Source organism: Squalius cephalus, assembly GCF_949319135.1.
Source record: "Squalius cephalus genome assembly, chromosome: 25".
In the NCBI taxonomy this organism is placed as follows: Eukaryota; Metazoa; Chordata; class Actinopteri; order Cypriniformes; family Leuciscidae; genus Squalius; species Squalius cephalus.
This window is the reverse complement of record NC_137146.1, coordinates 3,249,789-3,393,967: the sequence shown is the minus strand read 5'-3', so window position 1 is coordinate 3,393,967 and position 144,179 is coordinate 3,249,789. Positions and strand designations below refer to the sequence as shown.

Here is a 144,179-nt window from a genome sequence, read left to right as displayed (position 1 = left end):
TAAAAGGTCTGCAAAGTTTCAAAGATAAATGGAGTTATTGTCTCCCGAAAGAAAGAACTGAATCTGAACCGCCTGAAACGAGTCGTCAGTAATTCCAGTCTCACTTCCTGCTCGAACCTACGAAGGGTTGTAACACATTTGCATAATGCCAGCCTGTGGTCTTCATTAACTGCCCGCGAACAACATCTACTTTTTGTAGCTGAGACTGGAAGAGTTTGGTTCGTGTTATCGTCATATGGAGAAGATGCTGTTTTCTGCGCTATGAAAGCAAATCAACTTTGATGCACTTCCTAAGAATGAGGACTCAGGCTCAAATTGATATGTTAAAACCGACGCCATCGTTACAGTTCGTATTACTGTGTATCAAGCTCTGAGGTAGAGTAGAAATTCAGATATGGTAATGGGTGTTTGGTTTCCGATGTTTTGGTAGACCAATCACAACAGACTAAGCCGTCTGACCAATCAGAGCAGAGTTGACCAATCACAACAGACTGGGCCATCTGACCAATCAGAGCAGAGGAGACCAATCACAACAGACTGAGTCATGTGACCAATCAAAGCAGAGTTGACCAATCACAACAGACTGAGCCATCTGACCAATCAAAGCAGAGTTGACCAATCACAACAGACTGAGCCATCTGACCAATCAGAGCAGAGTTGACCAATCACAACAGACTGGGCCATCTGACCAATCAGAGCAGAGTTGAGCAATCACAACAGACTGAGCCATCTGACCAATCAGAGCAGAGGAGACCAATCACAACAGACTGGGCCATCTGACCAATCAGAGCAGAGGAGACCAATCACAACAGACTGGGTCATCTGACCAATCAGAGCAGAGCAGCTCTCAGAAAGGAGGGGTTTAGAGAGACCGAAACCTTTATCGAACCCATTCAATGTATATTCTGAGTGTTTTTCTCTTTTTTTCCCTTTTTTTTCCCCTTTGATGCATATAAACTTATTATAGTAGACCTCAAAAACAACATTAGGAACCTTTAAAATAGCATAATATGGACACTTTAATGTCAATTTTCAATGCAAATTGTTAATGCTGATAATGCATTGGTCTCAGACTTTAAGACCGCACTGCATATGTGTGTCTGTTTGACACGCTTTCTCACAGTAAGAGATGCAAACAAGAACAACACACGTCATTATTCTCGTCTTTGTCTTGTCTTTAAAATGGTCAGACGGCAGATAAAAACCGAGACGTTCAGTAGTAGAAGAGAAAGAGTGACAGACATCAGGACAAAGCATTAGCCCTGAAACATGCTCTACAAATGTATGCAAACACTCTCAGCAAGCTCAATTTCAATCAGAAACGTACCAGAATGCAATTCATCATGAAGCTGTGCAGGTACACACTGCATTCTCGTCACAGCCATAAGAGGCATTAGGATAAAAGTCTTCTACAATGAATTTTCTATTACAGATGGACTACTGTACAAGGCTGGAAGACACTACACAATTTTTGCCCCGATTTACAGTCTGGAGGAGTCGACGCTATAGTTGCCTAAAATCTGTAGATTCTGGAAATTTCACAGAAAATCATGTAGTGTAAGACGGGCACAGATTTATTTAGTTTCAAATTATGAATCCGTCCAGTTGGAGGAGATCAAACATGATTAGTTGCGTCCCAATTCAGAGGCTGCATCCTTCAAAGGCTGATTGCGTCACAGTTTATGTTCAGAACGACTTGGAAGTCTTTTAAAAGTCGTGTAGTGTATTCCAACCTTGAGTTTAGTTAAACTGTTGACATCTTGCTACCTGAACATAACACAACTGGTTTAACAGAACAATTCACCCAAAATAAGAAAATCCGATCATTATTTACTTGCCTCATATCATTCAGAACTTATATGCTAGTATTTCCCATGAAAACAAACAGATTTTTGAATAAATCAGTAGTGACCACGGCTAAACCACTACAAAAGAAGTCCAAACAACTATAATCATGAATATCTGACACCATTTGATGACTTTAATTAGTCAATATTCACTGATAATCTCCTCTCAGTTGTGCTCTGATTTAATTCAGAGTTCATATGGATTACTTTTATAGTGATTTTTGTCATTTTAGTGGAGCTTAATCCGTATTTATATGGAAAAGAAGGCAATTATCCTCTTGCATTCCACAGAACAAAACACTATGGGCTTTTGAAATGACATTAGTGTGAGTAAATGAAGAAAAAAATATTCATTTTTGGGTGAATTTTGAGTGAACCATCACTGGAATGACAGACATTTGTTCCCACCACAGTAACTCAGTAAGCATGTTAAATATGCCCAGTGAAACCATGTTTGCCACGCATTCGTGCATTTGCATACTTGTACAGAGTGTTTCTTTCGATAGGACTGTTAATGGACATTTCTGCACTATAAAAAATCCTTCAGTATCAAAGTAGACATCCACACGTACGGCACACAACCCACAGCTATGAGAAGGCTTAATAATGTCTTCAAACGTGAAATTATCCAGGCTGACGATGATGACGATGAAGATTTTGAGGTTTTCAGAACTGAAGCGAGCAGCATGTGGTGAACACCAGTGTGACCAACGGATGAAGGCCACAAAGACGAGAAGAACCGAACCAGATGCGGACAGAGTCGTTCTGCTGATTTGTAATTTGAGGACGTATTTCATATTTGATTGATTAAATTGTGGCTTTGAGAGGAAATGGAATCAGTCCGTGTGCTGTGTGTGTGTGTGAGAGAGAGATTCAGTGGTGTGTGATTAGAAACAGTCTTTTTAACGGTCCCTTTAGAAGGCTGACCAACAGGACGACATATCAAATAACGCACTGGAAACGCACAGACGACAACACGCAGAGTTCGGTCTCGCAGTCTCCCGCGTACGCAGGACAGTGGTCAATAATAAAGAGTTCCCTGCAATCCCATCACGCTTTGCTGCACTTGCCTTTCTTCTCTTTGCGCTGGAACTTGCGCAGTCGTCGAGTCCAAATGTCCCTCCACTGAATGACCAGGCTGTTTTTGTCGGCCTGCAGTCCCGGGCGCTCGGGGTTCATGCCACCCTCAGTAGTGCCCAGGATGAGGAAGCGTTTGCCCATGTGTATTCGTGGACATTTGCAGGCCAGATCCTTCATATGGACCCACAGCACGTGATCGCCTCTCTTCAGCGGCTCTCCACGACTCTTGTACACGGACATCAAATTCACGGCAAATTTAGCCCAGTCGCCGACGGTCTCCATGTCCAACACACTGACCTGGACAGCTAAACATACACACATATATGAGAACGCTACACCAGATACGGTTAACAATATGGTTGTTTTCTGCATTGAATCAAATACTTCTTAAATAAAAAGCATTGTGATTTGTACATTACAAATGAAATTAAGAGATTTTCCCAGTGACTGAAAGGTAAGAACGGAATCTTTAAAAAATAACATGATAAAGGAACTGTACCGTAGTCCTTTTTGCAGTATTTCTTCATGTTTATCTTGAGATTTCCCTTCAGTGGTTTACAGTACGAGTCACAATCTGACAACACAGAAATTTGTAATTAGAATTAAAACATACTGTGAAAAATAACAATCTACATCGTCTAAAACACTACAATCCATCCATCTATCCATCTATCTATCTATTTATCTATCCATCTATCTATCTATTTATCCATCCATCCATCCATCCATCCATCCATCCATCCATCCATCTATCTATCTATATATCTATCTTTCCATCCATCTATCCATCTATCTATCTATCTATCTATCCATCCATCTATCTATCCATCTATCTATCTATCTATCTATCTATCTATCCATCCATCCATCCATCCATCCATCCATCCATCCATCCATCCATTCATCCATCCATTCATCCATCCATCTATCTATCTATCTTTCCATCCATCTATCTATTTATCTATTTATCTATCTTTCCATCCATCTATCCATCTATCTATCTATCTATCTATTTATCCATCTATCTATCTAATTGGTGAAGTTGGTTGACCAAGGACCTCTTGCTGGTTAAGCTAGATAGGAAGCCTGGCCTGGTGTTTTCAACATGGTATTGTGAGTGTTTAAAGTTCCCCTGTGGTGAAAATCAAGTTTATAATGTTGATTATACTATGTTTATGTGGTGTTTTTAATATGCTTAAAGACAAACCATGTACAAATTCATAAGTCAACACCATTGCTGAGTATTTTCTCCTTAAAGGGATAGTTCACCCAAAAGTGAAAATTCTGTCAGTAATTACTCTCCCTCATGTTGTTCCAACCCCGTAAGACTTTCGTTCATCTTCGGAACACAAATTAAGATATTTTTGATGAAATCTGAGAGCTGTCTCACTCCTCCATAGGCTTCTATGTAATTTCATCTGCCGGCCCAGAAAAGTTCAAATAGTCCAAGTGACTACAGTGGCTCAACCTGAAGTTTATCAGGCGACGAGAATAATTTTTGTGCGAAAACCCCCCAAAAATAACGACTTTATTCAACTCTTCATTTTCTTCTGTGTGGGCCTCTGACGTGAGTTCACGAGACACGACGCATGCGCGAGAACTGAGAAGATGACGCAGATGGGTCTCGATGTTTAAAATGGTTCTAATGTGTGCATTTCCTGGATGTCCGAATCACGAGAAACCAATGAGAAAACGTAAAAGTGCCTTACCAGTGCCGCAAAATGAATGGCTTACCTTTCACACTTTCCCATCAAATGATCATGAGCGTCATCTCAGTTCTCGCGCATGCCCACACACAAGAAAATGAAGAGCTGAACAAAGTTGTTATTTTAGTTTTTTTTGCGCACAAAAATTATTCTCGTCGCTTGATAAACTTCAGGTTGAGCCACTGTAGTCACTTGGACTATTTTAACGATGTCTTTACTAACTTTTCTGGGCCGGCAGATGAAATTACATAGAGGCCTATGAAGGAGTGAGACAGCTCTCAGATTCCATCAAAAATATCTTAATTTGTGTTCCGAAGATGAACGAAAGTCTTACGGGGTTGGAACAACATGAGGGAGAGTAATTACTGACAGAATTTTCATTTTTGGGTGAACTAACCCTTAAAAACTGCAGTGAACCAAAGACAGTCTCAAAAACACGCTTTGAAACCGCTGGTGTGGATCTCTGAGCTGTGTGAGTGAGTGGAGGCGGGGCTCATTTGCATATTCACAGAACCGCGTATACTAAATGAGGCAAGGGTGTCGAGTTACATTCGAGCGATTTTAAGGCACGAATATTTTTTTTTCAAGGAAATAACATTTAAATGTTTTTTTGGTGATCAAAGATGAGTTTTAAAGGATAAAATGATTGACTACAGGGGGACTTTAAGAGTGTGTGCAAGAGTTGTCATGACATTAGTGTGTGAGTGTGTGTCGCTTTCAGGCATCGCTCACACTGTGTGAAGTGTTCAATGACCCAGAAGAGCTGTTGAAAATGCACACAATTCCTTCACTTCTCTGCTTTCACACACACCTCTGTTTCACTTTCACTCGTGACAAGGACAGATTGCGAGTTCTCCGCCCCTTTCCACCAGTGTTACAAAGCGGAACAGCAGAGAAAACTAAGCGTTACTTCCTCTGTCTGTCTCTAAACTCTGTCCTGAACGTGTATGTGTGTGTGTGCACTAACTTGCAGGCTCCTCTGTAGTGCTGATCACAGCTGTCGGCTTTATAACAGGGATTTCTGAAAGACACAGTACAGTATGACATCAGTGTTTACTCCAGTAGCTCAAACAGTAGATTTGGTGATTCTCGGGAAATGCAAATAAAAACTATATAGACATATTTAAAATAAAATTTAAAAAAGACAAAAATGCACAACAAAATGACTAAAACTAACTTAAATAAAAAATTAAAACTGAAAATATAAAAATAAAAACTAATTAAAAATATAAATAAAAACTCTCAATGACAAAAATAACACTGGTGTGAGTGTATATACTTAGTTATACTTTGGGTGTCCTGATTAAAACAATAATATATAAATAAAGTGTTTTTTTATGCAAAAATTTTCTGGGGTGTATGTCTCCATTTAGACAGAAAAATAAACGTGTGTGTGTGTGTGTGTGTGTGTGTCACTCACTAATGCATGGGGCGACGGGTGATCGGCTCTGCTGATACCCTTTTGCACAGCGGTTGCAGGTGATGCCGGTCACCCCGTCTTTACATGGGCACTGACCCGTCGTCTGGTTACACGTTTTACCTGCAGCTCCCACCGGATGGCAGTCACATGCTGGAGAGAGAGAGAGAGAGAGAGAGAGAGAGAGAGAGAGAGAGAGAGAATTTTAATTTTAACAAAACATTTATTTTACAATTCTTATACAATACTCAACACAATTCCAATATAATAATAACCACAATAATACACATTACATTAGTAATACTCATTGTAACACACAAGAAAAAAATAAAAGTTCATCTACAACAGAGCAAACTGCATCATTATAACACCACTGGTTTGAAAAAAACATCAAGTCCTTTATCATCTTATAAAATTTAAAATCAATCCACACTCTTGATTTTATCCTGTTTTTTAAAAATAGATATAACTTCACATCCTTCTGACCCTTCAATTTTGTTCCTCCTACTTAAATATATTGCCATTTTTGCTTCACCAATAATGAAATTATAAGAGAGAGAGAGAGAGGGCGAGAGAGAGAGCGAGAGAGAGAGAGAGAGAGAGGGGAAGAGAGAGAGAGGGGGGGGGGGGAGAGAGGGATGATCAGCTCTGGCACAGGCGCAGAAGGGAAGTCCAAATAATGGCCTTAGTCCCCGTCTGGACCTGTAAACATTGCCATGACACTCAATCTGTTACACACACTTCCCGTAACCACACACACACACACTACTCTATCTCATTTAAAGTCACATGGCTCAATGATATTATATTAAATATGGGCTGTATTTCAGAATTACACATAGTAACCAGCGTTTCAGGCAACAACAAACAAAGAGTCACAGCATGGAAAACAGGTTTCATGAACTGCGTGACACACTTGAATCCTCACACTCGACTGAAAATAAAGTGCAAAAAAAACAAAAAAAACAGCTTGTTCAGAAATCATGTAATAATTCCACAACGAAAATCTACTCATACTACCAGTCAAAAGTTTGTGCATATCTGCTTATTACTTATTATGACTATTTTTCACATATTATAATACTAGTAAAGTTATTCAAACTATGACATGACAAAAAAGTATGGGAATTATATAGCAACAATAAAATAAAAATGTATTATAATGTCCAGTAAAACGTCTTAGTGGTTATTAATATTGAGCTTTCACCAGTAACTGTGGCTGATGGGCAAAAAAGAAACTTTTATAATTATAATAATGGCTTTGTGTGTATTAGTGTTGTCTATAGTAGTGTTTGAGCATGTATGTGCGTTTCCACTCTGTGTTGAGACTCTCAAAGCACACACACACACACACACACACACACACACACACACACACACACACACACACACACACACACACACACACACACACACACACGCAGAGATAAGGTTTGAACAGCTGTGGCATCTGCAGGTGAGAGCTGGAAGTCCACAGTTCCAGAAGAGATTGAGCCGTGACTTCATCTGTGTGTGTGTGTGTATGTGTGTGTGTGTGTGTGTGTGTGTGTGTGTGTGTGTGTGTGTGTGTGTGTGTGTGTGTGTGTGTGTGTGTGTGTATGTGTGTGTGGAATTTAAGGAATTCTCAGGTGCTGTATCACAGTAACGCTGATAAGAGGTCTCAGCGCTCAACATGGGCGTTATCAAATTAACACTGACAGCACTACAAAAGAGCTCCTGATTGACACACACACACACACACACACACACACACACACACACACACACACACACACACACACACACACACACACACACACACACACACACACACACACACATCCATTCAGTACAAATGTCATACAGAAGATGTTCAGGAAGCCACAAACATTTGCAAGAACAGTACTGGTTGTAGTTACCAACACACTAAACCAAATGCTATTTAGTTCATTCAAACCAGCAGAGAGCAGCAGAAACAACTAGATTTTACATTTGGAAACTCTTTATTTTGATGGTCCTCTTTAGACATTCTGTTGACGATAAGTAAAGTTGAACCTACATGTCAACTATCTCTCATTAGAGGATTAGTAGAGTATTAGTAGACTGTCTGTGTAATATCTGCTAACACTTCATTGTATCCCAACAGACATTCTACAGACTATAAGTAACTTTGCAAGCATATGTCAACTTATTCTACTAACCCTCGCAGTCTACTAATACTAATAAATCATTTATGTCTGTAGCACAAACACTGCAGGACCACTCACACACACACACACACACACACACACACACACTAATAATAATGATCTTTCATAGATATTTCTCCTGTTATACTTGAATACTTTCCGGTTCTTATTTGCACTGTACACAATCTTTAGCACTGTGACTATCATCTACCATGTCTACCTCCTTCACAACCAGAGCAGCTTCTGAAACAGTAGTAGAAGAGATTTTAATGACATGTCAGAAGTTGAGGATATTTTCATGGCAAGAGCTGAGTTACAAGACACACAAGAGTGTATACATTAAATTTCGGTTTGTATTCCACCAAACCCTATCGTATACCCCCAGAACACTTGGAATATATTACACGTCACAAGGGATCATTATGTTATACTTTTGCATCTTTTTTAAAGGAACACACTGACTTTTTGGGACTTTAGCTTATTCACCATATACCCAGAGTTAGATAAGTCCATACACACCCTTCTCATCTCCGTGCCGTAACTCTGTCTGACGCACCCACCGTTAGCCTAGCTTAGCACAAAGACTGGAGGTAAATGGCTCCAGCTAGCATTCTGCTCCCAATAAGTGACAAAATAACGCAGGTGAGGAGCAGAGAGTTCGCTCAGAGTTGGGGTAAATCACGCCGCAGAAGTAGCATATAGTAGAATATAGTTCCCAGTATGTATACGGTTAGAAGATGGCTGTGTCTCATGTGACCTTGTTATTCGTACACGCTGTGACTATACAAATCACAACATGTAAATAGGAAAATGTTGGCGTTATTTAGTCACTTATTGGGAGCAGTATGCTAGCTGGAGCCATTTACCTCCAGTCTTTGTGCTAAGCTAGGCTAGCGGTGGATGCGTCAGACAGAGTTACAGCACGGAGATGAGAAGGGTGTGTATGGACTTATCTAACTCTGGGGGATACGGTGAATAAGCTAAAGTCCCAAAAAGTCGGCGTGTTCCTTTAAAGCTTGATGCTGGTCGCTATTCACTGCCATTATATGAACGAGTGCGAGTGGGACATTTTTTTTTTAAATTCTCCATTTGGGGTCCGAAAAAAAAAAGAAGGGCATCCGGCATTAGAACAACAGCAGGGTGAGTAAATAATAAGTTCATTTTCATTTTAGGGTGAATTCATTAAGTTCATTAAGTGAGCTTACTAAATAAACATGTTGTCTACTAGCATTAAAAGCAAGACAGTCCGAGCATCTTCTGTATGTATATCATTCTTTACACTGACTGGTCTACCATCTGCATCTTAAATGCACTTTAACATAAATTATATAATACTTACACAAACACTTTATCACTGTTAAATACTGCACATATAAACCTTGTCACATATCCAAATAAATAAATTTCAGCTCTTGGCACAGAAAATGCCGTTTTTGACACAGCCACAAAAGCAGAATTATTGAGCGTTTAGTAGGAAGCAGACATTTTATGCAGCTTGTAATTTAACTTATAGAAAACCCTCTACATATGGATTGCCTTTTCCTTCCAGAAATGCTCAACTTACAAGACATCTTTTATCCAAACACTAGAATATTTCTCAAACTCTGATGTGTGTTTTCTTACAGTGCTGTGTTTGCTTTGGCTGGAGTGACGGCAGTAGATATATGAGCTTCATGTACAGGCTGCTCCCAATGCACTGTGGTTTTATTGAACTCTATACTATTTTTAGATTTTAATTTATATATATGTGTGTGCTACTGATTTTATGTGGAAGCTTTCAAACTGGAAAATACAGTGCATAAAACATTTTACACACATAAATACATTTTAACTCATGAAAAAACTACTGAGTCACAGTCAGAAAATAAACATGAGTGTCTCTTATGTAACGGAGCAAGTTATAAAATCATATCTAAACACATCATTCCTGCAGTTTTCAAGGTCCAAAATTAAATTAGTCTGTAAATGGTGGTAAAAGACTAGACCAGGGATTCACAAACCTTTTTTGTCAGCTGAACCCCCTTGAACTGAGATATTGCCCTTAATATTTAAATAATTTAGCGACATATTCACTGATGTCAGTTAATGGTCAAATTACATGCAGACAAACAAGTAAAATATTTTATATTTTTAGCAAGTGTTTTATTTTCTAATATATATTTTTTATAATATATTATAATTCATTATTTTATTTTAGCTTTTCATACACTCACGATCCCCCTGCACGAACAATAATACATAAATATAATTATCATCCAAAAATCGTCATGCTGTTCCTCAATACCATCATTTATAAATACTTGTGTAAATACTTTAAACAGCTGTAAGATATATTTTTTAGAAGACAACACATAACAGATGTCCTCAGAAATCACACTTGAATTTAAAAGTTTTTATTTGTATACTTGTCTCTTTGTGACAGCTCTTGTAAAACATTATCTGACAGAAACATTGCCCTGCTTATTTGAGCGGTTGCAAATGGATTGAGTTTCTGTTTGTATGAGCAATAGAGGACAGGGGAAAATCTGTTTGGAAACAGTCATTATTTTTGTGATTCCGTGTGTTGCCACTAGGGGCGCAGAAATGACACGGCTAATGTAAATGAGGTGATGCCAACACTTGCACTATTTTAACTCATTGGGGATTAGAGATTAAAAATAAAAATCTCTCATTGAAGATAAAGATCTAAACATCTGATGTCAACCTGCCAGTAAATGAAATGTAGTGTGGTACCTTTGCAGGCTCGGCGGTGTGTGATGGGTTTGGCCATGTCCCGGTAGAATCCCTCTTTACAGTAATGGCAGTGTCGTCCAGCGGTGTTGTGTCTGCAGTTCATACACACTCCTCCGCTCTTACGGCCCGAGAGCTTATATAACTCCATGTTAAAGCGGCAGCGTCGCGCGTGCAGGTTACAGTTACACGCTATAAAGAAAGAGAGGGTGAACATGTTATTGACGAAAGCTAGAATCCTGTTTTTTATGGATATGCATATGGTGTTTTTTCTCAAAAATACAATATCACTAAAAGGGTTTATAGGAGAAGCTTTACAGCTCCACAAAGGACATCATATTCTCCTGTACTTTAGTTCTCTAGCTCAGGTGCTTTAAAGAAAATAAAAAGCAAACCACTGGATCTGCAGAACATGTAATGAAACAAAATGTATTAGTCTCCAAAGAACCATAGCAACTCTGTACACCTGAAAAAGTCATCTTTACTGAACCTTTATTTTTCAAGTCAACGTGAAATAAGATTTGCAACGCATTTTAAAGTGTTTTTAGATTGTTAGACTAAATAATATGATTTGAATATTTGTTAAAATTAACCAAGCCTAGATGTTAATTTTAGCTAGCTATTTTATTTTTTTCATAAGTTATTACATTTTGATGAAAGATTGTGAAGAAAATTGTGTAAAAAAAAAAAAATAGAGATGCACTGGTCAACCGGTCATCAATAGGAACCGGACATTTTGTTGCTCCAAACACATGATCGGCAAACTTTTTTTATTATGGCCGATCTCTGTTGCACTTGCACACAAACTGCATTGGAATAATTTCCCAAAAATTATTGGCATATATAAATATAAATATTGACACGCTGAAGACGGACGCAAAAATAAAGAGAGCACAGACGTGCCAGCAGAGAAAATACTGTAAACAGCAAAGCTCACTGTTCCTGATGTTCGAAATATTGGAAGGAAAATATAAATATTGAATTGAGGGTGAGGGTTCATATGAATGTAAGGGAACTGACTCTCTTCAGAAAAGTTTTGATGGCATTTTCTTTTCCTCTTACCTCTGTACCATCGGTTAAACGCCACAGACTACTTGAGTATTGTAGTTGACCATGTCCATCTGTAAACCTCACTCCCCTGATCTCAAGACGTGTGCTAGCGACTGACACTAGAGGCTGTGGTCTTTAGTGTCCTAGTCAGTGCACCAACCTCCCATGCCGGAGACGCCTGTTCGAATCCCGCTCAGAGCGGGTTGAGTAGGACCAGTTACAATTGGTGCCATGACCCGGATGGGAGTGAGTGTAACGGAGGCCAGCCAGTAAGAGCTGTGCAGGTAAACCTCACTCCCCTGATCTCAAGAGGTGCACTAGCGACTGATGCGTCAGGCTGTGGTCTTTAGCGTCCCTGTTAGTGCATCCGCCTCCCATGCCGGAGACGCTGGACCGAATCCCACTCAGAGCCCTGTCGAATATGACCACAGTGTACCATTTCCTGACAGCTACTTCCAGCAGGATAACGCACCATGTCACAAAGCTCAAATCATCTCAAACTGGTTTCCTGAACAATGATGAGTTCACTAAACTCAAACGGCCTCCCCAACCACCAGATCTCAATCCAATAGAGCAGCTTTGGGATGTGGAGAAACGGGAGATCATGGATATGCAGCCGACAAATCTGCAGCAACTGTGGGATCTGCTTTAAAAAGTCAATTTTGTATTTTAAATGCATGCCTGTTTCATCGTGAGGTGTTTGATTTTGTCCGTGTACATGTGTGTGTGTGTCTGTTATTACAGGGCCAATTTGTATGGAATTCTGTGGTTAATGAAACCTGCTCGGGCCATTCCCTAACACACACACCATCTGCTGCTCTGTGTGAGTGTGTGTGTGTGTGTGATGGGGGTCATGAAAAGGGGGTGTAATTTCGGGGGGATTCTGGGCTAAAGTCAACAGGGTGAGATTACAGCAAATTCAGCTCAATAAACGTCTGCAGGCGATGTGTGTGTGTGAGCGCGGTAAGGGTGTGTGCATTTCTCTAAATGAAATTCCAAACGTGTGACAAAAAGCACACACAGACTCACACCCAAATAGAAAGCTACAGTCTCACAAACGCACAAGACGGAGATTGAATTATTAAAGCACGCAGTCCAGTCTAAATGTGAACCATTTCTAGGGCGTTTCCAGATGAGGGTCTGATTTGAGCAAGAAGGAAAAGAGTGCAGGTTTTCTGATATCTCTCAGCGCTGCGTTTGTGCCTTGAGCATGGTACTTAATCTAAAGTTGTTCCAAGGGTCTTTCTCAATGGCACCGTTCCTCTATTACGAGAGCTTTCCAAACACAGCTGAAAGCACTCAAACCTATTAACCTGAGGTTAGAGCAAACCCAGAGCTCCAAATTCATTTCTGTAGAGCAGGAACGTTAGTTTGATGGAGCGAGCTCTACAGGTATGCACTGAACTACACCCAAAAACACATTTCTGGAAATGCCATACATCTTGTACTTCGTGTATGATAGGCAAAAATTAGAACTCCACTTATGTTTTGGATTATGATGTCTAAATCTTAATATTACAATTACAATGAAAACACTGACAGTGTACATCTCGCCACAATGATGTGATGGCCAGAGCGTTGCAATTAGGTCGATAGTCTGTTAACAACAAGCTGCACAATTTAAGACATGATTCATGTCCATATAGAACAAATGGTCAAGGATATAATTGTGCTGGTTAATACTTAAAGTTACTAGTTTGTTCAAATCACTAACAAAGTATGGGCAACAGTGATAGTGATGCTCGTCTTAGTGAACGCCACTAATAAAAGAAAGAGCAAAACCACAGAATAACACCTTTCACAGAACATCACCTGTGCGCTTTAACACACATATGTTTTATCAACTAAGAATAACAGCTCATTAAAAATTCCATCTCTGGTTTTATGTGAGCATAAATATCAGAACATTTGGCTCACAGGTGTTTCTAATTGATTAGGCGTTTCCTGTTGCGTAGATTGTTCACACATGAAAGAGTCGCGAAGTTTCACGGCTCTGTTCAAATCTTTTGTTTTTGCCTGCGAGAGAAAAGCGAGTGATTTGGGATTCTGAGAGAATTAGGAAAATTGGCATAACACAAGAGTTGGGTGTAGTCAAAACAGCAATTTGGCAGTGAAGCAACTTTGAAACTGAAGCTGGTAAAGCTACAAGCTACTCATAATTTCAATTACAAACAAGCTTACTTACAAGAAAAAATGGTTTACTACTCTGAAATGATTTTAAACAGACAATATTGTTTTAATTGTATAACTGCAAACAGAATCAGTGAATCTGATTCATTTTAGTGAATTCAGATGATCGTCTGAACAAGTCGAGTGTTTTACAAAATTGATTTAAATACAATGTGTGAATGAAGAGATTCACTAAAAGAGAAAGAGGACAGTTTAAGATCCCAGGTTTCAATATTCAAATAAACATTTGTCAATGAAATGAGCAACAGTCTCCAGAACACTGTACGAAACCTGCCAGGATTTGTTGGCTAGTCCTTCAAAAACAAACCAGGATGGTGATTCAAAACAACCAGAAAACAGGAAAATGTAAGATTAGTCCGTTAGCGGACATGTTTTTAATCTTTTAACTTCTATTCAACTGAACAGGCATTTCACTGGCTGAAGAGTGACTAACCCCGAAACTCCCAGAAACAGGCAACAGCTGGAAGTTTCTTCTCTGAAGGTTTGGCACAAGACGAGAGCGCAAGACCAGCGACGTTGATGAGTTACAGACACTCAAGCTGGAGATCTCGGACTATTTTATAAGCTTTATATTTGTTTTGAAATGTCACGATACTTACGCTCACATAAAATGGAGTAATAGGGTGCTGAGAATGCTTTTATTTATTAATTTACTTAATTGGTTACATGTGTTTAGACGAGCCAAACATAAAAGGTGGCATTTAGTGTTTTTGGTTTACAGGCATCTTTCAGACTGTTTAGATACTGCTGGAGTGAACAGGAAATCTAGAAATCCAGTCCAAATTTCTAGATGGCTTTGGTTTTACAAGAGCACAAACCAAGTACTTCGACAAATGTGTCCTTTGAATCGTAGCACGCAAAGAAACAAAACGGCAAGCTAGTTCGATTGTTGGCAGACTAACAAATAAACAGGAAGATAAACACATCTCTACAAGGTTTCTCTGCAGCATCACAGCTTTATATCATTAACGCTCTGTGTGGCGTTTTTTCCCTCGGAAGCAGCATGTTTTGGTTTGTGACGTATAGGAAATCTAAGGCAGTAAAAGTGGGCTTGTGTGTGTGTTTAATGAGGATATGGTTAGTACTCATACTTCCAGTGTCCTGTGCAGGTGGCCGTGACTGGCAATAATACACACATACTGTACGGCTGGGTCCGAAATCACATACTCTCTTGAGTAGGTACTTATTTTGAATAAGTAATTACTTTGCAAATGCTTAAAAAGTGTGTTCTATGTAGTATGAATGTAATTTGGATGTACTACATTTCCCATGTTGTCATTAGGCTTGTGTTGCTTCACTGTCATTCACAGATCCTCTCCTGTGGCCTCATGGGATAGTAAAGTGTCCATCGAATGCACACTTCAGAATCTGGCCAGAAGTATTAGGTCATCCGGGGACTTTTCGCCTACTCTATAATGAGTACTGTGAATTCGGACATACTTATTTTGTTACGTACTGTTTTTCCGAATAGGGAACTAGGGCTGATAAACTATATTATATTGAGATCTTGATCAAATTTACGTCGATGACAGTGATAAGCTCTGGACATTTTTACTCGATATGGATTAATCTAACAGCCTATCACACAGCAGAAAGTCAGTGCATGTCGCTAATAAGGGATTTCTGCGTGTCTGTGTGTGAATTAGTGATGGGTCCATCATTAGTTAATTTTGAACAAATCTTTAATATGACTGTGGAACAACGAGTTGCCTCAGAGAGTCATCAGAGAATCATGTGATTCATTCATTTTGTGTTGATCACACATCCGAAACATCCTATAGGCTCTGTACCGGAAACAGAAATGATTAGTTCACCTCCCGAGTCTTCGGGTCTGAGGCCCTGTCCCAAATGAAACCCTAAGCCCTTGCGATCTTCCTCCGAATCCACACTTTCATGACATAACGCCGCTTTGACTGTCGGATAGAGGTCTCTGCGGAGCCACCCTTCTGAAGTACCCTTCTGTAACCTAAAAAGACAAATGGGACACCCTATGGTCTTGTGGACTTAACGCACAAACGTCCTCGGCGGCCATTTTAAGTCCACAAGATCGCAAGTGTATATGAAGTGTGTTTTTTGGGACAGGGCCTGAGTCGTTCGTTCATTTGTTACGTGACTTGACAGCCGAATTGGATACAATAATTCCCAACTTCCTTAAGCGCGTAGGTTTTATTTATTTATTTTTTACTCTTACAGTAATGTGATGCGTTTCTGGTCTCAAATTGTAGCTTATTCCTTACAATTTATAAATTTGTAAATTTCTATCATGATGGTTCTTTTCCATAACATTGAATGTCGTAATAAAAGAGATGGTCAATGCTTTAAACTTTCTCCGTAAAATAAATATAATACAACATACAGTCAATAATACTATCGTAATGTTGTAAGATAATGAGAAAGCGGTCACGTGACAAAAGACAGAACAACACAGACGCGAAGATTCGAGAGGTCAACTAATCATTTCTGTTTTCCTGAGTTATATTAACAGACTACATGGCCCGAAGACCAAGATAAGCAATTATTAAATCATTTCTGTTTGTCATAATTTGGCCTTGGCTCCATTATAGTTTTCTTTTTCGAAATGTGATTATTAATTAACGTTGCGTAAGTAGAATAAAATTTTAATTATTCTGCTGAAATGAACCAAATGACTTGAAAAAAGATTAATTAATTTTGATTAACGAGATTCAAAGAGCCGAATCTGTAATATGATCCATCACTGAATGAATGAACGGAACGGAGCAATTTCGTCTGATACACAAACTCACACACATGTGAAGCTCACGGTGTTTTCAGCATCTGTCGTCGCAATATGAGGCCATGAAACACATTAACTTCATCAGCAGAGCTTCTTCTGAAAGTCACTTCACGAGCTTCAATGTCTCATTTAAGGAAAAACTACCGTTAAATACACACCGAAACATAGATCTTCACGACAAACCGTCAAAATAAAAGTTCGGTTTAACCTCAAGAAAATAAATCACTACTGTAAATGTATACTAAAATGTTCTCCTCAAAGTAATAATAATACTATTATTCTAAGGAATATCATACAACCAAGATATTTTTTCATCATGTTTTAATACAGTTCTGTTGTGCAGCATAATGTAAAAAAAATGTAAATGTAAATTAAGATATGTTTTCATTTGATTACATTTTAAAAGCTTTATTAAATTTGTTTATAAATTTGTATTAAATCACAAAACACAGAATTACTGTGTGATAATTAATAGATAAAAAAAAAAAGTGTGATAATTAATATTTTTGGCCTTATCACCCAGCCCTATAGGGAACTGCTATATAGTTGAACTTAATTTAACTGTCAGACCCTCCATTTGTGGTCCGCCACTCATTAGTCTGTTATACCTCTACTAATCTCTTTGTCCTTGTTCTCTCAGCTGAATGGGGGATGATTTTAACGAGATCACACTGAACCACTGCCAGGTCGGGCACAAAATCTGCGGGAGTCCTTGGCGTGTGTTGAGGCGAGAAAACGAGGGAGTCGAGCGTGTACTGGGGGTCATTTGGAGACGGGGCCACCAAACCAGAGCAGATGGCATGAGAAGAGGCAGAGCGAGAGGTGAGAGGAAAACGCAGAGAGCTCCGAATTAAATTCTGGGTTTCATTACACGAAAGAAAACGAAACTATCGGCAAACTCTCATCTGACACAGTGGACAGGAAGAATTAGACGAGGCAGAGAGATTTATGGGAGACATTAGCGATACTAATGGAGTGTCAGGACTGCCCGACTGGAGCATTTGGACACGATATATCTTTCCTGACACAAAGATTAATGCATTTACACTGATCAGCTCATTTTTCGTTCAGCAATAATACTGCTGTCTGATAAGATAAGATAAATATCTGCAGCTGCTACTGATCTTCAACATATGGATATATGTATGTACATCTATAAATATTAGTTAGAAATTAGAATCCCTAAAAAAACTACAGCGTTATGGTACAATAATGGTATATTACCATGGTATTTTGTTTTCTGTAATTTAATTGCAGATCATTCTGATGTAATTACATTAAATACTGAAATATATATATATAAATATATAGACTATAGAACAATTCTATATAAAACAATAGTATCAAAAGTTAACATCTAATGTTAAATGTACATTTTTATTGTACCTTTCTCGCTTTATAAGCTTTGCTCAGTTCAATCAAGAATAATTTATGAAATTTTGCATTATTTATTTGAAAGAATTAGTTTCATGCCTTTCCTAGTATTGTTCAACTGGTCGAGATTGATATGGGATTTAGAAAGTAATTAGTAATAAGTAATCCAATACTTTTAAGAGAGAATCAGTACAGTAATTTAACTACACTGATGAAGATGTAATTACTTTTTTAGAGTTACTTAACTTACCCAACACTGTACTTAACTATATTTAACATAAATTCATGACATTTTTACATAAAATGTAGCTATAAACTGCTTAAATCAACTGGATTAAGTCAAATTCACTGAACAGAAAGTGTTTGTGTTGCTTTATAAGACCCTATATTGCAAAAGTCTGTTGATAAATCGATGCATTTTCTGCAGGGTCTAGCATATTATGTCCATCAAAAATGCGTTCGCACCTATGCGTCTGCTACACGGCGCAGCCAGTGTGAATTCAGTGTTAATATGGTCGCCAAAAGAAATAAACGTTGTTTTCGTGTGCGGTGTGAAACGCCTAGTACTCTCATTCTGCTGTCAGCAGCGTTCTGCTCTGAGCGTCGACTGTTCAGACATGTCCTGAGAGAAGAGGTTTATGTAAAGATTAACATACTGCAAGACAGACATACGCAAACACAAATCTCTGTCCTGCACTCGTGTGTCAGTCTGTATGTATTCTATGGAATGCATCCAGAATTAATACAGATACACCCGAAGTAATCCAAACCCAATAAATCAAGTTCAGACGTGAGATGCGATGAGAATTAACCTTCACGTTTTTGCCAAGTGATCGTTTCATAACACCACACTGTAGCTCTGTTTCAAATCCAGGGAGATGCTTTAGATACTGTTCCTTATTTTGGCCAAAATTAATGCAAATCTAAAGTGCTAACCTTACCCAGTGACAAACTCCAGTGGGAAAAGTCCATTCAGCATGGCAGACATTGAAGAAATGCTGATTCACAGCTCCAGTCCTCTAATTTAGTTGGCCAAGTGATAGTTGCTGATATTTAGCATAACATTTCATTCAGTACTGAAATGTAGCAAAAGATTTTAAGCTAGATTTGTGTACTTAAGAGAATCACGTCATTAGTTTAGCAAAATACTACAGCCAAACTATTGTGTCACGATTTCAATAGAGTCACAATTGATTTCAGACGGCAGTATTTTGCTAAAGTGCATATGAAGAGCGTACAAATCATTCACACCAAGAACGATAGCTATAAAGATACTGATAACTACATTAGTGTCCACACCAACGCACGATAACGTTTATTATAAGCGCGTCTGCTGCTTTAAATGCTCTAGCTCTTTAAAGCCGAGTGGATTCTGATTGGCTGTCAATGTTTTTAATCATTCATCAGCTGGAAAAAAAATCGTTCTGAATCGTTCCTCTGTCTCGTTATCGTTATAGCTGTGGTGTGGACATATGAGAATATGTTTATCGTTATCGCTATTAGTTAAAAGACACTTAATATTCAGAACTATTATTGACTAAATTGAGCTTAATAATGACACAATCTGTATCATTGACTTGACTAATCTTACTAGGTGTGAACATGCGTTTAAGGGTGCCTGTAGTCAACAAGGCAGCTCACTAGGTTTTGAAATAGCTAATGAGGATTGAACAACATTTTAACTCACGTAAACACTCGTTAGCTTCTTTCGCAGTGGCGCGCTGCCAGGGCCGGTCGTAGTGAAACGGTTTGCAGCGGTCACACTCCGGACCCTCTGTGTTGTGTTTGCATTCGCACACCAGCTTTCCGTCCTTCTCTCGCACACACCTGGAGGCGTGGCCGTTGCATTTACACCTCCCGCCCACTTGGAAGTCGCCAACCGCGTAATAATACGTAGCGGGCGGCCCGAGCGGGTCTTCGCTCTCGCGTCCCGACATGGGCAGCGCTCTGAGGTGCTGCGGGCGACTGAAGACCACACGAATATCAGTGACCGTAACCCAGTCCTGTAGAACAGGACTCGAGTCGAAGTCCTTCCCTGATGGGCGTCCGTCTAGCGTGCTGAAAGCGATAAGCCCGCCGGAAAGCGGGTAGAGATCGGTGTGTCCGTCCGTGCACAAAGCCTCCTGCTCGTTCTGCTTGGTGATCGCCGCTTTGTTGGGTCGGTTGTACATGCGACGGCATTGCGACGAGTAGAATTGGTAGGGCGTCCAAGTGCGGCCGTAGTCCATGCTCTTATAGATGGCCAGGGATTCGGGACGAGGGGAACAGAACTGCAGGCTGACATACGTGATTTCAAACTTCTTCCCGAGCGACAGTGTGAGCGTCACGTTGAGCGGCGAGCCCTGCAGGTTCTCCGACTGCCAGCACGTGAGGTTGTGGGCAGAGTTCAGGTCGGTGAGGTAGCTGGGAGGGTGTGCGTTGCGAGGGTCCGATGCGTCGCAGACTTGGCACGAGCGCACGGCGGGACGGTCGTCGCGTTCAACTAAACTGCACGAGCGAGACGCCGGCCGCCCGCAGACACTCGACACGCCGACCTCCTGACCGAACGCTGCATTGATGAACTCTGGGATGCATCGGCGGGCGGCGCCCGTCTCGTCATAGCAGGGGTCCGTCGGTGTCGCCTGAGGCCCGGCGAATGGGTTGGGACTGTGGCTTGAGGCTTGAAACACAGTTAGCAGAGAAAGCAAGTTCCGAAAACTCCACATGATGACACGGGAGAGAATGATGAATGTGGGATGGGGAGAAACGTATCCAGATGGATGGGTAGAGAGGGGGAAGTCAAATAAACAAATATGGTTGTAGCGTCTCCTCAGACTGGCGGGGTCTGGCGTACGTGTGATATCTCAGAACGACAACTCCAGCCAGAAAACGTCCAGTAGATAGACGACTTTCCTGGAATCAACCCTCGGCAGTGTGCGTCTGGAAATGGAACGGCAACACAATGTTAATAAATCAACTATATTCACTCACCGTAAGATTTATATAGTAAAGACCATGTCCAAAAATGAATGGAATTACAATGATACCACAGCATAATTGATGTGCATAAAAGAAAATGCCCATTAAAAAAATAAAACAGCCAAAAAAAAAAGGTCTATTAATACCAAACAGAGCCTAAAAAGAAACTTATTTTTCCAATAAATGGTCAGTAAAAAAATGGAGCTTAACCTTTATATAATGCAACTTATATATAATAATTATATATATGAGCAGTTAGAAGACTCAATTTAAAAATAAATAAATAAACAAGCAAAATATCCCAGAATGGGGTGAGTACAGTATTCATCTAAATTAAGCCGTCACTTAATAATAGGGCCTAGGTGGTTTGGACCAAATGTTGGTTTGTAGTTACTCACAGCAGTAAATCAAATACTGTAAGTTGCTAAATATATGCAGCTGCTTGATATTTAAGTTGTTTAGTATTTGCAATCATTTGTGAAATGTGCTGCCATGATGCTAGTGGGTCGGCAGAGCGTTGCTATGCAGTTGCAGAGATGTTCTAATGAGATTTTAGTGTTCTGCTATGCGGTTCCTAGGGTGGTTGCTAAGTGCTTGCTTACAGACCCAAATCAAAAGTGTCTAGATATGCTCGGGTTCCTCCCTCAACGCGCACCCGTTTCATGGTTCAGCAGGTGAAAGCGGTGATCACTTAGTTAAGTAACAGCACACTCTCCTCAACAACACATGAGATCTGAGGACTCACAAACGCTGCGGGACGTTGCACACACTGAACTAGAAGAGTTAAAGGAATGAGCAACTTGTGCAAGTGTGTTTTCGAAATACTCATTAATAGGCATTTCAACCGAAAGAGCCATTTTAGGAAAGCCACGCATGCAGAAATACACCGCAGATGGGTTAATTTGGTCTTGGTAAACACATGCTGAGATTCCTAATGTTTTCGTGGGGCCGTTGGGGATTTTGAATGAGAGCGTTTAATGTAATGTTGCTTTGCTCAGATGCTTTTCTATGAAATGGTGATATTTATGGTGTTTTAAAACAAAGAAAGCGCACTACCTCGACTGCTGGAGGAATCTGCGGTCACAGTCCGTTCCACGTCCTACGAGCCATGATCCGGACGGACACCGAACATATAAAACTGGATACTCTCAAACTCTCCTGATGCTCGGATCCGCAGGTCGACGCACATATGATCCGCCGGGGGGGAATCTGATGAGATCCGCACGCTGTTTAGAGTTAATGAGAAACAGTTTGACATGAGCGTGTATCTGAGCCCAATCACACTTCTACAGCACTACAAAGAGCAATGAACCATGAAACCAGAGTAAAACTCCTCTCTTAGGACCTGTCACTGTGTGTGTGTGATGTGAATATCAATGCGGCTCTTTCTGCTCGGGCCCCTTTGCAACGGTACAGCCGGACCCTCAAATAATGACTGTAAAAGCACGTTATACACATCTGCTGAATTCTGTTCAAAACCATACTTCATTTAAACTCAAGCCAGATAAATCCATCATTATCATTGTGCTGTAAACTAGATGAGACGCTCAGATTCGTACAGGTTTCACGTCACAGCTGTTACTACATCATGCTCTTCCCATGCAACTACAATGAAGCTGTCAGGCATCAAAAAGCGCACAAAAGCACTCCTGAAATTCTCCTGAAACCATTCCATAGCTATGTGTGAGAAACAAACGAAATGTGGTGTCATTTACCGGCAATATTGACAAGCTCATAGAGAATCAGACATGAATCATCTTTCCAATGATTCACTTGATTCAGTTCACAAATTCATCCATCCGATAAAGCTACAGTGCACTACTTTAATTACATTTTTTATGGTGCTTTTGTGTCCTTTTTCAAGTTTTTGGGCAAGCAAATGATAGCATTAGTATTATGAAGCTACAAAGCCTGACAGTTGTGTGTTTGTGAAGAGAATTGTAGAGCATTTGTTAGATATTTGAAGACACTAGCCCTAAAATGCTCCTTTTTTTCTCTGTTTCTGCCACCTTAAACTCACACATCTCTCTCTCTATCTCTCTCCACACACACACACATCTCTTCAGTCACACATCATCAAACACCAAACAGAGAATTAAGCTCATTATTTGACCCTCACGCTGTCAGTCGAACTCTCTCACCCCACCTCTCTCTTTCTCTCCCTCGCTCGATCACTCTAGCATAAACACACAGACGTACACGTATAAGGGTCTAAGACCACTACTGAAAATGCTTCTATTTTGCAGTCTTTTCTATTTCAGTTCAAAAATGTAAGTTATCGACATAACAATTTGACAAAAAACAATGAGATTGTGATAAAAAAAAACTGATGATCAATGTCTCCAGCATTATTTGAGAATGTTCCATCATTTTGTGCTTAAATGGGAGCAAAAATGTAACTTTTCCCACAAATTAGCAGCTGATCGATGCCGATATCAAGGATATTCCCAATATAGGGCCTACATATAATACAAATAAGGACAATACATTTTTTTTTCAGTTTGATACATTTATATGAACAGCTATTTTACACAATATTGACTTATTGTGAAAAAATAAATAAAATTACTTTTATATTTAGATCTAATATATATACATATATATACACTGTATATATATATATATATATATATATATATATATATATATGCTCGACTGTTTGAGCTACAGAAAAGCCACAATTTCACAATTTCAATACCTAAAACTTTACTTATTTTCCAGAATTAAATGAAAAAAATAATGTCAGTGCGGTCTCAGACGTTTTCCCCATTGTATGTATACACACATATTCTCATTGTGTGGTCTTTTTGTGTTTACACAGTGTGTGTGTCCACACCACAACATCATTTACTGACGGATCTGTCTGATTCGGAGGAAAAAATACACATGCCTCTGATTCACACACACACATCAAGAGCATGAGACCGAAATAGGTGAAAGGTTTGAGACAAAAAGAGGGACAAATATGGACAGAACTGAGGACAGGGACGATATGTGGGAGGATAGAAAAGATAGATAGTGGCTGAAGATAAAGGACGTCAAAGTAGAGATTAAATATATAAGAGAGAGAGAGAGAGAGAGATGGATCATAATGACGAATGGACATCTCTTACAGAATGACTAAATATGGAGAGTTGAGTTTCTCCACTATGTGTGTGTGTGTGTGTGTGTGCATTTATCAGAACTGAGACATACACACATAACACAAGTGCACAAGCTCAGATGACAACTAAATACACTTCAGATTTAAAGGTGAATTGTAATTTTTTTTCATACTAAAATACTTTCTTGTATTCCAGTGTAAAGATAACATCTGTCTTTATAATCTTTCGTCAAATTATAATAACTTGGCTGCATGTACAGGCTGATGGATAATGTTAACTAAAAACCGAGTAAATATTTAAACATTTCTTGAGCAAACTCACATTCAGGTCCAGGGATATTGTTGTTAACTAAATTTAAAACTATTTAAAAAAAAATTGTTAAGTGAAATAAAATATAAATATTAGATGAAAAACTGTTTTTTTCCTACAAAAAAAATAGATGCATATTTTCCGTTTCTATTTTTAGTTTAAGTAGAAGTACTAAAACAGGAAATAAAACTAAAACTCAACTAAATCTAGTAAAAATAAATTAAATGTACTATAATATTTAAATAAAAAAACGAATAAAAATGACAAAAGCGCAAAAAATATTTAATTGAAAAAAAAAAACTATAATAGTAAATAAATAATACTAAAATAAAGGTTCAGGTTTGACTCCAGTCTGAATGAAACACCCACTTCTCAGTCAATTCCCGGTGGATACAATTTTCTTCCTGAATATCCTCTTTCATTTGGAAACACATCACATTATGGGAGTAAAATGAGTTGCGAATGTTCATGTTGATTGTAATGGGGGAGAGTCTGGACAAACTAATCCAGAGCGTCTCAACCGTGTGCTTCGCTCTCGCTCTTCATCTCACTCCCTTCTTCAATACCAATTTTCCTTTAAGAACTTAAAGATTGCAATAACAAGATATAACAGAGAGGCGTGTTTGCTGTCAACATGAATTACTCAACAGAAAATGGAGGATCGGTGTTGATTTTACGTACATTAGTGTTGAGAACTATGGACCTGCTCTGTTGTGTTTATGGAGTCTCGGGTCCGTCCTAGGATTTGTTTTTCACCTGTTGTTTGGTTCAACAGGTGAAAATGGAGCATCTGATCACTTAATAAAGTAACAACAGGACATTATTTGAGGAATCTGGGAAGCAAAACTGATGCAAGTCATAATACAGCAAAATGCATGACTACTAATGTGCGAGTGGAAAGAAATCCGCCTGGTAAAAGAATGCAGCCACTGCGACCAGACCCTTCCTTCACACACACGGACCAAACCCAGCCCTTACTAAAACAGCAGAACCTGATCCTTAACCACACACACACACACACACACTCACAGAAACAGAAACACACATGACCACCGGCTCATGCATTGATTGCTGATTTGAAAATAATTTGAAGATTTTTTGAGAATCTGTGCAGTAATACATCATGTGTTGCTTCACAGTTCTGCAATTTTACTTTGGGGACAGAAATTCTGCCAGAGGTTCATTAAAACTAATCTAGCAAAACCTTTCTTTAGAGACGTCCAAATACAATAAAAATATATATATAAAAACAATAGAAGTCTATGGCATGTCCTCATTTAGATATACATGCAAACATGTGTGTGGTTTAGGGTGGTGTTGGGGGTTTAATGCATGGGTGTTGTGTAAAATAACATGCAGACTCACACACACACACACACACACACATCTTTTTCCAGTTGACAACAAAAATTGCACCGCTAGGCATCACCAGCTTTGAACTCAGGAGGGAAACCACAAATAATTTTATGAAGTGTTCAAATACTGACAAACACATTTTGTGCACCACTCTTACACACACACACACACACACACACACACACACACACACACAAAGTCTTAAGGTGCCAAGGCTACAACAGATTGAATCATTTAACGCCGCTCTCCGACTGGACACACTCCGTGTGTGTGTGTGTGTGTGTGTGTGTGTAGGCACACCCCAAAAGTTACAGCGCAGGAGTTGCACGGCATAGAATAACTACAAGCGCACACACTCCCACAATTACACTTTTACGGCTGTCACCTGCTATTTTATGACCCCTGACCTCTTGACATGCTTAAAATCACATGCATAAACAGACAGACAAAAGCAGGAGCAATGCACAACTCTTAAAGAGGTCATATCACACATTCTTCACACATACAAAAATATTTCATATAATAATGTTTTTATCCTAAGATCCACTCTAGTGTAAGTAAACCAAAAACAGTCATTTAGTGGTTAAATGTGTCTGTTCCCCACATTTTACTCTTTACATTATGCAATATGGATGGTCATATGCTCAAATTTATTTATCTGTCTGACATTAGAGTGTTTTGGAAGTTTATAAATAATAAATGTTCCTAAAAGTTCTAAAAGTTGTTTTCAAAGTACATCAAACTCTTTTATCTTGAAAGATCATCATTTGATTCATGATACGACACTTTTAAGAGGTAAGTCCAGTAAAGCAGTTAAAGTTAGTGGAGGGGCTTTTTTTTGTTGGCGACAAAAGAGAAAAGGGTGTCATGCACACACACACACACACACACACACACACACACAGATGAAGCTTCCTGTGCTGGAAGAGGAGGAGAGTGAAATATAGGCCATGTTGACTTTAGCTGCTAAGGTGGACCGAGCCAAGGCTGTGTCAGATCCAAACCTTTCACTGAAGTTGAAAAACGCTCTAATGTTGCCCAGCGCTGAAAATACGGCCCAATTATGTCTTAAAATGCAGGAGAACAGGAACATAACGCGAAAACGGGAGAGGGACCCAAAATCACACATGGCACACATGGCACACATCATATGCATTCAGTGCATCGTCACAGAAGAGTATGATGTGTGCGAATTAAAGAAATAGTTCACCCAAAAATAGAAATTTTGAATTTACTCACCCTCATATCGTGGGAATTTCGTCCTTCTGTGGGATACAAAAGGAGACGTTTAGGAGAATGCACAAGCTGCTCTTTTCATACAATGAACGCATATGGTGACCAGGGGAAGAGGAACTCCGAAACGGACAAAAAACAATATAATAAAGTAGTCTACTCGACCAAGTCTTCTGAAATATAATGACAGGTTTTTTTTGTGAGAAAGCAGTCACTTAAGGAAATATTCAAAACATTTTAATATCCGTCACATGACCTGTGAGAACTGATGGTATTCAGCATCACTTTCATAAACATTTAAATATGCGCAAATACAAATAAGATTTAAGAGCTATGACAGTAGGGAAGCTTTTCAGTGAAAAAATGACTTCAATTTTAGTCTGTTCCTCTCGTAAAGCTTCAGAAGACTTGCATGGAGCTTTTTTTTAAGGTGCTTTTCGTAGATTTGATTCATTGTATGGAAAGAGGAGCATAAACATTGTGCTAAATATCTCCTTTTGTGTTCCACAGGAGAAGAAACTCATACAACATGAGGACGAGTACACGATGACAGAGTTTTGATGGCTTTTGGTAGTAAGTAGGTCAAGAATCAAACCAACACACGGTTTGCTACACCTTTGACTTTACTGGTAAACACAGAGCTTTTCGTTTTGACAGCTCTTGAAACGTCTGATTTTTTTCCCCTTTTCTTGAGGGCCAGCAGTGGGCAGGATCAGTAAACTGAGCTGGCGTAAATGTTTTTCCCAAAGTTTAACTCTACAGTTCATCTGTGACCTCAGGGAAACCAGAGAGGGGCTTTACTGCAATAAAATCACAGGAATCCACACAAACACACACACAAACGTGTGTGTGCCACGTCCATCAGGGGAAGCAGAAATCTTGACGGTGTCACGCATACCTAAGAAGACTCGTGTAGAGTTGCTTTGCTTGGCATCGCTCGTGGACCGGGAAGGAAACCCAGTTTGGAGCGCTCTGTTAAATCACCATTAAAAAAAGAGAGAAGTTCTCGCTCACCTGTCAGAGAATATGAGCAGTGCACAGTGCCGCCCTCATTACTGTTTAATCAGTATTATTCATAACTATATAGATACCACAGAACACACTTAATGAACACTGGCTGATTAAATATCATTCACTGCATTTGAAATTCATTTTAGTAGTCACTTATTTACAACAGTAAAATTGTTAAAAGCTTTTATATTAATATCACACCAACAAAGATTTACTGTAGTAACAATCACTAGTATATAGAGTATATAGTATGTATGGGGAACAATGGTAACCAAGCTGAATTTTCATAATGTAATGCATTCAATGTAATTATGAGCTGGTTGTGATCTGAAAAGCTCTCACTCACCTGACTTAACAAATCACATGCTTAACTATACTATATGATGCTACATATATCTCCAATTATGATTGCAAAATGCAAGATGCACTTGAAGTGTTTTGATAACTCACCTGAATCTGTGAATCCCGTCTGAACCCCTAAACCTCATTCAAGAGCGGGTGTGTGGGGAAATAAATCCAGATCGATTGGTTTAGTCCCGTTGTCTGTTGGTGAATGAATGTTACTCACAGATCCAGCAGCGGTCAGTTCCGTTCATGAGACAGACACACACTGACACACGCTCGCGCACTGAGAGAGAGAGAGAGAGAGAGAGAGAGAGAGAGAGAGAGAGAGAGAGAGAGGAGGGGTGACGGAGAGAGAGCCAAGGTGAGAAACTCGACTGAGCCCCCCTAAAACACACACAATTCCAGACACAAACTGTATTAGAGAGGGAGGGTCTGTTTCAAACCCTAGTAAGCCGCCTACCTAGACGGCATTTTTGGGCATCATACGCGGCGGCGCGTGGTGTTTTGGGTAATAGTGCAATATCTTTGCCCGTCAAATGAGCACACAGGATTCTGTGGATTCACGCGCGCCAATTATGCCACAAAAATGCTGTCTTAGCAGCAACTCGCTTTGTTTTCAGACGCGTCCAGTGGGTGGTCGTGGGTCTTACATCTGGCAGAGTCGCGTACTGCATTTTTTTGAGCATCATAGTGGCAGACAGCATTTTTGTTTCGCATGTATTTTTAGCAAACGCTTGATAAGCGACTTACAAATGATAAACAAGCAATTTATCTTACAAGAGCTGCAATATTAGCATCTCCAGATGCGCCTGTCGACTCCGTTACGCGCCTGTAACACACATGAATGACACTATGATGCTGTCTAGGTAGGTAACTTGGTTTGGAGACGCCGTGTGTGGTCGGGGGTCTAGCGCGATGCGAATTATACTTAGACTTTTAGGGGGTGGGTTTTCGGCTTTATAGAGAATCTGTGAAATATTACACGTGAATACAAATGTAATTTTCGAGGCGCAGTCTGTGAGGTTCGTCTCGCGCTTTAATATAAACTACTTTGGCTGTACATTCACAGTCAGCTAACCGTTAATTATCTTTTAAACAAAACGTTTTTTATATATTAGTGATATGAAAACCTATATATATAGTAGCTACTCACCTCCTCAGACTTACGATAGCGTCTGTTTTTCAACTAGTGAAAATAAATTGAAATCTAACATGGGATAGTTCACCCAAAATGTTTAATTCTGTCATAATTTACTGATCCACAAAGTTGTTTCAAACCTGTATGAACACAAAAGAAGATATTTTGAAGAATGTCGGTGACTAAAAACCCCATTGACTAATTCCACAGTATTTTTTTTTTAATACTATGGAAGTCAATGGGTCCCATCAACCGTTTGGTTACCCAAAATATCTTCTTTTGTGTTCAGCAGAACAAAGAAATGAATACAGGTTTGGAACAACTTGTGGATCAGTAAATGATGACAGAATTTTCATTTCTGGGTGAACGGTCCCTTTAATACTGAGACGTTTTAAATCCTTGAGAAACAACTAAGCCCTATAACTAGTAACTTTTGCTAAGACCGCTCGACCTCTTGCTGTGGGTTGTGAAGGGGGTGTAGCGGGTGAGGAGGTCAGACTCCAATCATTCGCACCCTCTGGCTGCTGTGCGCATGCGTGTTAGTGCTCTGCTGATGTTCCGGCGCTCAATTGCCACACTAATGTTTATTTATTCCACGATACTATCTCATGGAGTCATTCCAGAGTCTTTGATTCCGGTAAATCATCGGAAACAATCGGCGTGTGTGTGTGATGAAGAATCCAGATGGAGCGCGTAATGAGAACACGGAACAAACTCAAGGCAGATGCAGTGTGTGTGTGTGTGTGTGTTTGTCCCAAACAGATCAATTATTATAATCATCCCGCACCGTCCGAGTAGGAAACCGTGATGCATCACAAAATTCCAGAACTGAACCTAAAACACATGAGGATGAATTGCACATCACGTGATCAAGATCCTTTAACGAGAGCTTCTCTATAATAGTGTTGGAAACCCAAATAGGTGATAATATCTATAAATAAATAAAAGAGACACAGTGCTTTAAAACAACTTTTATTGTGTTTCATCAAAGTTCTCTAAGAAAGATCTTGTTTTCATACTCTCGCATTCCCTATGAAGCAACACACTCTTCTCGTCAGGTTACTAAACGACTCGCTTGGACTGCACATTTAAGACATTTAACATTATACTGCGCATCTTCCAAGGAAACATTCATCACGAGAACATTCTAAACTGATCAAGACAGTCTTCTGAAAAATCCTAGCCCGGGAATTTTCCAGACCGTGATCCCACCACCTCAAAGCACTGAAAAGAACATCATTAAAAAGATGTGGAACAGCTACAGTCCTGCCCAGAGCTGGCCATCCTCCAGATCCGAGTGTGTGCGCAGGACGACGTGTTGGGAACGACAACTGTTTAAATACTATCAAATATTTCACCAACTGATGAAAATCCTGGCATCACTTGCTCTCCCTCATGACGTTCCAAACCTGTATGATGTTCTTTCTTCTGAGGAAGACTATCCAGATGATCAATGATTTTGTGGGTCTACTAATAATAATTGTGAGGCACAAATCAGACTAGAAAGCTGTGGAGGGGAATATTCTCAGATGATAATGACATGATTTAACTTTATGGAAAATAGCAGCTTAGAGATTTTCTGTCTAACATTTTCTTGTGTTTGACGGAAGAATGAAAATCAGATGTATGGAATGACTTTTATTTGGGGGTTGAATTATTCCTTTAATAAATCTGGCTTGCAAAAAAAGGCAGCAGAAAGTTCTCCGCTGGATGCGAGACAATCATCTGATCAGCCTAAAGCTGAACTATTCTTCATTTTCTGCAACACAAACCTCAGACAACACCATTCCTCCAGTGAAGCATCACGCTCGTGTTGATATTGCTCTGCGGCACAGACTGGAAAACTTGAAGAAAAAATGATTGGAACTGGTGAAGAGAAAAAAAAAAGGCTCCTGGAGGAGAACGTGTCGAGCTCTGGGAGCTGGAGGAGAACGTGTCGAGCTCTGGGAGCGGGAGGAGGATTCTCCTTTCAACGCAACAGTAAACTAAAACACACCGCCAAAACCACACTGAAGTGGAGAGCCCAGTCCAGCCAAACATCTGGGGAATTGACTTAATCAAATACTTTGTTTTCTATTTCATTTTGTGTTGATGAGTGGGGAAACTCTCACATGCTTATGCTGAAACCATTGCTGAATGCTTTTTAACGCCACTGCATGGCAAACTGGTTTGTGCGGCTGGTTTTAGGGGGACTGGTACCACTGGTGCGGATCACAGACTCAAAAGATTTAGGATCACGCATGTGGCAACAGCAAAAATCCAAATATTTTTCCTAATGTGCCGAAAAATAAAGTAATTTCTCAATGAATAGCGTCCATGTGTGTGTGTGTTGACGTGTGTGGGAGTTTCTCAGGCCTGTGTAAGCTTCTCAACATTCCTGTGGTATTTATGGCACCGTTCAGTGGCGTTTTACTCTGATGAGTGTGTCACATGTGTGAGAGGTCAAGAAATAAAAGAGCCGTCTCCTCCTGCCCCACACAAGCACTTCACACACTCACACAAACCTTTCAGGACGATCTGTCTGTGCCATCTACAGAAACCCCACTCACAGGAGTGTGTGTGTGTGTGTGTGTGTGTGTGTGAGAGAGAGGACAGTGTGGAACCTGTGTAGAAGAAATATGTGAGTCAATGGCGCCCCCTGCTGTCTGTCTTGCATTCTTACACTTCAAGATCGAGTCATTCATGAGTGTGTTAACCTTTCATTATCACGTGGGAGGGGAAATAGTGATTCTGCAGCAGTAAAACCGTTAACTCCAGAGCAGTGAGATATTTATCTAAATTACAGAGGGCTTTATTGACACAAGAGGAAGATTCAAGGTTCTGGCTCAGTATTGTTTTCTCTATAGCAGTGGCTCATTTGCTGGATTCAAACACCTACAGTCATAAATCATTATGTTCCTCAAACTAAATGTACATATTTATAACTTTATAAAATGTGTTGCATAACCAGCTAAAAGCACTCTGACATGCATGAGGACAAAAGGCAGATTTGAACTGAAACCTTGAAATATGTTCACAGAAAGTGTCACGTGTTAGGTTTATAATTATATCCAATTCATTAATTACAATTTATTGTACAACTGATTGATAGATTGTTTACTTTTTTCTTTTTAGAACTTTATATACTGTTTATCAACTGCTGAAAATCCATTACAATATGACATAAACTTACAGTTCATATAAAAAAATCCATCCAAATCTCTCTCTCTCTCATACACACACGGTTTATTTTAAAGTGTCTGTGTTGCAGTGTAATTATACATTTAAGTACTGAGTAATAATAATTAACTACATGTACTTAGGAATAGGGGTTGATTTAGGGTTAGTTTAAATTTTGTAGTTGCATGTAATTATGCATAATTTATAGTTATTACTACAGTACATACAACGTGTAACAAGGACAATGTTAAATAAAGTGTTACCATATATATATATATATATATATATATATATATATATATATATATATATATATATATATATATATATATATATATGTTTTATGTATGTGGGGTATGTTTCGTGACATAGACCCAACATGCATTAAACATATCTTTCTTTTTCCAGAGCAAAATGTTTAATGTTTGTTAATATATGTGTCTAAAAACATGTGTATACTTCCAAAAAATGACACCTATAATATAGAAATATATGCAATATACAAATGGAAACTGAGTATGAAAGTTCTAAAAATAGTGACATAAGTAAATATATATATATTTGTAATGCACAGTGCATGAAATTGTGAGCTGTCAAACCTGCTTCACATCCAGGCAAACACATGAGCTTCTCACACTGATCATGATTCACTCCAACAGTGTCAGGAATGGAGGAGACGAGACACCTGTGCATCTATAAGCCATATGTCTGCGAGATATGGAGAAAAAAATGAGGAAAGATTACAGTCTCATGCTCTACCGGTGTGTGTCAATGAGATGGACAGAGAGTGTCGAAATGATTAAGCTTTCATTTTAAACTTCAATAAAATAAATTCCTTAAAAACAGCAACTTATATTTTTGGGGATGATGTACTGTAGGTGTGTGGCCTTTAATATAGGCCTGAATATTCTGTTTAATAACGTGATTCTGTCACATCTCATGAATCGTTTCATTTAACATAAATACAGTGATAACTTCTAGTGTTTATTATTTATTTATCTAGGTTAGCCAGTAGGGGGCAGTGCAGCATGTTAAATATTCTCTTCATGAAGCAGAATATGATCTATGCATGCATACAAACTAATTACCAGTGACCCATAAAGGAAACAGACGGCCACTATGACAACCAATAAACTTGATGAATCAAGAGCAAATTAAACATTTTAACCGTTCAAGGTACGTTTGAGTCACTCAAGCAGAATTATGAATTATGCATGATGCTTCTGCTTGTCATGGAGAGCACATGAAACTGCCAAAGACAGAGAAATAAAGAACCATCAAAGTGCTGAGAGAAGATAGCACTTCATAGGGAACACTTGACTTTGAAGCATTAGATGCACAAATCCCATTTTTAAAACGATTAGGCCACATTTTGGACCCTATTTATGGAAAGTGACAGATACATGATCCATACAAACAACACAGCTTTAGAATATACAGTAATCCTTTATAGGAGGAAAAATATCAATTTTTCACTGATTTACATTTGCAGATATTAAAGGTATAGTGGAGGATTTTTTACTTCCGGGTGGATCACCTATACTATTGGTCCTCCTAATTGTCAATCATTCTGGTGAATCAATCAAACTTATTAAAAAAGTGGAGAGGGCGGGTCTTATCTAAAATTCGGAAAGATCCTCCACTATACCTTTAAGTTTAAAAAAAAAAAAAGTTTTTGAAATAAGGCTGCGTTTATTTTAACAGCAATATAGTAAAAGCAGTAATATTGTGAAGTATTATTATGTGATTATTTGATTAAATTGTTGAGTAGAAAGTCCAAAAGAACAGCAAGAGTAGCATTAGCATTATAAATGTCTTTAATGTCACTTTTGATGCATCTTTTCTGTATAATAGTAGTTTACTGACCCCAAACTTCAGAATGGTAAGCTTTGTTTAATTGTTGGAGTTCTTCAGGTATCTGTCAGTTCTACTCCTGACTCCCACAGTAGGTTCCCTGGATCGTCTGAATTCTCTCCTTGGACATCAGATCTTGTGTTTCCGCACCACAGCATTAAGACATGCCCGTCCGTTCCTCAGTAAACACTGCAGGAGTGTGTCGTGCTTCTGAACTCCTCTGCAGAAATCACTCATTCCTGGAGTCTCGCATCGTCTTGACTCTCAGTCCTCATTACATCTCGAGTGGATCATCCGTTTATCTGTCACTTCCAACACATGGGCTGATTAAGTACTTAAATGCTTTGTCAATATTGTAATGGTCTGCTTTGATTGACACCTGTCTCAGAAACACCTGATGTCCAGAAACCTTAAGTGTTTATTTAAGATCAAATATCATCTGCTTGTCTGAACTGCTGATGTCTCTTTTCTTCATCATTCATCATAAGGTAATAGGAAACTTTCATTTTAATGGTCCACTTCAGACATTCAGTAAGTACATGTCGACTTATTCTACTAACCTGAAATACCCTAACATGAGAGTTAGTTGACATGTAGTTGCAAAGTTACTTAGTAGAACGTCTCTAAAGTGACTACTACCAAATGCTGGTCAAGTCACCTTTATTTCAACACAGACTGTTTCAAAGCAGCTTTACAGTGATAAACAGGAAAATAATGATTCAATTGTGCTGTAAAGCAACTCTAAAAAGCCAGTCATCATTAAACTGAAATCAGCTCAGTGTTGATTCAGTTCAGTTCAATAACTGTAAAGTTAGCAAAGTCTTTATATTTAATTCAATGTTACTTGTGTTTCGTCATACTTATTCATTGGAATTTACTAGCAATGTCTGAGTAAAAAGTATTTCAATTAGTTTGAGATATTTGTTGAGTGCTGTTGAAGTCTCAGCTGGTGTTTCTGTGGTTTTAGTGGCTGAATGAAGTCATTCCTCCTGAAGTTCAGAGAATCACATGACATATTCCACTAACACCACTATAACACCACGACCGCGTCCCAAATCACACACTCTCTTGATAAATAATGATTACTTCACGACTGCTAAAAGAGTGTAGTATGATTGTGTATAAATGTCAGTTTGTCGCTTCACTGTCATACACAGATCCCGTGGCCTCATGGGATAGTAAAGTGTCCGTCATATCACACTTCAGAATCTCACCGGAAGTTAGTAGATCATCCGGGGACTTTTTCCCTACTTTTATGAGCTCTGTAAATTCAGACACTGCTCTCGTCACGTACTGTGTTTCGCTTAGGGAAGTGTGGATGCACTATTTCGCATCTGTCATTTTGCTTGCAAATTGATTGTGCACTTTTATCTAATTTTTATTATTTTGTATGACTAGAGGTAAAACAGCTAGACAACTTTATTCCTGATCAAGTCCTAAAGGTGCATGTCAGTACGAGTATAACATGTACCCCTGTTGTACTACTATAAACCTAACAAGGTTCACATTTCTCTGAGAGTGAACTTAAGTGTGATTTTAATTACTTTTTTGAGGCCACTGCATACAATGAGTCAACACTCACTGTGATGCTGAGGTCATGGAAAACTAAATATTGTAAATACTCATATGCATGTTTGCATTTGTTTGCTCCGACCAGTAAAATATGAATTCACTTTGGTGGGTTCAGATTCAAATCTTATTGAGATTCAGATGTTATTTACCATGTTCCAAATCACGCTGATAACTGAAGTTCCCAAGTCTCGGATGTGGAAATAAAGATGCAGACATGTGCAACACTCTCAGCTCTGCATCGAGAAGCTGTTTTACTAGAGCAGATTATGAGGAATAATATCACTTGAACTCACTATTAAAAAGAAGCAGATTTTGGGATTCGGAACTCAAACACATGCATATACTTTGACTCACACAGACTGTAGTAACCACACACACACACACACACACACACACACACACACACACACACACACACACGAGTTAAGGCAACTGTTGGTGGTCCCCAAAGCACAGTATGAATGTCACCCACAAGACTAATGGAAGCCTTTCGTCACACACACACACACACACACACACACACACACACACTACACCAAAACATCTAACAAATCCAAATCACAAGCTTTCCCCATCGCAGCACTATTTAGAGTCACGCAGATGATCGATTATTAAATTTCTACATCGGTTCTTAGCTGTAATTCATCCAGATAAGTGAGTTGTTTTGCTTTTGTTTCCCGAGCGCAGTCTCCATGCACACACTGCACATTAGAGCATTTACTTCATTTGGTATCTCATTGGCCTCTGCCAAGGACAGAAAACATTGTGTTTAACTTTGGTCTCAAAGAACTCCCTGATTCACTCCAGCTTGGGTCATATTTTTAATGATGAATACACCCCCCCTTACAGAAGGCTGAAGTGCTCCGCCAGTCTGACGGCTGTGTGTTTTGAGGGCTAGTTTGTCGGGGATTGGCTTTCACACACACAGGCTGAAAGGGTTACTGTTCAATCTATTCTGCGCTCGCCAGAGTGCGCGGCCGAGTGGCGCCGGCGCGTCACACACACACACACACACACACTCTCTCAGCCTCCTCCAAAAAGCTCTAGACATCATCAAGAAACAGAGCTGACAACTGCCCCCACCCTGCGCCAAAACACAGCAGCAGCAGTGTATCTGTCACAATAACCTCAGCAATAACGCGCACTTTCCCTCGCAGTGACAGGCGCGCGTCTCGGGAACACGGAGAGCCGCTGTGCGCGTGAAGTCGCGTTTTTACGAGTCTCGCATCTCTTGAACTCGCAGACAGTGTGTTTGCTGACTAATTAACAGTCTGGTACCGTCAGCATCAGTTCACAGTCATTGTAGAGGGGTTGCAGTGTTTCTCACGCCGAGACTTTTGGACAAGAATCGGGCTCAGATTTCTGTCTCTCAGACTCCCCCTCCCACCACCACCACCACCACCCCCTCCTCTCTTCCCCCTCTTCCCCTTTCCAGAAGCTGTACGCCAGGAGCTGCTGGCTCTCCCTGCTCTATTTCACCAATGACAGTGTTTGAAAATGGCTGCATCATATTTTAGCGCTGTGTTAACATCAGCGCGCTTTTACGCACAGCGTTTCCATGCGGAGTATTTCCACAGCGTTCTAGGAGCAGGAACGGCACAGAATTTCACAGGAGAGAACGATCTGCATTCATTCTGCAACATATGCATCATTCAATATTTTTCATTTCTCAGATCCTTCACACTCAGTCCAAGTTTAACAGATTTTATTGCTAAAACCATGGCATTTACATTGACATGTTTATTATTATTATTATTATTAATATTCTCTTAAATTCATTTTTAGAAGTTTTCAAGTAGAATTTCTGGTATATTCTATTCTCTTCTCTTTATCTATACATACTCACAACAGTTAAAACAATAAATAAAACGTACACATTTGTTTTTGTTTTTTTACTAAAATACTATATGATTTTCAAAAGAAAGAAAAGGCTGAGTTCACGTGTATAATTTTCAGCCCAGACTCTTTTTGTTTTTTTTAAATCTTCATTATTGATATTAATATTTGTACAAAACTTCTAGGCATCAACGTAGTGTTCTTCTTCAGTCTCTATAAATAGAGTTCAGTGAGGAAAGTGAAGTTCTCTCTTGCGTCTTCGCAATAATTTCATAAAAATAACCACGAGCTGAAGTGCTCCTCGTGAGAATATATGGTCCTGATCCTTTAATAAAAATAGCTGCATTCTTCTTCGTCTTCTTCCCTTGACTTAAATATGTACATATATGTCATATACTTTGAATTAAAAAGCTATATATATATATATATATATATATATATATATATATATATATATATATATACATATATATATATACATATATATACATACATATATATACATACATATATATATATATTTAAAAAAATAGATTCGCTATGTGGCGCCACACATCCCTGTCCGTGGGTAAACAGTGCAATCATTGAGAATCGATCCACCCTCTCGCTGCTCAGCACGAGCACTTGCACTCGGAGATGATCGGGTACTGCACCGGTATCCACGTGCAGAACTTCTGCCTCAGGAACCCCTGGCAGTACCAGCGCAGGAAGGTCTTGGTCACCGACTTGACCGGCTTGCAGGACATGCCCTCGGGGAATGAGCACGAGCGCTCGCTGAAGCAGTTCCCCTCCTTGATGTAGCGCGGCCAGAAGCGCGCGCCCAGGTCCTTCCAAGTGTACAAAACCGGGCAGTGCGTGTACATCCACAGCCACTGCAGGAACTTCCTCCGCGCCTTCTTGCCCAGCTTGACGCGCCTGCCGTACGGCGTCTCCGCGAGGTCCAGCTTCTTGAGCTCGGGCGGTATGGGCATGCGCGGGAGCTCCGGGGGCGCGCTGGTGTTCAGCTGCGCGGGCAGGTGGATGGACATGAAGTTGGGGTCGAAGTGGCTCCCCAGCTTCTTGCGCAGCGTCTTCTCAGAGAGGTCCTGCTCACGCGGGTCGTACTCCGGGTCGGGCTCCTCGATGAGGTCCGGGACGGGCAGGTGTTCGCTGGGCGAGGGCCTCAGGCGCAGGTAGTGCTGGGCCGCGGTGCCGTGCGCGCACAGGAGCAGCAGTAGTAGCGGGAGCGCGCGGGTGATGCTGCCCATGACTTGTCTTCTGTGTGTCTATGGAGTGGAGTTGGCCCTCACTGCGCCCTCGTGCATAAATAGTCCGAGCGACAGCACGAGCGAGATCTTTTAATAGACGGCCGCGTGGCCCGGAATGACATGGGCTGTTTTTTGTTTTTTTCTTTCTTTCTTTCTTTCTTTCACAGGGATACTCGCTCAGGTGAGGCGTGCCAAGTGCGAAAGGTTCAAAAGCGTATCCTCATCGGACTTTCCTCTAGCGAAGCTGTTGGCGTGTCACCATGGCAACGGGATAGGATGGGATGGCACCGTTTCTACAGCCTGCTCGGGTTTTGTTGCCGGGTGCCACCCAAACTGGCGTTTGAAATGTCAGCGCGCCCGCGGAATGGAGCGCGTCTTAGCCAATGTTATTTTTACGCTCTCGCTCTCTCTCTCTCTCTGAGCGCACAGGCTCCAGTCCGTCCCGCCGAACCGGCGCTGCTGACCCGGGACGAGAGCCGCTCAGTCTCTCCTCAGAGCGGGCAGATCCTGCAGAACTCCGCGCGCAATCAGAACCTCAACCCGCGTCTAGAACATGTTCGGCGTTAGTCCCGTATAAAACCAGACTCTTGACAGTTCCGAGCAGTCCTTTACACGTCACGCGTTCCCGCGAATATCTGCTGCATGTTCTTCATATCCCCGCGGTGTCAGAAATCCGTCCGAAAACTCGCCTGGTCCTGATCTGGGACAGAGGAGAATGAGCGCGTCTGGAGGAGAACGCCTCTCTTTCCCAAGTTAAATATCCCCTCCCATTCCCTCCCCCCTCAACTCCAAGAGCGCGCGCGTGTGTGTGTGTGTGTGTGTGCGCGGGGCCAGCTCACCAAGAACCCTCACTCTGACTGACAGCAGAACACACACACACACACACACACACACACACACACACACACACACACACACACACACACACACACACACACACACACACACACACACACACACACACACACACACACACACACACACACACACACACACACACACACACACACACACACACACACACACACACACACACACACACCACAACAGCTCTAGATTTATCACAGGCTGTTACAGAACAGCAACCAGAAAACACACATTTGGGATTTTCCATATCTTGCACATTCCGTGACACTTAACCCACCTATTATGATGGTCTTGCACAAATAATGTTCAAGTGGAAACCTTATAATTCATTCATACCACATTCAAATTACACTCTGTGCTGGATGCATTGGTCATCTGGGGCTTTGGCACATATTAGCATGATGCATATTGTGTATTTATTTAAAGGATAATTATTTTAATGCTTTTCTTTCCCCTAATAAAGCCATTTTTTTTAGTAGTCTGACATGGCTAGTTGTGCCACACACACACAGGCAACATCACTTTTCCCAAGGAAAAAGAAAAACAAAGTGAAGTGCTTAGGAATCCAATAATTGGTCCATTAAAGCGCCTCTGGTTTGTGTGGAGGTTTGTGGATTCGGCTTCGACCTTTGCTCTTGCCACCGGCAGAAACCAACGCGCATGAACTCTCGGGGTCACCAAATAAACGGCCACAATTAAGTGTTTCAACAGGCCACATAGCGAGACGTGTCACCTCTCACGGTGCCTGGCGTCCAAACGACAAGAAAAAAATTCAGCACCACCATCACTATCATCCAGAAGCCGAGCAGCTCTCAGGTGAACAGGAGTAAACGTTCAAATCTCCACAATTAAATTGTGCACGAAAAATGCACGTGTAAAACTTTACAATAACTAGTCATTAACGATATAAAAAAAGTCAAAATATTTATTAATTCATCATTAAACTTGAGCATTATTTAATAACTATTTAATAATGCTCAATAGATGTGATATTATTGCTGGATGTTCTTAAAGGGGGGGTGAATTGCTGTTTCATGCATACTGAGTTTTTTACACTGTTAAAGAGTTGGATTCCCATGCTAAACATGGACAAAGTTTCAAAAGTTAAGTTGTACGTTTGAAGGAGTATTTTTGTTCCAAAAATACTCCTTCCGGTTTGTCACAAGTTTCGGAAAGTTTTTTTCGAGTATGGCTCTGTCTTACGTAAGATAGGGTGGAATTTCCTTATATGGGTCCTAAGGGCACTTCTCCGCGGCCGCGCGCGCACTCGTAGACCAGAGAGAGAAGAGAGCGAAAGCAGTACGTTACCTCAAAGCGCTATGCTCGGCTTTTAGGGAAGTCAGTGTCACCAAAGAAGTGGGTTTTTGGTTGCCAGGGCAAGACAACCCTGCACAGATTCCCAAAGAACCCAGCGTTAAGGGAACAGTGGATGGAGTTTGTTTTTTCGAAGCATCAACAGAGGTTGTGCAAGACTCTTTGTTCCCTGCATTTCGACGATGATTGTTTTATAAACAAAGCCCAGATCGACGGATTTGCAGATCGTCTAATGCTTAAGGATCGAGCAGTCACAATGATAAAGGTTCGCTGTCGCATGCGGTGAGTAAACTGATTCAAATGTGTCTCTGTGTTGTTGTTGTCCCGCCCACAGCCCGAGAGCGCTTAGGTGCCGGAAGTAAATTTCCCATTCATTTCTCCCATTGACGTTTTGGAAAATCCGTATCTAAAGAGTTTTAGAGCATGTGTGAGGATAACCAGCTACGGCTGAACTCATAGGCATACAACATATCATTACGAGAAAATTCAAAAAAAGTCAAAGGTACAAGACTGTGTACATATTTTCATTTCCGAGCGAAGGAACTACTCATCCCATAAACCACCGCGCCTCACTGAAGTCGACTGAAGCCACAACCGCGAAAGAGCCTTTAGAGCGACTTTCAAATTTGACGACAGCCACGCGAACTTTTTCTTGTGCAGTTTATAGCAGTTCTTTCAGTAGTAATCGTGTAAATAATAGTGTTTTTTATAGGTATCGTGTATTTTATATCGTGTGCGTGTGTGAAAAGCGGTTAACGATAACGTTAGCAACATGGTGCAGTGCTTTGTACCTGACTGCAATCACCGCTCAGTGGTCAACACATAACGCCACGATCTGGCGGTCCGCGGCGTTCTGCTCATCAGTTTCAGCGGCCCACGGGCAGGTTGCTGACAAATGCCTCAACAATTTCCCACTTGTGGTCCATGCTCGTTTTATTCATGAAGTTATAGTTAATCCTTAATTTTAATAACATTTAATGTATTTTTTTTTTAATAACAACAAGTGAAAATTAAAAAGTGATGGTCAGCAAACCAGAAAGTGCATCATATTCAGTTTATTAACTTGCCATGAATTATTACACAAATGTTCAGTAAATGCATGAAGAGGTATGCCTAAGCTAAATATTGTTTTGACAGTGGCATCATAAAATGCTTGATATGACTCATACCATATGAAGGCTACAGTAGCCTAGCTAAAGTGAACGATAATGCTAACTAACGTTGCCATCTCCCTGCAAAACTCACCACAACTTTGTAAGTCTTGTCCCTCATGCTGGCCCTTACAAAACCCACAAGCTGACCCTCGGACACGCTACACTCAACTACATGACCCGATTTGAAGTTGTTTTCACCCCTTTTAACACTTTTGTTTTCCTCCTTGAAAAAAGCCATCATGGCAGCCAAGGAGATCATGATTGCACTGATAAATCTACCGTGCAAAAAACGCAACACACGTTTTTTTTTTTTTTTTTTAATGATCTTCAGTCTTCACGGACTTTCGCGGGGTTTAACCAGACAGTTACACGAGCTCCACCAATCAGATGCATCACTGTGGGATTGTGGGATTGTTCAGGATTGTGGGTAATGAAGTACTTCTCCAAGACATCGCGAATAAAAGGCATTTATCTCAAAACAAGGTTAGTGCCCCATGAACTTTTGGCGGTTATATGAGCATATACAATCGCTTAGTACAGCCGTAGCTGGTTTTAAGTCTACCATGTATGGTTATGTTTTTATGGCTTATACCCCAACTGTCAATGGAGAAATTGTATTGAATTTTTACTTCCGGCACCGGCTGTGGGCGGGACTGTGATGCTCTATAGCACACCGCCCACACGGCCCGCCCCCAGCCGCTCGGTTTTTTTCCGGAAAGACTCGGTACAGCCTATCTTTCTTTTATAAATATAATAAAAGAAGGATGCAATACTACTCTATAGGTACTCAAGATTAACAGGAGATTGAGTGAAAATGAGCATTTCACCCCCCCCCCTTTAATGAGCGTGTTATTTGAAATGTCTGTGGTGATTGCAGAGGCTGGAGGGATCTCCCTCTGTGAGCTGTGGGCTTCATGACATGAGGAGTGTGAGGAGTGTAAGGCATGTAAAGCAGGGCCCCAGCAGTCTGTGGATGTGTGGATGTGTGTGTCGGTGGCAGACTGTCTGGCTGCGGTTCTGTGGTTCAGCTGCCGGGGTCACGGCGCATATTGACCGCTAGAGGGCGCTAACGAGAGAGGCGCACTAACGCTGCACTAACACACCATCAGGAACATTCAAACAGCTAAACATGTCCTGGAATTTTAGTTAAAGGAGCTGTATGTAAGAAATGTATTTCAATTAATCATAAAATGGCCCTGATATGTCACTAGACATTAAGAAATCATGTTCATTTCAAATACTTATATCACTGACAACAGTAGTCCGGCCAGGATATTGTCATTGAAAAGTGAAGTTGCAGCCCTCAACTGATGTTGATGTTGTCATGTTGTGTTTTGGCCTGATGCCCCACCCTCAACCTATCTACCAATCACGAAGTCAGTTGTGTTTCGGCATCCGGGTTGCCAGCTCAGCTCTAGTTACCACAGCTGCAGCTACAAACGTTTGTGCTGGATCCAGCAGCCTATCTGGCAACCTCGAGTCAGGGGGGAAGGGGAGGGGATACACCGCTCTACAGTAATTTGAAAGTGATTGCAGTACCAGTTTTGGCCACAATCTTACATACAGCTCCTTTAAAGTATTTTCATATTGAACGAATGAGCTTCTGATGTTATGCAATAAATAATGATCTGATAATGAATGTTACTGTAAAGTGTTAAATAAAAAAATGATGTAGCTAAACCCAATCAGGTCCATCAGTTTCATTCTCGCAAACTAATTCCCATAGTTTTGAATATATCTCAACTGCATCAAAACACTTTTAATCTGGCAGCATCTCAACAGACATATGGTAGAATTCACTTAAAAAATGATTCAAGATCTAAAATAATAAAGATAGACCCATATCGACCCTCAAATACTGCAAATATATGAGCATCTAGAGACAGAACTAGAAACTAGAACGATGGATGGATGGACAGATAGATATACACATAGACAGATAGATAGATGGATGGACACATAGACATACAGATGATAGGCTATATAGTGTAGCTGGCCTATAATATTGTTGACTCGTGATAAATTGCTTAATGTCCAATAAACGTACATATCTAACGTGAATATCACATTTGATGCTCAAAGTAACTGTGTCGTTCAGTCAGAGTAAACAAGCGAGTTGTCACTCATCTCTCGGTCTCTGCTCTCGTTTCTCTCAGTGTTTCTCTGGCTCAGTGTCTCTAACTGGAAGCAGATGCTGGGAATCTGGGCTCGTTTAGCGCTGCCTGTTTGAAGATTTACTCTTTATTCTTTCTGAAGCTTTCACTGTAAGCCTTGTAAACAGCATTAAATTGACGAATCTCTGTGGCGACAGCGATGGAGGCCGGTGCCGCGTGTTTATCGCGATGTAGAGATGAAGTGCTCGATGTAAACGAGTGTTTGGGCCGGTCCGATAAGAAATATCTTTGTGAGTTGGTACCGCGGGATGATGTCATACCTTACGTCCAGCATATGGGAGCAACGGCGTTTGATTGACAGCTCAGACTGTGAGGGTTTTCAGGGACACAGCATGGGGACGCTTCCCTCTAAATGTGTGTGTGTGTGAGAGACTGAGCGCACAACTCCAGCACAACACAACTCTACTCTTCTATTCAGGCCTAACGTGTTGCACAGAAAGGGGAGGAGAAGACACAGGAAGAAAAGAAAAGTGGAAGAGGGGGTGGGCAGGAGGTCAATAATGATCTCTCGGCCTCATTTAATTGGGATGCGGTCAGTGTGTGTGTGACTTCACTGCATTCCAGCTTGATTAACCTCATTCATGTTGCCTAAAATTAAAATGAATGCGAGAAAATATCCTGCTGGGACGGAGAGCTGGGAAAAGGAAGAGACCCAGGGAGAGGGCATTCCCAATGCGAGGGGGGCGGGATGACATCACATTCCTGGAGCCAGATTCATAATAACCACAAGATATTGCTGTAAACGTAATTCAGCCCGTCTCAGAGGCCAAATGCGTACGGTTGATGTGCGAGTGGCTGCGTGTGCCCAAATAATCAGTTTGACGGCTCAATCGGATTGGAAAGACTTCATGTAAACGCTTCAATCGATCGGGTTGAAAGGGCTGGACCGGAATTCATCCAATTAACATGAAAAAGAAATACGACTATCTTGCATTTATTTGAACTTTCCGCCAGCTAACCACTCCGTAACCCAAAATGCACTTGCAAAACAAAACGTACTTCTAATCTAATCACATTTTCTTATATATTTGGCATGTTGGCTCACTTTGCACACAATACAATACTGAAGTTTGTCACCCAGCACACATTTAAATACTCATATTTTGTTGTTTTGTGCTAGTGCACACGCTACACAACACATGAAACACTATCTAATCATTGGATCAATACGTCAAATGAACAACCGCCATGACATTTCAGAGCTGATAAAATCATTTCTGTAAGAAGAAACTTCTCACAGTACATTAAAGATTCTTACCAACTCCACAAACTTTGTAGTGTATATACACCGCCGGGCCAACAAAAAGTCACTGTTTGGATTTAAATAGGCAAAAAGAGTCTATGATTGGATCATTATTGCAGTGATTATTATGTTTCTAGCATGTTATATGTTTGGCAACAGTTCTTCTAACTCTAACTGATGGAGTGTGTAGCTTTTCATTTCTGAAACAACCATGTATGAAGAACATCATGTTCATATTCCAGGATGATAATATCCAGATTCATCAGCCTCAGATTGTGAAAGAAAGGTTGTGAAAATCATTTTCTCTCATGAATCCAGAGCTTAAATTCATTGAAAGTGTTTGGGATGTGCTGGAGGAGACTTTACAGAGTGCTGGACTCTTGCATTGACAACACAAGATCTTGATGAAAATAACATCACAACATTTATTTCCATCAATGAAACTGGTTTATTTCCTGATGAATCCTGACATTGTCATCCTGGAATATGAACATGATGTTCTTCATACATGATTGTTTCAGAAATGAAAAGCTACACACTCCATCAGTTAGAGTTAGCAGAACTGTTGCCAAACATATAACATGCTATAAACATAATAATCACTGCAAAAATGATCCAATCATAGACTCTTAAGCTTTTTTTTTGTCCGGCAGTGTATATTGTTTTTATACTTACAATCAACGACTATCTTTAGTTTTACATGTTCATGGGATCAGTTCAAGTGCCTTCCCAACTGCTTATTTCCATTCGGCTTCATACTCTATTAAAGACTTTTTATGAAGCCTATTTCTATGGCGCAATTGAACAGGAAAACACTTCCAGAACCAACACCGCTGAAAAACTATTCTCACTTTCACCATGGACAGACAAATGACTAGTTACTAAAAACTTTGTGGTGTTGTGTCTGGTTAGGACACGCTGTCAGGAGAACCGAAACACACTTAGGAACGTAATCCTACCGAGTCCTTTAGATTTATCTGCTATCTGTCCCGCTGTCACACTCACGGCTGTAGATGTTAAACACTGTGTGTGTGAGAGAGAGAAAGGCTCTGCGAGGTGAAAGGATAACTCTGAGGAGTGTGTGTGAGTGTAGTGAAGATGCCGATGGCTCTGAACACACACTGTGAAATGCCTCAGTGCAGCGACAGCATGCAGAACAGCACAGGACAGAGACGCTGTAGACACAGAAGATGTCCTGAATATTGACTCACACTGGTGATCTAATCAAAAGACACATAAACGAGCAGCTGCGGACAAACACGGAGAAAACAAACATCCCTCATTCAGCACAGAGAGAGAGAGAGAGAGAGAGAGACAGCTGGACCGTCTCTGATAGACCTGCACATATACACGCTTGCTAAGTGATTCTGTCACTCAATGATATAGTCAATCTATTGAAAATCTATTGCATCTTTAGGAAACTTGGTGACATAAAAAAAAAAGAAAACTTAAAAATGATGATGTTTCTCAATTTTATATCATAAAAATACTGCAAAAAAGGAACGGGCATCAAAAATATATTGTAAAAGTGTTGCTAAAAAGTATACAGAAATGACAAAAATTGGGTTGAGTATCAAAATCAAAGCTACCGAAAACGTAAAGAAACTGCACACTTAGAAAGCCTCCATGGATTTAATAAGAGTTTATGCTTTAAGTCATTTTACTTTTCCTCAGATAAGTCTAAGGAAGTCTTTCTAATCAAATCTGAGGAAAAGTCGAAGGGCTCAAAACGTCGCTATTTATTAAAATCCGGTACTATGGGAGCTTTCAAAGCAAGCAAAACCTTTATTTATGTTTTTCGATTTATGATTTTTTTTAATGGACATTGCAATATTTCTATGATATCATTTAGAAACATCATGATTATTGAAATTTGAAGCTTTTTATTTGACAACTACAGCATCTTCCTGACAAACTCTATCGCCCCCTAGAGCACTGAGGTTTATCAGCGCCACAGAACGATCCATCAGAGCATTACCGCTGAATCACTTCCAGCTCATCCCTGAGATTTACTAAAAAGAAACAATCCCGGTTACATTAAGGCACTTAATGTAAATCAAGCCCTGTGTAGAGTTAGAGTTCAATATGAACTTCAATATCATGACCGCATAACGCCGGTAACTTTCAGCTCAGAGCTCCAGCCTCCACTCACTGGAACGACATCAGAAACACATCAGACGAACGTCCTCCTTCCATCTAAAAAGGACAATATGGATATATTTATAATACAGATATTAAACACACTTAGAATAATTTACACGAGACCTTTAACAAAAAATACAAGCCTTACATTTAACATTTTAACCCCCACAGATAGACAGATAGACAGACAGACAGACAGACAGATAGATAGATAGACAGATAGATAGATAAAGATAGATAGATAGAAAGATAGATAGACAGTCAGACAGAGACAGACATATAGATAGATAGATAGATAGATAGATAGATAGATAGATAGACAGAAAGATAGACAGACAGACAGAAAGACAGACAGACAGAAAGACAGACAGAAAGATAGACAGACAGAAAGACAGACAGACAGACACAGATAGATAGATAGATAGACACACAGACAGACAGATATAGACAGACAGACAGATAGATAGATATAGACAGACAGATAGATAGACAGACAGATAGATAGATATAGACAGACAGACAGATAGATAGATAGATATAGACAGACAAACAGATAGATAGACAGACAGATAGATAGATAGATATAGACAGACAGACAGACAGATAGATAGATAGATAGATAGATAGATAGATAGATAGATAGAAAGATAGATAGATAGATAGATAGACACAGGCAGATAGACACACAGACAGACAGATAGATAGATAGATATAGACAGACAGATAGATAGATATAGACAGACAGACAGATAGATAGATAGATAGATAGATAGATAGATAGATAGATAGATAGATAAATAGACACATAGACAGACAGATAGATAGATAGATATAGACAGACAGACAGACAGATAGATAGATAGACATAGACAGACAGATAGATAGATAGATAGATAGATAAATAGACAGGCAGATAGACACACAGACAGACAGATAGATAGATAGATATAGACAGACAGATAGATAGATAGATAGATAGATAGATAGATAGATAGATAGATAGATAGATAGATAGATAGATAGATAGATAGATAGACAGATAGACAGACAGATAGACACAGACAGATAGAACTTTAAGTATTATTACTGTTTTAATGTATCTTATATTAAAAATGTAGCCTTGGTAAATCCAGCATAAGAGACTTCTTTAAAAAAAACATAATAAAAAAAATCTAACAGACATTCTGAGAGCTGGGTAAGTGTGTGTGTGTGTGTGTGTGTGTGTAAATGAAAGCCTTTCTAGATATGTGTTACTATAGATATGTACACAAGCACAGTCTCCTTTTATCTCACTCTCGTTCATCACTCCATCCATCAATCCAATCATATTTCTAAACAATGGCACAGCGTGTGTGTGTGTGTGTGTTTCTTTGAAGTCAGGGTTGAAGCGTGCTTAATTTAACAGTATGTGGTGGTCGTCCTCGCTGCAGATTCACTGCTACTGCTCAACGTAATGCCACACACACACACACACACACACACACACACACACACACACACACACACACGCATCAAACGGTCAGACGGCCCCTCTGACATCACTCTGTACGCACGTCCACTCCAGCTGTTGTGTTTCATCCAGGACACACCCACCGGCTTATGAATGATTATTAGTGTTATATTAACAGACATAATGAACACACACACACACTCACACACACACACACAGTCTGGCTCCAGTGGATTAGATGCTGCTGGCATTTGTTTTTAGCTTCTGCAGCGCGAGTGTGAATGCAAACACTCAACAGCGACCAGACTATACACACACACACACACACACACACACACACACACACACACACACACACACACACACACACACACACAGAATACATTGGAGTAAAACCTTCTTTGATAGGCTCTTTCACACCCTTCATAGAACAGAATCTCCACAATAAAACGACTGATCTGATTGGATTCTTTTTATACCAGTCGATACAAACACATCAGGCTGTGACTACACAAATATTCAATTCAGAATCAATGTGCAGAGTTGCTAAAAGCCTTGGTGATCTACAGTTGACCTCGTGAAATCTATTACTTGGCAGAAAAAATATTTTATTATTAACTTTTTATTATTAATAAATGAACCTACTACAGCAGCTGTTCTGATATTTCCCTGACAATCAGGTCCCTAACTTTGATCCAACCTTAAATATTAAACTTCTGCAAGCTTTATGGACAGAAACACTTTTTTCAAACTTTTTGAAAGAACAGTGTTAGATGGGTGTCTACTTTCTTTTTAAACTTTATACTTAAAGTACTTAAAAACCATCTAGCAACCATGCAGAACACCCTAGCAACTTATGAATGAGCAATAGTGTAACACACACACACACACACTCCTGCAGCGTAACGACTGCCAATGACAAGAGACAATCTAAAACTGATGTTACAAACCCTGCATTCACACCGCAGCTGTTTGTGGCCATATCTGATTTATCCCCTCACATGTGAATCTGAGAACATGTAAAAATACATGTATAAATATTTATATGAATGAATGAATGAATGAACAAACGAACGGCACACTTGATTTACCCTTGACATGAAGAGATCGGAAGTTGTTAGACCAAGTATATGGAGTGAGACCTCCACATATTACACTAGGTAAATAAAGAGTATAATGTAAGATGAATTATTATATATTTTATATACCAGCTTTAAGTTAATCTTAAAATAGTATGGGATGACATATTCATTTGGATAATATATTTTAAAAAATTGACAACGCATCAGAAAATGTTCACTTCACCTGTATTGACTTGATAATCTAAGATAACAGTGATTTCATGGCATGAGTATAAACACTGCTCTGTTTGTCTGAGCATCCGGACACTGACTCAACCAATGGGGAGAGTTTGGGGGCGGGACTATATGTTTGCCAACCAATGGCAGATGGGAAGAGTGTTCAGGAAACCTGTTTGAAAACAGTAAATTCCAGTTGTTGACACTTCGGTTTTCAACATCAACCCCGCTCCGCCACATCACATGACATTTTCAGCTTCAGCACACACGAACACATTACTTCTCACCAGAATCTCATCCTGGGACGCCTGGTTAGGATATGCTGAATCGGGCCACATTTAAAGGTCATGTGAACAACCTCACCAACACACGGTTATTATACTTAGGCTAAACTAAAACCCTAACATTTCTCTTACTTGATATAAAATAAACGTTAACTGAATAATAATATATATAAAATTGTAATACATTCAATATAATATAATATGATAAAGTAGGACTCTTAATGAAGTGGGAGCTTAATCATGTATAATTATGTATAGTGTAATGTAATATAATATAGTATAATAAAATATATTAAACCATGACATTTAATAAAGTAGTAGCTTAATCATCTATAATTATGTATAATATAATATAATATAATATAATGTAATATAGTATAATATAAAATAATATAATATGTTAAACTACAACACTTAAAGTAGTAACTTAATCATCTATAATATAATATAATATAATATAATATAATATAATATAATATAATATGGTAAAGTAGGACACTTAATTGAGTAGGAGCTTAATTATCTACAATTATATATGTTTTTTTCTATTATTATAATCTATTATTATCTGAAATAAAATGAAATATAAAAAACATGATAATCGCCAAGGCAACATTTCTCATTTTCATTTAATTTAACCTGATGTACTAAAATAACTAAAACTCTATTGCTGTATTTAAAAAAATCCCCAAAACACAACTAAATTTCTAAAACTTTAACTGAAATTAAAATGAATATGTTGAATATAAAAATAAAAACAATCAAAATATAATCTAATCTTAATGATAGTAAAATAACACTGCGCCAACAATCCGATTTGAGAAGATCAACATCAGGCAGAGAGTGTGTGAACGCAGGCGAACTCTCCCCAACTTTACTACGCAGAACTCACACTAAGACTGTGGCAACAAATAAACACACACACACACAATTTCATTCCATCTATGACACACAGAGTAAGAAAGAACAAACAGAACTATGCACACACACACACACACACACACTCTGGCAGTGTACGAGGGCAGTAAGGCGCCAGTGGAGTGCGCCGTCTCTCTGGGGAACAATACTGCAGCGCTTCATAAAAACTTCAAACGCTCCTGCCAAATGTTTTATAGGTGCTTTAAAGGGTTACGGCCCCCGGGGGTCCGGGTGGAGGAGGCGGGGTCTGTCTCACTCACACAAACGCACACAATATGCATATAACAGGTGAACCAGACGCATTTATGCACATCATTTCACTGCTATAAATGCACAGAGGACGGTGTGTTCGTATCACATATAGCCTTGCAGAACATCAGATCTTCAGAAGTACGTCCCTGCGATGGGAATAACAGTTTAAAGATAGAGGGGGAACCTAGTGATGAGCTCCTCAATTAGGATAGATATAATTAAATTCACACCAACATGTGTTAAACTACTGTATACTGGTGCAAAAAAAGTATTGTCTGATTGCCATATAGCCTTGAGGAAAAGTGCACTGAACTGTACTGAATGCACTTGTAGTGTACTTCAAATCTTTACAAATATAATGAATGAATGAAATATGAAATACTTAAAGACAGTGCACTTCCAAGACTGTTTCCTAACACACTTAAGTACACTTTAAAATAACGACATATTGAAAGTATTGCTTTAAAGTACATTTTAAATCATCATGTAGGCTATTCATAATCGTTCTGTGTAATAATACGCTTTAAAGTAGTACACTTATTTTGATGTGTTGTCTAACATACTAAAGCACATGTAAAGCTATGTAATATTATTCAAAATTACATTTAAAGTTAATCTATATGTACTAAATTGTAACTTCATTACAAATGTGTGATTGCAAATATATTTAAATACATTACAGACAAGTTTCAATAGAAATGACATTAAAGTATATTATAGTTTACCACAAATTAAACATTTAATTTAATATAAAGATGTACTTAAGTTTAACTAATTCCATCTAATATACATTTTAACTACACACTTTCATTTAATTGCAAATAACATGCAATTAGTTTCTGAAAAAATTACACTCAGTTCACTTATATATATTAAAGTATATTATTTTCAAATTAAGTATACTCTTTGTGTGCTTCTATACCACGGTATTTAAATGGGACGGTAAGGTACTTTAAACAAGTGGTGTCCAAAAGCATGGTATTTTCAGTGGGATATTTTATATTTTATAATACCATATACTTGTTTGTAAGAGGTGAGTGTGCGTATTGCAAAATGTTTATTTGAATATTTAATTTAAAATAAAACAAAATAAGAGTGAAAAAAACTCTAGCTGCTTTGGTCACTATATATTATATAAAAAGTATATGAATATTTAATTTAAAATAAAACAAAATAAGAGTGAAAAAAACTCTAGCTGCTTTGGTCACTATATATTATATAAAAAGTATATAAAAAATATCAAATATGTAAATGTTATATTTTTATATATTCTAAAAAATTTTTTTTTTAATATATATATATATATATATATATATATACATTCTAGATAAATAATATATACAAATATATGTGTATATATATATTATTTATCTATTATGTATTTATATTATATATATACACATATATATATATATATATATATACATATATATTATATATATATATATATATATACACATACACATACACACACACACACATACATACATAATAAAATTATATTAAATAATATATATATCTTTATATATATATATATATAAATATAAATATAAATAAATAAATAAGAGATGACAAGTTGTTAGATATATGGAGTAACAACTCTATTCATAAAAATAGAATAAGATGAATTAATCAATATAATAATAAAAAAGTACTAATTTTATAATCAACATTTTGGCCAGATTTTGTTTAACAGATTTTGTTTTCACAATTGTTTCTCTGTAAAGACGACATGTAGTCCTGCCTTAGATTCCGGCTGGATTATGCCAGCTAACCTTTTAGGAACAACCCTCTCATGGTTAGCGTGCCTTCAGCACCTAAAACACCTTAAAACACAGTGTGCGCAGGCAGCTCGCAGCGTTCGCAGCAGAGCCCCAGTGGGACGCAGGCGAGCTGTGAATCAGATCCATTCAGGGTCTTTTGGGAATGTTTTGCTAACAGTATTTGCAGATCCGCCGAGGGCTAAATTTAGCGCAGGTCTTCCCGGAGTCCACACGGTATAATTAGGAGGTGTGAGAACCCTGCTACAATTCTAAGGTTACTGTCGATAACCGTCACAGCGACGGCCTTAAAGGTGCAGCGTGTGTGTGGTCTTCCACACGCTCCGCTGCACTTTAATGTGTGTGTGAGGGAGCGCTTGTATAGCAGTGTGTGTGTGGTCTGCCAGTTTGTGTTGTCCGTGTTTGTTTGTGTGAGGGGAGCTGTTCTTGTGAGAGTGTGTGCGTATGTTTGTTGAGTGTTTCCCACACTTTGCTTAGCAGAAGTGAGACACTCAGTCAATCAGAGAGCGTCTATTATTTCACTGAAGACGACGGGGGGAGAGAATACAGTGGCCTTAAAACATATTTATACACTTAAACGTCTGAATTGCAATAGACACCAAATATCAAATCAAAAGTCAATTATTGTAATAAATGACAAAAACTGCACTAAAAGACGTTTGGCTTGAAGTGTTGACCATGAAGACTGTCAGTATTGTGTGTGTTTGTGGTCAGTGGATCAAGATGATGGTTGAATGAAGCTGAATTTTTTAGCATCAAGTTTTTTTGAATTATTAAAAAGTTTAAAAACGTTAAATTGTTAAACATCTAATTCTTTACAAAGAATGTTGATGTGATTTTTCCGTTACCCGACTGCTGAACTCTCTTATGAGGCGCGTGGAGCATTTCAGTGCAGAGAAGAGACTCGGAATCAGACAATAGCGGCTGGAGCTGTAAATTAAATGCTCATATTAATACACGTAGTAAACTACAAACACACACACACACACACACACACACTGCAGCTGCTCAAAACTATGCTTTCATCAAATGGACAGCCATAAGACTATGAGCTCATGCTAGGAGCACGCCACACACACACACACACACACACACTCTTAAGTCTCATGCCAAAACACACATCATCTGAAACAGCGCTTGTGTATCAGCTTGAGTTTGTATTTGTACATGATCCCCATAAATCAACGTTCATCTGGAAGAGAAATCCGCTTCCGAGCTACAGTGTAAAATATTATTGCACCAAAACTTTTACATCGCACTTGTGTGTGTCCGTCAGTCGTGAAACAGAGACAGTAAACACAATATCGATAATAAACTCACCGCACAACAACACGGCCGATCAATAGAAGTAAACGCTCCTTTTGCTACTCAAAGCAACACAAATAAACATTAGAAACAGGAAGAGTCTGTAAAACTACGGCTACGGTCCATCTCGCTTTAAAACGTTGTATTGTTCATTCAGTCCGATGTGTCTGTTCACAAACGATCAAAACGAGGTTTAACATCACTCTTCATTTGGGTAAAGCTTCTGTTCTGGCGGTCGATTCAGTGTAGACTCATTCTCAAGTGCATTTGTTCTAGAAATGTTCAGTAATTCAGTGTATTTTGCTCATTGGAGAATCCCAATGGAGTATTCACAGTTTGGATAAGTCCTGTGTGTGTACAATTTGGTGGAAGGGTATAACGGTATCCTGAGGAAGAATGCATTGACGGAAAAAATCGTGACGTAATGTTTGTTTGCTGGTTTTCAAACCACCATGAGCAAGCTGTAAACATTTCACTTCTGAATACTTATGGAAGAGCTTCTGTCAAGCCTGAACTTCTGAAACACCTTCTGGAACAATAAATCAGTTAAAGTGGCACAACACTGAGAACATGAGCAAATAATGCAACTGTACTGTTACATGTGATGATGCTGATGTTACCCATGTTACCAGTTAAAGTCAATATGAATTATGAAATGGTATTTTACCTCAGTAATGTGATGCATCTCCTAGTGATATTTAAATAACATTATATATATGTAAAAATATATATATATATTGTTCAAAAGTTTGGAATTATTAAGATTTTTAAATGTTTTTGAAATAAGTCCCTTCTGCTCACAAAGGCTGCATTTATTTGATCAGAAATACATAAAAAATGTGAAATATTATTACAGTTTAAACTGTAATTTATTCCTGTGATCAAAGCTGAATTTTCAGCATCATTACTCCAGTCTTCAGTGTCACATGATCCTTCAGAAATCTGTCTAATATGATGATTTGCTGAAAACAGCATTTATTTGAAATAAATTATAATTATAAATGTATTTATTAGACCAATTTAATGTGCCCTTGCTGAATAAAAGTATGAACTTTGTGAATAAATAAATCAATATACTTTTGAACAGTAATATATTTATATATGCATGTATGGATTATGAAAACCTTTAGAAAATAACGTGCACTGATGAATTATTCAAAATCAGGAACATACATTAAGAAAGACTTCATATTGACTTTAACTCCTACTTGTGATTGATAAGCACTTGACATAGATTTTCCCATAAGGTTAGCATGCTCTTATTGTAGTGCAGGTGATATGGAGCTCCTTATGTCACCCGATGAGGAAAGGTGAGCAGATCAGTCCTGGTGAACCCACTCAGGTAAACATGAACCCTAAGACCTCATGAAGCAAGCATTCAGTAGTCTATGCACTTAAGTCAGTGTGTGAGTGTGTGTATTTACATGTTCGAGGGATCAAACAGTCGTGGCTCTGCTGTACTGCAGTGCGAGTGGCGAATACTCTTTGAAACGGACGCAGAGTTTCCCGCGTGTCCATGGGTTTTGTAGCGTGAGCGGGCAAAAGTCGTCCTGAAGCCATTTCTCTCTCCCCTCCACCAGCAGAACCAGCCCAAAGTGCTCCAGCTGCTCGCTCCCGTACACACACACCTCAGACTCACAGGACGGGTAGCTGCACTGATCCACCGCACACGTGCACTGCTGCGCTGCTTTCTGCAGGTGATGGCACACAGCGTTGATCTCCTGGACTACCAGACCAACCATCTCTTTCGCCGACGTCTCTGGAGTCACACGTAACTACAGAAGCAGACAAACACGTACATGTGAAGTCGGCAGATGAAGTCTATTTAGTAAGCCTATGGTTAGATGTCTAGCTCAAATGCACTATGATAATAACTCAACTCCTGAACTATATTAAATAGAATTATATATAATAATACAATATGAATTTAAGAATTAAAGGGATAGTTCACCCAAAAATGAAAATTCTGTCAGTAATCGGGTCTTTTCACGTAGTGTTTAAGCGTAGCACGTCTGTGTTGTACGTCACACGTAGGCTCACTATTGGCTGACGCTGGTCATGTGTGATACGTGGTGACGTGCAACACAGACGCGCTACGCTTAAACACTATGTGAAAAGACCCGAGGCCCAGAGAGAAGGAAATGAAAAGTGGAATAAAGTAAAAGTGGAAAAATATTTTTGTTTGTTTTTGCGCACAAAAAGTATTCTCGTCGCTTTATAAACTTAAGATTGAGCCACTGGAGTCACTTGGACTATATTAACGATGTCTTTAATACATTTTCTGGGCCAGCAAGTCAGATAGGCTTCTTCAGTCCCTTAGAAGCCTATGGAGGAGTTAGACAACTCTCAGATTTAATCAAAAATATCTTAATTTGTGTTCCGAAGATGAATGAATGTCTTACGGGGTTGGAACAACATGAGGGTGAGTAATTACTGACAGAATTTTCATTTTTGGGTGAACTATCCCTTTAAAATGGAATAACAGTCCCAAAAATTCACATGACTTCTAGGATAAAAGATACAAAAAGATTTGAAATATTTGAAATGCCACCTGTGAACATTTTAATTAATAAAATATGTATTGAACTTTTTTGTATAAGTATTAAGTAAATTGTATATATTTATATTCATATTTATATACAATAATTTATATTTATATATAATAATTATAGATAATTAATTAACTATCATGGAAGAAACACTTCATTTCCCAGAATGCTCAAATATAGTCAATATAACTAGTACAATTTTATTCAATTATTTAAATTCAAATAACTTAAAGTAAATGATAACTTAAATGACAATATTAATAAAAAAACAACAAAATGAAAATCATTTTGTGGAGATAAATGGCATATTCCAAATCTGTTTTGATGTTTTGCAATAATTATTTTGACAGTACTGAGATTAGTTTAGAGAAATATGTCTAAACGGTAAACTAGGAAATAAATTGCCACATCCTGTGAAATTGCTGCAAAATATCTGCAATAAACATGGAAGTTTCTGCAATTGGTGGAGCCACTGTGGCTCTTTTTTCCTCCATCATAAATGACTTGCGTGTCAAAATGCACTAAACTCTTGCGTTCGGATGCTGGTGTTTGTAAATGCAATCATGTGAGACGATTTTGAGAGGGAATTAAACCAAATCATTCTGATGATAGACTTTGGCTCAGACGTTTCAGAACGACCAAACCAACATTTGAGATGCTGTGCGATGTGATTGGTCCGCTGGTTAGTCCTGTTTTCCAATCAAATCCACTGTTGAGGCACGTGAAGTGTCACGTGAGTTTTTTTGTTGTGCATAGAGGGATTTATTCGGTAAATGCATTTCCATTGTAGTTTACATGCATGTCTTCGTATTGCATAAAAAAAAATCAGCCTCAATTGAGTCCATAAGTTTTGTATTCTAATTTTTTTTAATTTATGTGCATTTTGTGCAATATCCCAAAATTAACATAAAAATATGTGAAAGGAAACATAGCTAATAATGATGTGTGTTTCAACTCACAAACACTCACTTTGACACTGGTTTCCTTGGGTAATCCGGTCCGGTATTGTGGGTAAACTCTCAATGTGGTGTGACACGGCCTGTGAGGGGAACCGCTGGAGGGGGCGGAGAGTCGCTGGACGCCACTGTCCTCTGATAGGGTGCGCACAGGTGCAGGGCGGGGTTCAGGGGCGGAGAAGCAGAGATCGAAGGAGGAAGGCCGTGTCCAGCCCTTGTGATTGGAGGAGCTGGTGGGTGTGGTTGGCATGGAGACAGGAGGCGGGTATTCCAGACTGCTGGTGCGGACACACAGCGCCGTCCTCTTCTCCGTGACCCTTAGCAGCTCGATCTGGCGGCTCGGGAGGATGAAGTCGCTATCGAACACATTCACGAGTTCCCGTCGGCTCATTCCTCCTCCGGTCTGCAGCACGTCCGGCTGAGAGGAGCGAGGCGATGACTGCGAGGAGGAAGAAGGGTGAGACGCTACAGATCTGAAGCTGGTAGGAGACGGTGGAAGCAGGTCCAGTTCTCTGGTGCTCTGGGTCACACTGGAGCTGTACTCGCTATCAGTAGTGAGGAACACCTCGGATGAGTTGTCCTCATCAGACAGACCATGGGAATCTTGGAAAAAACAAACAGAAAGAAGGTTTAGTAAAGGGCGGGACATTTCCCAAACATGCAAGGTGTCGCTTGACCAATCACAACACACGGTTCCAGCCGACCTATCAGAGCACATTGTGCTTTTTTTAGAAGGAGGGGCTTCATAGAGACAGGAACTAAACAGAGCGTTACTGACAGACTGGGAAGAGAGGAGCAGCAACGGTGTAAAATATGGGGGAATGTGTTTTTTGTCACACTTTAGATTAGGGTCCAATTCTCACTATTAACTAACTATTAACTATGACTTCTGCCTCAATAAACTCCTAATTACGGCTTATTAATTGTTAGTAAGGTTGTTAAGTTTAAGTATTGGGTAGGGTTAAGAGATGTAGAATATGGTCATGCAGAATAAAGGCATTAATATGTGCTTTATAAGTACTTATAAACAGCCAATATCCTAGTGATATGCATGCTAATAAGCAACTAGCTAATAGTGAGAATTGGACCCTAAACTAGTGTCACCTGTTTTTTTTTGAACATTCAAGCATGAAAGCTTATTCTAGTAGAGCCCAAAAACAAAATCAAGACATTGCAAAAGGGTATATGGCCTCTTTAAATTCACTACTATTTACTCACCTTTAGGTTGTTCCAAACCTGTATGCAGGGATATTTTCTGTTTTTACATAGTCTTACCATAACAACAGTTCATTGTGATCATGGGATGTCAAACGCCAAAAAGTATTACAAAGGAATATATTTCAAGGAAAACTTGAAATATATAGTGAATTGGTCGTATGGACAACTTCTATGCCCTTTTTTGGTGTTTTTATCTATTCATTATTTCTTGAGCTTGATATACCATGGTCACTATAAACTATTATTATGCATAAAAAATTATGTGATCGGAAAAATAATAGCATACAGATTTGGAACAGCATGAGGGTGAGTAAATAAGTATTACTACTTTAAGATTTTATTTCAGGCAAATTATGTAATTTTTTGCTTTAAAAACAAAGTCTAAAATTACAACAACAAAAATGACATCAAAGAGGTTTGGCTGACAAACTAAGTTTGGGATGTATGTAATCCCAGATTGATATATAAACAGTGAAAACATTCCAAACTGTGTAAAACTCAACAAATACTTCATTTAAATCAAATTGATATGGCAGCTACACCAAAGAGCGTCTCTTCTGTATTTAATGGCCTGGTGACATGAAGCCTGCAACAGTCCAGTTATACTGTGATATGTATGTACTGTACTCTACTTGATTATATAATGAAGAGGCCGGTCAGAACAGACAGGTGAACGCTCTCACCGTTGTGTTTGCGTGTGGTCTCTGGTGAAGGTGTCGGTGAGGGCAGGTAGTCCACCTGAGAGGAAGTGGAAGCTGGTTTCTCTGGGATAGTCTCTTTGGAGAAGTCAATAATCCAGCTCAGACTCACTCCGGAGCTCTGATGCTTATATCGTGCGGACTGGAGGATCACCATCCACCGGGCATCACGCCACAGGTCCTCCATATGCTGAAAGTGAACACAGAAACATGGGTGAATCATCACAACATGCGTGATATTCTGATCTGAACATAGTGTATTAGGAATAGCAGAAGATTAGGTGGATTTAGGTTTTAATATTTTGGTTTGTGTAAATAAAATGCCACATGAGAGCTGTTTTTGGTGTTGTCACGATCCTCATCATGTGTCTTGATTTCTGTCGACTACACACAGGAAACAATACAACGGCTGCATTTGAAATCACATACTTTCTGGGTAACTTGGTGGTATTTAAACCAATACATTTTAATTTGTAAATTAACCCATGAGGGTTATCGACTGTACATTATATTATACTGTATATTATTTTATATTTAATTATATTTATATATTAATTTATTATGGTTTATAAAGTGTGTTTTTACACTGCATTCCATTTTTGAAAATCCTTTTCTAATCACATTCTTAATCATATTTTATATATGTATAATATATATATTATATATATTTGTATATTTGTCTTTTTCCAATAAATCCTCATCACAAGATACATTTTTGGGATTTTTTTCCCCCCACTTGTTTAATCAAGTAAAAAACAAGTGAATAAAATATTACAAGTAAAAAAAACAACAACAAAAAAACAAATGGATAAAATATGAAATAAACTATATAATAATAATAATAATAATATACAACGTTAATATCTCATGTTATTGAGATTAATAACAATCTCATTGTTAATAACAAGTGTTATTTCTAAGTAAATTTATCTTGTTTCATATATTTACATATTTTAACTGAACAATTTTTTGCAGTAAATCAGTGTAATTTACTGGAAGACTGTCAAATTTTTATCTTAAATGTCAAAAGAATAAAGTAGACAGCTCAGGCTGTAGACTCAGATTACACCGGCTGATTTTTAAATTGCATCTATTAAAGATGATACTGTAAATTCCCGCAGTTGAACAGTTTGTTCTGATTTTTACTGCGGGTTTACTGTCATCAGTTACACCTATGAAAGCTGAACTGAAGCGGCAGGCTGCCAGTGTTGAATTGCACAGAGGACAGAAATACCTGCAAATACTCCTCAACCTGCTGATGTTTCTGCTTGGCAGCGAACAGCTCGGACTCAGAGAACGCCTCCCGCAAAGTCTGCTGGGACATCAGGGACTCCAGACCCAGCAGAGCCGACACGCGGCAATACAAGCCGATGAAACTAGGGCAGTAGGCCTCGAAGTGAACTACACAGAGAGAGAATGAGTGCACATGAGGTGACAGGGATAGAAGATACATGTGGGTGAATGAGTTTACACTGTGTCCTCTCACCTAACTCAAAGATCTGCAGCGGGAGGGTGAAGAACCCAGAGCGCAGCGAGCAGAGATGGTTCTGTCCGGGCGGTGAACACACCTCCTCACACGGTGGGAGGAGCAACAGGAAGGACACGCCCTCCCCCAACTCCACCACCTCCTTCACATACACACGGAAATCCTGTGCCTGATGTATGAAGCGGAAGAAAAATAGTAGTATTTCTATTATCAACCTTTTTTTTGCTGTATAGGTTTGCTACATGGTTTTCATAGTTTCTTTTTTTTTATATTTTTATTAATACTTTTATTCGGCAAGGGTGCATTAAATTGATCATAAGTGACAGTGAAACACTACTTGTGGTACATTATGACACACCATTATGTACATTATGTACTTTATCCTGCTTACTGCTTATTATGGCTACTTATCAAATCAATAAATGTGCATGCACAAATATTTTATTATTTGAGAATTAAGAGACTGGATTGGGATTCTAAAAGAACACAAATTCACACAAAAAAGAACACAAATTCAGATTGATTCACTAAATCGGATTCATAAAAAAAAATTGCTCCCAAATCAGACATCATTAGATTTTTCCATGACTATTCCATGACTAATTATTTTCAAAATTGTAAATAAAACAAAGATTATTCAAGTCTTTCTAATTAGAAATTTCACGTTTAAATCAATGTTACTTGTCATTTCTTTGTAACTATTTGTGAAATATACTAGCAATTTCTGTATGAAAATTGTTTCAAAGTAAATCCTACACCAATTTCCATAGCTTTTCCACACAATACATGCAAAACAGGCTTGCGGCATGTGTTTTATCAGTTTCATGTATGTAAATGTGTGTATTTAATACTGCATGGTCCTGATTTACTAATGTCCCAAATAAGGGGCACTAATTTGCTTGTGCAATCAAACAAATTACACGTGTCAATGTGTGGGTATGTTGTGAATGCACAAACCTGGTGATTGGGAATGTTGATGTAGCCGAGTAAATCTTTAGCAGCGGTTCGTAAGTCCAGTAGGAGGCGATGCGGCGCGCTCTGAGTGTCGGCACACACTTGCGCACTGTCCTCGAGCGAACTCAGTGATTGAAGCCACTGCCATTCTTCCCTACAAAACAAATATAATTATTACATATATAGAGAGAGAGAGAGAGACAAACTGAAGCATAACACAGCCATAAAGACGTGGAATACCTGGAGACGTGGTCGTTGTCCCGTACTTTGACGTGGCACAGCACGTTTGGGTGTTTGTGTGAAACGAGCACCCTGATCTGGTCCACTGAGGTGTACAGCTTCAGGTAACCCAGATACAGGCCCGGAGACAGACACTTCTTGCTGCGCAGGTGATAGGCCAGTTTCTCCTGCACACAAAGGACTCACTATAAAAAGTGAAACTTTTTAAGAAAATGTCCAGGTCAAAATTCATCCCAAAATCTATGATGAAAATCTAAACCCGAAATCTAATCATCGGATGATGAGTTTTGCGGCTGCGGATGAAATAATAGCCCATCCGCTCATCTCTATTGGGGATTAAAAAATGTTCCCACAAGGTCAAAAATGACTGGTATTACCACCTTTGTGAGGACAGCGACAACGTAGTGTTTACCAGGACACACACGAACACACACACACACACACACACACACACACACACACACACACACACACACACACACACAGAGATATGAAGAACTTCCTGCAATAGCCTGAAATTGACCCACGTTTATCATTTCTAAACTATTTGACTGAGAGACTGACTCTGGAGCCATGTGGTTGTTGAGCTGTGGAACCACTTTCACCACACACACACACACACACGCACACACACACACACACAGCTTTACCACAGGGAAAATCTGAGCCGCTCAGACAAAACATCACGGCCAGAGCCGTTTCAAACACACGATCAGCGGTGGGTGACGTGTTTACAGCGTTCAGACTAAATCATCAAATGAACAATGCTACTGTTATACTCCCACAATTCACAGCACTCAAGTAATAAGAGAGACATAAAAAAAGAGGAATACAGTAGCTAGCGGCATGTTTTTTTCCCACTGATTTTATACTTTGGGCTCATTTATATCAGAGATTGAAACCTGTTGAGTTAAAGCATTCGTTCACCCAAAGATAAAAAAAAAGAGTGTAATTTTCTCTCCAATGTTGTTCCAAAATCATAGTGCTTTCTGAAATTGAATACGGCGCATCAAAATGAGCCGTGCCAGGCTTGACGTCAATGTCGAGACACGAGAAACACGTTTGACATCAAACCTGGCATGATGTGTCTTGCCTTGCAGTAAAATGTTTAGACTGAATTTATGTTTCTCATTATTCTAAAAATATAACAGAGCTTTGATCACTACATTTTTTCCATACTTCCATTTGTCATGGTGCTAGAAGTATGTGACAGCACAACACATTAGCGATGGACGCCGGTGTTTCAGTGTGTGAAGCACTCACGTGCAGCGTTGTGAGGAGTGTTTCCAGTGCGCTGGGCTCGTCTGATGAAGAAGAGGACGACCTGCGCTGCAGCTGGAATTTACTGACGGGAATCCAGCGCAAGCCTTCCAGCGACGCACATGCGCTCACGTCCTTCATCAGCACCAAAACCACGTTACCGTGCTTGTCCTTGATGGGCTCAAAATACACCTGTCCCAGATCCACTGTGCCAAGGAGAGCCTGCACAAAAAAACAAACCAAAAAAGGAAAACGTCACCTCAAGATGTGTTACGAGTGTAAATATTTCTCAACCCTAACAAAGATTTGAATGCAATTCTTTCCTAAATGATGCAAAACTATATTAAATCTGGTCACATTTTGGTTCAACTTGATTTTTTTGGATGCATTTTTACATTCCTAGTGCACCGACATTTTTGGCAACCCAAAATATTTGGCAGAAAATGCAATAAAGAAAATTGGTTTTGGGAAAAAAAGCCAGAATCACTGACTAAGCTGTTTTTAGTTGATGCAAGAAAAAACTTCACTAAACATTCAATCCAATCCAATAAGCTTTGTGCTTTTGATATGTATCAGCTTTCAAATTCTGTCCATTTAATCACAAATTTAATCAATAAATGTCGTTTTGATGCTCTTTAAATGATCGCTGCACCCACATCAGTTCCAGCGGCACCACGGAGAGCATGTGAACTGATCATTTCTTCTTCCTTACTTCTAGTTATAGCACAAAATAAACATGAACGATCATCCGAGGATATGTTGAAAGAACAAGTACAACTTACTGAAATGTAACATGTCTCATGTAATCACTTAATCAGCGTTTCAACTGCGGAAAGCTTGTAAACAATATGTCAAGTAAGGTTACATTTACCACAGGCAAGTCAATCAATGATAATAGTTAGCTAGAAAATAATTGCTTTAACTATTAGATAAATTTGATTAATTAAATCATTATTAAATAAGTTTATTTTCGGTTTCAGTGTCAGTTATTGGCTAAATGAAAACTTAAATTTCAGTTTCGATGTTCATTTCAGTCTGAATCATTTCAGTGCATCACTACTAGTGACTATAAACTTGAAAACGTTGTTCAAGGTGCGTTTAGTTTGTTCACCTGTAGTTGTGCGGCAGCCTGAATCATTTTGAGGCGCGTCTGGAGCGTACAGGAACTGGAGGCGTGAGCAGGACTGATGCACTGCTGCATCCAGGTGAGTTCCTCCCAGAGATGTGACACCTGTCAACATGCATCACCATGAAAACAATGTTTAATACTCAAATGCTGATACAGTATATTGCTGTGCATGTGTATATGAGTGTTTCAGGTTGAATTTGTTTCAGTGAATCAGTTTTGGTTAAATGAACTGATTTAAATTAAATTGGATTTTAACGTTAACCTCCTTATCTTTAACAATGTGAAAAAGCTTAATATATTTTTTAAATAAAAGTTTACATTGCCATATATCATTTTGGGTTGCTTTTTGTTTTTTATATACAGTATGTAAGATCATGATACACTTTGAATTGTAATCTCATGTGTACCATTAAAAAACAAAAGCTAAACTAAACTACAAGCAAAGTCACCTCACCAAACCAGTACCTTTACAAATACTTTGATTATTTCAAGAAAGTTGAATACACTTTGATACTCTGATACACTTTGTTACCTTTGTGAACCAAAGTAAATCCTGTGCGTGACAGCTGTACGAGTCGTCCACCTCAACGACAGGCAGCTGATCCTCTGAAGTCACCAGAACATTTTCATCTTTATAAAATATACAGGCCAGATAAAGACCTCTACAGAGAGGAAGAGAGAGGCGTCATGGATGATGCAAGACATGGTGTGTTGAGAGAGCTTGATTACACAACATCGCAACCTGATGTTGTTTTCTCTCACCTTTTCAGATTTTTGACAAATTTGCTGGTGGGCTGGAAGAGATGCCTCAGACTTTTAGACACAGAGTGTTTCCTGGTGTTCAACGGGGGTTTGCATTGTTCTAAACACACAAGGAGAAAGTTATTGCCTTTCAACTTTAACTTAAAGATTCAGAAGGTTGCAGATTAGACTCACTAAATGAATATGAAGTGTACATAAAACACTGAGGTGAAAAACAATTAGTGATTGAAACAGAAAAAAAAAAATACATCTAGGTTATGTATATTTTTTTGTTAGTGTAGCATCTAAAAGGAGTTTATGGAGATAATAATCTTCCAGTCTTTTTAACTGACCCCAATTCAAGAGATTTAAAATTGGTGCATATCTTTATGCTGTGTTAAGTATCTGCTTTGCTCAGACCAACAAAATAGCCGCATATATCACCGATGGGGAGGACTGTGTCTCTAAAGGCCCTTTTATAGCTTAATTAGAGTTTAATGATCAGTGTTCAGCGAGCAGGCAGTGATTTCCTTATGGAGCATGTGATCACACGCGTGAGTGTGTTTTAGCCCTACAGTCAAGTCAAATTTATCCCCCTTAACTCACAGTAAAATAAACCCTCAGCTCTGATGCACTAAAAACAACAAACAAGACCCCCGGAGTCGCACCCAGGAGACATGAGCACGCGAGCTCAGCCCACTCGACCCCTCTGAAATATTAACTCAGCATTTGTTTTAAAGCGCTTAAATGTTTGTGGTCGCGGTCACTGTGGCTCGGTGTGAATGAGGAGGTTTTTCATTCAGGTCCGAAGTGAGTATTTACCGTGGCATGCGCAGTGACGGTGTGCCCCTTTAATTTGCCCCAGGAGCTGCTCTAACGCCTCTTTCAGACCCTGCTGGCGGGGGGGAAGCCCGTCCACCTCCCTCCAACCTGCAAAGTAAAACATAAAAAACAGTGCATTGTGGGTGAAAACAACAAATGCATATGAAAAAGTGTTTCAAATCACAATTTTACATGTCTCTGATCTTTTCAGGTATTTCAAAGCCAAAGAAGGTTATACCAAACAAAACTTATGAGATTATGTAATGTGTGCGTGCTAATCTCACAGTAAATAATTCAGCATTCGCCGTATATCCCTGCATCGAGCACACACAAACACACACGGCACGGTAAACAGGATGATGTTCTGATGGTGTGTTGGTTGCAGGCCGGCTCCCGGGTAAGCAGGGAAAACATGGACGCTCTATTCCCGGAATGTCTAACACAGACCCTCTCTTCAGCCCGGCTAACCTCGCAGAGAGTGTGCATGTGTGTGTGTGTTATGAAAGAGATAGAGCGAGGTGCATAAAAGACGCAAACAAGATGTAAATAAGAGAAATTGTGTGAAAATAATTTCTGAGTGTGTCCGAAAAGCGGCGTGTGTATGTGAGCGTGAATTGTAGAGGGAGACAACAAGTGTGTGTGTGTGCGTTTGAGTTGGTGTATAAGAGCCGTTCTGTCTGCAACTTTACAGCCTCTCACAGACATGCAAATATTTCCAGAGGGAGTCGAAATGGAAAACACAAACACACACATTAAATTAGCATGCTCAAAACACACACACACTCAATGTAAAAGAGCCCTAAAATCTGTGAGAGAAAAGGACGGCTTGTCCTCGCAAACATAAAAATGAGGACACAAATATTACACAAATGAAGCCAAACGTAAAAACACACACGCACAAACATAGATACTAAATCACTCACACACACACACACACACACACACACGCAGACGCACGATACGTCATGCAACTTCTTAGAAAGCAAAACATGACTAACATCTGTCCCGTTTGTTGTTGTTGTTGTTGAATATGTGTGTGTTTGTATACTCACTTGAGGGTGTAGCACAAGCAGGTTCAGATATCTGAGGTGAACTCCATCCCTTCATGTTATATGCTGATACCTGGACATAACAGCATGTGCCCTGTAAAAATAGGTAGATCTGTGTTATATTTAAATATAACATTTTTGACAGTTAAGAGGTCATTGTACTATAACTGTAACTCAAAACATCCTTGTTAGTCCAAAAACAGTTTTTATTGAAGACGACTCGTTTCAGATTTTGTCACATTATGACTGACATAATAGTGCAATTAAAGACCGCCGCTGAAGAATTAGATCAACGCCTACTTCTACATCATCGCGTCTTTGGCGCGTTAGTGAGATGAGAAGGAGATAAGAGAGATACAGGATCACTGGACTAAAAACAACATTACCATCCTAATGCTAGGAAAGTGGTTATTTATTTTTAATTATATGTATGTCTCAGTAGAGCATAGTTTGTTTGGTACATTTCACTGTGGATTTATTGGAAAATCGCAATTTCTCTCTCGCCAAAACTGCCGTTATAATCAATGACGCTGTCTTCACTGCGTAATGAATCTCGTTTACATCGTGTTTGCACTGTTAGTTCAGAAATCGAGTTGCAATGACGAGATCACTGCATTCACGCGCTCAACAGATATATCTGTCATCTATATCAATAAAAATAAATTAAAGCTTAAAAAAACTCTAAAAAAAAAAGCACATAGCAAAATTACCAAAACTTAAACTATAAAATCATATAAATAATACTTAAATAACACTGTTGTGCTCAATCTATTCTATAAAATATAATACAAATTTTTTTTATCTTTTTTTCTTCTCAATGCTCTTCACCTCTGAAACAACTTTGCTTTCCTCCTGACACAACCAAAGGTAAATGAATAACCAATAATATAGCACAAGTTTAAAAGGATCACCCAAAATGAAAATTCAGAAATCATTTACTGTACGTCACACTAACTGTACGTCACTAAATTTTTTTTTTACATTTTCAGAGCTTAAAGTCCTCCAAAATACACAATAAAGCACCAAAATTGGCAACTCAAGAGCCTCAAACCAACCAATCATGAATAAAGTTTGAATATGCAGATGTGCAAATGAGATTTGAGAGCTGTAATCTGCTCCATTATCACTGTTTAATGCACGAAAGTAAACATTTTAAATGATCATATCTTGGCAACAGTTAAGTAATATCAAAATAGTAATATAATTTAAAAAAATGACTTGAGTTCAATGGTTCTCAACCGTTTTTGACTCCAATGCATTGTAGTATTGTTTGTAGTATGTTTTACTCCGTATACTAACCGCTGTAAGTCCAGTGATGTCATACTGGAGTTGAGTCACATCTTCGATTACCGTCTCACCGAGCAATGGAGTAAATGAAGGAACGCTGCTCCAGCTCACTGAGAAACACACAAGCAAGCAGTCATTTAGAAGATGCACAGGAGTTGCACTGAGTACTGTACTAGTACTACCACCATGCCATGCTGTGGACATGCACCTACTAGTCACGGATCATTTGACTTCAACAGTGCTTGTTCTATATGGCGAAACAAACTGTGACCCGGTGTATTTATGTATCATTTGTTTTGTATGGTAACCCTGTGTCTGTTCTTTTGACAGTTTATGACAGCACCAGGGTTATTATCATTAACTAATGCTAAAACTAAAATTATTAAAAACATTTCTGTTAATTGAAATAAAACTGAAATAAAAAAAATTAACTGAATTGGAATATAAAAAAAAAAGACAAAAGCACAACAAAATTCTTTGACAAAATGCTTTTGCTCCTCTTTGAATAAAAGTGTCTGCTAAATGCATAAATGTAAAATGTACAAATTAAACAAATTAAAATGAAAATATACTAAATAAAAGCCAATTGTAACGTGTATAGTCAGTTGTAGTTTCGTTTTCACTGTGTTTCCTGTGCTCGTTTTGCCTTAGTTCCTAGTCCTTTCCTTGGTTGTTCACTGATTTCAACCTGTTCTGTTTTCCATTGATTACTCAGTCTGTATTTAAGCCCTCAATTCATTGTTGTGCATTGTATGTTCATCATTGCATTGTGTTGTCTGTGTTGATTTGGTTGTTAAGCTATGCTTATTATTACTCCTGTTATCTCCTGCATGTTCCTAGTGTGTTTGTTAATAAAGTGTGTTTTGTTTTGGATACTCCACTACAGCTAAGCGTGACAGAAATTCTAAATATTTATAAGAACTAGTAGTATATAAATTAACACTGAAAAACACTGGATAGCACTAGAAGTGTGAATCTGGCAATATAATTTGTGAGATATTTTCATTTCTCACCCGCATCTCACTCGGCTGTGTGGAACATATTCTTTAACTGGCCGTCAAACTGCTGATGCTCACCAGCGAGTTGATGAGTCAGTCGTGTGTGTTCATGGGTTTTGGTGGTATAATCTAAATCATCCCTATAACAGGATGAGTCAGGGGTCACTCACCGCGGTATTTGGTAATAACAGCAGAGTTGTGACAAAGAGGCTCTTGGAAGTAAACTCTGAGACTGGTGATACTGCTGACAGACAGATGAACGTCGCTGGGAGGTTCGGGAGGACCTGAAAACAACACAAAGTCATTCAGAATCATGACCAGCAACTATAACCGCAGTTGTGTGTGTGTTACTCACTGGCGTGTGTGTATCCGGTCTGCATGCGCTTGTAGAGGCGGAGCTTCCATTCCCACGTTTTCAGCTGTCTCTCTCTGTTTGACTCCACCCTCTCCTCAGGCTCCTCCCCTGTTACCTGGGCAACCAGCTCTGCTATGCGATGCTCCGCCTCTTGCACCAGAGAGGCCAGGTGAGCAGCTCTGCCTTCAAGACTTAGAACTAGAGAATACATAAAAGAGATTTCATAAATATTTGCAAAACATTTTTTAAATATTGAAAAGTAAACCTTTTTGTTAATCCCAAGAGCTAAGTTTCTAATTGTGGAATTCTACATCCACCATGTATGTTTTAACCATTTCATTTCCAATTTGGAAAATAATAATGAGAAAGGAAAAGACGGGTTGTTTTTTATTTTTTCGTTTTGTTTAACAAACCAAAAACTTTTTTCTTTATTGTGTACAAATTGGTTTATGGCTTCAATATTTTCTTTTCTTTCTTTCTTTTTTTTTTTTTTCTTTTCTTTCTTTCTTTTCTTTATTTATTAAGCACTTTTACACAACTTGTCATTGAACAAAGCGCTGTACAAACACATAAACAATCATAACAACATACATCATTAACACCACATAAAATAACAATGAAATTAAATAAACCAGTGATTTATGAACAAAAATTTAAATTTTAAAATTTATTCTGTAGTCAATTGGTAACCAATTTAAAGAGCTCAATACTGGGGTAATGTGGTCTCGCTTACGAGTACCCGTCAAAAGTCTCGCAGCGGCGTTTTGAACTAATTGTAAGCGATTAATCAGTGTTTTATTTATGCCGACATATAACGCATTGCAATAATCTAGTCTTGTAAATATGAATGCATGAATGAGCTTTTCAAGATCACAAGGGGACAGAAATGGTTTCACTTTCGCTATTAATTTCAAATGATAGAAACAAGACTTAACGACAGAATAAATCTGTCTCTCAAACCTGAGATCACAGTCGAAAAGAACACCTAAATTTCGGACTAATGGCTTACAAAAGGGAGCTAAATCACCCAGATTATCAAGATTATTTGGAACTCCAAACCACACAACTTCACTTTTCTCTTCATTTAATTTTAAAAAATTTAAAGATAACCATGACTTAATGTCATGTATACAATTTCGCAACAACTCTATTTGGTTTTTGCTGTTTTTTTTCAGAGGGAGATAAATTTGCATATCATCTGCATAAAAGTGAAAGGGTATTCCATGCTTGCTAAAAATTGACCCAAGGGGTAGCAAATACAAGGAAAACAAGATTGGGCCAAGATTGGACCCCTGTGGAACCCCACTAAGCAGAGAGGCAGGTTGTGAAATATCTCGACCAATATTTACTGAAAAGGTTCTATATTTTATTCGCACATGTGGGCGGCACCGAAACTCCCCTTTTATTTGATTAGTCAGAACACTGAAAATTCAATGTATAGTCTCCTAAGTTTCCTCCTAAGGCTTTGAAGCTACATCCATTCATATAACTGATCTATAATACACTTGTGTAAAAACTCAGTAAAAATAAATGAGTGAATTTTAAAAGTATACTATAAAGTTATGAATGGGCCATGTTCGTAACCACTGTAAAAAAAAAAGTTTTAAAAAAAAGTTGATATAAGCAAATGAATTCCAATTATCTTTGATAGTTATATTACTTTATATCGTTAAATTGTAAGCAATGTCCCAATCATATTTCACCCCAAAAATTTGCTTGAAAATTTTCACCAAAAATGACATTGCTGTAATAAAACAAGAATAAGCATGAATTAAGTTCAGTACAGCAAAAACTACCATGATACAAAAAATTATTAATTTAATTAATTTATTAAAAAAAAGTCATTTCAAATGACAGTAATAAGAATGGGAGGCTGCTTAATTAAATGCAACAATGCAAAAATATTGTAATGCTCCTAAAATTACACTTCATATTCATTATGCAAAATATAACAAAATAATATAAAATATAATATGAAAATTAAATATGACCCGGGCATTCCCAAACATTCGATTTAAAAACATTAATTAGAGATAATGATAACTACAGTATAAAAAGTGTGGTGGAAACTGACATTATGTTTTGATCTTTGGTGTTGCATACCATATCACATTGCTGTTGTCGCCGTTTGATTGAAGCAATAAGCCACTACTGCTTTATTGTAATGTATAGCATGTGGCAAACATCTGTAGATGCATGGTTTATGATTCATAAAGTAGGGCTCGTGCTGCATGCGTTTGATCGCAGTAAGTGTGTACTCACAGTGGGGACTCTCTTTGGCCCCGGCTCTCAGCAGAAGTTTGGCCATGGGGACGTTGTTGGTCATGATGGCGATGTCGAGTGGCAGCAGTCCTTCACTGTTGGGTGTGTTTAAGTCCAGCTCCTCCAGACTGAAAGTGCTCAACAGAGACTCCACAACATCCAGCTCCTGATGCTCCACGGCTTCAAACAGAGCCTCGTTGCCCTGGAACTACACATGCATGCTCAGATATATCTCACACACATAGAAAATGCATGCAGACACATCCATGCATGCTGTCAAACTGCAGCCACGTATGCACAAAATATCAATGCCATTTTTGACTAAGCTTTTTGAGTTGCAATATGGTTCTTTGAAGATTAAAAAAGGTCTTGGTGTTTTATTATAGGTTCTTCAGGATTGGTTTCTAGGCTCTTAAGTTTTTTTGGGGGGATTTTCTCAAATGGCATCATCAAATGCTATTGGATGCTTTATATGTCAGTCAAACAAGCTGAAATGTCAAAATTCAATAGTTATGTGAGACTAATTTGGTTTCTACTATTGGATAGGTCTTGTTTAAGTGTTTGCATCTCACCATGGTGGTTTTATGCGAATGGTCCTTGTCCGACTGGCCTGGGAGTGCCGTATCTTCCAGAAGCAGGTTCGTCGTGCGAAACTTTCCAGACAGGTTTCTGTAGAGGCGTCGTGCAGCACTCGGAGGAGACGAACATGATGTGCTGGAGTATTTGCGTGGAATCAGAGGATGGGGGTCTGGAATCTGTTGAGTCATTTTGGATTCGGCCCTGAAAAAGAAATTGCACAAGAAAAACTGAAATTACGAGGAATGAAGTCAAGACAAAAAATCGTTAGAGGATAAATACTTTTATTTTAATTTTTAACAAGAAATACACCACAAAAACATTTTTAATAGGTAATTTTTAATTTCTATTAACCATATCAGTAACACTTTACAATAAGGTTCTATATGTTAACATTAGTTGACTACATTAGTTAACACAAACTAACAATGATAATTCTAAAACAAATTAATTTCAACATTTACTAATACATCATTAAAATCAAAAGTTGTATCTGTTAATATTATTTAATGTACCTGAGCTAACTTTAACAATAAACAGCTGTATTTTTATCAACTAATGTTAATAGAGATAAAAAAAATACTGTAACAAATGAACTGCTCATTGTTAGGTAATTTTAGTTAATGCATTAACTAATATAAACTAATGGGTCATTATTGTAAAGACAAATTTACGTTAGAAGCCAAATTAATGTAAGATAATAAGATAAGTTTATTTTTCTAAATTTGGTCTCTTAAAATCTTTCTTGCAACTAAGATTTCTTGTTTTAAAACTAAAGCAAAAAAATAGTGAGGTTTGTGTAAAAAACAAAACTAAATCACCAATAAACTAAGACTGGAAGGGAATAAAAGTAATATTTTAAGAATCAATATCTGAAAAATCCATATTGATTGACCGCTGATATAATTTGGGGAACAACATGTTCACCCTGATATCAAGATTCATTCAGAGGGGCTTCAGATTTGGAAACAGAACAAAGGGCTCCAAGAACTACAACTGTCACAAATGTTCTCGTATTAGGACGGACCATTGTCCGCGTCGGATGTAGGCGAACACCTCCGAGTGCTCTGATAATAACGTGCTTATTTTAACGGGCAGGTATGTGCTGTGTGCAGATAAAAGTGGGTATATTTGTGGCAGTCCGGATCAGTTTCAAAGGCGGCTGATCTCTGGGCTTAAAGTTTCTCCTCTTGTGCTGAACACACGGGCTGTCGAGCGAACGGCGCGCGCACTCACATGAAAGACTAGCAGATGAAAGAACGAGGGATAAAGAGAGAAAGACAAAAGAAACAGGGACACCACATGTTAACACAGCCGTCTCAGCACCCCATCAGACGAATAGTGATAGAATAGAACAGACACACACACACACACACACACACACAAAACAGTTTCCCACCACACAATTACTGTGAGGTCCAAACGTCTGAGACCACACTGGGAATCTGGGATTCCAAAGCATATTTAGAATATTGAAACATTTACAACCAAGAAACATTGTGATATTTCGGATATTTCTATGTATTAATCATATGTAAGTAAATTAGCGACATTGATCATGTGACAGTCCGATTTTCTTCTTGCATTGAAGCTCAAGTTTTATGTAGCTTCAGTGCCAAAAGAGTCTCTTTTGTGGCATTTTTTAATTCATGTTGATTTTTCAATTCAACATCATTTGTAATTAAAAAAAATGGTATTCATTTAAAAAATGTAGGACATTTGGACAGGACTGTACACAGCAACAAACAATTATTTACATGTGCACACAAACACACACACGCACAGAGTCAAGTTGGGGGCAAAAGTGCTCAGATATCTGGGGATTGTGTCTGGCATCACATCAAAAGGCAAAGCAAAATTTAGCACACAAATACGAGCACATTTAACACGTCCAGTAAGTCAAGGCTAAATGAGAATAGGCCATAGTATGGAAAATTTAGTGAGTAATGCCTCCGTCTAAGAATAATAGCCATTGAGAACAGTAGGCGCATATAAACACATGCAATCCCGCACACATGTGCATGTGTTGAGCTCACTGATGGTAAGAGATTACTCTTTACCGTTTCCCCGAACACATGTTCACATTTACCTCCGAGATCAAACTCTACCCGATACGACTGCTAATGTGGCCGGTAAATTATCTGCCGTGTTTCACGTGAAACAATGATACAAGCTGGAGAGGTCGTTCGAAGTGTTTCTGTCACTCGTTTTAGATCTGATGTTGCTATACAGAAAATAAATGACAACTTCAACATTCTGTTCCTGGCTGTATTCTGAACAATTCATCAGCGCACTTGTCCTTCATCTGAACTGATTTTTCATTGACATCATATAGGCTAGGCGAGCTATTCAATAATGTTAACTAATAGTCAAATAGATATTTATGAAAAATGTAAGTAAATGTCATGAGATTTTGGGTTGCATACGGCAATTCACACTGGCTTTGAATGTCACTTTTGTGATTAAACAGAATGAACAGAACTGACAGCAACAGTTGGGAATGGTTAAAAGGTGGGACATGGGAAAAGGTTTAATAATGTTAGTTTCAACTTTCAAAGGATAAAAAGTTTTTGCATATATATTGTCTCTTTTGAAAACAGCAAAATGTATGACTATAGATTATGTCTCTTTAAACAAGAAAAAAACCCTATATAATACACGATTATCAGCAGATTATATAACATTTAATTTAGAATTCTGAATTTAAAATCTGGAAAAAATTTGAATCTAAATTTAGCTCTTTTATATAATGAGGCATTAATGAAATATCAATTACAAACTGACAACTTGCAGTTTCTACTCATTGTGTTAAATCAATTTTGTTTTACAGAATATTAAAGGTAATATTAAAATATCAGGTAACAGTGGTTATAATAAAATGGCATATCAAACAAAATTATTTTCTAGTTCTATTTTCTACACAATTTTCGTAAAATGTTTAGTTTCCTTACTGTATAGCTGTAATCACGAATTCAACAAAGACATACGTTTTTACTCGTTTCTCTAATTCTGAGATGGATATAAAGTATAATATTTAATATAAATCAATAAAGTATAAATTTAGAGATACATTTTTGATCCTAATCAACTGGAAAATGATGCTGAGATGGATTTGAAGTTAATACATAAGATGCAACAGACACAACGATCACAATGCACGGATGTGTGCGAGAGACACCAATCCGGCTGATTCTTTCACGTCGTCATGAATCAAACAAAACTAAATGTTTACGACATGTACGCAAAGAGCGGGCGACGTCTCTCTTTCTTTCAGAATAGTTGGTTATAACAGACGTAAAGGGGGCAGAGGGACTCCTCTACGAGGGTTATATGTGGCTGCGAGAAGGAGAGTCGGAAATTTGATTCTTGGCACCAGACAGACTGCAGTCCGACCAGCCAAAATTTGGAGGGGGAGTGTGTGTGACAGTAAGCAACAGGAGGGGGGCAGCGAGGACAGTATTCCCGATTAGTGTGTGTGTGTTACTAGGGTCAACAGAACCCCTCTCTCTCTCTCTCTCTCTCTCTTGTGTACTTCAGGCCTAGTGGAGCCAGTCTAACCCTTCGACCTCTCACACACACAATGGAGAATCAAAGCTAATCAGTTGATTCCCTCCCCGTTTGAAAGACACGCAGACAGGTTTGCATGTCACCACAGAGATCTTCAGCAATCAGAATCTCACAAGAACATGTCTAGCTCACATTTGACAAGAAATTTGGATGTTATATTCTGCATAAACAAAGTATACTTTTAATAAGTGCCTTTATTTTAATGACAATTAAGCGCTTTTCCAAAGAATATTCTAATTATTATAATGCATCTGGATGTTTTACCTTTTTCAGCTTTTTCTCATAATAAATGTACTAAAGGCAAGACACTACATAGGGTGAAAATAATGTAACTAATAGTTATCACCAAACTTTCCCTAGTTGATTAATCACAGTACATCAAGACAACTGTTAAGTTTTCTGAAATGTTATGTTTAAATATGCAAATGATACATTAATCTAACTAAGCATTGACTAATTTGCATTCATTTCCAGAGCAGAAATGTACTGAAAAAAATAATTTTAAGAAAACAGCCTTTAAAAGACATGCATTGCATTTTGAATTCAACACATGCAAACAGATCAAGTGCAATAAAATAAAAGTGTATTTTGTATGTCTGAAAGTCGACAAGTTGCGGAAGTAAAATAGCGCAAAATCTCAAAATTGACCAGTGCATGAAAAAAAAAAACCCCACTGGTTTCGCCTTAAAAAATGTTTAAAACCTTGTAAATTTGAAAGTTTTTTTTTCACAATTAGCCTTTTTTGCATGGAAACAAATAAAAATCTCAGATTGCAAAACATCTTAATGATCCAAAAATAGGTTTTTCATTATGTGAAACATAATTTCTTTCTTTTGATTTTAGGGTGAAATGTGTTTTCGGCAGCTTTCGAACAGGAGCGAGTTTGTTTAACGCAGTAAAGCCGCGTAGTCTTTTCCCATCACGCGTACGTCTGCATGATTGCGTGTTTCGGCCGTTCGCGTTCTAATCCAGTCAGATTAAGAGATTAAACGCGGGAGTATTTGAGTGCATGTGCCGGTATGCGGGTGTGTTGTCACAGTAGTAGTCGCTCCCCTGTGAGAGTGTTTGCTGTGTCGAGTTCAACTGCCCGCCACCTGTTCGCCCCCCCCCACCCCAGGGGGCAAATCTCTCTAATTCTGATGAGCAGAGACAGAAGACCGTCGCCATGGGGATGTTCTGCAGGGGGACGAGAAGCGCATGTGAGCACGGGATCAATCAATGTATGAATGCGTGTGCGCGGATGTGTCTTTGTGCAACGGCCCCGTACGTGTGTGTGTGACGTTAGGCCAGTCTAAGAGGCACTGGCGACAGACAGCTCGGCGTGCAGGAGGTGACAGGGAGTCTGCGTGAGGCTCTGCGCGGTCCCGAAAACAGGGGGGCCCAGCCCTCATCGTGCCCAGCCAGGGTGACTACATCCTGGGGACACGCCGCCCCGAGACTCCCCGGAGTTATATGCGTCTCTGGAGCCCGGCTTCCAATTTGCCATATGCCACGACCCAGATGCGGCCACCGATAGGCACCTCTTCTCGCGCACAAAGAAAAGCACATAAACTTAAAATGGAAATAAAAAGTGCATACAAGCAGGATTACAAAAAGAGTCCATTTAATGACCTTTTAAGGTCATCTGAACATATTATTTTACATGTATATAAAATATTATATACAAAAGTCTGCTTGACTTTTTTATTTTTATCGTAAAATGTTACTATATTATCGCCCAGCTCTTTATATAAAGTTGGATATATATAAGAATGTCTAAATTTATTTGCATAAGTACATTATACGCACATAGGGTAATATATAATAAAGCGAATTTCAAATTATTGTTTATATCACTACAAAATTGAAACTATATAAGGCATGAAGATATTAGGATATTATAAAAATGAACTGTGATTTTCTAAGAAGCTGCTTTAAAAAAGTAAGTACCAATAAGTACCATGAAAAATTGTGTAGCCAAATGAGTAATTCTGCTCAAAGTAAAATAAATGCCAGACAGATTCTTGTGCCTTATGTGCATGTTTATCATCTCAGAAAAAAAAAACTCCCAAGAAAAGCTCGTCTTTTCTGTATGCATCTTGGAAGTGACTCCATTTGTGAGTTTTGGACATGCAAAAGCCGTGACAGATGGGGAGGGTGGAGAAGAGAGAGGCAGTCATAACTGGAGTCATGATGTCTGTGGAGATGAGCAGAGGAAAAACCTTGGGAAAACAGCAGCGTTCAGAGCCAACATGGCTTCCTTGCAATCTTTTGAGTCCAAATGGCTGGTCAACCTCTCTTAAACAGGTTTATAGCTGTTTAATGGCCAATTCACAATGCATTGACAGATGCAGACTAACGCTGACAGTCACCAGATTACAGTACGTCACTTCTCAGATATTCCAAGAACGATAAGGCTGATTTCAACATGTTCGCTGATCCGACAAACAGCCAAAGAAGTCTGTTGACGTCTATCGGTGCAGTGTGAATGGCATTATTTCTAACATAGAGTGCTGTGATGTAAATGTTGGAGTAAAAGTACCAGTCCACGCTGAGAGAGCGCCTCCTGTAGGCTGGAGGTCTGGACGGCAGACTCCTGTCCTCCTTGCAGTGTTTGTCCTTCAGAGAGAGTCGCTGAGTAAACTTCACAATCCCAGACTCAGGCCTGCAAAACACACACACACACACACACACACACACACACACAAATAGCATGATTACTGTAATTAATTCTCTGATTTACTAAATGTTCACGCTGCCAGAGATTAGTTCAGAACTTTACCAAACGTTTTCCATCATGTTTTAACATGTGTATGTATAAATATTTGATCTTCACCTACAAACAAATAATATATTTAACCATTTCGGTGTCACTAAACTTTATCAGTTCAATCAAAAATCGTTTTGCCCAAAACTAAAAAGGAGAAATAAAATTGTATATAAATAATAATATAATTAATATAATAATTATGTATAACAATAATAAAAAATAAAAAAATTATTATTATTATTGTTGTTGATTATTATTCTGACTGTTGTTATTATAATGACGATGATTATTATTATCATAAAAACATGGATTATAATATTAATAATAAAATAAATAAATGATAATAAAATAAATAAAATTTAAAATGATAAACAAATCTTCTAATTAATTGTTTTACGTTTTCATAACATTTTCACAATATTTTAAATAAAATATGGATAATAATAAATTAAATTAAACTAACAAACAAATAAATATTTTCGTTGTTTTACATTTTCCTAAAATTTCCACGTGTTAAATTTTTATTCCCAGATTTGGGTTTTAAACTTATGCACAAAATGTTTGGGTTTTTTTCCAACTTGGAAGGTAAATTTATAAGGAAAATGTTAAACTGTCATAAAATAATATCACAGTACAATTATTTTTAATAAACAGGCTTGATTTTCTTTTTGCAAAATATAGCCTGATATTTTCCTCTTTTGATAATGGGGTGCAACATGACCCAGAAATGTTCTCCATGAGATTCCCCAGTAAAACTTTATGTAAGAGGATTGCGTGTGTTGAATGTGGCGTCTCATTAGCAACAGTGAGGTCATGACAGCAGCAGTCGCCTGGACGGCAGCGGACACTATATGCAGATCTGACAGCGCTGTAAATGCGTGAATCAACAATCTTGCAATCGCTTAATGACAAACAAGTCAACAAGTGCGACTGAAGAATGTTTAAACACTGAAGGACAAGGTCAGCGAGCAAACGGCAGTGCCAGCGTGTCCAAAACACCCATGACACGGAGAGGTGACGCATCCGTATTTCTAGAGGGAATGTTCCTAGATAGAAGCCGTTTGGGAATAAGACAGGAAGAAGGACTGCGGGATGAATCTGATTCCAGCGGCAGCTGTTCTGGATGACACTGTGCTCAGTTGGGGTCCCACATGCTGACGTAATGCCATTCGAAGATTTCTTACAGTAGGAAGGCCTGAGTGATGACATCACCTCCTTCAAGAGAGCACACGCCGCGCGGACACATACACACAAACACGAGTATAAAAATAAATACCAAACATAAACACGGCACAAGTCAACGCTTAATTCGTACGCACTTAAAGACATGATTGAGAGAGGGAGAGAGACAAGATCCGTTTCAAAACCAAGTGAGCTGTGCAAAGCATTCTGGGATTGCCTTCTATGAATGTTGTCACAGAATTTGGCCAATTGAACGCCACAAAAAATATTTAGGCCTTTAAGATTTATGTATTTTAATTGCATACAGCTTTAACAAACACTAATAAACTTAATATGATGCATATTTGTCAGTCATACGTAAATGAAAAAGGTTAAAAGCAGGTACGATTTCTGTACTCAAACATATTGCATAATTTATTATTAACTATTTGCATCTATTTGATTTTATTTAAATAATCATATTTTCGAAATGCATTTATTCAAATAGCTTAGAATCAGTTAAAAGTAAGAACAGTAAGTAATAAACAAGTAAAAACAACAAAAGGTAAGTAATAAACTTAATATGATGCATATTTGTCAGTCATACACAAATTAAACGGATAAGAAACAGGTTTCTGTAATAGTACTAATAAACTGACTGTGTTTTAAATACACAATAACCACAGGTTTATATATTTATCATCAATAATTCAAATCTCATGCGTTTTAACGAATATAGCTTATGGAACAGCAATACACAGCTATTCATATTTTAACCATGTTCTTACTTTTAACTGATTTTAAGCTATTTGAATAAATGCATTTCAAAAATATGATTATTTAAATCAAATCAAATAGATGCAAATAGTTAATAATAAATTATTCAATATGTTTGAGTACAGAAATCGTACCTGCGTTTAACCTTTTTCATTTAAGTATGACTGACAAATATGCATGCATCAACATTAAGTTTATTAGATTATGTAAAAAAAAAAAAAAGTGTATTTTATATGCAAATTCACATTCATACATTTTAAATGAAGGCTTAAATATTTTGAGCAAGGCAGCAGTGTGAGTATGATCAGTGAAACGCAGTGTAGGTACTGGAGGCGCGCTGGAGAGAGCCGGAGAGACGAGCGTCTGCCTCTGTCGTTTGATGTCGATCGGAGCTCAGACTGCAGCCAGCGCACAGATCCAACGCTTCGGCCCAGGCTGCTCATTAGACAAGCATATAAATACCAAACACACACAGTATTAAACACCAGTGCCAGCGGAGACATAAATTGGTTAGTTAAGACAAAAATAAAAAGCTCTCCATATACCGCAACATCAAATGTGTCATGCCGTGTTATTCCACTTAAAGGCTTTGACCCTCACACACACACACACTGGGGTATGTGTTGTGTGTTAATTTAAAAAAATAAAAATCACCATTACAGTGACTCAGTAAATTTTCAAATCATGTGTGTGAACTTCAACATTGGTGAATGATGTTCTACATCAGCATTTTTGTCTTATTTCAATCAGTCAAGCAGAATGTTTCTAGCCTGGTCCAACCAGACTATCCTACATTTCATTTGTACAGAGAGTCTGGCCTCTCTCCATTGACAAGCGTTAACTTCCTTGAAGGCGGGTTCTCTGTTGAAGTTTAAAACTATTGGATCTGCTCAGAGACACTCTGGATCTGCCATAAACAATCGCTAGCGTTTGGTCATGATGACGTAACCCTACAACTCAAACCAGCGCACGACCTCAACGTCATCGTTCTCAGCCACTCCCTCTGTTCGCTGATTGGACCGCCAAAAATTTGGCTGGAGAAAACCCAAGAATATACCGCAAACCCAGACGGAGTACTGAAGGAAAATGAAAATTGAGGGCGGAGCCAGGCTAGAATGTTTCTGGGAGAGGAAGTGTTCTTTCACCCCAGTCCAAAAAAATATTTATTAAATATGATGAAATATATAAGCTAAATAATGTGGCATTTCAAAGATGTAAACTATCCATCCGTCCATCTCTATCTATCTATCTATCTATCTATCTATCTATCTATCTATCTGTCTGTCTGTCTGTCTGTCTGTCTGTCTGTCTGTCTGTCTGTCTGTCTATCTATCTATCTATCTATCTATCTATCTATCTATCTATCTGTCTGTCTGTCTGTCTGTCTGTCTGTCTATCTATCTATCTATCTATCTATCTATCTATCTATCTGTCTGTCTGTCTGTCTGTCTGTCAGGCCTATAAACATGTAAAGCTTCTTTACTTTATTCAAACTTTCAAACAAGTCTTTGTCAAATCAACATTAAAAGTTTGTTGTGATAAATTTTGCTTGACTAGTTAAAAATTACAGACACATACATTTCTTGTCATTTCAATTAACCGTTCATTTTTCTTTAAAATTACATGCACTGATGAATCAGTCACAACAACAACAGCAGGAGCATGCATTATGAAAGTAGTCAATTTTGACTTCATCACACATATATATCAACACTTAATACAGCTATAAACACACTGATTCACGTTCCCAGAATTCCAAAATAAAAAGCGGTTTCCCTAGAGGGCCACCTACTCTCTCTCTCTCTCTCTCAATTCAAATTAGCTTTATTGGCATGACTTGTACAGTATTGCCAAAGCATTGGCCATTACATAGGCAATGAACAAATAATCAATAAAATTAATCTGTAAACAAATGCATGAATACATTTATAAAAAATAAATAAATAAATTTAAAAAAATCTCTCAAAAAAATCAAAAAAAAATTATTGTTTTGAACAATTTAATGTAAAATAAAATTTAAAGGTCTCTGCCTGTCTGTCTCTCTCTCTCTCTGCCTGTCTCTCTCTCTCACTCTCTCTGCCTGTCTCTCTCTCTCTCTCTCTCTCTCTCTCTCTCTCTCTCTCTCTCTCTCTCTCTCTCTCTCTCTCTCTCTCTCTCTCTCTCTCTCTCTCTCTCTCTCTCTCTCAGCAGTGTGAACACAGTCAGAGCTCTCTGGCTCTCCAGCTCATCTCCACACACAGATTGTGGTCACTAATGCGATACCTTGTCAAGAGCTTTCTCTGACCATAATTACTAATATTGGTCTAATTTATTTAATTGTGTGACTTTTATCTGCCAATCGTGCATGTATTCTTCTTGGTTTATTTTCCCTATTTCTTTTACTTGTGAGTGTCTGAACTGAATTGTTGAATTAAAATATTGCATGGGGTCGCTCTCTGTGTGTCCTGCCCTGTGTCTGAGAGAGCAGTGATGGTAACTCTCTGTCGGCGTGTCTGATAGATGGAACCAGAACTTTACGGCTCTCTTCTGGATTTCAGATAGGACAGGAGAGGGAATCTGCCTAATTCTGCCCGGCAACCCAGACTTGGAGCATTTCTGTGAGTTCCCAGGATGTTCTTGCAGAACTCAAGCTGGAAAATTTCATCAGGGGTTTTGTCCAAGGATTCATAATTTAATTTAAATTTGGGGCCCAGCCCAGACTTCACAGCCGTACAGAAGGATGGGTTTGAAGCCACAGTTTAATGGGTGCATGGGTTAAATTTGAACAGGGGTTTTCTTATACTATAATAAGCCCTACTTGCTTTATCAGTCAGATCTTTTATTGCAGTGTCAAATTTTCCAGAAGCTAAGATTGTCAGACCCAAATAATTATAACAGGTGACATGATTATTATATAAATGTATATTTCTTGTCAGTAAGGCGAGGTTTTTTCTGAAAGATCATTATTTTGGACTTCTCCATGTTCATCGGTAAGGTGATACTACTACATCCTTATGCATCGCTTTCTGCCAGGACTTTTACGTGCTTTTCCCAAATAACGTAAGTGACCTCGACATCCGGGGTAGCGGTAGCATGAGCCATCAGGCAAGTGTTATTTAAATAAACTCCTGATGTACTTAGAAAATTTCCAATGCCTTGTTTTATGAGCACAGAACCTATTTGTACTACTGTATAAGTTTGGTGCCATTCTGGGCATTATTAGTGGGGTAATTTAAGAGATACATCCTTGGCTCCATTAGCGCCTGCACTTCAGCTGATATCTCTAAATAAGCTCTAACTTTAATAATGTTCGACTAAGGAGGAAAAAAGCTTCTGGGGGTGGGGGGTGTTTGGCTCATGGTGGGTCATGGTGCAAAGGAAGGACCCCAGGTTGATTTTACTCCGAACCATCCTTTTAACTGATGAGTTGCTAAATTTATCGTTTTCTTCTCTTCACTAAATGAAGTAAACAGAAATGAATCTATCATGTTCTGAACCCGAGTTCATACTGGGCAGGACTGTCTTTACTCCATATAAATCTGGAGGAAAGGGGGTACAGTTTAACCTTCTGGTCTGAAGAAGGCAGGAGATTCACGGATCTGTTCAGACTGAGGACTATGTGACTCTGGTCTGATAACGGCAGCTGTGATTTTACTGTGGTCTATATCTGTAATGGTGTAATCTACTGTGCTGCTGCCTAGATATGAGAGGTAGGTGAATCGACCCAGAGAATCTCCCTTTGTGCTGCCGTTAAATATATATAGACCAGGCTTTTGCAGAGCTGCAGGACTTGTTTTCCATGTCTGTTTATTGTGTTGTCAAGTGCCTTAGTAAAGTGTTTCTGTTGATATATATATGTGAATTGTTTATATATTTGTCTCCCTCTTAGGTAACGTAATCCGCTTCCTTCCCCGTTCTAGCATTCAGGTCCTGCATTAACAGAACCGATCCTAGAGATTGAAAGTAAATGATCTCTGATTGTAGGGTTGAAAAGATGTCTTCATTATAGTAAGGAGACTCATATGGGTGGGGGTGGGGGGGGTATAATATAGAAATATAGTGAATCGACCAATTTTACATGTTAAAGGGATAGTTCACTTTGAAAATAAATTTTGGTATGTTTTAGCTTACCTCAAGGGCATCCAAGATGTAGGTGTCTTTGTTTCCGCAGTAGTTTCAATTTTGATATTTTTAGGTCAAACCGTTCTTGTCTGTCAGTCATATAATGCAGGTCTGTGGTCACTGTCTCAAAGAGCATGCACAGAGTCCAAATTAAACAATTCCCCATCGTAAGTACACATTGATGGCCTAAGACACGAAACGAGCGGTTTGTGTGAGAAAACGAACAGTATTTATATCGCTTTTACCTCTTGTACACAACCACGTCCAAGTGATCTGAGGGCGCGCGTGCTTCCTGGTGTGTGACGTGTGCGCGCGTTCTGGTTTAGTCTGCGCAAGCGCCGGTTGTGTACAAGAGGTAAAAGCGATATAAATACTGTTCGTTTTCTCACACAAACCGCTCGTTTCGTGTCTTAGGCCATCAATGTGTACTTACGATGGGGAATTGTTTAATTTGGACTTCTCTGTGCATGCTCTTTGAGGTGGTGACCATAGACCTGCATTATATGACTGACAGACAAGAACGGTTTGACCTAAAAATATCTAAATTTAAACTACTGACACCTACATCTTGGATGCCCTTGAGGTAAGCTAAAACATACCAAAATTTAATTTCAAAGTGAACTATCCCTTTAAATAAAAAATAAATAGAAATAAATAAAACTTTTTAAGAAATAATGATAATTCTTGACAGACACACTATGAGTATTTAAGCTAACATATTGTCACATATAATTTTCAGCATGTGTTTTATCTGGATCAGGTCAGTGGTGTGTGTTCTACCTGTTCCTGCCACTACAGCGGCGTAGCTGTCTGTCTGACCCTCTCCTCACACTCACCATGTGTTTTCTCTCTCTCTCTCTTACTCTCTCCACCTGTCTCTCTCTCTCTCTCTCTCTCTGCCTGTCTCTCTCTCTCTCTCTTTGCCTGTCTCGCGCTCTCTCTCTACCTGTCTCTCTCTCTTACTCTCTCCACCACCCGTCTCGCTCTTAATTTATGTGGAGTAGATCCAGTGCAAATGTTAAAAGGTTTTATAAAGGGACGTTTGATGCTGGAGTTTGCGTATTATGAAATGATAAATGATAGAGACCTTTTTTTTGATGTGGGGAACAGAAGGTGTGTTGTGTAAGCCCAGTGAAGGGCAAGGTTATCAGATACGTTTTGGAGTGTTATAAAAAAGATGATGTCGTAAAATTATTATTATTATTATTATTGTGGGGTTTTTTTTGTTCTTGTTTCTTTCTCAGATTTTTAAGGATTTTGAACAATGTTTTAAGGTGTTGGAACATATATACATTTTTTTTTTATTGTTTTGAACAATTTAATGTAAAATAAATTTTAAAGGTCTCTGCCTGTCTGTCTGTCTCTCTCTCTCTCTGCCTGTCTCTCTCTCTCACTCTCTCTGCCTGTCTCTCTCTCTCACTCTCTCTCTCTCTCTCTCTCTCTCTCTCTCACACTCTCTCTCACTCTCTCTCACTCTCTCTCACTCTCTCTCACTCTCTCTCACTCTCTCTCACTCTCTCTCACTCTCTCTCTGTGGTCATTGCCGGAATGCTGTAATGGACCGAAAGCGACTCCCATCTTGTTGTTCCCTCCAGAATCCCACAATTCCACAGGGCGTCAAGATTCCAATCAGAGTGGAGACGGCCATCATGATGATTATTTATTCTGGAGCGGATCGTGAGCATGTGAATGTGTCATACATTTATAGAAACAAACCACACACACACACGGTAACACACAAGGGCGTGTGTTTGTGAGGAAGTGGTTTCCGCTGTGTCATCTCCATACCTACATCCAGACCGGCGGCCAAACGTGTGTATATGCCTGTGTGTGTGTGTGTGTGTGTGTTTGTGTGTGTGTGTGTGTGTGTGTGAGTGAACGAGAGAAGACGATGCCACACACACATACACACTCGCTCGCTCACAAATGAACGAGATGCCAGGCGTGTGTTCTTAGCAATGATTCCGCGGGAAAGTTCCTCTGGCGGGGCTTTATTGAGGTGTGTGTGTGTCTGTGTCTCTGGCACAGCACTGTTGGGGAACCGTCAGACTTTTCATGGCCAAACCACATCAAACATGCAAACCACAACGCCAGCCCCTCCACACACACACGGCTGAGTCAACCTTTACACATACACACATTAACCACAAAACCAAACACTGAAACATGCACACTTATTAAACTTATTAGACTGTCTATGTGAAAAATGCTTATGTGGGTCAGAAAGAGAGAGAGAGAGAGAGAGAGAGAGAGACTGCTGCCATATATCATTCAGGCTAATTCATTTGATTTTCTCCCTTTAGTTCTGTAACCCACAATAACTAGTCTCACAACTTAAAGCTTCTGTGATTTGTTCACAATTGGTTACTAGACGTTCAAACGGAAGACCACAAATGGTTGCAGCACATGCATTTTATTTTTCACTAATTCTACACCTAGTCTTGCGGTGACCGCTAACAGTTCATTCACTGCACTCACAAATAATGTGATTGGCTGAATTTAACTTCTGGCTGTAAGGCCACAGCTTTCGTCTGCCTGACAAGACATTTTGCCAAAGTTTTGTCCGAAGAAACTATATATTCAATTGTAAATTATTTGAATAAAGTTTGCACACATTTCCAGAAGTCTGTTATATATTCAATTCGTTTTGAGACAACTTGGGCGACATTTAGTCAAAAGTTTAGGATCACTATGTTTTTTGAAAGAAATGAATACTTTCATTCAGCAAGGATGCATTAAACTGATCAAACGTGACAGTAAATACATTTATAATGTTACAATGATTTCTATTTTAAAAACTGCTGTACTATCTCTTTATCAAATAATCCTGAAACAACAATATATCATGGTTTCCACAAAAATATGAACTGTTTTCAATCACTGATAATAATAATCATAAATGTTTCTTGAGCATCAAATCATCATATCAGAGTGATTTCTGAAGGATCATGTGACACTGAAGACTGGAGTGATGATGCTGAAAATTCAGCTTTGATCACTGGAATAAATTACATTTTAAATATATTACAACTGAAAACAGTTTATTTATGATGTAATAATATTACAAGGTTTTTTTCTGTATTTTTGGTCAAATTAATGCAGTCTTGGTGAGCAGAAAAGGTTTCTTTCAAAACATCTTACTGTTCGCACACTTTTGAACAGTGATGTATTTAATTGCGGTCAGTGTGAATTTAGATTTAGTGAAACTCATTTTGATTTTGTTGCTTTGCACAGTATTTCGTTTTCAGGACAAAAAAATGATGACTCTTCATGTCCGCTTAGGACACGTTATTAGAGCCGTTTACCTGTGACAAGAAGCAATTAGGAAAAATGAATCCAACACTATATCCAATATCCCTGATCTAGGGTGAAAAATCTCACAAAGCAGCTTTATTAAACCTACCCAGAGAGTAAAACCCAGACTACATCTTGTGCTCGTCCTTTGATCAGACCCGATCAGCGGTTCAGTTCTCATTAGTCAGCCATTAGTGACAGATTTAGGAGATCTGCCATTTTTAATCTAGTAACCAAGGTAACATGGTGTTCTTGTGGATAGGAAGGCTCTCCTACGCCACATTGTGTGACAGTTTCATAATTCACAGACTCAGAAAGACACAGACCCTCAATAATAATGTCAATGTAACATGTCAGAAGCACTAAAGCAATAAAGATAGTAACCTGATCTTTAATGCACTCATTTCTGTCATGGGATGTTTTGCTTTTATTGACTTGTGAAGCCTCATCTTCACTCAATCATTAAGCTTTTGACTTTCGACTCAATTGTTATTCTAATCACTTCTTTTTTTCATTGATTATCTCTCAAGTTGTATCTCTATGCTATGTTAACCTAAAGCAGTAAACCACCAAACAACACACCACAACCAGAGAAAGACTTTATGAGTAAACGACTCCATTTGCATGGATATTATAATGGCTTTTTTATTACATTAAAGCTAATTAAAATGACGTATATAATACGTATGCAAACTATCAAACATTATATGCATTTTTTCAGTTGAGGATGACCCCAAAGGAAAGTTATGTCTGATTTATCTCATTTCTGGTGACGATTTTGTCCCCAAAGTAAACACACATAAAGTTCATACAGTTCATCTAAAACTAGATTATCTCTCCATATAGTCACTAGGCCCAATGACTGGACTGATTCAATATGAAACATTTTTAACCACTTGTTTAACCCTGGCATCACCAGAATGAGAGCATGACGGCGTGAGAACAGACGAGTCTTACCTTCTCTGACGCGTTCCCTTCCTGTCGATGGAGCCCAGACTCTGAAACACACACAAACACAACCTTACAACCAATTTACAGAGATAGTCATTTCAAAGCATTATTATTACAGATTATTACACTGAGAAATCTTAATTCTGATAGGCCAATAGCAACATTCTGTTTTGTATATGACACTAAACTGTTTAAATGACTGCTGACCCACCAGTTTCCTACATATCTGTGCTAGTTTCATGTCTCATGTATCCCTCCACACACTTTCGTCTCTCATAATCCAGTCATTTAAACCATTCATGGCAATTTATTGATTGATTTGATAAGAAGCCGTGACATAGTTAGACAGTCTCCAGCATCCTGCCAGTGCCAGCGGTTTAATTTGCAATAATGTCTGGATACATAAAACATTAATTATTCAATACATCTAACAATAGTGGATGGATGGATGGATGGATGGATGAAATGGGTAGAAAGCCCATTTTAAGGATCTAAGCGCATGGTCTAAAGCGCAGGGCACAAGTGCACTTAGGGCGTGTCCGAATCCACTTTTGCTAGTTTAACGATGGGAAAAATGGTCAGCGTTCCCGGTGCATGGTCTAAAAGGGTTGACCCTATTCTCTTAATGAGTAATGGGTGTGTTTTGGGCGTAACATGCAAAAAACCAATCAGAGTGTAATTTCCCATTCCCTTTAAAAGCCAGTTACGCTCGCACCATGGCGGATTCGCTATTTACATTGCGCAATTTGCAAGCGGAAAAACTGAGCGCTACTCGTGTGCTACTACGGATCTGCTCGTGTGTGAGGTTAAAGTGCACAAGCAGACCATGTACGGGACAAGCCGGATTCCACAATATCTTTATGTACACAATATTAATCTTTTACATTGTAATCTTTTTTTATTTAGCATGTTTGTGTGCTGCTGCGCGTCTCTGTGTGTGTAATAAGCAGAGTGTACGTGCATTGTGGACCCGAAATTACTAACGCGTTCTTTAAATAACCAAAAAATATTGCGGATTTGCGGCATTGACTTTAGACCAGGTTTTTGTTGGTCAAAACCGCAGTCTATTTCAGTTCCTCAAAATAATGCGCCGGGCGCACAAATGCATTTGCTATTTAAACCACGTGGCGCAGGATGGGAAAATGATAACTGCGTCAGGCTGAAACTAGCAAAAAACACTTGCTAAAACACGTCGTGCCTGGCGTTGCATTGCGCCGGGTGTAAGATAGGGCCCTGAGAGACAGAACGATAGACTGAGAGAACAATACATAGAACGATATATAGAATGATAGACAGTAACAGACAGAGCAATAGACAGATATGACAGAACAATGATAAAACAATAGATAGAATGATAGACAGATAGAAAGATAGACAGAAAGAACAATAGACAGAGAGAATGAACAATGTATAGAACGATAGATAGTAGGATAGAACGATAGATATATAGATAGATTGATAGAACGATTGATAGAACGATAGCCAGACAGATATATGTGGTGACATTTGAAATGGTGTGTGTGGTTGTTTCAAAGGCAACAGCTGGAGACAGGATGATCACTGCTGCGATTCTGACCTTTACCTGTGAGTCTCACAGACAAAAAAGACACCGAAAATGACATCTAAAGTATGATGATTATGCAATTATACAAAGTTGTTTAAACACCCGTTAACCGCTGATAACATCTGTTTCTCCAGTGCATGAGCTACTCAAGATGAGCCTCAATCACAGTGACGTTAGTTGTGAATGAAATCACAGAAGATCATCTTCAGAGTAATTTTACACCTGAGCACCTCAAACCAGAGGAATTACACTCTCATCAGAGCAGACGAGTGCTGGGATCAAATAAAAGGGTAACCACGAAATGATAACTTCTCACTGAGAACATCACGCAACACAGCATGTCTACACGCATCATGTGTGATTAGGTAAAGTCGTTTAACAAAACTACTAACACACACACACACTCTTCAGACATTCCAGTGATCACATACCTGTGTGGTTCCAGTTTCACCTGTCGCACTTGCTTTCTCTTCACTTAATTTGAGGGTCTTCAGGTACAGACCAACTAAAACACACGCCGGATTCTGTCTATCTGTCTCTCTCTCCGCTGGAGGTGAAATAGTTTTTTTTTGGGGGGTTTTTTTCACAGCCCGTTTTCTTTGCTACTGCTGACTTGGTGTACTTTAATTGTGGTTGCCAGGCGATAAGCTTCACTAACCGTGCAGTAAACAGAGAGAGAGAGGGAGAGAGAGAGAGAGGAGAGAGAGAGAGAGAGAGAGAGGGAGAGAGAGAGAGAGAGAGAGAGAGAGAGAGAGAGAGAGAGAGAAAGAGAGAGAGAGAGAAAGAGAGAGAAAGAGAGAGAGAGAGAGAGGGGGGGGGGGGTTCTAAATGCTGCTGAATACTAATTGCTGCTTAATAAAAGTTAAAAAAACAGGCCAGTTGCACATCACACTTAGTGTTTGTTAGAAAGTTGCATCATATAATTTTGGAGCAAAATTGGAGTGTCATTTGACATTTCACATAATTTTTGACTCATGAGCAGGTGCTGTCAGATTCTTCCAAATCTGTCTTCAATAATTCACAAGCTAGTTTTATTTTCCATTTGAAATGAGGTAAAACATCACGTGTCAAAAGTCACTTTTCCTGCATGTAATATTCAGAGTATTTATTTCTATTTGACATTTCATTAATGCAGAGGCGCAAGTGAGCAGGTATGAAATATTCATTCATTCACATCGGCCCCTGATTCACTCGTTTATCTGTTTATGTCACGCTGTTTCTCTTTTGTTCCATTGATTTAGTTGCAGTGCATCATTAACCCTTTAAAACCGGATGTGTCGTCGACGACACAGCCAACCAAGCTGTATTCATGTCACTGTAACTCTTCAACCGTTTGCACTATCAAAATAATTCAAATAGTTCCTGAAAGTAGACATCAAGCGCTTTTCGCCAATATACGGCTTATTACGGTAATGCCATGCTTTCCATCTGCAAATGACAGCAGCGCGGGGTGTAAGGATTTGAACAGAGAGATACGACGCGCGGCAGGTTAGAGTGTTTTGGATTGCATAAAATAATAAAAGAAACGAACAAATACATGGCGAAAGAAGTGTTAGACAGCAGAAAGGGGGATTGGGATGATTTTTAATGAAATTTGGGAGGCGGATGGCCGTTACTCTTTCACGTATCTAAGCATGTAGTGCGTGCATGTGTATGTGCGCGTGCCTATGAATGCGTGCATTTGTATATGTGTGCGTGTATGACAAAAAGCGTCCTAAATGAAAACTGTGCAACCCAATGTCACATAAAAGACTTGTATATATGTATTATAGTTCATTTTTCAACTTTAAAGTGTTAGTTTCTTTCGGTCATGATTTTTTTCTGTTTTTTTCTAAATAAAAATCAGTAAATTTATTCTCGTTTTTTTATTTTTGTCTATTTAAATTATATTTACAAACTCACCACACACAATAATGGTCAATAACTGTAATTTGTTGAAAGCTTATCTTTTTCTGAAAAAGATGACACCTTGCACATGAAGATAGCACATTGTTTTAGAATTTTACAGTCAAAAAATCTAATTATGTGAAAAACACCTATTTTAGCTTCAGGTTCTAAAGGGTTAACAGCTCGTCAGATATTCCTTCAGAAGCTTCTAGACCAGCAGCTGAATGCAAGCAATTAAAATGTGAAAAATGGACCAGATGAGGAAGCAGTTGTGCATGATAATTCATGTTTTTTCTGAGAATGAGCTGCTTTTCTGTTTGCTATATTGTGAATGAATCTGATCTTCAATGACTTCACTGACCCACTGAACCAACAGAGATATTACAATAGTTGTCGAATTTGTGAATGCATAAACTTTGTTTCATAGTTAAAATAATCTAATAATAATAATAATAATAATAATATTAAAAATAAAATAATAATACTCAACATTGTTACTCTGAAATCCACATTTTAAAAATAAAATAATCAGTTACAAAAATAATAATTTCGCAAATTGAGTGTAGTCAACTTCTGATAAAGTAGCTGACAACACTATAAAAACACTACATAAAATTTAAACATGTTTTACAAAATAATAAAAGTTGAATGTGTATTATTATAATAATTATTTTATATATATATATGTATATATATATACACATACTAACTATTCTATACTATAACTATATGTATACTAGTATACTAACTATACTTTTTACTTTACATGTAATATTTCATTTCAACACATTTTCAGCACTTTTTATATACTTTACATAGAAAATAATTTTTTCCAGTGTTTGATACTAGACTCATTTTAATTGTGAAAGAAAATTTGATGCATTAAAATATAATCATAAAAAAATTCAAATTACAATAATGATGTTACTGAAATTATTTTTTAAATCATTTTAAACACACAAAGTGTGTTTAGTGATAAAAAATGATTTATATATCTATATTTATAATTCATCATTAAGATTTAAACAGCTTTCTAAACCCCAGGAAACAGGAAAATTGACATCTTAAACAAAACATGTCCATGCCTTTTCCAGGACTGGAAATCACCATTTCAATGACCATGGGAAACCAGAAGAAAAAAAAATCCTACAAAATTTTATTAGATTACTCACAAATTTATACACTATAAAAGTTATTCTGAGAGACCAAGTCATGTTTACACACGGCAAATCCTAGTTTCTAGTCTGGTTTTCTAGTCAATCTACAGTACCTAATACACAATCACGCCCCCCCCCCCCCACACACACACACACACACACACACACACACACACCACTCACTTCTGTGTGTTGTGTGTCTATAGGCGGGCAGAACTCCAAAAGAGATGCCTGCTGAGGTTGCCATGGTAGCAGTGTCTCAACCAATCCAAGAGCTCCCATAATGCCATGCAGGGATTTGGGACACTGGCTGGGCATACGTCATTCAAAAGAGAAGGTTAATGAAACTAATGATGAATATAAGAACATAAACACATGCTGGGAGACTCACGTTCTGTCTTTTAAATGCGTTTAAGTTAAATTCTCAAAAGTCAGAGCCTGATACTGTAGCTTCCCGTCTCTGGCAGACACATATTCACACCCACTTTAACTAATTGAGGTTGTTCTAGTATGAAATGGAAAATTGGAAACATTTGCAGCACATTATATGAAATGGAAAATCTAAAAGTGTCTCTCTCTCTCTCTGTTCGTTTGCCATAATGATCCGCAGTTTAGCTCCCGTCTGCACGCATGGCTGTGCGCTAATTATAATTGAAACGACTCTCCAAAACATAAGACCTTTTATAATTGTTCTTCCATATTTCTCACTGATTTTCTGTTTATTTTAGACTATAAAACATATAGAGTAGCAGTGAAAAGATTGGAAACCCTTGACTGGATTTATGTTTCTCATGATTTTAAAAAAGCCTTTTGATCTAAAAGCTTCTGCAAGGGTGAATTTGTTTAGAAAGCTAAGATTCAAGAACAATTACCAGAATATTTATATTTATGTAAATGTATAATATTATGTCTGATAAGAAATGGAAGTGTTTGATTTATTTGTTGAGCAATTTTTCTAATGTAAAATAACCACACACACACACAAATAAATGAAACAGTCAAAAGCTGTTTTTGTGTAGACACACTGAGCCGTTGTTCTATTCCTCTTTTCTCTGCAAAATAATTACCTCTCAATCGATTAAAAAGATCCAACAACTGATTGTGTCTTTTGTTGGCATATGATTATTAACCAATTTAGTCCAATTCGTTCCAAAAATTCTGGAGTAGTGATGAGCAAATGTGTGACGGCGTAGTGTGACAGGAGTAGTGATGACAAAAATGAGCATTTGTACATTGAAAACCAACAAAATGAGGGGAAAAATACAGTATTTATAATTAACTTCCTTTATAACTACCAGGAGATGTACATACTTTTATGCAAAACAGACCTAAATGTTTGCCATTATTTACTTAAAATAAGTTTTTTTTTTAAGCTTTAAGCTAAATTTCAGTCCCATTCATTGTAATTGCAAGGGAAAAGGTTTTCAAATTCTCTCATTTTATGTTCCTTGGAAAACGAGCGCATCATACAGAGTTGGAATGGTGGATGAATAATGATGATTATCTTCTTTTTCTTTTTTTTCTTTTTTTTGGGGTGAACTTTGAATGAAATGTTATGAAACATTAAACAAGTATTTACAGGGCTTTCACATCTTTTCAACAATTAAATCCTAATTCCAGTCATTTGTTATTACTGAATTAACAGCAGAGCTGAACTACATAAAGCTCTATTCTTTTCAGGATTTTCAAAATGCCCCAAAAATGCCACTGTTAATCTAGTTTAATTTTATTTTAAAGCAAACTTAAATATTCCCTGAATGTATCTGTTTATGCTTGTGTAGTGCATACAAATATATAATATAATATGCATAATATAATAAAATAATAAAATAAAAATTCCCTGATGTGTTTTACAGTTTTTCAAGACCTTGAGAAGCTTTTATTTAAAATAAAATGAAATAATCCTAACCCTAAAATAAATAAAAAAAATATTTAAAAATTAAAGCCTGTATATAAAGAGTTACCTAGGAGCAATAAAAGATTATGAGGATGCTGTGGAAACATCTGTTTATGTTTGTGTATTGCATGAGAAATAATAAAATAAAATGCATATAAATTCCCTGCTATGTTTTATTGTTTGTTAACACCATGCAAAGCCTGTATTAAAAAAAATAAAATAAAAAAAAATAAAAAAAAATAAAGAAAATTAAATTAAATTAAATTAAATTAAATTCCCTGATAAGTTTTACAGTTTTTCAAGACCATGAGAAGCCTGTATATAAAGAGTTACCTAGGAGCAATAAAAGATTATGAGGATGCTGTGGAAACATGTTTATGTTTGTGTATTGCATAAAAAATAAAAATAAATAAAAATGCATATTAATTCCCTTTTATGTTTTATTGTTTGTTAACCCCATGCAAAGCCTGTATTAATAAATAAATAAATAAATAAAATCAAATAAATAAAGTAAATAAAATAATTAAAATAAAATAAAATAAAATAAAATAAAATAAAATAAAATAAAATAAAATAAAATAAAATAAAATAAAATAAAATTCCCTGATAAGTTTTACAGTTTTTCAAGACCATGAGAAGCCCGTATATAAAGCGCGACCTCGGAGCAATAAAAGATTCCTCTGGGAGAGGATGCTGTGGAAACAGGGAATGTGTCAGAATGAAAGAACCGCAGACCTGCGTTCATTGTCACTGGACGATTAACATGTCGGTGAAGTGAGTCACAGTGAGCGACAGACACAGAAAGCTCACGAGTGTGTCGTCGAGCATGTGTGTGTCTGCTGATGGGTGTGGATAGCAGCATCTACCACGGCCTGCGGTTACTGTGGGGAGCGACTGAATGCTACCCATAAATCTCTGCAGTGTAGCCACCTCAAATCAGGGTAATGGGGCTAGAAGACATGCTGTCATCCGCATGATGAAGTCATTCGCATGCAGACCGATGCCAGTCGCGGCGGTGGGTCCGTCAGACACCACTGATTTACTGACTGCTGCGCAACGGCCCGTATCTACGCTCACAATCAGCTTTTTTTGCTTTATTATGGGTGTGGGTCTCCATATTGAATATCTTTTCTCAAAACAATGACTGTGACCGGTCCAGCGCACAGCCAAGACCACAAAAATCAGTTTAGGTCAGCTTTACATGTTCTCTTTCTCACGGATCTCTCTGTTTATTTTCCTTCATTAGTATTAAACGAGCCATCAGGCATCAAACATCACTCTGTGCTGAACGTGCTGGTGTGAAGTGTGTGCTGAACTTTCTGCTGAAATCCAAATGAAAAGCGAGATAAAAAGAGAAGGAAGGAACAGAGTGACAGACAGCAAAAGAAGAAGTGGATAAGTGGAGACGGGTGTTGAGCAGGTTATGATGGTCCAGGTCGCCCCTGCTGGGGGATGCTGTAACTACACCATCTGGATCCAATGACTGCTATTCAAACTCAGTTTATTTTCATTCAATTATTATTATCGGAAGCAACATATAAATCACAAATCGATTGATGATCAATCCATGATTAGGAATGATAATGAACAGTTCTTTCCATGTATTATCAATGCATAACAGAATCATATATATATATATATATATATATATATAGGAGTAACAACACACTTTTAGAAGAAAAGGTTCTATATATAAACTTAAAGGGTTCTGTCAGACTTCATACATAGAAGCTTTTAGGGGATAAAGTCATTGGATCATTTTATGGATTTAGTTTTAACTTTTATTTCATTTTTAATTTGAATTAAATGTTATGAATTAAACAGAGCTCATAAACAATTTATCACTAGTAAATAAAAAGTAAAATGATTGCATAATACTTTCATCTTTAACAGGTTAAGACATTTCTCCTTATAATAGAAACTTTTTTTTTATAAATGGGTCTTTAAAATTGAGTCAAGAACTCTAGAGTTCTACATAGAACCCCATTGAAACTTTCGTTTCTAAGAGTGAAGTATTAGAAGAATTAATCTGAAATAAATTATTCTAAGAACCAATTCATATCCTGAAGTTCTGTAGCTGTAATAGTAAAATCATTTACCTATGAATATTTGGATGCAGAATAATCTACATGAAAAGAGGTCTCATGTGACACACTAAAGAAACTGCAGTTAAACAACATAAATACCTAAATAAACTCAAGTGGTGATCTGTTTACTTGTTTGTTTTCTTTAGCAAGCATACGTGCGTGTATGATAGGCTCTCTATCATGTTCCGCGCACAGGGTTAGGAGCGATCTCCGATTATTTGCTGACACAAGAGGAAAACTCATTTTGGTTTGGAGTCGGGAGCCAGACATGGAGACAGACCGAGAGCCTGAGTAAAAGAGAGAGAGAGAGAGAGAGAGAGAGAGAGAGAGAGAGAGAGAGAGAGAGAGAGAGAGAGAGAGAGAGAGAGAGAGAGAGAGAGAGAGAGACGCTCTGATTCACACCTCTCCATTCCCACGGTATTTGGTTTGTTTACGCGCCGCGTGACACAAAAACACTCACATAAACGCAGACGTGCACAACAACAAACCACACTCAGTATCTAAGCCGAATTAACAGCAAAGAATGACGACCAACTCGCCAACATGACTTTCCTTTTTGACCTTGATTGTACAAATAAAAATGTTGACAAAAATCATTTTTAGCACATATTTAAATATGCAGTCTTTTTCTTCTGGAAAACGTCCAACGACTCACCCTGGACTACACTGATTTATGTCCAGTGGAACGTGAATGTCCCTGATTCCACCTGCAAACAACTAAGTAGAAAATCATGGATTATGGCTGTCCAACTTCTGCACCACCAAATGAAATTGTAAAAATAATGATAGACAGGATTATAGATATCTATTCACATGAATCACTCTTTCCCCGCCACTGACAGAATTTTCCGGCGCTCCACGTTTTCACTGTTATACGGTAGGGGGCGCTATTACACATTTTCTGAAAGAGTTCAGAATCTCCGGTTCAAAACACAGGCGAAGAAACAAAAGCAAGCGACAGAAAACTGCTTACGCACATATAAAATATCGCAATCATCAAACATTAAAAATCATATAAATCAAAACTGCCTAACGTTACCGAATGAAATGTCGACCCAGGAAGAGGTATAGGACTGTGTAGGACTTTTAAAGTATTTTAAACTACAAAAAAAATGTATAATCTGTAATGCAAAATAATTAAAAATAAAATATAATTAAATAAAATAATAAATATTAAAGTACAATTTTTTAAATGAAATAAAATGCAGAGTGAACAAATCTAGGTTAATCTTTTCTCCGGTGCTGCTGTTTATTTCTGCGTCATGGTGGCTGATGTGATCTAAAACCCAAACTTGCTGAGTACCTGAAGCCCGAGCGCGTAAACACACACAGACAAGGACGCAAACGCACTCAACATCACATGCATGGCATTTCGGAAGAAAATACCACAGACTCCACAGCTCAGCAGAGCTAATAAATAAAGGGGTCGGGGCGCCACCTCAAACCTTTCCTGTGTATGTGTGTGTGTGTGTGTGTGAGAGAGAGAGAGAGAGGGGAGCTCTTTGGGAAACACACAGGTCTAAAGTTGCATCACCAGAGCATCAGTCTCTCTCTCCTTTACTGGCCGTCTGTCTGTAACTGAAACTCTGAGCGCGCTCGGTGACCTCAGTGAGTTCTGCGCTCATGAAAAAGACAGTGACTGAGTGTGTGAGAGAACATTTGTGTTTCAACAACTCTGAAAAATTCCCTCGTTTTTATTTTGGCTTTCCGTTTCAGTTTAGTTTTAGTTAAGATTTAATGGTAAATAAATAGCAGGACTGCCAAATTTAAATTACATTACATTTGTCGAAGTGCTTATATATGTTTAACAGCATTTTATTTTAAAACATTGTTTGACATTAAACTTCTTTATTGTTATTCTCTTCTAAACATAATATTTTTAGCAAATATACACTTTTACATTTACAGTCTCTCTTTTCCGGCAGTGTTATTTTAATATCACTGATATACTATTATAGTTTTTGTTAATACTATTAATTATTACAATTTTTTTTTTTTTTTCATTTTTATAATTTTGTTGTGATTTTGTTATTTATTTTTAATATGTATGTATTGTTTTTATTAAGATTTACATTTTTAGTTTTAGTTATTTCAGTACTTCAGCAAAATCTTGCCTTGGCAACTAACTAACTTTATTTCAGTTAATGTTTAATTCAAGCAATAAAAATGCTGATGACATCATCTTGCACTACAAAGATTTTTGTCCAATCAGAATCTTTCTAGAATGAGAACGTCCCTCCCCCTGCAACAGACCAGCAAGTAAAAAAAAAAAAAAAAACATGGTCACAGCCAACTAAACTAAAACTCTAAAACTAACCTTATGTCTAATAAAATTTTAAAAAAGAAATTATATGTCCTAGCCATATAAAAAAAATAAAAAAAAGATATTACTTGTGAAACACAAGTTTAAAAACATGTACACTACCACTCCAGTCATATAATTTAAATTACATTTTTTTTAAAATGTAAATAAACCATTTTATTTGGCAGTGGACACCATGTTGAGATCACATGATCAGCTGCAAATCACAGAATAAATTATTCATGGCTCTCTATGAATAGATTTAGCAACTAAAATCTTTTGCACTATATGTCAGTATAACTCTAAAGGCCACTTCACAGATCGCCGACACACACTTTGTCTGTTTTTTTTCGGATCAGTGTGCCACCCCTACCAGCGCCTGTTCCCATTGGTCGGCACTTGTTTGCGCTGATTGAACATGTTGAAAAGCCATTTGACGGGTCATGGGACGTCTGAGAAGTGACGTACTGTAATCTGGTGTTGGTCTATGTCTGTCGTCATCAGTCAACAGTGCAACAAAATACTTGCATATGCAAACTAGCAGGTGCTTAACTCTAAATGACATAACCGTTTCACCTGTACTTCTGATTCGTTCTCCTCCACAATTCCTAAAACATGTGCCAACAGCTAGATTGTCATTCATGGAGAACATTGGATCGGCCTTACAAGAACAACTGCACATTACTACGGCACATTCCTGCATCCATCAAACAGCGATCTGCCCCAAAACACACACACAAATATTTATTACAGCACACCAGGGGGAAATGCATCCTACGATGATGAGCGCATCCTCCTGGCATCCCGACCATCCCGTATTCGTGGTAAGCATAAGCATCTTACTACCGGCGCTAGTCATTTAGCAGATGCTTTCATCCAGCAGCATCACGGCACAGACGGGGCAGCTCGGGGTTAAGTGCACCGCTCAACAGCACAATAGATACAGGATCTCTGTAAATCTCCGGTTCATGGATCGAACCCACGCCAGGGTTCAATCCGTGACCTTTGGGCTGCAAGCCCAGATCCGTAACCATGACAGCACTGCAAACACACACACTCGTAAATGAGATCAAATCACACCAAATTAATTCAATTACATCCAAATCATTTAATGTTCTCTCACATAATGCTGATGCAGAGATCAGTGTTATTTGTGCGTGCCAGAGAAACATGGAAACACATTTAAATCAAAACATCATGTTTACTTTCCTGGTTTATTTTGAGCTGCACATCAGACATAAATTAGAGCTGGTTTATTTAATAAATTGCTATAGGAAGCTTTCATCTAAGTATTAACGCATCTAAATATACATCTAAATATTAATGCATTTATCAAATTAACTAAATGTATTAGTTGTGTTAAATCAATATTTAATAATGCTAAAACATTAATGTGCAGTTCAATAAAATGCCATTCATATATGCAACTAATTGTGTTTAATTTGACCAATTAATCAGCATCTCGTGTAAATATCTTGGTTAAAAATGAAATATTATGGATTATAACTGACTAAATTTACCTGTTGCTTTTTGTTGTCTATTTTATTTTATGAATTGCTATTGGACATTTGCATCAAAATATTAATGCAGTTAGTCAAATTAACTAAATGCATTAATTGCCTTCAAATACAATAAATAATTTTAAATAAATAAATCCTTTTGTGAAATGTGGTCAAATATGATCCATAAAAATCACATAAAATGCATGTTAGAGCCGAATGTACTGTATATTTGAATTGTTATTAATAGTGTTTAATTTGATTAACTAATCTGCATATCATGTACACAATTTTATTAAAATTTAATTATTGTGGATTAAATCTGAAAAACATCAGCAGTCACTTTTTTTGTGCATAAACATTCAAAGATTTTATAAATTGCTATAGAAATACATGTAAATATTCATCTAAATATTAATGCTTTTAGTCAAACCGACAAGCTTACAGTTTCTATTAATTGTGTTAAATAAATTTAATGGCATTAAACATATTTAATAATGCTGTCAATACAATCTAATCACATAAAATGCATGTTAATGTCAAATGTAAAAAGGGACTATGTGGTTAACTGTTTAATTCTCATTTCATGTTTGAATTTAATTTGACTAGACATTTATAATATATTATTTACAGAATATTATTTATCATCTCGGGGTGTGGTGCCATTGAGCCATTCCTCACACACACACACACACAGACATGCGTCCAGAACAAAGAGCCATGCGCCAGACGCCAGGGATAAAGAGATATCAGCCCTCTCTCTTTCACTCGTTCTCTGCAGCTCTCTGTCAACCCCTCCATCCCGGCTTTAGCGTCCTTTCATCTCGCTGCTGCTAACTTTCCACTCGCTCTACATCCCTCTATCACTCTCAGAACAGAGAGAGAGGACGACAGCCAATCAGAGCGCTCGGAACGCTGACGCTATCGCTGCAGAACATGAACACAATTTTCCCAAAATTCCAGAACGGAAAAAACTTTAATGTCCCGCTGAGACCCGGATCAGACCCTGGAATCTGGGGGATTTGAGATAGCGAGAGCCCGATCTATGAATGGACACACACCTGTGTGTGTGTGTGTGTGTGTGTGTGAACAGATAAATAATGTTCTGGTGTCTTAAAAAGGGACTGTACGCTCACATGCATGTTCTGTGTTCAATACTCTGTGTCTGTGTGTCTGTGTGTCTGTGTGTGTGTGTGTGTGTGTGTGTGTGTGTGTGTGTGTGTGTGTGTGTGTGTGTGATAACAGATAAATAATGTTCTGGTGTCTTAAAAAGGGACTGTACGCTCACATGCATGTTCTGTGTTCAATACTGTGTGATGGTCCTGTCAATGTGCGCATGTGTGTCTGTGTGTGTGTGTGTGTGTGTGTGTGTGTGTGTGTGTGTGTGTGTGTGTGTGTGTGTGTGTGTGTGTGTGTGTGTGTGTGTGTGTGTGTGTGTGTGTGTGCGCGTGTGTGTTACTCTCCTGCATCAGTGTAGTCCATGCTAATGTGTTTTTATACTGGAATACTGAAGCGCTCTAAAAGTAGCAGCAGAGAAGCTTTTGCCTACGCCAATGCAGGGACCTGCTCCATGGAAATTTGCAAGCGCATGTCCGTGTGTGTGTGTGTGTGTGTGTGTGTGTGTGTGTGTGTGTGTGTGTGTGTAGACAGGTCTCAATACATTCCATTCCTGTCTTAATGGAGGCTTACGGCGGCCTTTGAGTGTCTGTGTGAATAAATAGAAGCCAGCAGCCCAGAATACCTGTTTCCTGAACAGGATTATGCCAAGAGCGTACACACACATTCATACACAGATTCACACACTCATACGCACATGTTGAGACATACACACTGACCTGTACAATATCTTTACATTTACATTAAAGTTTAAAAATGACATGCATGATAATTGATCAGATGGTGGCCTGCTACCTAGATGAGTTAGCCAGAGTTTGGTGGACGTCACCAGAAGTGTCAGAAAGCCCCAGTTATTATTTAAGTAGGGGGAAAAAGTGCCATCAAACTGATTTTTTGTTTTCTTTACCTGTTATACAGTAGCATCTGATATATTTCAATACATTATATTCCATACTTGACTAGAGTGGGTTTGGAAAGAATATCAAAAAAGTAATTTCTATAAATAAATAAATAAATAAATGTAAATTTAAGAAAGAGTTTCTGACACTGCGCTCAAACACAGAAACATTGGAAAACAGGGGGAAAAAGTATATATATTTTTTAATGGCCTAACTCCATAATAAATAAATACATTTAATTTAATATGTTTCTGACACTGTTTTTAAAACATAGAAACATGGGAAATCATATGGAAAAAAATTACAAAAAGTTGTAAAAATGTCCCTATTCCATAATAAATAAATACATATTTTTATTTAAGTCAATTTTATAAGAAAAATGTTTCTGACACTGATTTCAACATATCCAAAGCTCAACTCGGATTCAAAAATCCAGTTTTAGCTCTCCATTGAGAATGAATGATGAACTGAATGTTAGAAACTGATTGTTATTATAAATTTAGTTCACATGCAAATATCCGTTAAATAAATACACACAGATAATTCTAACTTATCAATCTATTGTCGAATGAACATCACACAAACACACACCTGTGTCTCAGACAGTGCTGAGAGCTGTCTGCTTTCTAATGCTTGTCTGTCTGCTGTAGTGAGTGATTCATGGACACTGTGTGTGTGTGTGTGTGTGTGTGTGTGTGTGTGTGTGTGTGTGTGTGTGTGTGTGTGTGTGTGTGTGTGTGTGTGTGTTATCAGTGTCAAAGACATGCAGGACATGGTCCAGTTCAGCCTCTCTCTGTCCATCTCAGACATATCAGCTTCTGTCGTCAGGAAGAAAGTGACAAAGTGGAAAAATATGCAGCATATTTTCTGTCCAACTAAAAAAAGGTTCTAAGCCCAATGATTCAATATCAATGATTCATACGTATAACAACAATCACTCTGGCACTTTAGCAAGATTTCTCTTAAAATAGTGCTGGAACAACTTCTGCTTGGTCTAAAAGTTTAGTCGCTTAAACGTTTAGTCACTCATTTTTTTTTTTCTAGAAGTCATTTATGGTCGGCTAGTTTTTAATCATTTGCATTGCGGCCAACAAAACAAAAAATGATGATTTACAATACAATACTTCAAAATGATTTTATGAAAAGAGTTGCTACGCCTTGCTGAGAACTGATAACATTACAACCAAGGTTTACGCTTTAATTTAGAAAACAGCCCTGGTATTTCCTGATATTCTCACATCAATACAAAGCAGTAAACACAATTATGTATTAATTGCAATGCGAGTATAATTAGAAATCAACATGAAACTGACATTTGGTAACCAGTAAAGCATGTTTTTCCATGTGACAGAACTTTCAGTGTGACATAACAAATGATTCACAATATAAAAGATTTAACTCAGTTCAATAGAATGATATAATTACTCGCATCTGCATTATATTTACAAACGCTCAAAGGCAAACAGCTCATATGAGCGCGCACACAATTACACATGTGCACACATACGGTCTGATATTTCACATTCCATTTATTGAATAACTGGTGTTGTCATGACAACAGTCCAAAAGACGGAAGATGAAAAGAAGACAAACCCTGAGATGAGATGTATGTGCGCATGTTAACATCATCTTTAAATAGACTGGGTTGTTTTTGGCTGTTTATATTTTTGTGAGGTTGGCACTTTTACAAGTCAGAAATCCATCTTTGTTTAATACACAAATAAAAGATATGAGCTTAAAGCTTGCTGGATCACATTACTATGACTTATCTTTGAAACCGAGGCTGCTTTGTGTGCCTAACTAGCTATAGCTTTCAAATGTCGGATTTGACTCCTTCATTAAATTGAATCAGATGGACGCAAGCTTGACACCTGAAGCCTAAATAAAGTTCCAAATAGCCTTCGTACTGAAACTTATGAATAAATACATGACAGCTGTAAGAGCAAGTCCTTTGAAAAGCCTCTGTTTTGCCCAGTTAATGTCCGTCTTTCTAACACAAAAGCTCAGATAGTCTCTGTTATCTCTTTTCTCTCTGGAAGATCTTTGAAGAGCGTCTGCGTCTCTGATGGTGTCAAAGTTCCTTCACACTCGCCTGGGAACGTGACAGGAATGAGAAAGCCCTAAAAAACATCTTCAGTGATGTTGAACCCACGAAAGCTGGAAGAATAAGACTGACAGACAGAAATAAAAACGAATAGTCTATGATACGCCCCAATTATAATGCCACCCTGGAGCTGTAAGAGGAAGTAGATTGTTGATATTTAATATGGTAATAAGTAAGACTGAAGGATTTAGATAAAATATTTCAATATTTTTAAGCCTTGTTCAAATATTCATTACATAGCAAGATTTACATTTTTGCACAAAAATATTAATAAAAACTCTTCCTTCAGAGGAACCATAATTTCAATAAACCATATTTAAAATAAAAAAATTGTTTTTAAAAAATTAAAATAAATAAATAAATAAATAAATAAATAAATAAATATATATATATATATATATATACTGCTCTCACTATCTCAGTACGTCTGAGTGATGTAGAATAATAAAGCTTTTAGCCTAGTTTAGATATTCATTATATCAAGATGTTTTTGCACTAAAAAACAAACAATAAAAGTAATAATAACAATAAAAACACCATTTTAAAAATATTTCATGGGAAATCATCATTTCAACCTACCAGATTCAAAACAGATTTAAAATGTTTGAAGAAAAAAAACCATGGGAAAAAATACAGTTTAAATGAATGAACACAAAAATATTAAAATACTGTATGCAATCATATAGTAATAAAAGTAAAAAATCTACTTCAAAAAACAATTTTTGATATGAATATATATAAATATACACACACAGACTAAAATATTTTATTATAAAAATGTGCTACAAGACACAAATGAATCTTGAATCACAGTTTTGAATCAGGTAATTGAAATGGACAGTTTGAACTGATTCACAGAACTGAATCAAACTAGCGCTTTTTCTAATGCTCTAACGTTTTAGCTACTTTAAAGTTATTAAATCATCTCGGTCTTCTTTTGCAAGACTTGGAGGAATCACAAAGTAGACTAATGACACAATCCTCTGGATTTGTATTTTGGGTTGTGTTTATGCTGACTGGCTGCATCAATGCGTTTTATTTCCAGTTTAAACATTCAAAGCATCAGTCTGCAAATGGAGCTAAAGCCAATCCAAGAGTCCTCAAGGTTACAAAACATGCTGGTCTGAAATGTGCATGGCACAGAGCATGTAGTGTGTGTGTGTGTGTGTATGCGTGATGGAGTAGACAGATTCAGAGACACAGACACATATTTATAAACACACACATGCATGCACATACACACACTCCTCTTCTTGTAGTAGCGCTCTGTGTAAGTAGGATTTCCAAGGACTGTTTGTAAGCATATGAAGGGCTGCATTCTCTGGGTGTACTGCTGGGAGACAGCCAGTCCACACACACTCACACACACACATACACGTATATATTTATACACCCTTCACGTTGAACAACCAATAAGTGTCAGTTTATTAAAAACAAAATGGAGTCTCTGACAGAAGGCTGCAGACCATGAAGGCAAAAGCAAAACAACTGTAAACAAGCCGCAATAAATCCACTGAATCAGTCCACCTTACAGGGGCGTTCACACCCAAAGACATTTGGAGCGATAAAGCATCCAGAAGTCATTCATTTTCAATGATAGTTGGCGATTTACACTGCGCTTAACCTGGTGCATTTGCACTGAACACGTTAATGTTGCGGGACGCAAAACAATCAATCACAAAACAACACAAGAAACAAAAAAAATTTACTCGTCAAGTGATTTTATGAGGCCCAAAATTCTATGAAAGAACACAGATGCTTCTAACTACGAAAGCTCACTTTCATGTGTTGTTGAGTTCAGAATTGTGCCAGAATGCAATAAACACTTCTTCACTTCTCACTTGCAATGAACACTTACTTCTCCACACAAAGTCATGTTTGGAACATGGAAGTGAACTAAAGCAAAGGGAAACATGTTTAGAGGTACACAGCAAATTCTATTACCATTGCATTCCCACTATTCCCAGTTGCGTTTGACTTTCCAAAAGAGGAGGAAAAAGTAAAGATATATTGATTACGCAATTCAGAAAAGAGAAAGATGTAAAATTTACAGTCACTACCGCGCCACAGTGATTTTCTGTAATATTACATAAAATATAATGTTGTAAATTAAATAAATAAGTTTAAGAAAAGTACAAAAGCTTCAGTCTTAAAGGTTTAGTTCACCAAAAATGAAAATTCTGTCATTAATTACTCGCCCTCATGTCGTTCCAAACCCGCAAGACTTTTGTTCATCTTCAGAACACAGATGAAGATCTTTTTGATTAAATCTGAGTGATTTCTGTCCCTCCATTGACAGTTACACAACTACCACTTTGACGCTTCAAAAAGTTCATTAAGAGATCGTAAAACTAATCCATATGAATCGAGAGGTTTAGTCCAAATTTTCTGAAAAGACACGATCAAAGCGATCATTGAACAATATACATTGAACCAATTAAGTCTTTTATTCACATATAAACATTCAACAACTCATACATATATCATTTTTTTGGTGATTTTTGCCTTTTATTGGGACAGGACAGTAGAGAGTTGACAGGAAGTGAGGTGGGAGAGAGGCGGGGGATGGGATCGGGAAAGGTCCACGAGCCGGGACTCGAACTCGGGCCGCCCAAGCGCAACGGCGCTACATGTCGGTGCGCTGACCACGAGGCCATCTGCGCCGACAACAACTCATACATCGGATATGGTAAACAGAAGCTCAAGCATGCTTGCTTGACGTGTGAGAACCAATGAGGTTCATTCTCGTGTTACGCATCACGTTTGAGCTTCAGTAAGAACCAATGAGGTTCATTCTCGCGTTACGCAGCACGTTTGAGCTTCTGCAAGAACCAATGAGGTTCATTCTCGTATTACGCAGCACGTTTGAGCTTCTGCAAGAACCAATGAGGTTCATTCTCGTGTTACGCAGCACGTTTGGGCATTCCGTAAGAACCAATGTGGTTCATTCTCGCGTTACGCAGCACGTTTGAGCTTCCGTAAAACCAATGAGGTTCATTCTCGTGTTACGCAGCACGTTTGGGCATTCCGTAAGAACCAATGAGGTTCATTCTCGCGTTACGCAGCACGTTTGAGCTTCCGTAAAACCAATGAGGTTCATTCTCGTGTTACGCAGCACGTTTGGGCATTCCGTAAGAACCAATGTGGTTCATTCTCGTGTTACGCAGCACGTTTGAGCTTCTGCAAGAACCAATGAGGTTCATTCTCGTGTTACGCAGCACGTTTGAGCTTCTGCAAGAACCAATGAGGTTCATTCTCGTATTACGCAGCACGTTTGAGCTTCTGCAAGAACCAATGAGGTTCATTCTCGTGTTACGCAGCACGTTTGGGCATTCCGTAAGAACCAATGTGGTTCATTCTCGTGTTACGCAGCACGTTTGAGCTTCTGCAAGAACCAATGAGGTTCATTCTCGTGTTACGCAGCACGTTTGAGCTTCCGTAAGAACCAATGAGGTTCATTCTCGTGTTATGCAGCACGTTTGAGCTTCTGTAAGAACCAATGAGGTTCATTCTCGCGTTACGCAGTACGTTTGAGCTTCCGTAAAACCAATGAGGTTCATTCTCGTGTTACGCAGCACGTTTGAGCTTCAGTGAGAACCAGTGAGGTTCATTCTCGTGTTACGCAGCATGTTTGAGCTTCAGTAAGAACCAATGAGGTTCATTCTCGTGTTACGCAGCACGTTTGAGCTTCAGTGAGAACCAGTGAGGTTCATTCTCGTGTTACGCAGCATGTTTGAGCTTCAGTAAGAACCAGTGAGGTTCATTCTCGTGTTACGCAGCACGTTTGAGCTTCTGCAAGAACCAATGAGGTTCATTCTCGCGTTACGCAGCACGTTTGAGCTTCCGTAAAACCAATGAGGTTCATTCTAGTGTTACACAACACGTTTGAGCTTCAGCAAGAACCAATGAGGTTCATTCTCGTGTTACGCAGCACGTTTGAGCTTCCGTAAGAACCAATGAGGTTCATTCTCGTGTTACGCAGCACGTTTGAGCTTCCGTAAAACCAATGAGGTTCATTCTCGCGTTACGCAGTACGTTTGAGCTTCCGTAAAACCAATGAGGTTCATTCTCGTGTTACGCAGCACGTTTGAGCTTCAGTGAGAACCAGTGAGGTTCATTCTCGTGTTACGCAGCACGTTTGAGCTTCTGCAAGAACCAATGAGGTTCATTCTCGTGTTATGCAGCATGTTTGAGCTTCAGTGAGAACCAGTGAGGTTCATTCTCGTGTTACGCAGCACGTTTGAGCTTCAGCAAGAACCAATGAGGTTCATTCTCGTGTTACGCAGCACGTTTGAGCTTCAGTGAGAACCAGTGAGGTTCATTCTCGTGTTACGCAGCATGTTTGAGCTTCAGTAAGAACCAATGAGGTTCATTCTCGTGTTACGCAGCACGTTTGAGCTTCAGTGAGAACCAGTGAGGTTCATTCTCGTGTTACGCAGCATGTTTGAGCTTCAGTAAGAACCAGTGAGGTTCATTCTCGTGTTACGCAGCACGTTTGAGCTTCTGCAAGAACCAATGAGGTTCATTCTCGCGTTACGCAGCACGTTTGAGCTTCCGTAAAACCAATGAGGTTCATTCTAGTGTTACACAACACGTTTGAGCTTCAGCAAGAACCAATGAGGTTCATTCTCGTGTTACGCAGCACGTTTGAGCTTCCGTAAGAACCAATGAGGTTCATTCTCGTGTTACGCAGCACGTTTGAGCTTCCGTAAAACCAATGAGGTTCATTCTCGCGTTACGCAGTACGTTTGAGCTTCCGTAAAACCAATGAGGTTCATTCTCGTGTTACGCAGCACGTTTGAGCTTCAGTGAGAACCAGTGAGGTTCATTCTCGTGTTACGCAGCACGTTTGAGCTTCTGCAAGAACCAATGAGGTTCATTCTCGTGTTATGCAGCATGTTTGAGCTTCAGTGAGAACCAGTGAGGTTCATTCTCGTGTTACGCAGCACGTTTGAGCTTCAGCAAGAACCAATGAGGTTCATTCTCGTGTTACGCAGCACGTTTGAGCTTCAGTGAGAACCAGTGAGGTTCATTCTCGCGTTACGCAGTACGTTTGAGCTTCCGTAAAACCAATGAGGTTCATTCTCGTGTTACGCAGCACGTTTGAGCTTCAGTAAGAACCAATGAGGTTCATTCTCGTGTTACGCAGCACGTTTGAGCTTCAGTGAGAACCAGTGAGGTTCATTCTCGCGTTACGCAGTACGTTTGAGCTTCCGTAAAACCAATGAGGTTCATTCTCGTGTTACGCAGCACGTTTGAGCTTCAGCAAGAACCAATGAGGTTCATTCTCGTGTTACGCAGCACGTTTGAGCTTCTGCAAGAACCAATGAGGTTCATTCTCGCGTTACGCAGCACGTTTGAGCTTCCGTAAAACCAATGAGGTTCATTCTCGTGTTACGCAGCACGTTTGAGCTTCAGCAAGAACCAATGAGGTTCATTCTCGTGTTACGCAGCATGTTTGAGCTTCAGTAAGAACCAGTGAGGTTCATTCTCGTGTTACGCAGCACGTTTGAGCTTCTGCAAGAACCAATGAGGTTCATTCTCGCGTTACGCAGCACGTTTGAGCTTCCGTAAAACCAATGAGGTTCATTCTCGCGTTACGCAGTACGTTTGAGCTTCCGTAAAACCAATGAGGTTCATTCTCGTGTTACGCAGCACGTTTGAGCTTCAGTGAGAACCAGTGAGGTTCATTCTCGTGTTACGCAGCACGTTTGAGCTTCTGCAAGAACCAATGAGGTTCATTCTCGTGTTATGCAGCATGTTTGAGCTTCAGTGAGAACCAGTGAGGTTCATTCTCGTGTTACGCAGCACGTTTGAGCTTCAGCAAGAACCAATGAGGTTCATTCTCGTGTTACGCAGTACGTTTGAGCTTCCGTAAAACCAATGAGGTTCATTCTCGTGTTACGCAGCATGTTTGAGCTTCAGTAAGAACCAATGAGGTTCATTCTCGTGTTACGCAGCACGTTTGAGCTTCCGTAAGAACCAATGAGGTTCATTCTCGTGTTATGCAGCACGTTTGAGCTTCTGTAAGAACCAATGAGGTTCATTCTCGCGTTACGCAGTACGTTTGAGCTTCCGTAAAACCAATGAGGTTCATTCTCGTGTTACGCAGCACGTTTGAGCTTCAGTGAGAACCAGTGAGGTTCATTCTCGTGTTACGCAGCACGTTTGAGCTTCTGCAAGAACCAATGAGGTTCATTCTCGTGTTACGCAGCATGTTTGAGCTTCAGTAAGAACCAATGAGGTTCATTCTCGTGTTACGCAGCACGTTTGAGCTTCAGTGAGAACCAGTGAGGTTCATTCTCGTGTTACGCAGCACGTTTGAGCTTCTGCAAGAACCAATGAGGTTCATTCTCGTGTTACGCAGCACGTTTGAGCTTCAGTGAGAACCAGTGAGGTTCATTCTCGTGTTACGCAGCATGTTTGAGCTTCTGCAAGAACCAATGAGGTTCATTCTCGTGTTACGCAGCACGTTTGAGCTTCAGTAAGAACCAATGAGGTTCATTCTCGTGTTACGCAGCACGTTTGAGCTTCAGTGAGAACCAGTGAGGTTCATTCTCGCGTTACGCAGTACGTTTGAGCTTCCGTAAAACCAATGAGGTTCATTCTCGTGTTACGCAGCATGTTTGAGCTTCAGTAAGAACCAATGAGGTTCATTCTCGTGTTACGCAGCACGTTTGAGCTTCAGTGAGAACCAGTGAGGTTCATTCTCGTGTTACGCAGCACGTTTGAGCTTCAGTGAAAACCAATGAGGTTCATTCTCGTGTTACGCAGCACGTTTGAGCTTCAGTAAGAACCAATGAGGTTCATTCTCGCGTTACGCAGCACGTTTGAGCTTCCGTAAAACCAATGAGGTTCATTCTCGTGTTACGCAGCACGTTTGAGCTTCAGTGAGAACCAATGAGGTTCATTCTCGTGTTTCGCAGCATGTTTGAGCTTCCGTAAGAACCAATGAGGTTCATTCTCGTGTTACGCAGCACGTTTGAGCTTCAGTAAGAACCAATGAGGTTCATTTTCGTGTTACGCAGCACGTTTGAGCTTCAGTGAAAACCAATGAGGTTCATTCTCGTGTTGCGCAGCACATTTGAGCTTCTGTAAGAACCAATGAGGTTCATTCTCGCGTTACGCAGCACGTTTGAGCTTCAGTGAAAACCAATGAGGTTCATTCTCGTGTTACGCAGCACGTTTGAGCTTCATCAAGAACCAATGAGGTTCATTCTCGCGTTACGCAGCACGTTTGGGCATTCCGTAAGAACCAATGTGGTTCATTCTCGTGTTACGCAGCACGTTTGAGCTTCAGTAAGAACCAATGAGGTTCATTCTCGCGTTACGCAGCACGTTTGAGCTTCATCAAAAACCAATGAGGTTCATTCTCGCGTTACGCAGCACGTTTGAGCTTCAGTAAGAACCAATGAGGTTCATTCTCGCGTTACGCAGCACGTTTGAGCTTCAGCAAGAACCAATGAGGTTCATTCTCGTGTTACGCAGCACGTTTGAGCTTCAGTGAAAACCAATGAGGTTCATTCTCGTGTTACGCAGCACGTTTGAGATTCAGTGAAAACCAATGAGGTTCATTCTCGTGTTACGCAGCACGTTTGAGCTTCAGTGAAAACCAATGAGGTTCATTCTCGTGTTACGCAGCACGTTTGAGCTTCAGTGAAAACCAATGAGGTTCATTCTCGTGTTACGCAGCACGTTTGAGCTTCAGTGAAAACCAATGAGGTTCATTCTCGTGTTACGCAGCACGTTTGAGCTTCTGCAAGAACCAATGAGGTTCATTCTCGTGTTACGCAGCACGTTTGACCTTCTGCAATGAAGTTTGTTCTCACGCGTCAAGCAGGTTCGGTTGAGCCTCTGTTTATGTTCGCTGATCAATGTTGAACATGAATAAAAGCCTAAATTAAATCTGTTCATCATATAAAGCAATCGTGTCACTTCAGAAAATATTTACGACACCACTTGATTCATATGGATTAGTTTTACGATCTCTTTATGAACCTTTTGAAGCGTCAAAGTGGTAGTTGCCTCGCTGTCAATGGAGGGAAAGAAATATTTCACATTTGTGTTCTGAACATGAAAGAAATTCGTATAGGTTTGGAACGACATGAGGGCGAGTAATGATGACAGAATTTTCATTTTTGGGTGAACCAAACCTTTAATTACAGAAGAAAAACATCATTACAGTGTGTGTCCATTATAACAACGTAAGTATGCACTGCATTCTCGGCGTTGCCACAAGGGGTGCTATAGCGTGTATAAGCTTTAAAATACTTCCTTCTAAGGTAAGTTTTCACTTTCAGGTCTACTACTGGATGGAATCTGGCTATAAAGTTAGTTCAAGTCAACATGTTTATAGCTAGCTTTCTGAATAATAACAAAATCTGGTTTAATGACGCAGATATTTGAAAAAAAGCTTGAGTAATGAGGTCAGTGACTGCCACAGTAACTCAAGAACACACGTCAAGCATGTAAAAAAGGACTGCACGCTTTCAAAGCTAAACTTAACCTGGAATCATTTTTTTGACAGCAGAAATACAGCAGTTGAATCTGTCCATCTTAACAGCCGTCCACCTGCGCACAACAAACCCCAAACACTCTACCGCAAGTACACTAGCTCAACCTAAGAGCAATAAAATCAATCAGTGTGGGTCAGTAAGTGCAGCGTTATTATTTAACACTGATGAATAGAGCAGCTCACTGTGACCGCAGTAAATGTATACAGCCATATGTCAACACACCGCTACAAGAGCAGGTTACCAAGACACGATTCTGCTGCTTCACAACTCAAATAAAAAACATCACACTCTAGGAGACTTTTTCACTGCAGGATTTCATAAAATGACAACCCAGGATTAAAGGAACAGTTCTCTGAATTAAAATTATGTCATTATTTTCTCCCCTTCATGTCATTCCAAAGCCGTTCCAAACACAAAAGGAGGAATTCCAAAGGCTGCGCTGGTTGCTGTTTTCCATGCAATCACAATGAGTGGAGACTGAAGCTTTCAAGCTTCAAAAAAGGACACTTTGCATGAAGCGAAAACCATAATTTAAGTCACTATTCACAGATAATAACTGCTGTGACTGAATAAAGACAGTGAGTAGAAAGGGATCAGTCAGATCAGTGATCAACTGATTCATTTAAAAAAATCTGACTCTAAAGCCCCTTTCACACAGAGATTCCGGAAAATACACGGATAATGTGTCCCGGGGTTGTTTGATTTTGGTTCATTCACACTGCCAATGATTTTCCGGAGATCTGTGAGTGCGTACACACACATCCCGTAAAGACACGTGATGTCAGGATGTGATAACTCCTGTCAGATGTCAGTTCTGCTGATAACTCTTCGTCATTTCTACACGAAGACGAGTCCATACTCCCCAGTAGCACCACTGGGTTTGCCGAGTGGCTCGTTCCCCGTATGCTGTGGGATAGGTTGTAGAAAGGCCTGCGCGACGGCACGTGTGTCATCATTACGTTACATCCCTTACGGCATTGGTCCTGGCTTTTGTTCACACAGGGCGTGTTCCGGGACTGACCCCGGTAATGTTACTAGGTCCCGATCCCGGCATCGATCCCAGGACGTGTTTGCATTCACACAGAAGGCACCCTTTTATGGCAATTTCCCGGGATCAACGCACGGTGTGAAAGGGGCTTAAAAGAGTGATTGACTCAAGAATTGCACATTGCTAATTTATTGCTACTACAAAATGTAATTATGGTAATAAGAAATAATGGACTACTTCAACTGAGTCATTGAAAAGATCCCACTCAAAAGAACGATTCATTAAGAACTGCATGCTTCTCTAATGAACTTATGATTGTGTCTAGGGGAGTTAGGGTATACGTCAAGATTATCAGTGAATAACAACTTACATTTCAGTCTGTTCCTCACATAAAGCTATCAGACTTCAGGAGACTTGAAATCCAGTGCATGAGTCAAATAAACTCCTTTTATGAGGATTTTCTTTCTGAAGCTTACAACTGCGTGCAGAAGAGCGACCAGCACACATCTTTGTGTTTTAAAGAAGAAAGAAAATCAAACAGGTTTGGGTGACAAATGAGGGTGAATAAACGATTTGTGGGTGAAATAAATCCATAAAGTGCAATTTGTCAAGCCCTTATTAGTGTGCATACAGAAAGAAGACAGCTCGTAATTAACAATCATACATCTCTAATTGATTAATACGCAATCAGAACAGAGACGAATGGAATATAATTCACAAACAATTTAGTTGCCTACACTGTAAAAAATTATTATTTTAAGATTATTGGAGTGCATTTTACCATTTCAGGCTTTGTACTCCAAAATGGCATGCTTAGTTCAATGAGTTACATATTCTTTGTAATTATTTGTGAAACTTACTAGCAATTTCGAAGTGAAAATTGTTTCAGAGGGTAGGGTACTCCTATTCGGACAGAAAGACGTGTTTTATTCTCCATAATTGATTTGACAATAATAGATTTTGTACATTTTCTGAAGAAAATGTAAGTGTTGCTTGCCAAACAAAAACTGCAACAATGTTGCTAAGTAGTTGTTTACAATCTGTCGCACACAGTGAACTACATGTAGTTGAATTTAATCAATATCTAAAAAAGTAAACATTTGGATTTCTCATATTTTTAACTCGATCCCTGAGAGCATCTCTCTCTTTCTGTGTGTTTGTGTCGATCCCATCCCCCTCTCAAAAACATCACAAACACTGTTCTCAGAAACTCCTTATATGCTTTTTCATCTTTTATTTCTGCTAAAAACAAAAATTTGTGTGAATCACGTTCCGTCTTGTTGATGTTTACTGGGGGAAAAAAAACATGTTTGTTGATTTTAGCTTTTATTCCAATCGCAAGTTCTCACGAGAATGAATTGATTTGATAAAGACTGAGGGATGGTTCTGTTTATCCAATTCAAATAATTTATTCACATTCACACATGCATAAACATTCAGCCAACCATGCGTCAGGATGCATTTCATTCATCTTTTGACTAATACAAACATATTTTCAATGGAGAGTCTGCAACACTTTACCAGAGCTTTATCTATCGCCGCTGGTTAGAGTTAACTAAGTGCGTCAACTAAACTGCTTTATTAGGTAACAAGCTTTCTGTTAGGAAGACACGATGGATAAAACGCAGACAGAACAAAACAGAAAGGAAAGGAAGGACAAACTTCAGAGGGAAGAGTGTGAGGATGAGTTTGGGAGCGACGCCCCACAACTAAATACATAATGACCCTTAATGGCCGCCGTTTCACCACGTAACCAACAGCAACCACTGCTGCGAGGAAAAAATGTCCAGCCTTTCGCCTCTCGAGTGTGTATGTGTGTGTGTGTGTGTGTGTTTGTGTGGGCTAGTGCATCTGTGTGTGTGTGTGCATTTCAACAAAACAGCACATACAAAAGAGATGACACTTTAAACGTTGCAATTTCTTCTAGATTTTTCTTTCCTTTCCTATTAGTGATGCTTGTCTTCTGTACATTTGTAATTTCTGGAATAGTTTAAGTGTTCATGCTCTTAATGAAGGGTTTTGATGATCATTTCAGCATTAAGAGACACAGATGCCTATTCAGCACTGCCATCTAGAGCTCCGCTTGCAGAACTACACTGCAGACATAAAATTACATATAAAACTCAAATACAAACATTCCTCTGGGAATGTCGGAATTATTCCAATGTTATAAATACAAAACATATCTTACATTAGGATTCATTAGGATGTTTATTTAAGGATGTTTTTTTTGTTGCATTATTACTATGATAAACCCTTTCATAGAAAATCTCCAGGTCATATTTCAACACAAAGAAATTATATTTTGCTTATAGAAAACGCACACTTTCTCCAAAAATTGTCATTATGATTTGAATAAGATATTATTTAGTTTGCATTACAGTAAAGTATTTATTTATGCATCATGTTAGTATTTGTTGTAATGTTATATCTTAATGGGAGTTCCAAAAAAAAAGACAAAAATCATAATTAAATCAGTAAAACTATATATATTATAGTAATGAGAATTTGTGAAAAAATGTTTTTTTAACTATAATGGAAATAATGGGGAAAAAATAAATAAATATAAAGTTTATTTCCTTGATGCAGTTCTGTTATAGTTAACTGAAACTTAAATAAAAATAAATAAAAATAATTTCTGGTAAATAAAGCTAAATTATAATGTAAAATATACAACTAAAATAACACAGTCTTTATACTAAACATATTTTTAGGTTTACATTTTATTTATTTTTTTCTTGGTGAAATGTGACTTGGACATTATTTGTGAGATTCACACAAAATACATTTTCTTTAGTCTTAAGGCCCATTCACACCAAGGACGATAACTACAATGATAAAGTCATAGCTCTAAAAAAATCATTCTAAATATAAAAGACTAGCAGAGAGTACAGCACAGAGAAACAACACCGTTGGAATTACTTCAGAAAAATATTTTTTCCAGCTAATGAACGATAAAAACATTGACAGACAGACTTTAAAGAGCTCTAGAATGATCATTAAAAATAATAATTCCTGTGATTTTCTAGTCCCCATGCAAACACAACTTCGGAGCACATAATCAATCCAGCCTCAATGCATCATCATGCATTCAAATATTTGATTAATATATGACAAATACTTGCCATTAATATCCATAATGAATTATTCAAACATCCTCCTGATGGAGCTGCTGCAGTCATTTCTCTCCACACAGTTCTTACACACAGATCAAGGACGTAAAGTTCACTTGAAGTCCACACAATCATCTGTAACCATTCAAACAGCAAGCTAATGCAGCAAAAAGCTTTTCCAGCCATTTTCTCCAACAAACCTCTTTAAGCTGGCAGTTGTCGGCAGACTGCCAAAGCACTGTTTATTTGTACAAAATTGTTACAACTAAGCTCTCTGAAAATAAAGCATTCTGCAACCCTGGAACGATTTCTGAATGTGTCAGCGTAGTGAAAATTATTAAACCGTACAGTATACTTGCTTCTTTAGAAAAAAATCCACATTACAAAAGCGAAATAATCTGCTTACTGTACCATGACACTCCTACACTGAAAATGAACGATTCAGGAGGAAAAGAGCTTATAAAAGACACATAAATTGGTATGAGATGATAGACAACTTGACAACTGACTTGAGGTTGACTAGTGAGTTCATATAGATTTATTCTAAGTGTTTTAATTCTAATATTTTAAGTAGCTGTGTTAAAAGGATAGTTCACCCTAAAATAAAAATTAAATCATAATTTACTCACCCTTGTGTTGTTCTGATGCCATTCTTTCATTTTCGGACCACAAAAAGGAAAAATGGAAAAAATAAAATAAAAAGTCCCGCTCACACTCGTTCATATAATGGCAGTGAATAGCGAGAGGCATCAAGCTTTAAGAAAAGATGCAAAATATCACAGAATGATCCCATGCGACGCGTGCCGTATATTCCAAGTGTTATATGATATATATGATATGGTATATGATAGGGTTTGGTGGAAAACAAACCGAAATTTAATGCATTAATTAACAAAAACCCTGACCTTGGCCGTTGGTCTTCTGTGCTCGAGTCAGGACACTATTAGCTCATGTGTGGATCATTTTGTGTCTTTTTTAAAGCTTGATGCATAAAAACAACAGCAGGGTGAGTAAAATGAGGACTTAACTTTCATTTTAGGGTGAACTAACCCTTTAAAAATGGGTGAAAATTTAGATGCACAAATTTCAGACAGTCTGACCATCTCAGAGAAGCTGCATCGCTAAATTCATCCCATTTAAAGCTCCGCGGTACAAACGTTAAAGTGCTTTTATAACAAATTCACTGTTTCAACAATAAATTTCAAAGCAATTACTGTCTGACTTCAAATTGCCTGCTGTGAGCAACATTCCTGTTATTTTATACAAAGCCTGTCCGCCACCATTTTTTGTGAGGACTAAGATGGTCTTGTGCAATATAGCTTATAGTTAGCCTATTTATTTATCATTTGACTTATTGAAGGGCTGTGTTCAAAATATTGCTATGAAACATTTCTTATCCCTAAAACTGCCAACAGGTCTAGTTGTTCTGACGATAACTTAAAAAGAAGTTAAGACAACCAACCATGCACATAGATGTCTTACCCCTAAACAGAGACGACCCATTAGGTGCAAAGCAGAGCCCATCCTGTGAAACAGTGACACTCATACACAGTTTGGTTTTGTGTTCACCTCTCCACAAGCCAGGTTGCATTCGAACACCTGAGCCTCTATTACACGATGCGGGCAGGTAATGAGGGCTCGACTTTCAAGCTATTATACACACCACATTAAATATTCATACAAAAACTTCTGTGTGCATGACTTCAATTACATGAAAATTAAAATTCTGTCCATTTACTTTACATACACTACTGTCAAAAGTTTTGAAAAATTAAAATAATTCTGTTTTTCTAGTCTCTTCTGCTCACCAAGGCTGTATTTATTTGCTCAAAAATACAGTAATATTGTGAAATGCTATTACAATTTAAAATATGTGTATTCTATGTGAATATATTTTAAAGTGTAATTTATTCCTGTGATTAAAGCTGAATTTTCAGCATCATTACTCCAGTCTTCAGTGTCACATGATCCTTCAGAAATCATTCTAATATGCTGATTGGATGCTCAATTATTATTATTAGTGCTCAATTACTAATAATGGTCCCCATTATAGTGTTTTTTTGTGGAAACTGAGCTAATAATGAGCTCAGTTTCCACAAAACCTTTTTTTTAGGATTCTTTGCTGAATAAAAAGTTCAAAAGAACAGCATGTTTTTGAAATATAAACCTTTTGAAACATTATAAATGTCTTTAAATGCCACTTTTGATCAATTTAATGCATCCTTGCTGAATAAAAGTATAATATATGTAATATATATAGAAAAGTGTTTATATACATATATACACACAGCACATCATCATATTAGAATGATTTGTGAAGGATCATGTGACACTGAAGACTGGAGTAATGATGCTGAAAATTCAGCTTTGATCAGAGGAATAAATTACATTTTACTATATATTCACATAGAAAACAGTAATAATATTTCGCAATATTACTATTTTTACTGTATTTTTTAAATAAACGCAGCCTTGGTGAGCAGAAGAGACTTCTGTCAAAAACAGCAGTGTAGCTTCCTGTGAGGAACAGACCTAAAACAATTTAAGTCTCATTAGCGTTTGCATTTAATTTAAAAAGTAGCTTCTTGTATGCATTTCACCAGTTTGAATAAAAATCCAAGAAAAAAGAAAAACAAATGGTTCCATTAATAAACACACACAGGTTCGGAGTTAATAATGACTGAAACACATTTTTTGGGTGAACTCAGTTTAGAATAAAGCAAGTTTGGACACAAGTACTCACAAACTTCCTCTTCAGTTTGACTTTAGGATCGGCTAAGCTCCTCCCCTCCGGCTGGGCGGACTCAAACTCTGAATCTCCCAGGTGATCATCCGCAGACATGCTCTTCCTCAGATACGCCGCCCGGCGCCGGAAATGTGAGAACGGCGACTGAGAGCGTGGACGCAGGTCAACGGCTCCCGGAGCGACGTCCCTCTCGTTCTCATCTTCGAGCCGCCACATCTCGCCTGAGGACAGACAGACGTGTACGATACTGATCACACATCAGTGAAATATCACACACGCCAGATTTAACTTTATTTGGCTGGTGGTTATTCCCAGGCAGCCCCTGCCTCACGGCTAGATCTGCAGACTCTCTGATGAGGACATAAGGGAGCTGTCAGACCGCTGGAACAGAGTTATTCATGTTTATTACAGTTGAGTCAGTCAAATCTGGGTCAGAGTTGCTATGAGACATTACGGCCCTCATTTGGCATGATCCCAGCATAATGAGCACGTCAAACACACTGAGGGTGACGGCTGGGATTCGGAGTGTATGTGTGTGTTAAACAGCCACGACGCTCCGCTGTTGGCGACGGCAGTTGCTAAGCAACTAGAATGGGGAGGAAGCCAAAGACTTTAGGTTTTACATTTGAGAGACAGTGAAAAAATCCTTCACAGAAGCTTAACACAAGAGCAGCGCAGCTGTGAGAATTGAGGAGAAAAGCGTGAGAAAGAGAGCGAAGGGGGGATTTGGCTGAGCAGTGCAGGCAGAAGTAAATATCGAGAGCGCGCAGACGGCTGAACGCGCTGAACAATCGCACATGGCGCAAAGCTCACACATGTTGTGAATGGAATGTGCCGTGTGGAAGATTCTCGTTCCAGCCACCGAATGAAATGTCGTCCATTCACAACTATACTGCCAATTCTATCAAATTGGTGTTTTTTCAGTCATATTTATTATTTTTGCTCAACAAATCAACTTGCTCGTTCAAATGCTGAAAAAAAAAAAATATTCAGAATATGAGGGTGAGTCTAACAACACATATTTTATCCTGAAATCAAAAGAAAAAATCCAAATTACATTTTGCATGAAGAAAATGGGGCCTATTATTTGTACCAATAAGTGTTTCTGCACTGCAACATTTTTAGGATGTTTTTAGCTCATCATTAAATTTCATTACTGTAATGAGAAAATAACAAAAAACATTATTGTAATGTAAAAAATGCTATATTATTTAAATTGTACAGTATACATTTAAAGGGACACTATGCAACATTCAACTTTAATTTAAATAATGAGTTAATAATACATCATCAATCCCTCTTCCAAAACTTGAATTGTCTTACACTGTTTCACTATGGTAAGCCTATTATACGCGTTTATATTTTAGACCCGAGGGTATAGTTTTCATGGGAAATGCGTACATACATCACTCGCCCATGTCTCGTCATATCCGCAAACAGAGAAAAGTTGCTCCGGCTACTTTCATGCGTGTCATAGGTTGAAAGGTTGAACATGGAGCCGATAAACCTATTGTTCGTAATAAAACAAGAATCAACATTGGCTTGGCTTTTCAGAGATGGAGAGAGATTAGAAATGTTGTAAACGTGTTTATCACTCAGTAAGGTATTTTATTGAACAGATACATTTTCATTTGTATCTCTCTAACAGAGTTCATTGTAAAGCATTATCGATTGAGAAAGGTCATTTTGTTGGTTGCTGTAGAGCTGCGCTGGAATTTATCATCAAGGAAATATTGTTTATTAATGTGTAGAGCTACAATAGTCAGCTTGAGATCCTTTCCATCTAAACACAGGTGCTGCAAACCATATTCATCCGCAGTCATGCACAACCAAAACAATGTTCCTTAGCAAAACCTATGCATTATTGTAACAAAATGCAGATTATATTTAAAACAAAATCAACACAATAATAATTAAAATTATTAAAAACGAAAGTGCAAAGTGAAAAAATATTACATGTGATACAAATATATATGAGATTCAGGTTTTTTTGGTTGTCACCCTACAGAACATATTTTCACGTAGTTCACAGCAGAATCATCAAAACCGAGAGTCTAATAAAATATGTTTTGATAACATGGGTGTGCGGTTCAAATTAACATAAATAAACACAAACACACACGCAATACCTGCAGGGGGCAGCGTACATGCTTCGAGACCACCGGGGCTGGAAGGAACACGTGGGCGGCGTTGTCGTTCACAAACGTTCTCAGATTGCTGCACACGGATGGAAGCAGGGGACTGGGGGATGCTGGGTAATGTTCTGGATTTGGCCAACAGAGGCCTTTGCAGCCGTCGCTCCAACAACCTGGAATACAAACAAGCAATCATAACCAACAGATCAATAATCAATCACAGTTCGATTCATTAAAATACATGATTTTCTGAAAGAATCTCCACAATAAAAGAACGAACAATCAATGTTTTGCATTGTATAACTGCACTATGCAAGTGTGTGGTTGTGTATTTTATTTTTTATGTTTAACGTGATTTTCTTCTGAGGGTATAAAGAAGTGTGTTTATTCATATTATTTATCACTTTATTTATTGTTATGGTTTAATAATTAGTACAACCATATCAAATGTATGGACTAAAATTTATTAAAATGATCTCAAACAAACAGCTGAAAGATGTTGTCTTAATTAGCATGTAAAGTTTGCATGCATTAGATGAACTAGTCTGTATCGGTCTATCTGAAAGGTTATAGTAATGTTGAAAACATTACTCTTCAAGCATGCAGAATGGAGTGTAGCAGCGTGTGGAGATTTGGCCGCATTCATGTGTGAATGTCTGGCAACGACGGACCAGTGAATTCCAAACGGCTTCAGGAAATTCTACAGCAGAATGTGACGGCGTCTGTCTGTGATCTGAACAGGCGCTGGGTTATGCAACGAGCTTACGATGCAAAACACCCAAGTAAATCAAAGCAACAGCGCAAAAAATATGTTCTGCATTTTATAAAAACAACATAGAATAAATCACACAACATAACATCGCAAAAACTACAGAAACAGAGAAAAGAAGGAAAGCTGAAGCACAGATGTGAAGAGCAGCTGCAGAGCATTTAATCAAGGTCTATGCCAATAAATAAACTTCCACTATTGATCAAATATTAAAGGCTTCATATGGTTTTCCCATCATTAATCTTTCCCAGATAAACTATTTATTTTATAAAGCAATGGCAAAGCAAAATATTATCATAAGGTTTGTTACAAAAAACCCTTTAATTAAGACCAATGTGACAAATTATTTCATAAAATGTATGAAGATAATCTAGATCATATTGTGGACAAATTAAATTTAGAATTTAGTTTATTAATATTCACTAAGAAGTTTTGGAGGCCTGCAATAAAAATTAGATTTAAGAACTAGAGCAGAACAACATGAAATCTTAAGACCACTGACTTTTTAAATATGTGTTCCTGGTCTTATTCCACTTTTCTTTCAAAAAAATTCTTCGTAATCTTTTATCAAAACTTGATAACTTGCTCTGCCTCTGACATAAAAACATTTCCAACCCCAGCAAACACCTGGCTTTAATCAGTTCAGTGGATAAAACCAAGCCCTGACCTACAATTTAATACCATGTTTTACTCAGAAATATGTTCTTACAGAGGTACAGACTTTAGAATGATTGAACTGTTTCCATCCGCCAATTTTTATACGCATGGGAAACTGCATTAAAAAAAAAAGCCACTAGCTGAAACGCCAAGATGCGCATTTTTAGAAATCATGCATTTCAATTGAGGCGGATACATTTTTTTTATCCGATTAAAAAGACATGCGCAAAAGCTAAGATAAAAAACACATTTACCGAATAAATCCCTTGACGGGCAACAAAAACTGATTGGTCCGCTGATTAGTCCAGTTATCCAATCAGCGCACAGCATCTCAGATGTTGGTTTGGTCGTTCTGAAGTGCCAGAGCCATCAGAATGATTTGGTTTAATTCCCTCTCTGAAGCGTCTCGCATGATTGTGTTCCCAAACACCAGCATCCGAACGCAAGAGATCATGACAGCGTTTATTACGTTTCGCCTGTGCGCTCTGAGACGCAAGTCATTTATGATGGAGGAATAAAGAGCCACAGTGGCTTCACAGATTGCAGCGACTTCCATTTTTATTATAGATATTTTGTGGCAATTTCCCAGGAAGTGACGATGCTCTTGAACACATTGGATAGAAACGCTGCTTTATCCACAAATTTTTTATGCAATATTCCAATTTTGAGCATAAAGTTAAATTTGCAACTTTGAATGGAAACATAGCTAAGGTTGTTATTGTTAAATAAAACTATTAAAAAATTGTTTGTCAATTTGAAATAAAGCTTAAATAAAATAAAATAAAATATAAATATTAGATAAAAACGTAATAACTACGTTTAAGTTGAAGAACTAAAATGACTAAAACTTAAAAATAAAGCTAATCAGAAATATAAAAAACCTAATAACACATTTAAAAGCATATAACAAAACTACTAACTGAAAATATATAAATAAAAGTAAATAGTATATAAATAAAACTGACTGAAAATTCCCAGCCCCATATACGCTTTCATTCTATAGAAAAAGAACCGATTAGTACATCCAGAATGACTCGTTATGTGTTCAAAATCAGAAAATGATTAGATTTGAAATGATATGAGAGTGAGTAAATGATGTCTCCTGCTTCTCAGAGGTTTCTCCTGAGAAAAAGACCCTGTTAATCTCACATGCGTCTCTTCTAGAGTTTCATAAGAGATCAACAATGTCTCAAACTGCGCTTAAATTTGCCAAGACACAGAGATTATCTGAGCTACTGCACATTCATTTTATAGTTCTAATCTATACTCTTGACTGACTCATTGTTTTAATTCTCTGATTTAAAATAAAATCAGATGCAACTCAAATGCAACATAACCTGAGCTAGAATAAAACAAACACCTGAGCAATAAAGTCACTAGACTGTATTCAGAGATTTGATGTATAAGCACACCTTTTCAAAGGTTCATGAATAAAACATCCTGATGATTCAGTTCAATCCCTGCCAATCACAGTTCCCCGTCTGTTCTAGATTCTCTTATTTCATTGGCTGCTCATTTCTCTCGTCTCAACCTGCCCTGTTCTGTCCTCTTCCCACTGACCAGACGTCCAGGTGAACTGACTGCACTCGAACCACTCCAGGAACCACTACACCCATCAAGTACTGTTAACCAAAATATACAAAAACATCATTAAAGATTTTATCCGCTATATTTACAGGTGATTTATCAATTTGCTCATCTCTTTTAAAGGCAATGCCACATGAAATTCATATGTCAGCATTATTAGAGTATGACCAAAATATACCAGCTGTTTTCAAAATAAAAGTCTGGAAATCTCAGGCAGGACACACACCCAAAATTCCTAGAACGCACACTCTCAAATCCCGCAGTTTTAGGAGTACCTGGCCTCGGCGACCGTGCAACAGTAACTGCCGCTGCGACGGGCATCCCTCCGAGTCATGAGCTCATCTCTGGAACGCCGACGGTTAAAGTAATCCGTAAGTTTCCCGAAACTTGCCATTCTGTCCCTTGCATGCGTGTGCGTCCGCGTTCTGATGTTCTTCCACGAGCTGTTGTTTACTTGAGTAATTCATTCACTCATTCTCCTTTCCTCTCACATCCCCACAATTCCCCACTGAACATCGGCGAACGCGGAGCAGCAGCAGTCGCGTGCCCGCCTCAGCCTCGCTCGCTCTCACACTGAAAATAGCAATGCTTAAAACTTCCTTTAAGAGCAACGCTGCGGGCGCAGGGTCTCTCCCAGAGACAGGCGCGTGTGAGTTTAGTGTGTCTTTCAGCATTCTCCCCAGAGCATCATCAGTGCTGCGGCAACATCATCACCATCCTGCATCTCTCCCTCTCACCTCCCTCTCTCTCTCTCTCCCTCTCTCTCCCTCTCTCTCCCTCTCTCTCTCTCTCTCCCTCTCTCTCCCTCTCTCTCCCCCTCTCTCTCCCTCTCTCTCCCTCTGAAAGAATAAATATCATCTAGAGCAGAGGAGGGGAAAAAATTAATGACTAAAAATGAAAAAGGTATCAGAGTGAGAAGGCAACACCAGCTAGAATCAGTGATTTCATATCCATTTGTGTGTGTGTGTGTGTGAGAATCATTCTTTGATAAAGACAGCAGCTTGGGCTGCACTTCAGAGAGTGGAGTTCACAAAATCAATACAGGCAGAGAGTGGGAGAGTATCGCTTGTCTTTTGTTTGCTTCACTACATCCACTGTTTTCCTCTTTTAATATGCTGGCCAGATATTAAAACAGAATTAATATACCAAGTAAAATACACAATAAAAAAAAAGATTTGAAAAAGGACAAAGGCTAGCATCAGACTGGCACATTTTTGCCTACTGCAAGCAAAACGGAGTGCAGCTCTCCGATATATATTGCACATTCATGGCAGATTTACAGGACTGTGTCCACCGCTCTCAGTGAGAATTAATTGTGTTCTAGCATGTAACTTGGTCCAGAATCCTGCTTATGCTGCCGTCTGCGGTTTTTCTCTCCTGCTAGAAGCTGAACATGGAGGGAATGGATGTAACAGAATGTCATGGGAGCCAAATCAACCATGAGCTATCAAAGCAAACGCAATCAAACACACCCACACTTCTCGTTTCTTACAGCAAAGCATTTTGGACTTTTAAGTCTGCATGGTTTTAACTGCAAGAATCTTACATATTAAACATAAATGTTTGGACCTGTTTTTTGTTAATAGTGTCATTATAAAAAAAAAAAATGTTAGGTCATTTGAACAGATAGTTTACAATTATCTTATTATTTACTCTCATTTCACTCCCAACATATGACTTAAAAAAAAATCTGTCCCATTTTCTTTTAAATTGCATGAAAAAGGGTGATGATAGAAAAAAAAATGTAAAAATATTTCACAATATTGTGAATATTTGGTGGGTTTGGTGAAGATTTGGATTCATGCTTTCCAGTGTGCATTAGCACACAAAACGGGTATATGTGAACATCACGGATAAGGGCTCTGAGCATATACATCTAGGGTTGAAAAAAACCATGCTAGTAACAACAATGGAGATGATGATCATGATATCCGCTGCCTTTGTGAGAAACATCAAAAATAGCGAGTATGCGTCATAACCTGACTTCTCCAATCAATACAGCTTCAGGTCACAGCTGTGATAAGTCATATTTTTTACACTACTCTAATCATGTGTTTCCTGACACTCTAAAATCAAACATTCAACTCTGCGCATGATGAAAATGATATTTCATTTGATGCTATGCTTGTCTGAGCATCCAGCCAACAAGGGTCGCTAGTTCTGTCGTCATCAGTGTAGATCAACGAGTCAGTGTTTCCTAAAACCATTGTTCCAACGAACATTCGCAAACAGCATCGCAAAGTTGTGTGGTTGGAACGACAGTTCTCGCTCTGTTATTAGAAGCATCATTTCTTGTTTGCATGAGATGTGGGCTTAATAAATCCTTATCTTGAGAAAAACAAGCAAGCTGACATTCGGAAAAATCTATATCTTTTCATATTATAATAATATCTTATATACAGATGTCATTTACGTCTCTCAAGAGACTTAAAGCGGCGTTTCTGAAGAGTGCGCATGTGTGTACGTGCGAGCTTATGATTGAATCTGGAAATAAAGCAAAATCACTGAGAGGAAACGGAGAATTGGTCCTCAGATGCCGTGTCTGTAATTTATAGCAAAAAATCTAGCATTAATTCGATCTCAAACGGATTAATTAAAATAAGTTATTGTGACATCATTAACCAATGTGGTTGAACGACAAATTTGTGGCAGTACGGATACATCGTGCTTTGGTAGTTCAGCAACGAGTTACGTTGGTGTATAGGGAACGCACCCCAGCACGACACAGTAAAGGTCCTTGCACACTGAGTCCGAAATTCGCGTCCGAATTTTTCGCACGGTAAAAAATAAATACGACCTCACGTTATGGTCAATTACACTTACACACTGCCTCCGAAACTTTCGTCCGTCATAAAAAAATTCGGATCAGGTTCGATTTTCTGCGTTTTTCGCATCCGTAACAAGCATTTGAATGGTGTTTTGACAATTCAGAGCCACCGAATCACGAATACGAAAAAACGCATATGAAAATTTTGGACTCAGTGTGCAAGGACCTTGAGTCCGAACATCGCTTCCAAAATTTTCGCACGCTAAAAAATAAATACGACCTCATGAAACTTTCGTCCGTCATAAAATAATTCGGATCGGGTTAAATTTTCTGCGTTTTTCGCATCCGTAACAAGCATTTGAATGGTGTTTTGACAATTCAGAACGACGGATACGGAAAAAAAGCATACGAAAATTTCGGACTCAAGGTCCTTGCACACGAGTCCAAAATTTTCACATGCGTTTTTTTTCGTATTCGGTGGCTCTGAATGGTCAAAACACCATTCAAATGCTTGTTACGGATGCGAAAAACGCAGAAAATCTAACCTAATCCGAATTGTTTTATGATGGACGAAAGTTTCGGAGGCAGTGTGCAAGCATGATTGACATAATGTGAGGTCATATTTATTTTTTAACGTGCGGAAATTTCGGATGCGAATTTCGGACTCAGTGTGCAAGGACCTTAACACTGACACTGTTTGGTGAGGGACTATATGTTTGTCAATCCAATAAGAGATGTGGTGAATGTTTAGGTAACTTTCACCACTATTCTTAGAATTCTAAACCTTATATCATAAAAATGTGTTACATAAAAAACTATTATTTCAAAGTACACTCCAAAAACATTTAAACTTCAGATTTATGTATTTGAATTGCATATAAAATGGTTAATGCGAATTCACACTGCACCGACAGATGCAGACCAATGCCGACAGTCACCAGATTACACAGTTTATTAGTTCGAACCAATATTAGACAGTGTAGTGCAAACTCAGAACAGGGTTACTCACGGGCCGATCATGCAACACCATTACTACACCGCGCTGGGAGATCAAGTGAGAAAGCGTGTGAGTTCACCACAGTATTAATATAGATCTAGTGAGAAGCATTCAAATTCAGTGCAGAATTCTCTGTTGTAAACCATATCAGATCGAACAGGAGAAACATTGTGCCATGAGCGAACAAGAAGGCTTTTCAGTCCACAAATCACCAAAATTCACAATGGATTTAATGTAGCAACTAGCAACGCTAATTGTAACCATGGTATTGTTACAATTCATCTTTGATCACAGGAATATATTCAATTTTTCAATATATTACAATAGAAAACTTATTTTTAAATTGTAATCATATTTCACAATATTACTGTTTTTACAGTATTTTTGATCAAATAAATGCAGCCTTGAGAAGAAGAGAGTAATCTCAGAAACATTTTATAATTCATACCAACCCCAACCTTTTGAACGGTAGTGTAAACTAGAAAATAGGCCTATACTTAAGATAAAACAGAGAAAAAACAAATAGTTTATTGTACTAAAAAGATATCCCTGATATTTTCTTTCAAAATGGACCTGAACAATGCAAAACAAAGCCGAAACCAGGAGAAACATTGTGCCAAGAACAAACAAATTATTGAAGGCTTTTCAGTCCACAAATCACCAACATTCATGATGGATTTAACGTAGCACCGCTAACTGTAAACCATGGTATTGTTGTGGCAGAAATAGTCTAATGTTTTTACACTATTCATTTCAGGGTTGGTACAACCTTTTGAGAGAGAAATTCAAGCACTTTTCAAGGACTTTCAAGTGATTCACACTTTATCCAGCGCTTCAAAGCTCTAAATATTATCCAATTTACAAATGTGCATTTTCCCATGAAATAAACATTTACTCCCCTTGTTTCACAGACAAGGCTTAAGCCTAATCCCGGACTAAAATGCACTTTTGAGCTGTTTTAACTGAAAGCAACTTGCACTAAGATATCTTAAAATAGGTCACTGCCATTGTTTTGTCTCAAGATGCACACCAGTAATGTTTTTTGTTTTTTCTAAGGCACGTTTATTAAAGCTACTTAAAAGGCCTAATCTGTGTAACTACTGTAATATTATTTGTTACTGCACTTATTAATGCAAAACAATAGTCATTTTATGATTAAATTACCTTTATGGTTAAAAATCCCCCCACCCCCCAGAACTCAGCTCTCAAATGTGGAGAAGAAACATTGCCCTCTAGTGTCTTCTGCTCTCTTTCTCGCACACACCGGGCGAGCAAGCGACGAGGATGTTTTTAAATCACAGATTATTGATGCTGAAGGTGGTTTGTCAAGTCTATCTGTCTCTGAGGACAGCTCACATACGCACTACCAGAACCAAAACCAGCACAGATGAGACGTCAGAGTGTTTTAATAAAGGCACATCTCCCCTGTGTCCGAAAAATGCGTACTTCGCTGTGACACAGAGTGAATAAAACTGTACGTCAAATGAGGATGTCTGACAACTCTGTATTATTTCACCTACTTTTTCTAAAATAAACTTGTTTCTCATGATTCAATTGTACTTAAAGGTTTAAATAAGGCTCCACCTTTTGGCCACACCCACCTTCAATAAATCTACATATGGGCCGCAGTGGGAGGGACATTGATGAATGAGGTAGGAGGAGCCAAAGACACTATTTTTAGCCTTAAAGCTTCAACTCACAAAACACTGCCTCACAGAGTGACGCCAGAAGATGTGATAGGCTTTAAAATGACTTTAAGATATCCAACAATGTCCTGAGGAAGTGCGTTTCAGCAAAATGACATTATCACTGCCTCTTAAACTAGAATTATCATCACCACTGCTCATCAATATCGCGTCAATCAATTTGAGCTTAATTTGGCATCTCAGTAAAAGGTCTGAATATTAACATTGAGAATACTGGAGAAAAAGTAACCAGTGTAATTTCAGTTTTTATGGATGCAGAGTACATTTTGGCTCATACCAACATTTGTTTCAATCCGCCAATGCTGATGTTGTTAATATGGTCAAATATTGGCTGATTTATAGGCGTCTGAACGCTTCTCTAAAAGCACAGAACATCAAGGACTGTCTTTAGGGCTTTTAAACATGATGAATATTGATGTGAGTGTTAATGAAATGCAAAACGTGAAGACTTACTCCATCAGTGTGTCCGTACTGAATACATCAGCATAACAGCCAGCAAACATCACGCCAGAGCCATCCTGAGAGAAAGAGACACAAAGCGGCTTGTTCATGTTCACGCAGGAAAAGAGGAAGCGAACGGCACTAGAGCTGTTCCACTTCACCTTTAAATGTTGTTCGCAGACAATTGGTTTTCAAACCTGAACAAAACACTTTTGTTTATATTGCATAAGGGGAAAAAAGTGAACTAAACTGTTACATTTTACCTTGGACATGCTGTTCCAAAACAGCATATATATATATATATATATTTTTTTTTTTTTTTAGGGCTGTCAAACGATTAATCGCTTCCAAAATAAAAGTTTGTGTTTACATAATATATGTGCGTGTATGGAGTATAATTATTTAAATACACACACATGCATGCATATATATTTAAGAAAAATGTGTTATTTATATATAAAATATTTATATATAATATAAATTATATATAATATAAATATATATACACAGTATATACATGCAAATATTTCTTAAATATATACATGCATGTGTGTATTTATATATAGAAAATAATTATACACCGTACACACACATATATTATGTAAAAACAAACTTTTATTTTGGATGCGATTAATCGCGATTAATCATTTGACAGCCCTAATATATATATATATAGTTGCACAATTTTATAGCATTTATATGAAACTGATATGAAAAGCATATACAGTTAGTGGCCAAAAGGGGATATTTGTTTTTAGTTCTGCTTTATGTTGGATTAAAACATCAAAATATGAGGAAAATTGAGTTTTTAAACAAACAAAACACTTAATTTGATTTAGGTATTTATCTGACAAAATTATTTGGCAAAAAAAGGCAACAGCTATAGGTTTTATTTTACTATGCAAAAAAAAACAAAAAAAACAGAAAAAACATAGAAAACCAAAGAGCTCACAGGAAAAAAGCATAAATGAACTACAACACAATGAGTTATTAATATTTCATTGGTTCTCTCTTGTTTTTGCACGTGTTCATTATTTCTTTGTATGACATCCTCCAGGCCAAAACTGATGCCGGCACAGTTTGCCACGCCATGTTCTTTGAGTTATTATCACAAATAAAACAACCGACTCCAAGCATAATTACAGAATATGCTTACAAAATCTTTAACGCATTTTGAATAATATTTGAATAAAGGGTTAATATGTGCATTTTCGTAGGCCGGACATCCCTTTTGGCCACTACTGTCGCTCAACACAAAACACAGACAGAATGGACAGTGTGTCCTCTGGGGAAGAAGATTAATTTAAATCCATGAACCTTTACTACAGGAAACAGATTTGTATGATCATGCATGCATGCTTTCCTTCATCCTCCTAACATCCTGGATGTTGCATCATTGTGTGTGTGTGTGTGTGTGTGTCTGTGTAATGTAAGCCCTAAGGAAGCAGAAAACAGTCGTATTCCAGCGTCTCTACAAGTTCAAACAGAGTCGCAGCTCGACGTGAACAGATGCTCTTAGCGTGACAAACTTCATCATCATACTTTACAAATCTCTCATTCAAACGATCACCCGTGTTAATCTTCCGCTGATAATGTAATGCCACAATGTAAGGTGAGTCACCCACCTGACAGCTCATCATCATCACTGCCTCCCTCAACGCTCACTTTCCCTGCCTCTGACTCACTTCTCTGAATGTCAGCGAGAAATAAAAGGGTCGACTTCACGATCCATGTAATGATTCACGAGCTGTTCGGTTATGAATGGAGGAAATGACACACTTCATATCAGCTCATTTCCTGTGGAACTGGACAAATGCATCTCAATCCAACGTCTCCCACTCACAAACACACACACACACACAAGCAACAATAGCAGCCCTTTCCTTTAGTCACTATGGGCACATAATAGTGTGTGTGTGTGTGTGTGTGTGTGTATGTAAGCATCCTTTTCCTGACCCTGCTGTATGCAGGACACACCTTACCATCTGACTTCCTCACACACTCAACCTGCGATTCCACTGACCCAAACACACACACACACACACGTTTACTTGGCTATAAGAACATCATACACTTGTATGATTTTTAACTTCTATGAACTTTTGTTTGTTTACCTGCAGGTCACTGATGTGACACTGTGTTGTCCAAATCTATTAGCCTAAGTTATTCAATTCATCCAGACAATGGCTTGAATACAATTTTTTTGTTTTCTTTATCTGACCATGTTATTTGACCTAAACACAATAAAGAAGTTGAAAATGCTGAACACTGGCAAGGGAAAAACATCACTCGAATACGATGAAGGTGTTTTCAATTTCTAAATTAAAAGTCATTTTGAAATGTATCATCTTCACAATCAAAACAGGTGGTATAAACTGAATTAAATGAATGAATGAAAACCTGTCTTGAAAAATGTTTTATAAAAAAAAATGTTTATATTTTTGTTGTTTTTAAAAAATTAAATAAGCAACAGAGCAATTCTGTTTAAAAATTATTAACCATAGTTGGAAAAACTTTTATCCGCCAAAACACATTCAGTGTGTGATGTCATATAAATACAGAAAGCCATTCTGATGTCATGTGACAAGAAAATAGTGAAATGACATAACATAGAGGCCATTAAAGGGGTGGTTGATTATGATTTGACTTTTCTAGCTTTAGTTAGTGTGTAATGTTGCTGTTTGAGCATAAACAACATCTGCAAAGTTACAATGCTCAAAGTTCAAAGCAAAGGGAGATATTTGCTTTTAAAGAAATCGCTTTTTAAGGACTACAACAAATGGCTGGTAGAGACTACACCACATTCCTCCCGGGTTAGTGACATCACCAACCCTAGAATTTACATAAACCCCGCCCCCTGAACACGATTTATAGATTATCAAGACAGAATATGCTAATCATTGACTAGAAGATAACTACACATCAGCTTCATAAATTCATCAACTAACCCTTCAGAAATGTCCTGTTGCTTCTACATGTTGTCACTTCTTCTTGAGTCTCTCCATCTTTCTGAATCCGGTTTGAACATAAAAGGCTAAACGTTTTTGAAATTTTCAGTGCATGTGTGTGTGAATGCAAGCTGTTGAAGCTCCGCCCCCTGTGCCGGGAGCAGCAGCTCATTTGCATTTAAAGGAACACACACAAAACAAAAAGTGACAACTTTAACATGCTATATAAAAATATCTGTGGGGTATTTTGAGCTAAAACTTCACATACACACTCTGGGGACATCAAAGACATATTTTACATCTTGTGAAAAGGGCATTATACCCCCCCTTTAAGTTGCTTAAAAACATTTTTTTTGGCCTTTTATGAAAAGGCACATTTTATTCAGGACAAATGGAGTAACAAGAAAATTCATTGATATTTGTGATTTAAAAAAAATATTATATACATGAACATATATACACAATATTCAGCTTTGTATAACAGAAACAAATTATATTTTAAAGTATATTAAAAAAGAAAACCATTATTTTAAATTGTAATAATATTTCACAATACTGTATTTTCTGTAAGTTTGCTCAAATAATTGCAGGCTTGATGAGCATTAGAGACTTCTTTCAAAAACATTACAAATGTTATATATACACATATACATACATACATACATACATACATACACACACACACAACACAGAGAGAGAGAGAGAGAGAGAGAGAGAGAGAGAGAGAGAGAGAGAGAGAGAGAGAGAGAGAGAGAGTGACACACAAACAACAACATTCTTACTGCCATAAAAACACAAAACCCTTCAAAATTATCAAATAATACTTAAAATCCTTAAAAACCGGTTTCTTCACAAAGGAACTGAATTTGTGTTGGTGTGTGTCTGTAAAACTGTGATCGTTTGTAAACGCAAAGCGACATCTGATCGCCATGACAACCGCTGAACATGAGCGCGCAAAACGAAAATCTCGCAAAAACAAAAGCGAATATATTTACTAAACCAGCTTCAGATTTGGTAACAAAACTCTCACTGCTGATGACAACAAACACGGTCAGTTAAAAGAATGTCGGATAAACACACGCTTACCTTCAACACAAAGAGGTCGATGAGTTTCTCAAACTCCAAACGCCTCAGTCAAAGTGCGAAAGTTTTTAACTCCTCCAGTGTTTCACGTCTGATACTCCTCTGATATGATTCCATCGATGAAAACATAAAGCACCGGTCTCATTAAGATCATACTGTCCCACACACTTGTTGCTTGTACCTCTAAACAGTGAACTGTCTACTGACGCTAGTACATTTTGGGCATCAAATGTGTCTAATAATAACCGTTTCCTTTAAGCCACAAACTGCTCTTCCTCCAGGGGGCGCGCGGCCGCTCATTAAGCCGAGCTTCGATATTCACCTCAGGCAGATTTCGAGACGATTTTTGCCTTATTTGGAGATTTGTACACTGCAAAGTATAATCGTTTAAATGTTATTATTCCAAATATTCATATATAACATATAAATGAATATCAGCTGCTGAAATTTCAATGAAGTAATTAAAAAAAATCTGGCCTGCGCTTAGAAAAGTATCAGATACCACGTGACAACTCTGTCGACATGCTTCTTCATAAATACATTTTGATATTACAATTATTGTTTTATTTCATGATAAAAAGAAGATAAGTGTCTTAAATTGACTTTTACTTGTGTATTAATATTAAATGTTATTTTTTTCTGCATTAGTATACTATTATGTTTAATATATCCTGTAGATACATGGATGTATGTGTTATTATATCAACAAAAATAAGCGGCCTGAGTTTAATAGACTTGAATTAAATAGACAATGCGCAAAGATAGTTATTATTTATTAGACCGATCGTACCTGACCAATCGCGCAAACCCCGGTCCATTAAGCCCCGCCCACGACGTGCTTTAATCATGTTAACTTCCGTTCTAGCCGGTTATTCTATTTCTGTGGGTTTTAAAAATTTCAAACACGTGTGTGTCTCATTCATGTAGGCTATCTCTCTCGTTGCTCCCGAGAGTAACTTTTTTTTTTTTCTTTTTTTTTTTTCTTCTTCTTTTTTTTTTTTGGTCCTGTCTTGCTCATTTTAATTTGAGTTTCGGTTGGTAAAGAGAGAGCACGGTCGTCCAAAATAGGGAGTGATTTTAATTAATATAATTTGATGACAGGTCCTTTTGATATATGGCCAGTATGGCTAATTATTCAATTATGTGTACTTTTGACTAGATTCATTCTTGAAAAATAAGGTATTTGTCCTGGAATAAAGACCTAATAAAAAATAAATGAGTAAATAAATACAATTTTACATACATACATAAATATTTGATCAGAATTTTTATTTATTTTTTAATCTAAAATTTGGCATGATGGTACTGGCAGCAGTAGTAGGGACAGTGATTATTTGTTATAAAAATACAAAATGCACGCATTATAATTGATAATGTGACATTTAAAGTTCCTACACAGCATTTCAACATGTATTCATGGGTGAATCAACACTAATTTGGGGTTGGTTTTTTTTTCTAAATGAATAAGTGTGGGGGGACAAGCACACAATAGAGAGCCAAGCAAACATATCTGGGGGACAAACCCAAAGTAGAGAAATCCTGGGATATGTAATATTTCCTGGCACATGTGATATTCCATACAAGCTCAAACGCACCGGGTGACATGGAATTACCAGGATTAAATCAGTTCACATGCTGCTATAAGAACAGACAGAAAAGAATGAATACATGAGAAACGCTACTGAAACTGGGAATGAAGTTTGTAGGATTTTCTTTCTTTTTTCCCCAAGCCGCCAAGATCTGGATTAGTACAAAGTCCTGCTACTGCACCAGATGGATCTGAATTCTGTTACTATTCAATGACTCTATTATTTATTCTCTCTCTCTGATAAATGTTGAAATAAAGTATATAATTATAATATAATAATACTCATTTAGGCCAAAGACATTTAAATGTAGACATAAAAATGTTCTGCTTCTCTTTAAACTATAAATTTAAATTCAATGGGTATTTATTTGTATTTTTTTTCATTCTTTCCACATGCAAATAACCCATAACTTATATTTAGTAAAAACATAACTCAATGCTAGCTCCAAGAACAGCTTGAAACCACAAATATTAAAGAAAATAATTTTCTTAGAACTTCCACTGTTAACCACTAGATGGAGCACTTGGAACGTCTGAGTCATTATTAGGCTGTTACTTCCGCTAGATGTCGCTATTCACCATCAAAACAATAGTGCTGAAATATCTACATGTACTTTATTAATCATCAGTAATTATACAGAGAGTTTTACAGTAAATGTTACCTCAGAATGGGCAGTACTTACGCTGTCACATCACATTTATGATGAGAACAAAGTATTACAAATTTGTTATATATAAAAACCGACTTAATTTAACCGCATCCGGAATTTCCTCTCTCATAGAAATCGAATGAATGGCTGTAGAAAAATGGTCACGCTGAGGCCCAGGAGCTGTCTCTACATTTGCAAGTACTTTAAATTAATTATCCTGTTTGTTAACATTACATTCAACGACAATTAAAATATCTTACTGTCGTTTTTGTGTGTAACAGACGCTGATGAAGTAGAAGGCGTTGTCACGTGATAACTGTTACTTTTCTTTGCGCTTATCAGGATGGACCAATCACAGTTGATTGTATTGGCTGGGTGAGGATTGAAAATAATGCTTTTATAGACTGCAGATATGATATGATTTTTTTTTTTTTTTTAAATGGTAGATTTAAAAATACACAGTTTTTATCAAACAAATGCTTTTAATAAATAAAAAACAAAAACGTCGTGGGATTTCAGGTTTCTGGGCCACCGAGCGCCCCCTGTAGGAATGACCCTGTGCGTTTCCTAGGAAACAGTTACTGGCCGACAACATTTGCGGTCCAATAAGAATTGTACCTCTCTCTCCAATACACACAAGGCATTTTGGGAAACGAGTTTCAGAAATCCGCATTCTGAACGGGAGTTGCGCAATCTGAGCAGCGCAGCGCCGTGATCGAGTGCGGGTTTACGTCGATTGCGCAGTGATCGGTTTCTTGTGATTATTACCATAGAGCATGAGGAACCCTGCGAGATTAATGCAGTAGATCAAACCAGCCAGATCACATCACACGTCAACCTACCCACAAACGAGCATGGATCGGCGGAAAAAGCAGCTCGTGGAGACCGAAAGCGCGTATTTATGAAGGTTTTCTGGAATAAATTGCTCATTCCGGACCAAAGTTAAACGGGCAAATCAAGGAAGACAAGATCAGATCGGTCCATCCAAAGGTCTCCCTGCGCTTCACGAGTAAGATCACTTTTCTAAACACAGATTAAATAGATCTAACATCAAAACAAACATCACGTGTCAAGCTGTAGGTTATATATTTAAGGTAAATGTGTGTGTTTTGAGGGATTCTGTCTCTTTAATTGCTCGAGCGACAGTCAAATCGAATGTTACACTGTATCGTTTCTGTTCAACTTCCTTGGCGAAGTGATACATTGTAACATTGTGTCATTGAGAGAACTGTTGGTTCTAAACTCGAACGCTGGTTTTGTAATGGTTTAAGATGTGATTGGACACCGTTTAAGTGCTGGTTTAGGCTCTGGTTTAGTGCTGGTTTATGGATGCATCTGAAGTAGGAAGTGAATTCTGAGATGTGGAAATTTTCCTTCAACAGCTGAAATTTGGTATTTTAAACAGTGGTGTGTGAAAACATCAAACTGTAAAGCTGAGATGTGTGTGTGTGTGTGTGTGTGTGTGTGTGTGTGTGTGTGTGATGAGTTTGTTGTTATATGAATCACTTCATGGAAATGCTCATCTTGACTAATAGAAACTGTCTTCAGTTCATCGAATCCTCATTCAGACTGAATGTCTTTCGCTCTCTGTCCTTCTCAGTTCTGTTTTCTGCCTATTAGTAAGAGTATTGAAGTGCAGTTTCATTGGTTTCTGTTTGTCTGTATTCAGCAATCTGTCTGTCTCTTTTGGATCAGTTTTCTCTGAATATATACAGTGTGTAACAGGTGTTACTGTAGTGTGTGTGTAAATGTAGTGTAAGTACAGTTAGCTTTATATCAGAAGTTTATGGTATGAGCATATTGAGATGTAGTAAATGTGTGTGTGTGTTTGAGATGGTATGGTATGGAGATGGCATCTCAAAGGAATGAGCATATTGAGGTGAAGTAAAGGTGTGTGCGTTTCTATGCCGTGACTCATTTTCTCATGAATCTAGTTGTCAGTGTCACATGTCTTGGTTAAGTGTGTGTGCATGTTTTGTGATCGTTAACACAGGCTATAAAGGAGTATTTTGTGGTTTCAATAAGTGGATTCACACATCGGCTCTCTCACCCTTCTGGAATCTGTAGCCGGTTTCCATGTGTGTATCTGCGTACATAGGATCTTGTCAGACTGGTTTTATGAGTTGAGGCATTGCGAAAGTGGAAGAACATAATTTCCGTGGAACACCCACTGAGCACACCCACTGGACCAACACACTTTATGAACATGCAATCACTGGCCTACTGCTCTTTCACCTCATGATACTGCTATCATTAATGCATTGCTCGTTGAATGCATGCATTCTTATGTGACGGCACTTGTTTCTTTGGGACTTTTTATTTTTTGAAGTTTGCATTAAGAATATTTAGTAATGCATCTAAATAGCCAGTTACAGGAACATTAAGATTCTGTCCTCTAAACATTTTCCACATTCTGTACATTAGCAAGTCAGCATTTATCTTTTAATAATGCACTGATCTGGAATTTTTATGGCAATTTCTTCAGTATCTCTCAAATATAGACAAAATTGGCATCACATTAACAAAAGACACACGACTGACCTCCACATACAAATATGTTCATCACAGCACATAAACCCTTTTGTAACGGCATGCAGTCACCCTTTCATTTTTTCTATTCACTTTAAGACATTTTGGCTGGAAATTAATTTTAATAGTCCAAAAATATTGTCTTTTTTTTTATTAATACTTTAGTTGAGATTTTTTAGGTGAAATACGACCCAGAAATGTTCTTGACAGGCTTTGTGAGATTCACCCACTTATAATCTAGATTATTTGTGTACATTGAGACGAGAGATTCTGAATCCTTCAGGAGAGCCTGAGCATTGACTCTGCGCATGCGCGCTGCTGACTCGCCGTAATCCTTCCTCGCGCATCTGCGCGTGCTGGAGAGAAACAGGCTGAATTAAGAACCGAATCAAATAAATAACCGCAGCATATGCATGCACATCAAACTGCGCTTTAGACACACGCATGCAGTCATCATGAGTCCCGCGAGGAGACACGTGAAAGCACCGCTGCAGTTTGGCTGCTGGCTGTGTGTGTTTATGCGGCGCGCGGCATCAGCATCATCATCCGCTCGAGCCGAATCATGAGTGACCGAACGGGCTCACGGAACCGCACACCCGGACGAGCGCAGTTTAGCCGCAGGGATTTGTCTGTATCATCCATCCGGATGCTTTCGGTGCTGGACCGCCGTTAAGACCCACATCGGACCGGCGGAACCGGAGCGCTCCTGTCCTCACCGGGCCCGAGACCACTGCACCTCACCCGAGCCTCTCTGCGCCGTTAAATATTCATAGTCATGATCTGAGTGTCAAACTTGATACTCGAGTGCCCGAGAGACAGATGAGAACCTTCACAGCCAACGCTGTCACGTTAGAAACATCTGCATGAGCTTTAGATGAGACGAGCAGCTGGATCTAGGAGGACATTCACTGCAGCACCTGCAGTCTGACCCGCTGAGGGCCTCCGCTGGGTCAGGAACCTGAAGACACACACATGCATGCATACACACACATATGCTTCCATGCATGCGCGGTCGCATACATGTTATGTTGTTGTTTTATATCTGGCTGATTATATTTTCTATGCCGTAATCATACACTTACTAGAGATGCACAATAGGTGCCTAAATTGGTATTGGCAGATTTTTATTGATGTTTTTAATTCTCATTTGAAATATGAGTATCATATCGGTCAGAATTAGATACAAAAAGTTACATTTTAGCTTAATGTTTATAAAGTTATCCATCATTTCTGCTGAACGTTAAAACAGAGTTTCAGTGCCTGATTGTAAATATAAAATGCAAAGTTATTTTGTAGGCATGCAAAACATATAGTCTCATATAGAGTCATTATATCAGTCATATTGGCCATAAAACAATATCGGTTAGAGTACCTTTTTAAAAATATTTTTATTCAGACATTTGACTCGTTTAAGATTGTCTTTTTTACTCTGTTTTTAATAGGTTGTACTATACAGCGTGGGTGTTGTTTTTAAAACTGGCCCTGGCGTGTTTCGCAGATTAAATGCATGGGCAGAACACGCATACGCATGCACAGATGCACACAGACTCGTATGCTTGTTCTCTGGTCGCTGATGTTTGTTTGCGATGAAAGGAATATTTGCTTCTGCAGGCTGGATGAAATGTGACGCATCGTAATCCCAGTGA

General features: G+C 38.3%; 4 protein-coding genes across 10 annotated transcripts in view; 1 reads left to right on the top strand and 3 right to left on the bottom strand.

The window, feature by feature from the left end:
* The window catches only part of ntn2 (netrin 2), a 31,019-nt gene extending 1,993 nt beyond the window's left edge, over nt 1-29,026 (bottom strand). Inside the window, exons 1-10 of one of the 3 annotated variants that reach the window (XM_079862775.1) lie at nt 28,739-28,997; nt 28,176-28,249; nt 27,284-27,309; nt 22,332-22,501; nt 20,005-21,236; nt 10,952-11,140; nt 6,054-6,203; nt 5,601-5,654; nt 3,427-3,501; nt 1-3,232 (exon numbers count right to left, since the gene is read on the bottom strand). The exon at nt 1-3,232 is cut by the window's left edge and continues 1,993 nt beyond it. In XM_079862775.1, the coding sequence (XP_079718901.1) occupies nt 2,898-3,232; nt 3,427-3,501; nt 5,601-5,654; nt 6,054-6,203; nt 10,952-11,140; nt 20,005-21,022 (1,821 nt within the window). In that variant the 5' untranslated portion in view covers nt 21,023-21,236; nt 22,332-22,501; nt 27,284-27,309; nt 28,176-28,249; nt 28,739-28,997 and the 3' untranslated portion in view covers nt 1-2,897. Of the gene's footprint in view, nt 3,233-3,426; nt 3,502-5,600; nt 5,655-6,053; nt 6,204-10,951; nt 11,141-20,004; nt 21,237-22,331; nt 22,502-27,283; nt 27,310-28,175; nt 28,250-28,738 lie in introns of all 3 variants that reach the window. The other 2 variants (XM_079862773.1, XM_079862774.1) reach the window with 2 other exon arrangements.
* A 9,139-nt stretch (nt 29,027-38,165) lies between these two features.
* On the bottom strand, nt 38,166-40,187 carry nog2 (noggin 2). Its single transcript, XM_079862827.1, has 2 exons — nt 38,696-40,187; nt 38,166-38,603 (listed from the first exon to the last, which is right to left on the bottom strand). The coding sequence occupies exon 1, from the start codon at nt 39,437-39,439 to the stop codon at nt 38,804-38,806; it is 636 nt and encodes a 211-aa protein (XP_079718953.1). The 5' UTR covers nt 39,440-40,187; the 3' UTR covers nt 38,166-38,603; nt 38,696-38,803.
* A 15,247-nt stretch (nt 40,188-55,434) lies between these two features.
* ankfn1b (ankyrin repeat and fibronectin type III domain containing 1b) lies at nt 55,435-137,973 on the bottom strand. Of its 3 annotated transcripts, none has more exons than XM_079862734.1 (24): nt 137,770-137,973; nt 133,748-133,812; nt 124,806-124,984; nt 122,674-122,897; nt 90,808-90,848; nt 80,290-80,412; nt 74,198-74,405; nt 73,626-73,833; nt 71,364-71,561; nt 71,179-71,292; nt 70,023-70,120; nt 68,727-68,817; nt 67,675-67,782; nt 66,874-66,973; nt 66,644-66,773; nt 66,094-66,213; nt 64,986-65,204; nt 63,723-63,889; nt 63,486-63,636; nt 62,529-62,697; nt 62,277-62,443; nt 61,028-61,232; nt 59,140-59,729; nt 55,435-57,396 (listed from the first exon to the last, which is right to left on the bottom strand). In XM_079862734.1, exons 2-24 carry the CDS (start codon nt 133,795-133,797, stop codon nt 57,058-57,060), a joined length of 3,999 nt encoding a protein of 1,332 aa, XP_079718860.1. In that variant the 5' UTR covers nt 133,798-133,812; nt 137,770-137,973; the 3' UTR covers nt 55,435-57,057. The 3 variants fall into 3 exon arrangements, with proteins under 3 accessions (XP_079718860.1, XP_079718859.1, XP_079718858.1); XM_079862733.1 differs by lacking the exon at nt 137,770-137,973 and adding an exon at nt 135,361-135,445; XM_079862732.1 differs by lacking the exons at nt 133,748-133,812; nt 137,770-137,973 and adding an exon at nt 128,100-128,553.
* Nucleotides 137,974-140,704: 2,731 nt separating this feature from the next.
* The window catches only part of capn15 (calpain 15), a 28,037-nt gene continuing 24,562 nt past the window's right edge, over nt 140,705-144,179 (top strand). The window contains exons 1-2 of one of the 3 annotated variants that reach the window (XM_079862739.1): nt 140,705-141,013; nt 144,145-144,179. The exon at nt 144,145-144,179 is cut by the window's right edge and continues 732 nt beyond it. The gene's annotated coding sequence lies outside the window, so the exon portion shown is untranslated. Of the gene's footprint in view, nt 141,014-142,695; nt 143,483-144,144 lie in introns of those variants that run through there. The other 2 variants (XM_079862738.1, XM_079862740.1) reach the window with 2 other exon arrangements.

What these genes read in the sequence shown, in the direction of transcription:
- nog2 (XM_079862827.1), bottom strand. Translation starts at nt 39,439, where the DNA reads ATGGGCAGCATCACCCGCGCGCTCCCGCTACTACTGCTGCTCCTGTGC.
- ankfn1b (XM_079862732.1), bottom strand. Translation starts at nt 128,218, where the DNA reads ATGGCAAGTTTCGGGAAACTTACGGATTACTTTAACCGTCGGCGTTCC. An exon ending in ATTTACTTTGGTTCACAAAG is followed by an intron (nt 66,214 to 66,643) that starts GTAACAAAGTGT and finishes GCATGTTGACAG; the next exon opens with GTGTCACATCTCTGGGAGGA. An exon ending in TCAACATTCCCAATCACCAG is followed by an intron (nt 62,698 to 63,485) that starts GTTTGTGCATTC and finishes TTCATACATCAG; the next exon opens with GCACAGGATTTCCGTGTGTA.